The following is a 121,896-nucleotide window of genomic DNA, read 5'->3' as shown; positions in this document are numbered from 1 at the left end:
GAAGGGCATTTATTTATTTATTTATTTTAATGAAGGGCATTTATGTCATTTACTAACTGTGTGCTCATTGGTAAATGACTTTACCTCTCGAAGCCTCAGTTTCCTTAGCTATGGAAGATATGGTACCTACCTCCCAGGATAATATGAGAATGAAATGAGATCATGTATGTAAAGTGCCTATCAGAGTGTCTGGCACTTGTAGGCTCTCAACAGTGTTAATTGTAGTTATCATCAAGAAAGGAATTATAAAGCAGGCTACAATAGTGGGTCTGTTCAATATTTTGATAGATACAAGCTATCTGTGTTAAGTTGATGTAATATCACATGAATCACATGTAATATCACACAGAATATATGCTCAGTACATATATTCTGAACAATGAGCTTTCAAATTATTACTACCAATAACAGTAGTTGACATTTACTAAGTCTTTATTTGACATAATAACTAGGTTAAGTGTTTTCTCTGCATTATTGATCTCCACAGCAGTCCCATAATTTGGGTACCATTATTCCCACTTTATAGAGAAAGAAAATGAAGCTTAAGGAGAAATAAACTGCTTAAAGTTACATGGCTATTGAGTGCCATTGACGGCCTAGAACCAAGATCTGGTCTGAGTCTGAAGTGCAGGTTCTTGACACCAGGTAACATCACCTCTGAATTTGTGAAGTGGTCTAAAATCAAAGAAAGAGAAACTCTTGTTAGATAGAGTGACCATACTCTGACTTTAGGTGAGATAAAACATGATGCTTCTTAAAGGGTCAGTTAATGAATAGGGAATCAAAGATTCAACTTGAAGCTATAATATGACCTACTTGGTAAATTTTCCTGAAATGACAAACAGTGACTGGGTATCATCAAGGCAAAGTTTCCACCACATGTAACCCATGTCTTCCCTGCTTGCCTCTAGTCAGCCCCCTGTTCTTTCTTCACATTATGTCTCCTAAATGTATTGCTCATGGATTATGAACAGCACATTCAGAACCATATCTTGGTATTAAAATTCCATGAAGTTCATTTTGGGGATCAAATTACTACACCTATTTTTAGCTCTCAACACAAACCACTCTTTCCATTACACTTTTAAATATGCTGTGGTAAAATGATGTTGAAAATAGCTCATACAGCCAAATAAAAGCCCTACATTTAGCTTAATCAGACCAGACCCACTGACTGGCATGAACGTCATTATATTACTGTGGCAGCTACCTGCCAGGGCCTTCCTCTTCCTTTCCGTTCAGGACTGCACTCCCCATTTGCTGCTATATTTATCTACTGTCTTAGCCATAAAAGGCTGGCTGTGTGGGTCTGACATTCTACTGCCTGACCACATGCATTATTTTTGAACTGGCCCCCAGGGTCCTGTCTTTTTAGCCCTGACTCTTAACTTTTTCTTGGATTCGACCTACGTGGGTTTTTCACTGTCTCATCCAGCCCCCACGGTCACATCGGAACATTTCCACCACCATCAATCCTTTGCAAACTGGTAAGTGTGACCTTGAGGCAGAAGAATGCACTTGATATTTTACGTGCTCAACAGCACTGCGGTGTGTGTGGTTTCTGTCTTCTGAGCTCAGCAGTTTTCTCCAAGAGATGTCAGAATAGCAGAGAAATGGGAAAGTGGAGCTCCAAGGAAGGAATGTGAGCAGCAGGGTGCCAGTTTGTGCTGGCACAGCTCTTCTCTCAGATCAGTAGATTCTTTTAAAATTAAGCTACTGTTCCTGGAGCTATAAAAAGACAGTAGCTGTCTGAGATAGAACTGTAAGCATGAGTCAAGTACTCTTTCCAAGTTACAGTTCAGTGGTTTGGTTGAAATCTGGAATGGGTGAGGAAACAGGAAATCATGTGTTTTCCATCCTTCATAAGCCTACAGTACTGCCTGTTTACAAATTTGATCAAAAGGAGTAGGTTAACTCTGAAGTCTCAAGTTTCTAATTCAGTGATTTTTGCCCTGACAATGCCATGTGGATACATGTAAGGGTGCATTGGGGGGATTTCTAATTGGAAAATGGCTAAGCAGTATTTCAGAGGCAACACAGATCCCTGTATCATGACCCTAAAGTTCACACTTCCTGTGAAGAATTTTTATAGCTTTCAGCCTCTAACACCTGTCGAAAAGTATTGTGTCACAATTACAACTACGGAGTTAACTGTTTCTTCCTAAATTCCCATATTATTTTCGGGGGAAAAAAACCCCACAGGTTTTAAAGGAATGGAAGACAACCAAACCATCTTCCCTCCCAACGCACTCTAGCTATCATGTGTTGGGGGATAATCCTCACTTACTTAATGAAGAGAAGGTAGTTGTACCTTCGTTCCAGAGGTCAGAGCTGTGACAACCAGCTCCGCTGACATAATGTCAAAGCCTGTTTACTTGCAATATATCATCTGTGGGCTTGGAATATTCAGTACTTTTAAAAGTAAATATATTGGGGGAAAATAGAAATAAAGAGAATGGAAAATAGAATTGAGGCACGACATTTTAAAGATTTATTTTGTGAAAATTAGCAGCATTTCAAGTTATTTGGGTTCTGAATTTAGCTTATAACATAATACACAAGAAGGTCATTCATTGTTTATTTGGACATCATTCAAATAACATTTGCTGTGTTGCAGTATACTATGTATCATTACACAAATTTACCAAATATCTTTATAAATGCCTAAAGATATACTTCTATATTAATATAGTCTACACTTTTTTCTATAAAAATTTGTCTAGTAATTATTCATTATACCTGATCATTATTCATATATTTTAAAATAGAAAATAGCAGTCTATTTAAGGGTTGAAGCAAAAGTTGTTTGCTAGTAGCTATTTTTTTCCTCCTAGGAAATGCCATGTAGACTGATATCTTCCATGAGCCTTAACATAAATATTTCTGGAGTGAAGTTTGCTGGATTTTCTTCTTTAGGGAATACATGCCTACTCTTCACTTCAAATAAAATGATTTTAAGCTTGACCAAAAAAATATAGCAAGTGTAGAAAGATTCAGTTCTCATTTAAAATTTTTCTAAAAGATTTGAAAAATTGATTACAACTAATTTTATATGTAAACAATTTAGGATATGCACAGAAGCATTAAAGATGAAAAGGAGTGGCTTTCATAAAACTATGACTTCATCCAGGGTTATCAGTATGACTGACAGGCTCCTGTCAGTGGACAGATTTCTAAAGAAAGATAATGCAATCTGAAGTCTCCCCTCTCTATGCTAAGCAAACCTATCTTTGATTTTCAATAGAACTGTTAGCTCAAATTCACAATGCAAACTGCTACACTTCTGACTGACTTTCTTGCTTCTTTAATATAGGAAGACTAGGAGGCTTTATATTCCTAATGGAATTTTTCTGGCTTGACACCATACTTTGTGATGCATTTGTGAGGTTTGAGAGGGCTTGTTATATGGCAATATGAGCATCCTTCAGGATTAGTCCTAGGACTTTCATTCTCTCTTTTTTTTCTCTTTTGGCATTGTATACCATCTGTATGCTGGTGTGTCCCAAATGTAGGTTTCCATCCTGGACCTTTACCCTGTATTCCTGAGTCACATGTCCAACATCCCACCTTCTCTCTCCACTTGGGTGTCTAGCAGGTATCTCAAATGTATAATGTCTCAAACCAGGTTCCTCTTCTTCCATCCCGAGCTGCTGTTTTCTTACAATCCTGCTCATCTCAGTTCATAGTAGCTTTACTCTTCCAGTTACTCAGGCAAAATCCTTGGAGCTGTCACTCACTCCTCTCTTTCTTCCATACCCTATTCCAGAACTTTCAGCAAATGCTATTGATTCTACCTACAAAACATGCAGAGTTGGATCGCTTCTCACACTTCACGGCTACCACTATAATCTTTAGCGTGAACTATCACAGTGACCTTTATATAAATTTGCTAGGATTGCCGTAACAAAGCACCAGAGACCAGGTGGTTTAAACAACAGAAACTTATCTTCTCACAATTCCAGAGGTTAGAAATCTGACATCAAAGAATCATCTGGGTTGGTCTTTTCTGAGGCCTCTCTCCCTGGTTTGTAGATAGTCCATCTTCTTGTGTCTTCCCTCTGCATATGTACATATCTGTGTCCTGATTTCCTCTTCTTATAGCAATGGCAATCATGTCCTTTTGGATTATAACCTATCCTAATAACCTCAATTTAACTTCATTTCTTCTGTAAAGATCCTATCTCCAAATCCAGTCACGAGGTTAGGACTTCAAATACGGGTTTGGGGAGATACAACTCAGTCCATGGCAGCTTTCTCATTGGCCTCCTGACTTTCACTCTTGTCCCTCAACAATCTATTCTCAGGCTCAGCAAGAGCGTTTCTCAGCTCAGAACCTTCCAGTGATTCCTTACTCCTTTCAGAATAAAAGCCTAAGTCCTTACACTACCTGTAGGACACTACCCTCCTCCCTCCCCCGTCCCTGACAGCATCTTCTGTACCTCTCCTTGCACCCTTTCACTCCTCGCAGCCTCACTGGCCTACTTGCCTTTCCTGGAGTACAATACAACAGGCAGGCTCACAACCCTCCAGGGCCTGTGCAATGGTCTTCCATCCAGAATGCTTCTCCCATCCCAGATATTCTCATGCTCAGGTGTTACCTTCATCCTCAGTCATCACCATTATCCCTGATGATGCTGCTTAGATGGCATCCCATTCCACATTCCTGTTTTATTTTTCTCTGTAGCATTAAGCAGGTTCTAATATACTCTACACTTTATTTTCTCTATTTGTCTATCACTTGCAATAGAATATAAGGTTCTATATAGGGTTATCAGAGCAGGAATTTTGTTGTTTTGTTCATCTATCTCCTAGGCTCAGTATAGGTGCTCAGTAATTATTTGCTGAATAAAAACCACATTGGCTGGACACAGGTTCTCCACTATTACCCAATCTCTCAGGTAAAAGTCCCCATCAGAAGGAAATGCCAGAAAATTAGAAATATATATGATGAATGTGGGCTTCCAGGTGGCACAGTGATAAAGAATCTGCCTGCCAGTGCAGAAGAAGCAGGAGACTCAGGTTCGATCCCTGGGTCGGGAAGATCCTCTGGACAAGAAAATGACAACTCACTCCAGTATTCTTGCCTGGACAGAGGAGCCTGGTGGGCTAAGTTCAAGGGGTCGCAGAGAGTCAGACACGACAGAACATTTACATGTTTCCACTGAAATAGCACAGCAGGGAAAGTTTGTAAAGATCTCCTAGGTATTTAAAAAGAAGAAGGCAGGACAATGATAGAAGGGGGTGCATCAGGGCTCTGAAGGAGAGAGTTAACTGAGTAAACAGCTAAACTAACCTTCACATCATTTTCCACTTACTCTTTGGAAGAAATAAAAGAGTAGTAATTTTCACCTACTGATTTAGATGACTTGTTCTGGAGAGTCAGTTCCTTAAGAGCTCACCCCAAACCTGTTGCTTTCTCACAGCTTGCCTGGATCCCTGGGGGCACACAATGTCTCTGCCATTTTATCAGAAACTTCACCAGCACTATGACCGCAGCTATCGCAACAGGGACCTCAGCACCACCATGAGCCAGTACCAGCAGGAGAAGAAAAGCTCAGCCATCTACACCCATGGCTCCACCGCCTACAGCAGCCGCTCCTCCGCTGCCCACCGCCAGGAGTCAGCGGCCTTCAGCCAGGCGTCCGCTGCATCCTACCAGCATCAGGCCTCCCGGGCCTCCGAGTTTGCCCTCTCCTCTGCAACCAGTCACAAGGCGGCGTCAGCCTACGACTATGGCTACTCCCATGGGTAGGTGCAAAGCAGCCTTACAAACTTGGGACGAAGCCATGCTCTCTGACCCCACCCCCGCCTAACACCCCAGGTTACTTTTTCCTTTCTTCTTGAGTCTGGCAGCCCTACCTTTAAAGCTGGTGTGGAGCAAGGCCAAAACATGTGTTTGGGAGGCCTGGGACTTATGTCTTGGATTCCCCTTTCCCTTGCTTGCTTGAGTTTCACAAAGAGTTTCGCAGTCACCCTGGGGTGTCTTGGTTGAACTGTCAACTGCGATATTGCTAGAAGCAGAGAAGTTTTGCCACAGGTTGTGTTCAACATTCAGCAGCAGAAGAGATGGGAGATCTCATTTCCGACACTCACCCCAGGTTTCCTGGCCCTCACAACTTTCAACTCAGATGAGAATAGGATTTAAAATTCACAGACCACAGGAACCCAAACTGCAGCAGAGATGTGTTCTATTCTTTCTGTATCTGAAAGCCAGCATCGAAGTTCCAAACTGTTATTCAAGCAGCAAATATTTTCTTTAGCCAGAGCATTTTATAAAAACATGGCCCTATCTCAGTCAGCCTAACAATACCAGGAACAAACCTATATTCTGAGAGGATTAGATTTATCAACCCATTGCCATGAGAGAGACCCCACACCAGAGGAAAAGAGAGACTTTCACAGACTCACAGGCTTCGAGAATAAGCTTATGGTTGCCCAAGGGGAGGATACAGGGAAGGATAAGGGGAGAATAAGGAGTTTGGGATGGACATGTACACATTGCTATATTTAAAGCATTAAAACAGATAGCCAACAAGGTCCTACTATATAGCACATGGAACTCTACTCAATGTTATATGGCAGCCTGGGTGGGAGGGAGATTAGGGGGAGAATGGATACGTGTATATGTATGGCTGAGTCCCTTTGCTGTTCACACAAAACTATCACAACCGTGTTAATTGGCTATACCCCAAAACAAATTTAAAAGTTTAAAAAAAGAAAAGAAAAAGAGGGTTTCAGTAGGATTATAGGAAGAGTGGGATTTAGATGCAGGTCTGGTCTAAAAAGTGAATCAAAAAAAGAGAAAAAAGTGAGTCAGTGTCCTGTTGCTTTGGAAACAGTCGAGTTGTGATAAATGAGGACTGTTGTATCGAGAAATCTCTTAGATGGAGCCCAGCACATGGGCTGAGAACTCAATCTGCTTCTGAGGTCCTCCATGCAAAGAGGCAATATCTCATGCTTCCTAATAAAATTTCAAACAATAAACTTGCTTATAATTGTTGATATTGAGAAGAAAGTTACTCGGCGAGTCTTTGGTCATGCAGAAGAGGTTGTCAGAACCCTCTACTGCAGCAGTGTCACTGGGAGAAGTGTTTCCTGTGAACCCTGAACCCTGAGGTTGGCTTCTCTGTGTCTTGTTCCAGCCTGATGAATGCTGGCTGGATATGTACTTTCTCAGTCCAAGCCAGTTTTTATTTTCTCAGTATCCCAAGTGAAATGTGTCATGGGGATTAAAAAACAGTTGCAAGATTCATGTGATTTTATTAAATGTCTATCTATAGTCCACAGAAAGAATTGTTGAACTTCCAAACGTAAGAATTCCTGGGCTGTGTGGTCAGTTACCAGCTACTGCCTCAGATCTCCTCTGTCTGGCATATATTGCATTATTTGTTATTAACAGATATTATTTTAAGTCTTATACAATTTAAATCCACAAGATATCTGTCAGGGTAGCTGGGAGAGGTGTTTACTTCTAGGAATTAGAAAAGTGATTGAGGACATAATACAGTGGTTTGTATGAACAGAAGTAAGGACTGGTTCTGAAGGCAGAAACTTCGGTATCCCTGTGGGTTAAGCAGCACCTGAGGTCCAACTGTGCTTTTGGGGGTGCGGTGCCGACCTCCTGGGAGCTCTGCACATCCAGTACCAAAGTCTCTGGAATTACCTGCAGGGTATGAAGGCAACATTCTGAAATTTCACTTAAAATGGAATAGGATCGTTTTCCAATCCCACTTTCACGGGTTATGTGTGCCATGGGATATTCATAAGGACCTCGAATTGGCTGCAGATATGGAAACATTGTCAGGGAGGAGGTGAATTCATTTCTTTTGGCCCTTGTTTCAAATGACCTGCTTTCCAAACGAAACAGGAATGGGCACCGTGCTATGTGATAGTACCACATGTTCTCCTGAAGAATGTTACATACATATGTTTAAGAATCTCATTTAGGAAAGCAGCTGTCTTGTAATAGAGAGGATTATGTTTTAAATATCCATTTTCCTAGTCCATCTGTGCTGAATCTACAGAAAATGTAGAAAATGGGTATTTTCATTACTGTACAATTTTTAAGTTAACTCATGTATACTTATTTCATTCCCCCAATGCTGTAGAGTCTATAGAGTTTTATGAATTTGGTATTTAAAGAGAGTTTTTTTTTCAAATTCTATTCCTAAATTCTTCTTTTAACCATATACACACCATTCATATTTATTTATAGTCTGATAAATCATATCAAACATTAGTAATTGAAACTTTGAGCATCTTTGTATTTTATCCAGAAAACATTTGCTCTATTTTGTCTTTGGCAGACTTAGCCATATTAGTTATAAACAACCTCAGGTAATAAACTTTCTGTAGGAAGTAGAACTGTAATTATTTCTATGGTCAGCCTCACATCTTGTTCCTTCTTGCTATTTAAGTGTTTATGTAGATAGATAGGTGTTTATTAATGGCTTGGTATGTTTGAACAACTCCACTTCTTAGTAGAAATGTGGACCTAAAAAGAAGAAAGGGAAAATGCCAAATATTTTTTCCTTTGGGTATTGCAATGTAAAAGAAAAGAAAGCTAACCTAATCCTGGGGGTATTTTAGTTTTTCTTTTTTTAGACCTAGAGCTAACAGGTGCAGATAATATTCTTTGAACATTTCAAAATCTTTATAATTCTTTCAGGTTGTATTTTTGATTTTTCAAAATGGAGCAACTTTTCCCTGCTAAATGAAATCTTTCTCCTGGGGTTGTGAAGAGTGTTGTTAATTAAAACTGGTGTGGAGTTGGAAATGCAGCTCTGTGGAATGTATGTGAACACTGGGCCTGATCCATTTTTAGCCTCTGCTTTGTAGTTAGATGTCCTGGTAGTAAAGTGGAAACTATGGAGATTTATATGTACCCACAGCTTGGCTGACCTCAGTTGAATCTTAAGAACAATGGCTTGTTCAGTGTCACTGTGGTTTTAGCTCAGATCGGTTACCAACTGCATTCTGAGCCAAGAGTTGTAAATTAAATTCTGGAAGGCTTATTCTAAATGCCTTTGTTCTTAGTCACAGTGAGGAAAAAACTAAAGAAAGTGATTCAGGAAAACAAAAATGATATAAGACTATTGTTTTATGTTAATAATTCACAAATACTATTAGAGATTAAAGGAGAAATGGTACTCATGACCACTTTGCAACTGTTATGCAAGGGTTCTTAGCCTTTGTCTGTGAATAGGTTTCAACAGAGTTTTGTATGATTTGAAATTTATGTAAGATGAGATTTTTTTCTTTTTTTTTTTGCTGAGAGAGACCCTAGCTTTCATCATATTGTCAGAGAACTCTGTGACTCAACAAAGGTCACCACCACTGCACTAGAAAATCTACATAAAAATATCAGACAGCCCACTGTGTGAACTGATGATTCCTTCCTAGGGCCAATATTACAGGGAATTAGGATGAAATAAGGCAGATGTTTACAGGGAATGTGGTATATGGAAACCAGTGTTTTCAAAATCCTCTCTACTGAATAATATGGGAAGAGAAAAGAACTATTTTGTTGTGCTTGATAAGTAGGAATGAATAACTTCTGGAGGACAACACAGCATATCTCTTGGATGATGGGTCTCTCAACCCTCTGAGTTATGGTAGACAGGTGACTGTCTGATTCTAAGCAGATTAAACTCCACCCCTCACAGTGCTTCCCTGGTGGCTCAGTCAGAAAAGAATCTCCCTGCAATGCAGGAGACCAGGGTTCAATCCCTGGGTTGGGAAGCTCCCCTGAAGAAGGAAATCGTAACCCACTTCAGTATTCTTGTCTGGGAAATTTCATGGACCGAGAAACCTGGTAGACTACAGTTCAGGGGATCTCAAAGAGTCTGATACAACTTAGCAACTAAATCAAGAGGGACTAATCAAGAGGGACTAAATCAAGAGCAACTAAATCAAGATATAGCCTCTTCTCTAAAGAAAGATTTAGAAAATGTAGCATTCTGGGATTTGTCTTCCAGAACCTAAGTACCAAGAAAATGATGAGCCGTATTACTTCCTATATGGTAGGAGAAAGTCTGGGGAAAAATCCAAGGACAACAGAAAGCCAGTTACTATTTTATCCCCCTAGAAATGGGCCAGTTTGTTGTCAGTTTTACTTCTTTAGAAGGTAACTGGTCTGTGTTCTGAATCCCCCAAACAAACCCTGAGTCCAAAGAGGGTAACATTCACTGTGCATCAATTTTCAACTCTCACTGCCGTAAATCTGCGGCTTGTTTGTGAAGAGAGAACTAGAAGTAGCACCCGTGGTAATACCAGTTTTTCATACAATTGGCAGTTTGTCATAGCTCCATAGAACTGTGGAATGCTAAAGAAGGAAGAGACTAAAAGCTCATCTAATTCAAGCCCTTCCTTCCACAGATAATGAGGCCCAGAAAGACAGGCTTCAACTCTCTGCTTCCTTTGTTATGTTCTACATTGTGAATATCCATCAGTCTCTTTTGCAGGCTAAATGCAAGTTTAGAGGATATAAGATGCCCCAAAATGGCATTAATCTTATGTAGGGAGGTGAATCAGGCTGTGAGAAGGAAGACATGTCCCCTTAAGGAGTAGGAATAGAGTGAGTAGCCAAAGGTGGAGGAAGGGCCATGCAGTCACCTCCCGGTGCCCAGAGGTGAAACGGTAGCTTCGTTCACTGCTGGCTGAGCACTGGGTGTAACGGAGCCTCCCCGCGGAGATCCCAAGCTCTGAGAGCCCAAGGGAACTGGTGCTGCAGACTTGACCTTTTCCACACCAGCCTTTCTGGGTGAAACTGGAGAAAGCAGGAGCACCTGAAATGAGGATCCATCTAATAGTTGATAAGTGCTCAGTGCTCAGTCCCTCAGTCATGTCCAAGTCTTTACCACCCCATCCACTAGCCTCCTCTGTCCATGGGATTTTCCAGGCAAGAATACTGGAGTGGGTTGCCTTGCCCTCCTCCAGGGGATCTTCCCAACCCAAGGATCTAACCCAGATCTCCCTCATTGCATGTGAGTTCTTTACTGTCTGAGCCACCAGGGAAGCCCATATACAGCAGTGCCAACTTGTAAATATATAGAGAGAGGCAGTTTTACAGGAAAAAATGGTAGAATAATAAAAATGAGTTCAGCTCTATTGTGGCCACTCAGTAAAGTCTAATGGCAACGTATACATAAGTCAGCATTGAAAATGGAACTTCCATTTTCAAGCTTTTGCAAATACCTCTGTGTCATGCTAGGATGACCTACCCATCTTTCAATGTCCAGCTCTTCCACAAAGCCTTCCCTGGTAGTCCCAGATAGAAATTGTCTCCAAGCCTGTAAATTCAACTTTCTTTTGCTCTGCTCTTTCTGCTTATCTGCCTGCCTGCCTTCTGTCTTTCCATCCTTTCTCCTTTGATTGACATAATACAACACATCAGGCTGGTAGCATTTGCAACCCTACTAGACAGTAAAGGTCTCAGAAAACAAGTCTTTAATTTAATATGTAATCTTCGTATCCCCCTCCCACACCCGCATCAAGCATAGAATTGTGCACACAGAGGATAAAAAATAAGTTTTCTGTTGAATAAATGAAATTATTATGGAAAGTTAAGGCTTTCTGTTTGAAATCTACCTTCTCTTGCTCCTTTTAAAATATCAGCTTGTCTGTGTAGTAAGTTTATATTTAACATTACAAGAAACAACTTAACTCTTTTCCAAAGCAATTATATCATTTTACATTCCCATACCAAGGTACAGGAATTCCAGCTTATCCACATTAGTTATTTTCTATCATTTTTTACAGCCTGTCTTTTAGGTATGTGGTGGAGTCTCACTGTGGTTTTAGCTTGCACTTACTTAATAACTAATGATGTTGACCATCTTTTTAATGTGTTTGGTAGCCATTTGTGTACTTCATTGGTGAAATGCTTGTTCAAATCTTTTGCCATGTTTAAATTGGATTTTTTTTTTCTGCTTATTATTGAGTTGTCAGAGTTATTTAAATATTTTGTATATAATTCTTTCTTAGATATGTGTTCGGAAATACTTTCTCTCATTCGTGCCTTGCCTTTTCATTCTTTTAACAGTGTCCTTCAGATACCAGAACGTTTACATTTTGATGAAGTTCTATTTGTCGTTTTTTTCCTTTTTAGTCATGCTATTGGTGTTATGTCTAAGCATAATATGGCTTATTCAACATCATTGTCGTTGTTGTTGAGTCACCAAGTCGTATCTGACTCTTCGCGACCCCTGGATTATAGCACGCCAGGCTTCCCTGTCCTTTACGATCTCCTGGAGTTTGCTCAGACTCATGTACTTTGAGTTGATGATGCCATCCAACCGTCTCATCCTCTGTCACCCCCTTTACCTCCTGCCCTCAATCTTTCCCAGCATCAAGGTCTTTTCCAATCAGTCAGCTCTTCGCATCAGGTAGCCAGAGTATCGGAGCTTCATAGAGTTTCTCCTATCTTTTTTTTCTAAGAGTTTTATAATTTTAGCTTTACATTTATAAATATCCATTTTGAATTTTTTTTTTTTGGTATGTGATGTTAAGCTCTAAATTCATCCCTTCATATATAGATAGACTGTTGTCACCATTTGTTGAAAAGACTATCCTTTCCCCCTTAAATCATTTAGCTTCTTTATCAAAAATAAATTGACCATGTATGGCTGAGTCCCCTCACTGTTCACCTGAAACTATCACATTGTTAATCGACTATATCCCAATAAAAATAAAACGTTTTAAAATAATAATAAAGAAAAAGAGCTTTGAAAAAAAAAGAAAAAGAGCTTTGGAAAGAAAATTATCAATTGACTGTAAATAAAAAGGTTTATTTACAGATTCTCGATTCTGTTGCATTGATCTGTATGCCTGTCCTTAGGTCAGTACCACACTTTCTTTTTTCTTTTTTTAATTTTATTTTTTTTTATTAGTTGGAGGCTAATTACTTCACAACATTTCAGTGGGTTTCGTCATACATTGATATGAATCAGCCATAGAATTACACGTATTCCCCATCCCGATCCCCCCTCCCACCTCCCTCTCCACCCGATTCCTCTGGGTCTTCCCAGTGCACCAGGCCCGAGCACTTGTCTCATGCACACTTTCTTAACTATTGTTGCTTTATAAAAAGTTTTGAAATTGGTGGATTAAGTTCTCAAACTGAGTTCCTCTTTTACAAAAGAATTTTTGCCTATGTAGTTCCTTCATATTCCCATATAAATTTTAAGATAGCCTTGTCAATTTCTACAAAGAGAAAAGTCTTCTGGTAATTTGATAAAAATTATGTTGAAAACATAAATCAGTTTTGGAAAATATGCCATTTTAACAGTGTGGACTCTTTCAATCCATGAACATGGATATTTATTTATTTAGATTTTTGTTTCACTTATCATATAATGTTTTGTAATCTGCAGTATAAAGTCTTGTACTTCTATGTTAAAATTGTTCCTATTAAATATTTTATTCTTTTTGATAGAATTGTGAGTGGAGTTGTCTTAATTTTATGTTTTCATTGTTCACTGCTAGTAAACAGAAGTGTAATTGATTTTTGTGCTTTGATTCTATATCCTGTGACCTTGCTGAACTCATTTATTAGCATTAGCATTTGTGTGTGTGTATATTTCTTAGCATTTTCTATATACACAATTATATCATCTGTAACTAAAGTTAGACTTGCTTTCCAGTTTTTCAGTTTAACTAATTGCCTCGACTATTCTTCACTGTGCTGTAAACTTCAGTACAATATTGAGTAGAAGTGGCAACAGCAAGCATCATACCCTTGTTCCCATCTTAGAAAGAAAGGATTTAGATTTTTACTATTAGATATGACACTAGTTATAGATTTTTCATAAATGGCCTTTATCAGATTGAGGAAGTTCCCTTCTATTCCTATTTAGTTGAGAGTTTTTAACATGCAAGAAGGTTGAATTTTGTCAAAATTTTTTTGTACATATTGAGATGATAATGTGGTTTTTGTTCTTTATTCTATTAATATGGTGTATTACACTAATTGATTTTAAGATAGTAAATCAACCTTGCATCCCTGGGCTAAATTCTGCTTGGTTTTATATGTTGCTGGATTCAGTTTACTGATATTTTGTGAAGGATTTTTGTGCCTATGTGGATGAGGGATATTGGTTTGTAGTTTTTCAAAAAATTATAATGTCTTTGGCTTTGATATTAGGTAGTACTGGCCTTACAGAAAAAGTTGGGAAGTGTTTCCTTCTCTTCTGTTTTTGAAAAAATATGGAAATGATTGATTTGTTTAAATAGTTCATGTAATTTATCAATGAAACCATTTAGGCCTGGGCTATCCATTGTGCATGGATTTAAAATATATATATATTTATTTATTTGGCTGCATTGGGTCTTAGTTGGGACACATGGGCTCTCTAGTATGTGGGATTAGTTGCTCCACAGCATTTAGGATCTTAGTTCCCTGACCAGGGATGGAATCTGGGCCCCCTATATTGCAAGGAGGATTCTTAACCCTTAGACCAGCAGGGAAGTCCTTGTGCATAGATAAATTACCAATTCAATTTCCTTATTTGTTATTGAGCTGTTATGATTTTTAATTTCTTCTTGAGTTAGTTTTGGTCATTTAAATCTTTATTGGAAATTTTCCATTTCATTTAAGTCATCTAATTTTTTGGCATAAATGCATTTATCACATTTCCTTATGATATATGAGAGATTTGCTTTAGCATTTCTTGTAAGACAGGTCTGCTAGCAATGAATTCTCTATCTTTGTCAATGTCTTTACTTTGTTTTCAGTTTTGAGTAGTGGTTTTGCTGGATATAAAATTCTTGATTTAGTTTTTCCCCCAGCACTTAAATATGTCATAGGAATGTCTTCTGGGATGTATAGTTTTTGATGTGAAATCAGTCATTAATACCTTGTTCCCTTATATGTGATGAATCATTTTACTCTTGCTACTTTCTAGTTTTCTCTCTGGCTTTGGCTTTCAACAGTTTGACTATGATATCTACATGTGTATTTCTTTGGGAGTATCATACTTGGGTTTGTTGAGCATCTTGGATTCACAGAGTACTATTTTTACTCAAATTTGGGGAATTTTAAGTCATTATTTCTTCAAATATCTTTTCCTGCCCTTTCTCTCTTTCTCCTCTTTCTGGTACTACCATTACTCATATAGTGGTATATTTGATGTTGTCTGACAACATATTTTTCTTCATCCTTTTTCTGTTTGTTCTTTTAGATTAGCTTCTATCTTCAGCTTACCTGATTATTTTATTCTTTTATATAAAATCTTTTGGGTCCTTTTAATAACTGTTTCATTTAAGTTATTGTACTTTTAAACTCCAGAATATCCATTTGACCTTATTTTACAATCCCTATCGTTTTGTTGACATTCTTTCTTTTTGAGTCATTATTATAATACTTTCCTTTAATTATTTAAACATGGTTTCCTTAATTAGCCTTTGAATATAGTTCCTTTATTTTGAATATATTTCTAATTACTGTTTTGAAGTCTTTGTCTGCTAAATCCAATATCAGGGTGCACTTGGAGACAGTTTTTATTTACTGCTTTTTTTTCTTCTAGTGTGCATCACACTTTCCTATTTCTTGTCACGTCTCATAATTTTTTTGTTGTTGAGAATAGGGCATGATAGATAACATTTTGTAATAATTCTGGATTCTGAATTTTCCCCAAATGTGTTGCTGCTGTGTTTAGTTTAATTACTTGCCTAAACACATTTATAGACTCTGTTTACCCAACACTGTTACTGCTGATGTCTTTGTTTAGTGTTTTAAAAAATTATTGTTCTTATTTTTAAGCCTGAATTCATAGGGATCACTTGATATTTGCATAAATTAATGACCAATCAATGAATGGTCAGACGTCTGTGCTCAAACATCTCAAGACAGTAAAGCTTCCATCCTCTGGCAATAGATCTGTGTGTCTGGGTGTGTGTGTTGGGGGGCATATTTGAAGTCCAGGTCAGTTTAAAATGTGTATGCCCTGGACTTGTTTGTCTCTAGACTCCCTTGTCTCTTCTCTGCACACACAGGCTCACACACAGTCACGCAATCATATGTGGATGACCTGAGTCCTTTCCAGTTTTTTCCATTCAAACACATGGAGAGAGCTTATGAAGGCCCCCTTAGTGGTCTTATTTTTCAAATCTTCCTGTTATATCTTTGACTGATGTGCCCGTCTGCTGCTTGTTCCAACCATGACTGTATCTGAAGACTGACTGAGCGGCTGACTTCCCTTGTTTGTTTGCAACTTAGGTGTTTAGTGTTACTTACAGTGTTGCTGGTTGTGGAGGTTTATCATGCTCTGCTCCAAATCAGCCCCTCTGACAGTGAATATTAAAAGTTTCTCACCTTTTCCCACCTTAGTAGAAGTGCTTTATAGATTGAGCTGGGTGTGGGGGTGGGAAAGAACTAGGTAAGCATGTCACACAGACTCCTACTATTCTGACTTGAAGTTCAGTATCTTTTCATGAACAGCCAGCCACCTGTCGGTGTAGTGTGTGCCTGTGCTTGATTTTCAGAGGCCTGAATGGGTTGGTTTTGACAATTGTATCTAGGTTTATCACGGTTTTTTTAGAGAGAGGACCTGCTGAACTACTCACTCCACCATACTGGAAGTCCGACCTCTGCATTGGTCTTTCTTACTAGCTCCTCAGCTGATTCTGATGTGAAGTCAGGGTTGAGAATCACAGAGATAGGGTATGGCTACAGGAGGTTGAATCTTGATTTCACGTCATTCAATAAACCCTTATTGAACACTATCAGGCACTGGACACAGTGCTGAGGATATAAATGTAACTTTTAGGCCATCTCTCTCCTTGAATAGTCACAGGAGTGGGACAGATAGAGAAGGAAATCAGTAATGTAATATAATCATGAGCACATGTGGGTGGGTGGTGCTGGGTTTGGGAACAGTGTCAGCAAAAGACAAAGCCTACAGCCCATCATTTTTTTTCTAGAACATGCTGATAAGTTGTCATAATTTTTTCAGAAAGTAATATAGCCATTAAGTAGATCCATACTTAACATAAGCAGGCATAGTTACTCATCCTGAGGAACTAGGACAATTTTTCACAATTACATGATGATTATAAACATGATTTTGAAGAACTAGCTTTTGACTTCATGTAAAGTTTAATGAGCTTCTTAATGCTTTATTTCTAATTGGACTGTGATGATTTCATAACCTATATGTTCTGTGCTATGCTTACTCACTCAGTTGCATTTGACTTTTTGTGAGATGTGAATAAATTTAGGAATAGCTAATCAAAATCAGAGTCATTATGGGCAGTGTGACATATTGTGGTTTCTGAAGTGGGGAGTTCATGAAGGCAAACCAAGGAAATGTAGGAAGATATATTAGCACTTCTGTAGTTAAAAAAATTAAATTTGGCCCTGAACATTTTTTTATTGGTTGAAATTTCACAAAGTGAGAATATTTATTCAGCAGTATATGTAAAAAATTTATAAATAGACAGACATATATAGGTGACATGATCAAACATGTTTGGATCGAGAAGACTCAGACACGAAGTTGAAGGCCACTGGTATAGAGGAAAGAACACTAACCTACGTGGGTGCTGGTCCTAGTTTACCTACCAACTTGCCGGGTAAACCTGGGCAAGTTACAAAGATGCTAGGTCTTCTTCATCTATAAAGCAAGGAGGGTGGTGTAAATGTCCCTGAGATCTCTTCCAGTTCAGTGATTCTATAGTAGTTTTGTTCTTGTTTTTCCTGTCAAGAATAATTATGAAGTAGTACGAGTAGAAGGCTATGCTGTTGTTCAGTATTTGAACTAGATGAAGTGCAAGTTTATTTCTGAGTCCCTGGAACATTTCTAGAGAGAGATTTCTCCTGGGTTATATCCCTTCTCTGGGGTGCTGCTGGTCATAGATGTGATGATGTCAAACAAACCGTGATATATCCTTAAATTCTACTAACTTTAGGCATATTAACAGAGGACATACCACAATTAGTAGTGGAGTACAGGTAGATGTACCTAGACACAGTTACAGATGCGTGGGTACACGTGCACACACAAATCAATCCTTACCTATAGTTTCAAAGCTTACCTTAGTTTCAGGGACTTCCCAAGTGGCTCAGTGGTAAAGAATGTACCTGCCAATGCACGAGACATGGGTTTGATCTCTGGGTCATGAAGATCCCCTGCATAAGGAAATGACAACCTACTCCAGTATTCTTGCCTGGGAAGTCCCGTGGACAGAGGAGCCTGGAGGGCTACAGTTCATAGGGTCTTAGAGTCAGACATGACTCAGCAACTAAACACAGTAGCTTATTTTCACTGCCTTCATAATTTGAAATTCAGAAAGAATCAAGATTTAAGACGTAAAGAACATTAAATATAGTTTTAATAGTTAAAAGACCACATTGATTCATACATATCAAACTTAAAGTGTCTACTCAGAAACTGGCTTTTGAGACAGGATTATTTTCAAAATTTAGATGCAACTAAAAGTCCAAGAAGTTAGCAAGCCTTTATTTAGCTCTTTGATGTAACTTCAGAGAAATTCAAATTTTAAAAAGAAATTTAAATTTTACATTTTCTATTGAACTCCTTTAAAAACATCATTTGACTTTAAAATTTGATAGAGTAAGATGTTAGGTTTCCATGTTCTTGGATCATAACAAAAGAAACAATTGATGGCTTTTCTTCGCATAATTAGTTACACAATTATTGCATAGTCAGTTTCTTAAAACTTCATCTGGTTGAGTTTTGCTTGTTAGTTTTGATAAATGACTTAACATTACCAAATAGTCTGTTAGCACAGTATTTTAACATTTAATCCTAAATACACTCTTTTTGTTAGCTTGAAGAAACTTTAGAGATCATAGCAAATGTTTGATATCTTCTAAGTACTTTGGATTTTCTAAATAATACTATATAATATATAAAATCACAGTGCTTTTATGAAGTCTTTTGTTCCAAATGAAATATGACATAAAAACTAATGATAGTCCCATAAATCTTTACTATAAAGTTCAACTATTAAAAATTGTCTGCTGTGATTTACCTGTGAGAATAGAATAATCACATTCTGGCACATTGTATGCAACAAATGCTTCATTTGAAAGATTTATCTTAAAGGAAAAAAATGACTTAAAAAAAAGGAACAATACAAGAAAAAGAATGACAAATCATGACTTTTATCTTTTAATTGAAGGTTAATTGATTTACAGAATTTTGTTTTTTTTCAAACATCAGCATGAATCAACTGTAGTTATACATATATCCCCTTTTAATATAAGCAAACATTGAAAATATGCTCATGAGGATATGAGTGTAGACAGTAGAATGAAAATAAATAGTAAAAAGAGCAAAAACAGAGAAATGAGAAAAATTAGAAAATGCAAATGTTCTATAAATAGAAAAAAGCTCAAACTCCATAATTAATTTTATTTTGTACAGTAATGGAATTAAAGGAGTGATGGAAAATACCATTTTAAACTTAGACCTGAATTAGCACAGCCTGTACTTTGTAACTCACTAAGGGTTTAGAATGCAATCATTTTGCTGTTGCTTGGAACAGCCACCCAGGAACAAATTTCACTAAGCCTTCCAACTGGTAACCAATCCACAAGCTTGAATTCAAGGTTCTAACCTTTAGTATTAATGCTGATCATAGAATAAGAGCTGCATATTCACCCTGGGGGAGGGGCGGTTGGTGGGGGAGGAAGAGGTTTGTCATTTCCATGCTACCCCTCCACTCCAGGAATTAAAGCCTGTAGCCCACCCTATACTCCCAGGCCCAGAACCACTGTACTCCCAGGGCTTCCTGGAAGCCCAGGAGTTCTGTGTTGCTTGCTTAGCAGAGGATAAGTTTATTTGCATTATTGCGTATCCATTTTGTACTATGTCTATGCACTGTCTTCTTTTGATCTAAGTAATCCCTGCTTTTCCTAATATTTTTTAAAGATTGAGAAACAATCAAGGTTTGGACTCTTTGGAAGGTTTTTTTCTGTTTTAACCAGGCAGCTTGGTTTTTCCATGCCACATCATCCACGTGCTTCATTTTCTTTTCAAATTTTCTTGACAGTAGGGACCTTTTTTGAAAAAAAAAATTTATTTTATTTTTAATTGGAGGGTAATTGCTTCACAATATTGTGATGGTTTCTGCCATACATCAACATGAGTCAGCCAGCAGTATATATCCCCTCTCTCTTGAAACTCCCTCCTACCTCCTTCCCCACCCCAACCCTCCAGGTTGTCACAGAGCACTAGCCTTGGGTTCCCTGCATCATACAGCAAACTCCCCTGGCTATCTATTTTACATATGGTAACGTATATATTTCAATGCTATTCTCTCAAATCATACCACCTTCTCCTTTCCCCACTGTCCAAAATTCTGTCCTTTATGTCTGCATGTCCTTTGCTATCCTACACATAGGATCATCCCTACCATCTTTCTAGATTCCATGTATTAGAGATCTTTTTAATATTAATTTTCAGTTTCAAAATCAATTCAAGTCTATATAAAAATTACAAGGGTCATACAGAGTTTCTGTACAATTTCTTATTGTGACTTTCTATCATTACAATGGAGACCTTTAACCTGAGTCCATGGATCGACTTCAGAGAGTCCATGAACTCCTGAAATTTATGCCAAATTCTGCATTTGAATGAAAATGCATTTCATTTCATCCAAGAGCTATATAAAGATTGTACTTTTAATGTCATCAATCCTTTTCTCTAGGTGAAATCTCAGCTGTCTTGTTTTCGACTTTAACACATTTTTTGCTTTGTTAGAACAATAGCTGCCTCCAAGCACCACGTGCACCAGTGTGCATGGGTGGATTTTTGTGTGTACTACAGCATTATCAAAATGTTCTTTATCAAATCTGTAATTTTCCGAGTCACTTGATGCTGTGTGTTCATCTAAAATATATTAATTCTGTTGTTTAATGAGCTCAGTGTTCTTTCAAACGGAGTCTGCTACATTATACAAAAACCTCAAGTTCCAAGCTTAAAAAAAAAAAAAACAAAAAAAACCTCAAGTTCAACCTCAAGGCCCTGAATTGCCTGGGCTCTCGATACAGAAAACTTGCTTTATTTTTGTTTATCAGTCCTCTGAAAGCATTTGCATGCACAATGTATCCAAACCATTCATGTAGGCTGCCTACATTTCCAACATAAATTTAACAGCAAAGGGTATTTGGAAACATTACCAAAGCACAGCTGCTTTCCCCTGAAACTTTAATGAGAAAAAGCCATGAAATTACTACAGACCTATTTTTCTTCTGTCTGGATAGACTGCATTACGTGAAGTCATTTTCACTCTATTTTAGTTCTAAAGATAGAAGATAATTACGACATTAGCCATCTAGGAGTCTATGCAACACTCCTAAATTTAAAACTTCTAAACATTTTTTAAATTATTGACTAACATTAGGGTGTTTTTTTGTCAGACTTACAGATTCCAGTCTGATGCTAGATTATTCATCCAAGTTGAGCCCCCAAACAAAGAGAGCCAAGAGGAGCCTTCTCTCTGGAGAGGAGAAAGAAAATCTGCCAAGTGACTACATGGTACCTATTTTCTCAGGACGGTGCGTATGGATTCTCTCCCTGGATCTGATTTTTAGAAAATGGAGAGGGACTTCCCTGGTGGAACTATTTAAAATTAAGACTTCACGCTCCCAATGCAGAGGGCAGGGGTTTGATCCCTGGTCAAGGGACTAAATCTCACATGCCACAACTACGAGTTTGCATGCCACATGAAGATCGGGGATCCTGCATACTGTGACTAAGACCCAGTGCAGACAAGTTAATGAATTAATTAATTATTTTAAAAAAGAAGTGGGGAATAAATGTTTTCAGGTAGTAATAGTAATATCAGCTGTGATTTATTGAGCATTTACTTTGTACTGGTTGAGAAAGTTCTGAGGAACCTTCAAACTGTGCACAGTGGGAGATGTGATCATTGTAAAAATGTGTGCCATCACATAGGATGGCTATATGACCACAGAGATTGATTAGAGACTTATTTCTAATTATGTAACTAATTGAAACTAGAAGCAAAGTATTGGATGCTAGTGATTGGACACTATATACAGGTGCTATATTTAGGGCACAAAGAAAGGTTAAAACTATAAAGTATTGGGTAAACTAAAAGAAAAAAATCAAATGATATATTTAGGTAGATTGGTTGCCAGTGTGGTTTTAATTATTATTCATTAGGAAGAAAAAAATCCTTAGAAATGTAGACTAACTAAAAGCATTGCACCATAGCTTGAATACCTGGCTTATATTTGTTAAATGTAAAATAGATTACTATTTATGTTGAGATAAAATTCAAACAAAATAATCACTAAATCACAAGTCTGTGTAATGCCAAATTTCTGTTTATAATATAAACATTTTTGAATGATAATATATACAAAGAAATCTTGAAAGGAGACTTGTCTAAGACACCAAATTAAAGTTTAACAGAAACTTTCTGAGCCTTCCCTGTTTTTTTCCTTTGAATGGAGATTATTCACAAAGCTAATGTGATGTTCAAAACGAGGTCGCCCTCTCCGGGCAAAAGCTATCCGGAAAATCAGTAGGAAATAACTTGGCTGTGATTTTTGGTGACCTACTTCTGTTTCCCTGCATTTTCTCTTCCCATTGCTTTTTGATGGCTCCTTTCCCAATTGCTTCAGAGGCTGATGTCATAATCGCTGCAAACCTACTTAGGAAAGGGATAAACAATATTCTATTTTTAGCTTTTTATTTTATATCTTTGATTTTTTATATCTGATTTTTTAAACTGAACTTTACAGACAAACAGGCTTATATTATGAAATATGCTTGCCCAGACTCAGCTTCTTCACAGTTGGTTTAATAGCACTCATATTCCTTTCAGGAGATGACAAGGTTGGAGGAGAAAAATACTTAATTTTGTGCTTTAAAAAAAAATCATTTAAAAGTCATGTCAGCTTAGCATTAACCTATATGGCACGACTCTCCACCTGTGTGGGCACAAAATGAAGTTTCTCACTCTCTCCAGCTTCTTCCTGCCCTTTCCCCACCAAACCATTTTGTCCCCTCCAGATCAGTCTCAAAAATTTATTTACAGAATAAGCTATGATAAATGAAATTTTTAATAAAAAATTTATATTCTAGGTTTTATTTCCAGTTCTTCTTCATTTTTTATATGGAGCCATCTCCTATATCCTATTACTATGAAGATAACACTTCTTAATGATGTTCACAGTGTTAACATCTAAGAGGACAGGAAAATAATGAACATTTGTTGAGTACCTGTTGTTTGCTGGAAATCATTGTAAGTGCATTATATATAAACCATCCTTCTAAGTCCTCCGTTCAGCCCTGGAGAGGTATTAGTGTGTCAATTTTTTGCACAAGGAGATCAAGACACTTGTAATGGTTGAGCTAAGAGTCCCCCTAGGGCTGGCAAATGCAAATATAGTACATTTTTGGAGAATATGATTTCTTCTGGATGGCACTTGAAAATTCCACTTCTTACAGTCTAGGTAGGGCTTCCCAGGTGACCCTAGTGGTAAAGATGCCGGCTATCAATGCAGGAGACATAAAAGACATGGATTTGATCCCTGGTTGGGAAGATCCCCTGAAGGAGGGCACAGCAACCCACTCCAATATTCTTGCCTGGACAGAGGAGCCTGGTTGGCTATAGCCCATAGGGTCGCAGAGAGTCAAAGACGACTGAAGCGACTTAGCACACTTGCACAGTCTAAGTAGAGCTAACTTTATGTCAGCAACAGGTTTTAAATTGAGACAGAGGATTGGAAAGGTTTTAAATTTATTTAAAACTTTCAGGAGTGTGTTTTTGATGTTAGCATCATATTCTTGCTAGATTATAGCAGGGTTATCACTGACATACACATATGCACTTACTTAAAAGCAAATGTCCCTGCTGTTCTGGGTCAAAAATATATTTTAAGTGTACTTGAGTTTTCCTAATTGCAGTTGCCACCCCTTCCCCCACCCCCAACCCCTGTGTCCTGTGGCACGTGGGATCTTCCCAGACCAGGGGTCAAACCCATGTCCCCTGCATCGGCAGGCTGATTCTTATCCCCTGTACCACCAGGGAAGTCCCTCATAGCCTTTATTATTTTGGAAAGGAAACCTGCTAGGCATAAGGATCGCACATACATTTATAGCTTATTTATGTGTGCAGCAGCTCTGGGCAATGCATTGCATCATCTGAGTTACAGAATCCAGATCAAGCACACTAATCATAAATCAGGAACCCAGTCACAACTGTCTGTCACTTTACAATGCTGTCTTTTCTAGACGGAAGTTATAAATTAATATTTTATTACAGACTAAACTGTGTTTAAACACACTAAGGAAACCAAAGAAATGATGTTGGGCAAGTTATCTTACTTCTCTGTGCCTTGTTACTATATGTCTAAAGTAGAAAGGATACAGTTTACTTCAAAGGGTTGTTGTGGGGGGAAATGAGATAATTTATGCAAAAAGCACTTGGCAGACCACCCTGGCCATATTAGGTATTACTATTGTCATTATCATTTGTTAAGGTGATGATCACATCCATGTGTGAGGAGTTAGCTCCTATGGGCCAGTGTGTTGTATGTCAGGTTTTCCTTGGGCACAGTGTACAACATCTGAGGTCTGGTGCTTTGAACTTGGCAAAATTGGGCAATCTTATCACTGACATTCACAATAGCCATATTTTGCTGTTATTTTATTTTAGCCAAGTGCATGTCAGTGGAATTACAGATACGGAAGAGCAAAGAATTAAAGAAGCTGCTGCTTACATAGCCCAGAGGAATCTCCTTGCTAGTGAGGAAGGCGTAACAGCCAGCAAGCGGTCCTCAGTATCTAAGCAGTCCATGTCCACGCTTCACCAGGAAGAGGCCTTTGAGAAGAAGTCAAGGAAAGTTGCCATTCGAGAGAAGGCGGAACACCTGTCACTGAAAAAAACGGTAAGAAAAGACAATTTAACATAACTTAGAAAAGTGTAAGTGCCACCACGACATATAAAATGGGTTTCCCTGGTGGATCAAATGGTCAAGAATCTGCCTGCAATGCAGGAGACCTGGGTTCAATCCCTGGGTTGGGAAGATCCCCTGAGGAGGGCATGGCAACCCACACCATTTTTCTTGCCTGGAGAGTCCTGGGGACAGAGAAGCTAATAAGGACCCACCCTAGAGCACAGGGAACCCTACGTAATGCTCTGTAATGATCTACGTGGGAATAGAATCCAAGAGTGTTTACATGTATCTGTATAACTGATTCACTTTGCTGTGCACAGCAACTAATACACATTGTAAATCAACTCTACTGCCATAAAAATTCATCTTAAAAAAGTAGAAATGCATGTAACATGTGCATGTGTGTAATATAGATTAATTAGTTTCAAATGAAGAAATGTGTGGTCTTGTGGAGAAACAACAAAGAAAGAAGGGGAAAAGACATCGAAATGTACAATTCAAAGAAAGACAGACTTTATAGTTTTAAATTCTGTGAAATTTTAGGTTCTACAGAAATTAAAGTTCTTGAGAACCTTAAGAAATCCACCTTTGGAAAGTACAATATGTTGCTCAGGCTTAGAATGTTAAAAATTAAGTGATATGTCTAATTTTTTAAAGGGATGAGGGGAATTTGTTTGCTGCAAATACCAGAGTAAGACTCCAAATGAAAAAATGATCATTTTGATTTCTACATCTCATTTTTGTAGCACATGTTACTTTGATTTCATGTCTTGATAATTTTTTTCAGTTAGAAGAAACCGAGGCATTTCATAAAAAGTTGAATGAAGATAATCTTCTCCATGCTCCTGAATTTGTCATTAAACCTCGTTCCCATACTGTTTGGGAAAAAGAAAATGTAAAATTACACTGCTCTATAGCTGGCTGGCCAGAACCTCGTGTCACATGGTACGCTATCTTTTTGAAAGCTTCTCATAGAATTGATTACCCAAAGTTAATTTTAAATCCTGTGAACACATCTGGATTTATGAACATGCAAGAGTCAGTGAAAGCATCTGTAAGTTCGAGTAAATTTTTTTAAATAGTGAAGAAAGAATACATGCATGGAAGGAAGAATGATTTTGCATCCATTATAATTTATTATGATACTTTATAATATTCTTGTACAAATGGGTCTTTATCTTACATAAAGTGTTAAAATTTAGTCAGCATATTTATTTGGTAACATTTTGTGATGAAAAGCAATGCCACCTTTTAGAGAAATAAAGCCCAGGGGGCTTCATCTCTAGTCTTCATGTGAGCTGAGGTCCTAGTTTCTAAAGCCAAACAAAGAAGGGGATGGGACGGGGAGCTGTTTCTAATATGAGGTCTGAAGAAACTCTCATTCCATAAAGAAGAAGCTCCCCTTTTTTCTGTCCATGATATATCCTATTGCAATTGTCAGTGACTTGGTAACCCCTAAAATCAGAACTCATATGGCATGAATGTCTGCCATGGAGAGTGGGAATCTGACGAGGATTGTAAGCCAGTTTTAAAAGGTGTTTTCTGCCTTATTCTACAATGTGGACATTTTGCATGCTGCTTTCTTACCCTCGGGAGTGTGGTAAATGCCCTGTGTCGCAGTATAAACACTGCAGAGAATGGTACTGCTGCCCACAGGGCGCCGCCAGCTCCTTCTCCCTTTTCTGTCGTTTCTAATGTTGTTTGGACACCTGGCTTACATAACGGAGACTGACAAGATAAACCCTTACCTAAGGTTGTTCTTAAGGAGCAAGTGGTGAGTTTTTTTTTTTTTTAATTCACCTATAATATCAACCTGCCTGTGATCAAATTGGATTTACATACAGTTTTTCTTGTACATAAACTTTTCCAAACTTTTCCCAGGGTTCTTGAGTTTGAAAGTGAGACAATGAAAAACAAAGCCAGTTCTGTATTACCAAGACAAATAATTTATAGTAAACAAAGATGAGAAGTGTGAGAACATATTCAAATGAAAATGAAGTTTAAAAAAAATCAATTTCCAAGCTTTAAAAGTATGAGTATTCTATAGTAAGCTGGGCTTCCCTGGTGGCTCAGTTGGTAAAGAATGCACCTGCAATGCGGGAGACCTGGGTTCGATCCCTGTGTTGGGAAGATCGCTTGGAGAAGGAAATGGCAACCCACTCCAGTATACTGGACTAAGTCCATGGGGTTGGAAAGAGCTGGACACGACTGACAAACATAGTAAGCTAGGAATCCACTCATCTGTACCCCCTGCCTTTTTCTCTGCCTATTGAGTTGCGTAGATTGGCCTATAAAAGGGACATTTCCTCTTAAAAACTGATTACTTTCTACCTCAGAAAAAATTCAAACTTCCCTGTAGAAATTCATAAAGAGGGACTTCCCCAGCGGTCCAGTGATTAAGACTCTGCCTTCCAATACAGGGAATGTTGGTTCGATCCCTGGTTGAGGAGCTAAGATCCCAGAAGTTGTGTGGTGTGTCAAAAAAAAAAAAAAAAAAAAAAAAGAAATACATAAAGAATAACAAATTTTTAGCTCTGAGAAATATTACTTGATGAGTAAAAAATTCCTCATGTTTCATGAATTAAAATATACTACCGGTGAATGAATAATTGGAGTCTTTAAGTAGATAAATTTATTACACAGTGTCCTATCTCTGTTTTCCTGATTTTTAAACATCAGAGTTAAAGGTGATTTTCAAAAGAATACAAAGTGATCTCTAGGAGATAAATATTAATTTCTTAAGCATTTACTTATTCTGTGAAATACACCGTAACTAGAATACAAACATGCCATGTACCACTGATGGTGTCACTAAGCCAGAGTCATGAGGTTCCACAAAGTCAGAGCTCAAATTCCTTTGGAGGTTAAACTCCTCACATGGTGTTCTTGGGCTGAAAAAGGAGTGATTAAAAAACAAACAAAAAGACATAAACTCCACTGAAAAAATATGAGATGACTAAACTTGTCAACTTTGAAAATTCCAGTCAAATTTAAAAATAGAAATACTGTCAGTTTTTAGTTATCCTCACTGGGAGTATGATTGACCCCTCAAATCTTTCATGTTTAGCTTTGAAATATTTATTTCCTTAACATGTGAATTTTATGGCATCAGGGCTCATTTTAATAAAAAAACAAAGGCACAGAGACAAAATTTGTCTCAGGAAGGACTGGAAGGCTGTTCGTTGACTGGGACAAATCTTCTCTAGTTCCTGCACCCCCTTCAGTCCTTGGAGAACACAAATCCATTCTGTTCAGAAACTCTTCCAGGAGGGACGAATCAGAGCACTTCACACAAAACCCTGTTGCCTTGCAAGTCAAGTGGGAAGTAAATATGAAAACAAAAGAACCAGTGGACCTCTGAGAAAATAGTTTACCTTCCTTTAGCGTGCAAGGTTTGCCCCTAGATAAAGCTGAAATTTGGACAATCAACTAGCAGATAGCTAAGAACTGGTTCTGGATTAAGGTTTTGTGGAGCAGGAGGGTTATACAATTTGAAGAGCATCCTTTGTAAAAAAAAAGATTATAAAGTTAGTCACATGCATTAAGCACAGAGCCTTATGGGGACCTGTGATGATGAGAGACCCTGCAACTTCAGCTTTACTAGTTTCAAGGTAAATCCACTTCTGGGAGTAAATTTCATGTGGGATTAATATATTAATACCTTCCTGGGTGTGCTGCTTTTAAAAAAATAATCATTCAATGAAGCTCTAATTTACTTTGCAAGGTGCTGGTCCAGATTATACAATCTTCAGTGAGCATCCTCCCCCTCAAGGAGCAGGGAACCCACAACTCAAGCGAGAACCAAGATGTCGGTAATTTATTTGCTGGCCTTGATATCTCTTTTGTACCGAGCTGCAGTCTCCTGGGCCTGACTCTGAGTACAAGGATGAGAGAAACCATTGAGAATGACCTTCCTGAATAGAACAAGGTCAAGTACAGAAAAAAGTTTCCAGTGCTGCTGCGGGCAGTTGTGCTGTCTCCACTTGAGCCTTTAGGTCCTAAGCCACATGTTTCACAGTCATATGTGCACAGGGTCTGACTCCCTAAGACTCCTTTCCAAGGAACGTTCAGTTCCAGGTTTCCACTGGCACCCTCAGGCCATGGAAATCCCTGAGGTTGAACAAATGATATCAACATGCTGCAGCTGCTCTTCAGCCAGCCCCTGCATACTGACTAAATCTGGATGGAGTCTAGAGGGTACCTGGAGAGCGCTTACTGACAGGCGGGCCCATCACTCATCACCATCACTCATCACGGTCAGGTGCAGAGATGCTGAGCAGCACTGCCCTATTCCAGTTCACCTTCAGAGCAGAAGGAAGCCTGTGGGCCTTGGGTTCAGGAGGAAAGTTAGTTGCAGAAGACACAGTAGTGAAGCTGGCCATCCAAGAGGAGGGCTAGCCAACAGAGAAGGAGAAATATATATGTGGTGAAAAAACAGTTGTTTAATTTAATAGGTTATATTTATATAATAACTTGTTTAATAGGCAGTATATTGTTGTAAAGAGGGGAGGAAAAGCATTTATATTTGTATCTTTATTACCTGCATAAAGAAGCTGGAAGGACATATAAGAACCTAAGGAGACCAGTTAGCTGTGGGGAGGAGCTGGACAGAAGGGCGATAGGTGTGAGAAAAGAGAATGTTCCCTGGGCACCCCTATATTTTCTGATTCTTGGATCATATGCTCGCATTGCCTGGTCATATTGTAAGAAGCTATATGAAATAGGGGAGAAAAGTTCTCTTTAAAAGAAAGAGAATTAAATTAGTTGTACCCCCTCTTTTTTTAGAGAGCCAGATTTAATTGCATTTTGAACCCAAAGTCTAGATTGATTTTTGTCAGTGAAAATTGGGATTATATAATCTGCAGGGAGGCTCACGCCAACTCCTGGAACAACATGTTGTTATTATCACGTAAAACTCATGTGTTCACACACTCAGTGTCCTTGTTTTCAGATTTATATGTGGATCCTGGGCTACAGTCCATGGGGTTGCAGAGTCGAACTGGAGCAACTTAGCACCTGGGTTAGATCCTCACGCAAGACACTTAAAATACATATTTGAAATTCTTTGCATTATCCCTGAAGTCATTGCCACTTCAGGGATAGTGTGAAGATAAATAGACACTTAAACTTGTCAGTGAACATGATCATAGTTCAAAACCTAGGGATAAGATAGTATGAGAAATGTATTTTAGGAAGAGTCTGGAGATTTGGAAAAGTCTTATTTTATTTTTACAAATTATGAGAATTCATAAATTCCATGGTAGAATTAATGCGTTGAATTTTTTACAAGATTAGAGTTATTCACAGTGTATTTAAATTTAGCAATTACTGACATATTATTGTAGGAAAACAACCTGCATTTAAAATATTAAAAATTCTTTATAATTACTTTTGAAGTATAAGGATTTGGGATTTTATTTTAGATTTTTCTTATTTACATCCAAGTTCTATGCTAAAGAAGACTTAGCTCTCAGCTAATTGGTTTTTAAAGTGAGTAATGGCTGTTTGTTCAAAACAATAGGGTTGCATTCTAACCACACTTTTGGGGGAAGGGGATTCAACATGACAGAGATAATTTTGGCAGCATTATTTGCTGACAAAGAAAAGTTAGAGTGAAGTCCTTTTGTTTGACCACACTTTACACTGCCAAAGAGCTTTCACTGTAATCCCTTGTTATCAAATTTAGCCTAGTATCCAGACAGACATTTGTTTGGGGAAAATAAGTGTGTATTTTACATACATAAATGAAGAGTATTAGTCTAGAAATAATGTGTAACAGAAGTTCATTAACTAGTCGTTCATACAACTTTACATGAAAATGATGAGGAAAAGGGTGTACATATAAATACTCACAAGAATTTCAGAAACCTGATAAATAGTCCCAGGGTGTAGATTACTCTCTAAAATTAGCCGATGAGTGGCTAGTTTGGAATTTCACTCTCCAGAAATAACAAGCTGTGAAGTGTACACAGAGCAGGCCTCAAATTCTCCTTTTCTGCTCTGATTTGATACTGAAGACAGTCAATCACAAGTGGTTCTGAACCCGAGTGCCTCTCAAGGAGAATTCCTTGGAGAACAGATTTGAATAGCTTCCTCATTTAATCCTTGTCTGCTGCTTTAAAACAGGTGCTTCTTACACTGACATATAGAGTCCCAGTGGAGAGAAAATGTGTGTGTGTGTGTGTGTGTGTGTGTGTGTGTGTGTGTGTGTGAGAGAGAGAGAGAGAGAGAGAAATCTATTTCAAGCAGTCACATTAGAAAACTGGGGGAAAGGCATTGAGATACTAAGTCACACAGGACTGGAGTAGCGGTCCCCAGACTCTGGGATCTAGTGCCTGACAATCCAAGGTGGTGCTGATGTAAAAATAATAGAAATAAAGTGCACAATAAATGTAATGTGCTTGAATCATCCTGAAACCATCCCCCACTCCCTGGTCTGTGGAAAAATTTCCTTCCATGAAACTGGTCCCAGGTGCTGAAAAGGCTGGGGACTGCTGGACCGAAGGACAAGGAAGGTGAAGCAAGCCTAAGAGCTGCAAATGCTATTTTAATTCAAACTTTATGGAAACATGAATATCATTTTTGGTCAGAAGCCAAATCAAGCGTCACTCAGTTGTTTGGTCAAGTAGCACTGGTCACACACATTTGGTGTCTTTTATATCTTCTTATGTTGGGAAGAAATACTGAAAATACCCCAGCACAAAGTAAACTGAGCAAAAAGAAGCTTCTGAGTTGGGTGTGAAATGACCGAAACCGATTCAGTCAGGAGAACATGCTCATGAGTAACGTGATCGACCCTGTCATTCATCCAAACTAAGAATGTTCCAAATTAAGAGCAACCAGCAGATTGCTTTTTACAGCCCATCTCTGATCAAACAGTCCTGTCCGCCTGGAGCCCTGTGGGGGGACAGCTGTCTGAGGCCATTTCTGGACTGTCAGAAACAGCTAAGAATGATTCCCTAGGGTGGGGCAGAAGGCTGTGCCCCTACACCTGCTACACAGCTGCGATTCCTAAACCAGTCCACCCTCCCGTTTCACATCCAAGGAAACCAAGACACAAACAGCCTCAGCATACCTTCTTCATCTGCGCTGATTTTAAATTATCCATATCATGAAAGATGGATTTGTCAGAACTCTGCTCCTTCACCAAAATTCAAGAAGCACAATTGAATTTATGATGTTACCCAATGACTCTGTTCAGTCCAATTTAATACACACTGCCTAATATTTTCCTGGGATGGCTGCTTCCTTGAGAGTGGGAATAGAAATCAGTACGGATCTGACAGAATCCCCATCTTCAAGGCACTCACTGTTTAGCAGAAGTGACACTTACCCAACCATAATTTGATTAATGTTATACCTTCCCATTTGAACCAAGTAACACTGATGCGAAGAGGTGGGAAGGATGTTGTGTGGAATTTCAGGGAGGAGATTATTGAAGAAGTGGTATTTGATCAGAGCCTTGAAGGATGAGTTGGAATTTTGCTACATGGAGAATGGTGTATTTTCTAAAGTGTAGAAAAGTGTGCATTTTAGGGACATAGGGCATGAGTGTGAGTGTGTATGTGTGTTTATGTGTATGTGTACACAAGCTGGGGAGAGGACAGGACTGGCTGGGGATTATTTCCTTTCTCTTTCCCTTTCTATAACTTTCCTTGCTCCCAAATCTGCTTATAACCATGTCCAAAAATCTGAAGAAATAAAATGCAGCTAAATAGAGAACGGGGCTTCCCCGTTGGCTCAGTGGTAAAGAATCCACCTGCTAAGCGGGAGACATGAGTTTGATCCTTGGGTCGGGACAATCCCCTGGAGAAGTTAATGACAACACACTCCAGTATTCTTACCTGGAAAATCCCACGGACAGGGGAACCTGGTAGGCTACAGTCCCTGTGGTGGCAAAAAGTTGGACATGACTTAGCGACTAAACAGTAACAAGAAATAGAGAACAGTTGGAAAATGGGAGCATCCCATGTTGTCAGGAGCCAGATCGCAGCTCTGCTATTTTAGCTGTTAAAGCTGGGGCAGGCTACTTAACCGTTCTGTGCCCGGGTTTCTTCATCTAGAGAATGATGTTAAAAGTAGTAGCACTGGGAATTCCCTGGTGGTCCAATGGCTGGGACTCTGAGCTCCCAACGCACGGGGCCCAGGTTCGATCCCTGGTTGGGGAGCTAGACCTAGACCTCGTGTGCCATAGCTAAAGATACTGTATGCTGCAACTAAGAGCCAGCGCAGCCAAATGAAAATATATTTATATTCTTTAAAAAGTAGTGCAACTTTATGTGGTTGTTGTGAGGATTGAATTTATTAATCTAGACATAAAGTACTTAGAGCCTTTCCCGACTCTCAGTAAATACTCTGTTTTTATTATGGTTATTAGCATTATTTGTGATAACTATGCACATGAAGTGGAATGTCTGAAAAGGAAACAAATGAAATTTAGCTCCCCTTTTGGGCAGAAAATGGCTTAAGCATAAAAGCTAGGTCCAGCACCATAGCTACTGGCTACTGAGGACATGAGGCTTTCCTGGTGGCTCAGATAGTAAAGACCCCTCCTGCCAATGCAGGAGCTGCAGGAAACGTGGGTCTGATCCCTGGGTGGGGAAGCTCCCCTGGAGTAGGAAATGGCAACCCACTCCAGATTCTTGCCTGGAGAATCCCATGGAGAGGGGAACCTGGCTGGCTACAGTCAGTGGGGTTGCAAACAGTCAAACACATCTGAACGACTGAGCACACATGAGAACGTGAGGACGTGGTGATGAATCACGGTGCAGACTCAGGGGCCGGTGTCTCAGGAGGGGCCCCTCCAGGGAGCCCCTGCCTCTCAAGATTGACAGGCTTCGCCAGGGATCGGCAGTCAGAAAAAGGGACTCTTTCAGCTTCTATTTATCAGTAGTTTTCTTTCATGACTGATATTCTAAGTTCTTCCAAGCTGAGAGCTATGCTTGCTCATGACAAAATAAAACAAATATAATGAGCTTTCAATGCAATGACAAGGTTTTGAATAACGTGCAGGAATGTCAGTGGGAAGGATGTTTTGCTTTCATCCTACATAGACAGCCAACAAAAAACCCACTCAAAGCCTTCCTCTCTATTGTGTCAACAATGGTCGTCGTTCTTTTCACTTTTAAGATCGTCTATTGAGGTATAATATGTACACAAAATAGTGTGGTATGGCATATAAATGTAGAACTTTGATTAATTTTTGTAGACCACCTACACCCAGGTAACAAGCACCAAAATCAGGAAACCAAACATTATCAGCACCCAAGGGACCGCCTTCATCCCTGCCCCTTGTCCTGACTTCTAGCAGCATTAATTGATCTTTTCTTGTTTTGTACTTTACATAAAAACAATCATTATACTCTTTTGTATCTGGTTCTTTCCACTCAAAATTATGTACGCAAGATTCAAATACATGGTTGTGAATGGCCAACTTCTTGAATGTAATTTTTTTAATTGAGGAGGGAAGCACATTCATCAAGAAAGTTTATGATACTTGTAATGAATTTTATTTGCATTTATTGAGCAGACACTGCTACTGACCTCTGTGCTATGTCTGCAGATGTTTTTTCAAGAAGAACAATTGTGTGCGTGTTAATCGTGAAGCTATTTACACCTCAACTTACTTCACCTCATTTCCATTGTCTCACAGGTATAAAAACCAGGTGCCAATAAATGTCCAGGCACATCCTGAAAAGTATATCATCGAAAGTCGATATGGAATGCACACTCTGGAGATAATTGGGTAAGAAACATCACGGTCTATGTATGTTGCCCGACAATTGCTTGGTGGGGGGTTCTCCCCTCTTCCTCCCTACACGGTGGTATCAGGATGGGGGACAGTCCCAAGTATTGCTTCTCTTGGTGCACGCCTATGAGTGATAATCATGACATTCTTACCAAGCCCATGTTACTGCCCAAAGTGATCTTTTGAATTTAGTCAAAGATGATGAGGAAAAATTCATTTGTATCTATTTAACCTTTTGTATGGGTTTCCCATGGGCTGTGTTAAAGAATCCACCTGCCAATGAAGATGACTCAAGTATGATCCCTACGTTGGGAGGAAATGGCCATCCTCTCCAGAATTCATGCTGAGAAAATCCCATAGACAGAAAAGCCTGACAGGCTACAGTCTATGGGGTTGCAAAGAATCAGACATGACTGAGCAACTAAATAACAATCCTTTTATGTACTTGGGAGTTCTTCTCAGGTATTAGCAAGAAAAATAAGTTACAAAAGAGGCGTTTATATTCAGCAGTCTTCTCAGAGTCCCAAATCTGCACCAGCATTATACGCATTTGCCTTTAATCAGTATAGGCCAATGAAGTTTGAGGTGGGTGACACTGAATGTTAAGCTGGACCTAGAGAAATTGTTTTTTCCTTCAGCTCACCGGTAACTGTGTAGAAACTTTGTGCCCATTCTGCCAGCCTGTAGATGGATGCAGGACCTGACATTGGGAGGTTTTTTAAAGCAGATCAACAGCAAAAATTTTAAAGCAGAATCCTCATCAAAATTTTTGGGTCTTCAAAGGGGTATCATGTCTCCTAACATGGTTTTGAAATCCAAGCCTACTAATGTGGATGAAGAAGTTACACAAACTTCCAGCATTTCCGGTTCAAATAAAACCATGATATGCTGCAAAGCCAAAGTAGAAGTTAAGTCATTCCAATCTCAGGAGATATATAGCTTTCTCAGATCAGAGAGGTCGGCACAGGTCATACTCGGCTTCAAGCAGAACCCTAGGGCCCTGGGATGATCCGCCAAATAGGGACCCTTCCTAAAGACCCATCCGTTCTGTCAGATGGTGATTCAAACAAGTTGGCAGCTAGCTGTGTGGTTGCTTTATAAATTAAATAAGCAACGATATTGACCCACCTGGGATTCTATTTATGTCTATAAAATTTCAACAAGAATTAAAATTTCACCAATGAAACTAAAGAAGAACAGTGAAGAACACGAACCCTGGCAATGATAAAACAGCTTGCTTTGAAATCTTAGCCTGTTCATCTCTGCACGAGAGCCTTCTCTCTCTAAAGTGAAAGTGAAAGTCGCTCAGTCGAGTCAACTCTTTGCTACCCCATGGACTGTAGCCCTTCAGGCCTCTCTGTCCATGGAATTCTTCAGGTCAGAATACTGGAGTGGGTAGCTGTTCCCTTCTCCAGGGGATCTTCCCAACCCAGGGATTGAACCCAGGTCTCCCAAGACATCCCTATGTCTGCATCGTAACTTAGAGTAACTTCCGAACTTCTTGTATTATGTTGTGGGCCTGAACATTAGTAGAATTGAGGGGTAGATAATTTGTTTGTACTTTGAGGCTAAAACACAGAACCACACATTAGACAAACCTGAATCTGTTTGGGCATCTATAAGGAGAGGCTGTTTCTTTGTCTCTCCGTCACGCTATAACAGCTAGACTGAAACCCATCCTGAGGGAGGCCCCTCCGGGTCTTACCTGCTACAAAGGTACGTGACCAGACATTTTCTGCTCCAGATACAACTTTAAACCAACTTTTCACCACACTGTTCATGCTCTATATACTCAACACATTGTTGACTTTTATTTTCCGACATTTTAAATTAACTCAAGCTAGGGTCACAGTGGACTATAGCTGTTGATAGGTAGATCTACTGGCCTATGTAAAATCCCACAGGGAGCTTGATCAGAAAGTGTAGCTTTGTCAAGAGTCCCGAAGAGTGGTGTGTTAACTGATGACGTGCTGTGTGTTGTGTTAGCAAAGAGATCCTTGACAAAACAGTCAGGAGTTACATTGGCCCGCCTTATCTGTAGAGACAGAACCCATGGGTATCGAGGCCTCAGCATACTACTCCATTTTACTTAAAACAGGGGTCCCCAACCCCCCAGCTGAGGACCAGTACCTGTCCCGTTCCATGGTTGTTAGGATCAGGGTGGCACAGCAGGAGGTGAGCAGTGGGCAAGTGAACTAAGCTTCATCTGCTGCTCCCCATCGCTTCTATTGCTGCCTGAACCAATAGCCCCCTGCCTCTACTAGTGCCCCACCCCTGGAAAAATTGTCTTCCATGAAACTGGTCCTTGGTGCCAAAAAAGTTGGGGACCACTGACTTAAGGGACTTGAGCCTCCTTGGATTTTGTTAACCATGGGGATCCTGGAACCAGTCCTCTGCAGACACTGAGGGACAACTGTACCAGGAGTGTCACTGGGCCGAGCACTCATCCCATCTGTTCTTTCAGGTGTGATTTTGAAGACACAGCTCAGTACCGGGCCTCGGCAATGAATGCCAAAGGAGAACTTTCAGCATATGCTTCGGTTGTGGTAAAGAGTAGGTTTGCTGGACTTGTTTCATTCACAGTGTACTTTTAAAAAATTTATTCTCACTGCTAACATATAAACATGTCAAGAAGCAGTTGTCAAGAATTGCTGCTTTCTTTTCTAGGATACAAGGGAGAATTTGATGACACTCGCTTCCATTCGGGGGCTTCCACCTTGCCCCCCAGCTGTAAGTCTGAAAATATTTTTGCTGTGTCATCTCTGTATAATACTGTATAATAAGCTATTCCATAACACTGAAATAAATGCAGGTATACTAAGTCATTTCAGTTCTGTCCAACTCTTTGTGACCCATGGACTGTAGCCAGCCAGGTTCCTCTGTCCATGGGATTCTCTGGGCAAGAATACTGGAGTGGGTTGCCATGCCTTCCTCCAGAGAATTTTCCCAACCCGGAGATGGAACTCATGTCTCTTCCGTCTCCTGCACTGGCAGATGGATTCTTTATCACTAGCGCCACCTGGGAAGCCCAAAATAAATGCATAGGCTATATTATAATATGTGCTAGTATGTATGTAATGGGTTTCCCAAGTGGCACTAGTGGTAAAGAACCTGCCTATCAGTGCAGGAGACATAAGAGACATGGGTTCAATCCCTGGGTGGGGAAGATCCCCTGGTGGAGGGCATGGCAACCCACTCCAGTATTTGTGCCCAGAGAATCCCATAGACAGAGGAGGCTGGCAGGCTATAGTCCATAGGGTCGCAAAGAGTCAGACACGACTGAAGTGATTTAGCACATATACGTAATACTACCTGTAGTTAGTTTTATTTTTTTAGATTCTTTGGCTACTGTATTCTCCTTCTGCTTATAATTGCTTTATTCTGGTTTTATAAAAGCCTGGATGTGATGGGCTAAAAATAACAAATGCTTTTAAGTCTTCCTTTCCTTAAGCTGAGAAAAATCATTACACAAACCTGCAGTGTGATTTAGCCACACACACACATACATAGAGTCTGGACTGTAGCAGGGCAGTCTTACTCATCCTTATATATCCAGTGTAGCATCATCTCCTTAAGAAGTCTCTGTCGGCCCCCCACTTTACCCCAGCCCCCACCTACTTAGGTTATGTGTCCGGGTGAGGCTATGACACCTCTGTAAGGACATCTACTCACTGGACACTAATTGTTAACTGTTTGCTCCCACTGACCCATGAGCCACTTGAAGGCTAGGCTGGACCTTTTATCTTTGGACCCCAGCACCTGATACAGGGTAGTATTTGATGATGAATGAATAAATACATGCACTAACTTACAAAATGCAATGTAAAATGAGGTCTAAGTGTGGTTTAATAACAAATTATTAGTATTCTGATCCATAGTAATTTATAAATTTGTAAACTTTGATCATGTCATCTGCATCAGAACTTCTTTTCATGGGAAGCAATAAAAGTAAAACCCTTATGGTTCTTCAGTAATTAGATGATAACTCTGTTCAGACTGGAAATGGAAGTCAAGCCCCAAATTCTTATTTTCCAAACATTAAAAAATAAGTGGTCATTTTGAAAATGGTTATGGAAATACTTACTCTTACTCATGGGTCAGTTTTTCACCTAACTGATCAGCTTGATGTTTCTCCATGCTTCATGGTATATATAGTTAAGTCGCTCAGTCGTGTCCGACTCTTTGCGACCCCATGGACTGTAGCCTACCAGGCTCCTCCATCCATGGGATTTTCCAGGCAAGAGTACTGGAGTGGATTGCCATTTCCTTCTCCAGAAGATCTTCCTGACCCAGGGATTGAACCTGGGTCTCCCGCATTGTAAGCAGACGCTTTACCATCTCAGCCACCAGGGACATTACCTATACTTCATGGAATGGCTTCTAATTTTAATATTCTTAGTTGCAATCACGGGTATCAATCCCATGCATGAGAAGAAGTGCTGGGTGGGAGTGAGGAGGAACACATCCCAAATCTAGTCCTTCTCTTGTCATTTCATTTATATTGAGATACAATAATAGCTGGAAAATTTGAAACTATGATTTATAAATCATTTGATAGGTTTGTTGTGATTGCTTTTGGCCTGTGCTTGTTAAAATGCTTATGTCTCTTTGATGAGAAAAAATAAATTACTGATGTTTGTTTCTGTTGTGCCCAGTTGCTGTGACCCCTTACGGTTATGCGTCTAGGTTTGAGATCCACTTTGATGACAAGTTTGAAGTGTCTTTCGGGAGAGAAGGCGAGACAATGAGTCTGGGCTGCCGTGTAGTTATCACCCCTGAAATTAAACATTTCCAGCCGGAGATCCAGTGGTACCGAAATGGTAAGCCTTAATGATGAATTCTCACTGAGACTCATATTCGCAGAAGGTCGCAGACCGGACTTGGTCCCAAAGCATCAGTGTCTATAGATTGCAGTTCTGTTTACCAGAACTGGCAGAAACTGGATAGTAGAGGACATAACCTACCAGGTGTTGCGAAAGTTTTTATACATATTTTAGAGTAGCAGAACTTTTATGACATATTTGTGGAGATCATAATTTCTTATCACCATGTACTACAGGGAAAGGATTACAAAAAATGTATTTTCATTTTGCAAGTTGGATATATGTTCATTTTGTGAGTTAATTTTATTTGGTAAGATAAAGTGAAATCCAGTGAAATCCTATTGCTTCCCAGGCACTGCGGGTGGTAGTCAGCATGCTCACCATGCAGCTGGCCTAAACTCCAGTGTCCGTGTGGGCACTGGGCAGGCTGGGCCATCGTGAAGTGATGACGAGGATCGGGATCTGCGCCCGGAGTGAAGCCAGTAGTAGCTGCAGTGGTGGCGGCAGCAGTGCTGCTGGACGTGGCTCTACAGGAGAGGAGAGGCCCCACCAGATGCAGCCTGGGAGCCTCCAGTGGGAACCCAGATCCCCGGTCCATCTCTAGGACCCGTCTCTGTGGGATCTGCACAGACATGAACTTCCTGGCCTGAGCACCGTGACAGGAACTGCCAACAATCACACCTTTGTCTGTAAAACATTACAAAATAAAAGCACGTATACAGACACTGCAGTAAGGCACATAAGGCAGTTAGAATTCTTCTGAGTTTGGACTCTGTTTATGAAAACTGCCACAACATTGCAAAGCAAATATTCACGGGCTTGGAAATAAAAATTAAATTTAAAAATTGCCACATTCAGTGAAAATGAACACTATTTCCATACAAAACTTTGGATGAAGCAGTTATTAACAAGAAAGATGTTTTTAAAGTAATTTTGCTCATAGTCGAAGTTACAGTGAGAATATGTATAAATAGGCATTTAAATTATATACAAATCATGAAGCCATTTTCTTTTTATGTATGATCACAAGTTACAGGACATGTAAGAGAAAACATTAAGATGCAATTATTTAAATATACATTTAAAATTAAATTTAGATTTACATGAAACTATTTGTATAAGGAGTTAAATCTTTTTAGAAAAAATTGTTCCTCAAGCATTGTCAGCTCTAGAGTGCAAAAATTTATATTTTAAAATAGCTTATCAGAGAATTAACCTACTGTTAATTTTATAACCATAACTATATAATTGTATATAGTATAAAACTGTATAATACTATAACTATATAGCACTCTTAGCAGCAGCATTAATAGTTGTATCAGTGGAAAGATCTTTCTCAAAATAAAAGGAATCAAAATTTATTTGTGACTTTGCATTTGCAAAGACTGAATGATGTTACTTTCAATTTCATTAATTTAAAATGAAGTTGGTAAAAGTATGAATTAGATCACCTAATAACTGAGGTTGCAAAAAATAAGTAAAAAATTCTGTATTATCCATCAACATTATCACAAAACAAAGTATTGTTTGTATGTAAGAATTATGGCATGAAAATAATTATTTTTTTGCAATTTGTATTACCCTATTATGTTTTATAAATAATAAACTATTTTTAGAGGAAAAAGTTTTATATTTTAGTACCTTAACTGTATTTTTTTCTTCTGCTTTTTGAGCCAGGAGCCTTGCAATTTCATCTTGCACTGGGCCTTCCAGATGATATATCTGGCTGTGGTTCCCTCACTTCTGGTCTAGCATTTTAACTGATATAAACATGGCACAATGACTCAAAGTGTTACAGACTTCCTCTAATAGTCAGATAGCTTTCAATATAGAAGAAGAGGAATAAAGAGAGAGAGAGATGGGGAGAGGAGCGAGTTGGGGGGAGGGAGGAAGAAGATAGTAATGGAGAAAGAAGTCAGCAAATTTGTTTACGTTTTTCCACCCAGGAGCACCTGTTTCTCCATCAAAATGGGTGCAAACACATTGGAGTGGAGATCGGGCAACACTAACATTTTCTCATCTCAACAAGGAAGACGAAGGTCTCTACACAATTCGTGCTCGAATGGGAGAATATTATGACCAGTACAGTGCTTACGTCTTTGTTCGAGGTAAGACCTGGCAGAAAGCAGAGCATCTGAGGATATTTAAAACACTGAGTCCGAATCAATCTATCCACACATATTTTGGGTAACGATGAAAGAGCTGTTTGAAAATTCCCCCTGGGACTTCCCAGGGTCCAGAGTTCAGGACTCAGTGCTTCCACTGCTGGGGTGCCAAGGTTCAATCCTTGGTCTGAAAGCTATGATCCCGCAAGCCACACGGTGTGGCCAAAAAAAATGGAAAAATTCTCCCAGATGATGTAGCACAGGGATGTTAGCATCTAGTAAAATTAGAATGGATGTGAAAAGGTTAACCCTAAAAGCACCAACCTGAAGGTGACCAGTTTCCAGACTGTGCTGCCGTCACTAGTGTCAGTACTTTCCTCTTCTTCAATGAGCCACCAGCGCAGTCCTCTGTGGGTGTTTGAGAGGCTGCGTCCTAGTGGTGTGAACGAGGAGTCATCTCGGTTTAAAGAAGGAACAATAAAATAGCAATGGGGATTCACTCTTTATCTGTTTTGGAGAGCAAATTTGTTGTTTCATTCCAGGCCTTCTCTTAGTTTTATGAACTAGGAAGCAAGATGCTACCACTGAATCTCTAAGATAAACTATAATTGTTGATTTTAGGAGTCTTCCTTTTCTCAGTGGTGTCTTGAACGGGTAGGGTATGTACAAGTGGAAATGTTCTCGATACATGAGATCTGAGTGCACTTGGAAGACCATGCACATGTCCTGGCCTCAGGTGCTCTGTGTTCTTTTCTGTGACTATCAATCAGGTGTGGCCACATGAGTAGACAGAGGAGGTGCTCAGGAAAATAGAGTATATCACACTCCTAGGTCCCGGAGAACCACACCAAGCCACACGGGGAGGCAGCCGCACTGCTTTGTCAGGAGGCAGGAGGGTCAGAGGGGAGTGCTCGGACCAAAGTCTTTACTGGATTTCCTGTGGAAAAGGTAAGGAGGGATGGGATACACAATTCAGGATCGGCTAGTGTGAGCAGTTTCAGTGGCTCCTAAGCTATAGGGGTTGTGCCTAGTTGTCTGGTGCCTGGTGCCGAGATGGTTAAGTCAGAGGAATATTTCCTCCTGGGGTACATGGCTGGTTGAAGGAGGTCAGCTCTGGACAAGTTAGAGCTGGCTAGCCCCAGAAGATGGGTGATCTCTCCCCAACCAGAAAAGTTTGTTTTGAAAACATCACAATTCACAGAGAATAAATATATAAACAATATGGTTTATATTGGTTTATAGCAACAAAATTGCTAATTTTTATCTAAATGGATAAAAAATAAATTCCATTTTACACTAAATGGAATCATGAACATCTAGGCATTTTGATCACGGTGACTTTAGAGGCCATCCAGGTGTCCTTAACTGGGATCCCATGGACTCCAGAGGTGTCTATGATTAAAACTGTACTTCAGTATAACTGGTTTCTTTGATAAGCTCATGTATTTATTTTATGCATTTAAAAGCATTATTCTGAGGAAGGGATCTTTATTCTTTCTTTACCAGTTTTCCAAAGGAGTCTCAGTTCAGTTCAGTCGCTCAGTCATGTCTGATTCTTTGCAACCCCATGGACTGCAGTACGCTAGGCTTCCCTATCCATCACCAACCCCCGGAGTTTACTCAAACTCATGTCCATTGAGTCGGTGATGCCATCCAACCATCTCATCCTCTGTCGTTCCCTTCTCTTCTCACCTTCAATCTTTCCCAGCATCAGGGTCTTTTCCAGTGAGTCAGCTCTTCACATCAGGTGGCCAAAGTATGAGAGTTTCAGCTTCAACATCAGTCCTTCCAATGAACATTTAGGACTGATTTCCTTTAGGATGGTTGGATCTCCTTGCAGTCCAAGGGACTGTCAAGAGTCTTCTCCAACACCACAATTCAAAAGCATCAATTCTTCAGCACTCAGCTTTCTTTATAGTCCAACCCTCACATCCATACATGACTATTCAAAAAACCATAGCTTTGACTGGATAGACCTTTGTTGGCAAAGTAATGTCTCTGCTTTTTAATATGCTGTTTAGGTTGGTCATAAGTAAGTGTCTTTTAATTTCTTGGCTGCAGTCACCATCTGCAGTGACTTTGGAGCCCAAGAAAATAAATTCTGCCACTCTTTCTCCATCTATTTGTCATGAAGTTATGGGACTGGATGCCATGATCTTTGTTTTCTGAATGTTGAGCTTTAAGCCAACTTTTTTACTCTCCTCTTTCACTTTCATCATGAGGCTATTTAGTTCTTCTTCACTTTCTGCCATAAGGGTAGTGTCATCTGCATATCTGAGGTTATTTCTCCCAGCAATCTTGATTCCAGCTTATGCTTCATCCAGCCCAGCATTTCTCATGATGTACTCTGCATATAAGTTAAATAAGCAGGGTGACAATATACAGCCTTGACATACTCCTTTTCCTATTTGGAACCAGTCTGTTGTTCCATGTCCAGTTCTAACTGTTGCTTCCTGACCTGCATACAGGTTTCTCAAGAGGCAGGTCAGGTGGTCTGGTATTCCCATCTCTTTCAGAGTTTTCCACAGTTTATTGTGATCCACACAGTCAAAGGCTTTGGCATAATCAATAAAGCAGAAATAGATGCTTTTCTGGAACTCTCTTGCTTTTTCAATGATCCAGCGGATGTTAGCAATTTGATGTTTGGTTCCTCTGCCTTTTCTAAGTCCAGATTGAACATCTGGAAGTTCACGGTTCATGTATTGTTGAAGACTGTCTTGGAGAATTTTGAGCATTACTTTGCTAGTGAGTGAGATGACCTTTTCCAGTCCTGTGGCCAGTTTCCAAAGGAGTCTAAGGCTCACAAAATGTTAGGATTCCCCTTAGTTTTAAGATGCAGAAACTAAAGCTCAGTAAAGTAAATTGATTTCTCAAAAGCCTCACAGGCTTCCCAAGTGGCACTAATGGTAAAGAACCTGCCTGTCAATGCAGGCGAAGTAAGAGACGCAGATTTGATCCCTGGGTCGGGAAGATCCCCTGAAGAAGGGAATGGCAACCCACTCCAGTACTCTTGCCTGGAGAATCCCATGGACAGAGGAGCCTGGTGGGCTACAGTCCACGGGGTTGCAAAGAGTCAGACACAACTGAATCAACTTAGCATGCATGCAGAAACCCCGCAGTTGTTTAGAAACAGAAGTGGTACTAAGATGCAGGTCTTCTGGTGGCTAACCCAGGATTTTAGTTAGGGAATAGGCTAAGCTGCTGAAATGGAACTTAAAAACAAAACGTTTATTTCTGTCCTGTGTCCATCAATGTAGAAGAATGGTCTAGATGGTCCTGTTCAAAGCACTTGTTCAGAGTCCCGGGTCCCATCTATGTTGCTGCTCGGCTGGCCCTGTGTGCTGCCCCGTGCTCCCAGGCCAGCCTGCGGGAGGGGAGATGCAGAGATGCACACGGCACTTCTTCTTGGTGAACACACCTCCATGTGTGTTGGGGAGCTGTGGTGATGAAGTTCTAGCTGGACAGCATGTTACCCGTGGAAGCTCAAGGGTTCCGGTACTAAGAGGCAACAGGAGGAGTGGACACTAGGGACGGTCAGCAGTCTACATCACAGCAGTACTGAGAAGTAATAAATGATCATTGGATTCTGCCTCAGATCAACAACTGATAAAGATACATGAATATCTCTACCAACTGAAAACCGGGCATTTTGGGAAAAATCAGATCTTGCAAGAGGAAAAAGGGTTGCAGTGAAAATGGAGACATTGGAAGTTATGAGCAAGTATATTTATTTAACCACCTTGATAGTCCTGGCCAGATGAGAACTGAATAAGCAAACAGAGTCTTTGCCTCTGCTCTCAAGTGTCTTACCTGAACTAGAGTCTTCTCTGGTGACTCAGAAAGCACTGAGTTATGCCTTGAGGATTCCCTCTGTGCTCTTTTCCTGGGAGCTCAGACACAGTCCAGGGTCTCCTCAGCAACATTTCTCAGTGGCCATGCCAGGGTCATGGTCCTTTGCAGGTTGAGACCAAATTTCACATTTCTAACCGCGGACAGGTGGAAGGATTGAAGTTTATCATTAAGCTGGTCTTCATTCCACAAAATAAGGGAGGATTCTAAAATGTATCAGATGTTGAGAGAATTGAGAAGATTCATGGAAAGATGAAATTGCAAAGACGAGTCTCAGAAATCTAATTGTAAATTCAACTTTTAGAAGACCATTTCCCTTGTAAGTTTATTTTAAGTGCTATATTTTAGATTCTTTTATAAAAATCTTTGTTGAGATGTGATTACACACCATAAGAGTCAACCATGCTGAGTGGACAGTGCTTTTTGGAATATTTATAGAGCTGTGCACCACCAGCCCCCCATCTACAATCCAGCTTTAGAACATTCCCATCACACCCTGCCCCACCCGAGACATTTCTTGTGTCCCTTTCCCACTCTCATTCCCAGTCTAGCCCCCAAGCAGCCACTAATCTACTCCCTGTCACTATAGACTTTCTTTTCTAAACATTTCTGAATATGGGATCTTTCACTTTTGTCTTTTTTTTCATTGAGCATATGTTTTGAGGTTCTTTATAATGGTAGTTTACTTCTTTTTATTGCTGACTAGACATGCTTCATTTTGTGTGTCTATTCACCAGTTGATAGACAATTGGATTGTTTCTGCTCTCTGACTACTCTGAATAATGCCGCTATGAAGATTTCTATTCATAGTCATTGACCTGGGCTTTCACTACTCTTGGTCAGATAGCTACCACTGGAATTGCTGGGTCGTATGTTAAATTTGTGTTTGATTTTTTGAGAAACTGCCAGAGTGTTTTAAGCGACATTTTACGTTTTTGTTTTTTCTAAACTTTGAGCTACATGAAGCCATTTCCATGTATTTTTTTTTAGAGCTCTGGTATTTTGTTGCTTAGGAAATAGCTTCGGAACCAGAATGATCAGTGCAGAAAGCACCATATGTCAGCAGAAACACATTCCAGATTGTACACTTTTGGCCAGGGTTTTATTTCATAGATACTATATGTTCTTTCTGAAAAAATAGATAATGTAAATAAGCAAAAAAGGACAAAAGAAAAGCCATCATAACTCTACCATCCAGAGATATCCAAAATTATCATTTTAATACATATTCTTCTAGACTTTTATATATTGTCCCCACCCCTCCACACATACATGGTGGGGGCAGCAGAGAAAGATGATAAAGTGATGAAGGATGGTATATAAATATAATGAAAAAAGAATTACAATTGACAGATAAATGGATGAAAAAGTTTTTGCTGTAATCAAAGCAATAAAATTGATCTATCACATTCAAAAGATTTACAAGGTTTTTAGAATCCATTAGGATGAAGGAATGGATGGGTGAACACTCCTACATGTTGTTGGTGAGTGTAAGTTGGTTCAGCTTTTCTCAGGGTGTTTTGTCACTATATATCAACAGTGTGCACTTTCAACATTTCTAGTTCTAAGAATTTTAGTGAACAAAACTGAGAAAGGAATGTTTGTTTTGGGGAAAGTCTGAAAGGAATCTAGGTATCCACCAATTGGAATTGAAAATAATGTGCAATAAATAGTCCATAAAAAGAATGGAAACACTGTACAAAATGAAAGCTAATGGTGTATGTGTGCGTACTAAGTGACTTCAGTCATGTCTGACCCTTTGCAACCCTATGGACTGGAGCCCTCTAGGCTCTTCTATTCATGGGATTCTCCAGGAGAGAAGACTGGAGTGGGTTGCCATACCCTTCTCCAGGGATCTTTCCAACTCAGGGATCAAACCCGTGGCTCTTATGTCTCCTGCATTGGCAGATGAGTTCTTTACCACTAGTGTCACCTGGGAAGCCCCTAATGGTATATACTTATATTAATTAATATGAAAATATATTTTAAAAAACAGTTTACATGAAACTGTATAGTCAAATCCCACTTTTATTTAAAAAACAATCACTTAAAAAATTGAAATGTAGTTGATTTAGATTATCAAAAACAAGCACTTTTGAGTTTATAAATATAGAAAAAAATCCAGAAAAGTTTAGGCCAATGTATTCATAGTAGTAATCTCTGAGTTATGGAATTAAGAGGGATTTTAACACGTATTTTTATTATCATATATTTTATAAGCATGCACTATTTTTATAATAAAGATAAACAATAGAATTACTTACATTTTGAAAAAGGTTATTAAATAGCCTGTGTCAGAGATCAAAATTTAAAAAAGGAACAGGCTAATCTTTGGTCTAATCAATCAAAGCTACAAAAAGTTTGACTAGTTGGAGCACTGGGAGAAGGAAGGGCAGAGGCTAAGAAGAGAACTGACGTTGACCAGATGGGTGCCGTGGGCCAGGCGACCTGCAGCAGCTGACGAAAGCGAGAGCACAAGTGTGAAGCAACATAACACAGTTTCAGGTCTGACTTCCAGCAGCTGCTATATGGAATATGTGTTTGAAAGATTTTCAAGTCCACACAACAAATGGCATATTCCAAGCAATTTTGTAGAAATGCTGAGAAATGGCTCCCTAAATGCTTACTGTCTGCCAGGCTCTGTTACACACAATGAATTTACCTATCAGCACCAAGTTTACCAGTTGTTACACTATGGGCCTTTTGCTTTTAAAAAAAAAAAGTGGGGGGCATGCCTAGAGGTTGCCAGCTGCCTTCATTGTAGCTGAGCAAATCTTAGGCCTGTTAGGGTCAGCATTTCTACCTCCTGTTAGTTCTACTCCAGAACTTCCCAGGTGGCTTAGTGGTAGAGAATCCACCTGCCAAGGCCAGGAGACTCAAGGGATGCAGTTTCAATTCCTGGGTCGGGAAGATCCCTTGGAGGAGGAAATGACAACCCACTCCAGTATTCTTGTCTGAAAAATGCCATGAACAGAGGAGCCTGGAGGGCTCCATACAGTCCATAAGGTTGCAAAGAGTCAGACATGACTGAGCGACTGAGCATGCACACAGCTCAGCTCCACCTTTACCATCAGCTGACCTTCTCCCCACCATCCGGGGCTCTGAAAGCCTGGAAGGAAAGACGTTTCTCCCCTGCCCTCCCCAAATGCCCGTTTGCCATCATGTGGCACGCAGGGATTCTGCATTGTGTTTCTGGCACGATGATTTAGTTAGATTCTCCTATAGCACTTACACAGGACATATTACCCTGCAGGTTCATGAGTTCACACAAGTTCATGGGGCAAGAAAGAGAATGTTCAAAACCAAAATGATTTGAGCCCTTCACAGATAACACATACCTATTCGATTCAGAAGCATACAAACAAACATCTCAGCCTTCTTAGCAAATATTTCGGTGACTTAGAAGAGTTACATAAGGGTAGCTCATTGGAAAAGAAAGTGTTTCTTATTTGGTCAACAAGAGTGCTTTCCCTGGGTGAGTGGCTCCTGCAAGTCTCAGCTTCCTCTCCTACTAATTCCAGTTATTAAAGTACTGACCGGATGTCAGTAGGAATTCGAAACTGTGGATCTCCTCCCCCAGGGATTCTGCCTCTTATCTTAATCCTTCTCACTTAAAAGGCTATTAAATGGTTATTTCCATTCCCCTTCCTTTTCACCTAAAAACACCCCCAAGTCACTAATTTATCTGTACACACACTGCTGAGGGGACCCACAGTCAGCAGATCCTGTTTCATGGGCAGTCACTGAACTGTTTCTTGTATAGTCCTGGACTTTGCTAAACTCAGATAAACTAAGCTCAGATGTGGGTATTATTACATCAGAGTTCCTTTCGCAAGTATCTTCAGTTTGGGAACAAACATTTAATTAAAATGAATGTTTTTGTTTCTCTTCCAAAATGGTAGTCCCAGCATAGGGATGGGCAAAACTTCTTGGTTCTTCTCTTCTGGATCCAGAATGTGACAGAAGGGGCCGTTTGCTCCCCCTTGGAGCCATTTATAGTTTCTGAGTAATGCTGCACAATAATTATCTTAAGAACAGACATCCTGGCATAATTTACATTAGACTTTTCTGAGAGCAGTCTCTTATGTCTCCATAGTTATTTTCTTTTAGAATATTTTGGGCAGGCAAGGGCCACGAGGCCAAGGTCATGGGTCCTTTTCAGAGCCCTTTCTGACATAATGTTCCTTGTACTGATGGTGAAAAGCACACATTGTTATTTTGGTAAGCAAACTACAAAATTGATGATTGCTCTACTGGGGCCAAGTGGAGTTCCCTGTTGGCTCAGTGGTAGAGAATCTGCCTGCGAAGCAGGAGACATGGGTTCCATCCCTGGGTCAGGAAGGGGGAAATGGCAACCTACTCCAGTATTCTTGCCTGGGGAATCCCATGGACAGAAAATCCTGGTGGGCTATAGTCTGTGGGGTGTGGGGTCGCAAAAGATTTGGACAGAACTTAGCAACTGAACAGCAACAACAATAATAAACTACTTGGCCAACAATGTAGCCACTGCAGCGATGTGGTAAGAAAGGTCTGCACTATGACCTTGGCTTTGGGGGCTGACAGAATGCATCTGAGAGGGTTCACGGGTCCTTCTGTATCCCCCCAGATGCTGATGCAGAGATTGAAGGAGCCCCCGCCTCTCCCCTGGACGTGGTGTGCTTGGATGCCAACAAGGATTACATTATCATCACCTGGAAGCAGCCGGCTGTGGATGGAGGGAGTCCGATTCTGGGATATTTTATTGATAAGTTAGTACCTAGTATGACTTCAGTTAGAGTGATTGGCTATAGAGATACCTGCTTGGTTTTTCCCACCATTTCTTTTGTTCTTTTTTTCTTTTTTAATATGCTGATTTTAATTTTTATTTTATTTATTTATTTTTTGATTGCACCCGGTGTTCGTTGCTCTGTGGGTTTTCTCTAGTTGTGGCAAGCAGGGGCTACTCTCTAGTTGAGGTGCGTAGGCTTCTCATTGCTGTGACTTTTCTTGTGGAGCACAGGCTCTAGGGCATGCAGGCTTCAGTGGTTCCAGTTCCCGAGCTCTAGAGCACAGGCTTAATAGTTGTGGGGCACGGGCTTATTTGCTCTGTAGCATGTGGAACCCTCCCAGATCAGGAATCGAACCCATGTCCCCTGCAATAGCAGGCGGATTCTTTAACACTGCACAACCTGGGCAACCCTCTCCCGCCGTTTCTTGGTGAAGTGTTTTCTTTACCCGTCTTGTCTCCCTCTTTTTCTCTCTGTCTCTGTCTACAAACAGATTGGTATGAATATATACTTAACTATCTGCTTACTTCAATTTCAAAGATAATTCTTCAATTCTGCTACCAGCCCAAGTCGCTAATTTGGCAAGAATATTATGAATTTGTACACCTGATAGAGGCCACTTCAGAAATGAAATAGCTGGTGTTCAACACGCATAATGTCCATGTTCCTAATATGTCTGTAATTTAAGAATATTAAATAATAATACTCTAGGAACACTAACAAAATTTCATTTACATCACAAGAATCAAGCTTGACAGAGAAATAAATATCAGTAGTACTAAACTATGATTTATCTACAAATTGTTGCTGTTTACATTCTCCAAAATTTAGAGGTTTTTGTACTTACAGTAAATGGGCCTTACACATGAATTTGGAGAAGGAAATGGCACCCCACTCCAGTATTCTTGCCTGGAGAATCCCATAGACAGAGGACCCTGGCAGGCTACAGTCCATGGGGTCACAAAGAGTTGGACATGAGTTAGCGACTAAACCACCACACGTGAATTAACCAGTGAGCTTGGCCAATGTAGACAACAAATTTAGATTATTGACCTAAAACCATTATTGTCTGATTTAGTTTCTTTTCAAATAGTTGCTCTAATTCTCTTCCATTTTTGAGTAATAAAGTCTGACTGTGAAAACCACTAGGGACAGATAATCTGTGCCATTGTCGTATAACAGGTTTATGCCAAGCTGGATTAGACTTAATATTTACATAAATAAGTGAGTATATGCCTACTGGGCTCAGAACCAACCAGAGAAATGTTTATAATAAGCTATACACTGATTAACCTATACTAGATGCTTCTACATTATTTCATCATTGAGTAATGATGACTTGTGAAATTTTAGGTAGGTTCTTTTTCATCCTTACAGTTTCTGCATTATTGTCTTTGGTAGATTTGCAAAGAATTTTCAGACTTTGATCATTGAAAGACCAGGGACAATCAGTACATCTTGTTTTCTTCTTGCTTTAGTCATAATGAAAATAACTGTAACACAGTGAATATTTATGAAGCATTTGCTCTGCGCATGGCACTGTTCTAAACACTTCACGTGCATGTCCCATTAACCCACAGCCACTCTTTGAGAGGTAGGTGCCCTTATTACAGATAGGAAGCAAGTAGCTGACCCATGGCTGCATCCTAATGACAAAATGCTAAGTTTGTGTTCTTGCTGTCGAAGTCTCCAGAGCAGCTGCTCCCCACCTTCCTTTCTGCTCACGTGAGAGTTTGGAAGCAAGTTCCAGGACCACTGGTCACCGAGACAGTATCTGCTTAGGGGAAGAGGGAGTTTACTGGCAGAATTCCTGGAGGCAGGGGAGGTCTGCTGCTTGTCCTAGCCTTCTAGCTCTCTCCCCTGGCTGGTTCACAGCAGCTCCAGAATTCCTACAAAGGAAAATTAAGGAGGAGGGCGTGGAAGGCATAGACTGAAGCCTTATTTGATACCATTTCACAAAAGATCGAAGAAAATGTCCATTTATCTCAAAGAATGGAAGGGTGATGGTAAAGAAGTGAAAATAACACCCCCCCCCCAACTCCAACTGCCTTTGCACTGCCATTGGCACCCCCCTCCCCCATGAGAATCCTTTGGGAAATTATACCCTTTAGACAGAGACCCGAGTTGGGGAAGTGATAAAAGCTCAAAGTGCAGTGCTCTGCTCATAAAAAATAGTGGGTTACTTACTGCTGCATTCTAAGGTCACACATTGGGCCCCTCAGACTCTATTGATCAGGCCGAAAGCATGATATGGACTGTCATCTTTTTCTCCTGGGCATCGGCTCTCCACCCCTCTCTCCCCAGGCATTGGCTGCCGTAAAGGCACCCAGTAAGAAATCAGAAGTTCCAGGGACTTACCCTTCCCTTGCCAGGCCCAAGGATTTCCCTGCATCTCATCAGTCTCATCTGATAAGAAAAAAAATACAGTGCCCATCTCGCTGTTCCACCCACACCACGTGTAGTGACCACTGGTGAGCTCTTTCCAGACTATAGTACAGAGAGATGTCTTGTAAGGTATTAACTTTCTCAACCATAGTTCCATTTTAAAAGAAAATGCCTAGGAATGATAAAGAAGTCACTAGTGGTAGAACTGAAGACATTATCTGGGGGGATGTTTTGGGGGTCCTCCCCCTTCTGCTTTGTAAAAACTGTGCATACCTGCCTGCTTCTTTTTTCCCCCCAAAAGCTCCTCTGCTTAGCACAGGAGACCCCTCAGCTGCCTGCTTTTAGTGAGGTGGAAGGATGTACATGTCTTCAGGAAAGCTCTGCGGTTTCTTTCCTAACTGTTAAGAGTAGATCCATTGCAATTGAGTGGAGCTGAGTGCCTGCAGTTATGTATCTGCTGCAGTCTGCTCCAGCTGGGTGTTTTACAGAGAGAAGCCGTGAAGCACTGGGGTGGGTTTGCAGCCCTGAAGCCATCCACTCAGCCATCCTTCCTCTCGTATTCCTGTCTATCACTCTCTCTCTCCCTTAGATGCGAGGTGGGCACAGACACCTGGACTCAGTGCAATGACATTCCTGTGAAATTTGCTCGTTTCCCAGTCACTGGGTTGATTGAAGGCCGTTCTTATATATTCCGAGTGCGAGCTGTGAACAAAGTTGGGATAGGCCTGCCCTCTCGAGTCTCCGAGCCCGTGGCAGCTCTGGATCCGGCTGAGAAAGCCAGACTGAAGAGTAAGTATTTCTCATTTTTCAGAATGACCTTTTAAAAATGATTGCAGTAGATCCCATTGCAAGGTTATTCTTCCCCTGTCCACCAGAGGGAGAAGAGAATAAGAAATCCTTTACTGATCAGAAAAATGCTAGGGGGAAGAAAACAAAAACAAAACCTTTTTCTGTTTTTTAATTTATCTATTCACTAAGGGGTTTATTTTATTTAGAATCTTTGCCTTATTTAGCTGAGTTCCAGGCATTGTGTTTGAAATGAAAATATGAAAACCAGGAGCCTGAAGAGCATTTTAATTCATTTTATTAGAACACTTCAAATATACTTTTCTTTCTGGTTTAGTTTCTTAAAATTTTAAGGTAATTTTCTTAAACTTGAATTTATCCCTTAGAGCATTAATATCTCAACACTGTGAGCTTTTGATATCAAAGGAAAATCACATTTACAACATTATATCTGATCTGTACTTGAGTTTCCATATTAGGCAGTCAAAAATAATCTTTCCATATAGTTAGCCTCCAAGTCTTGATGTCAAAATAGTGGTACGTAAGTTATGATCTGCTTTTGTTTCATGGGAACCAATATAGCATCCTTAACAATAGGGACCATAAAATGACAGTGAAGAATTTTTGGATGTTCATACTTCAGTCTATGCCAGATTTCTCAACCTTGGCTCTACTAACATTTTAGGCCAGGTAGCTCTTTGTTGTGGGGGCTATTCTGTGCATTGTGAGATGTTTAGCAGCATTGTTGGCCTCTACCCACTAGACACCTGTGGAATCTGCACCCTCACCACCTCACCCCCATCATGACAATCAAAATTATCTTGAGTTGTTGCCAAATGTCCCTGGGGGCACAAAATCACCCTAGTTGAGGACTACTGGTCTGTGCCATTTACCACATTTATAGCTTTTCTTGACCTTAAGTACATGCAGTGGCATCATAAAAAATCTAGTAAAATGATGCCACCTTCTCTCTGGAGACTTTCTCTGATCAGGCTCCTCAGTTGCTCTCCAGCCACTTTTCACTTGCTTTTTCACTTTTCACTTTTCATCTAGCTTCCCTCCATCTTTCTTAATTCCATCTCATATTTTCATTTACTCCTCCTTTATAAATTTCAATGAAAATAAGATCTGCCAGAATTGAAAAAAAGTTATCTTGCATTTCATCTTCCTGTTTTTGTACACACTCTGGTGGAAAGTACCTCTTTTAAAGCAAGAGTTGAACCATTCTCTCTGATGTCTTTCTACAATCACAGAAATGAATTTCCTTTGTGACTCTATACTGCCTGAGTCACTCATTTTCTTTACTCGGGATCGAAAATGCTTCCCTTTGTAAGTAACAGTTTTAAAAGTAATGGAAAGAGATCCCTTTGGTTGAGCTTCAACTGCATGATCAACAACGCTGCCATCACTTTCATCTTCATTATGACAGATACAAAACAGCCAGATTTGCATTATTCTAGAGAGGTTTCTCCCAGGTATATGCTATCTCTTTAGAAGGGTGAGCGAGCCTACGTGCTTCAGGAGATACACGTTGAAGAGTATATGGACACAGGCTGTTTCCCTTGCTTATGTGAGAAGTTCCAGAAACACGTACTCTGTCCTGGCAAGTTCTGGGCTTTTGCAGATTGTGAGTTGTTTGATGACCGGGGCTGTGCCCCCTTCCCCCAAATACCATGCACACGCTTGGTAAGACTCATTAGGAAGGTACATAAGTAAGCTAGTAACGAACCCATTTGTGATAAATCTGGACCGTTTCTCAGTTTCTCAGTGCAGTTGAACTGTGTTTGTGAATGTTTCTGATTTTTCACACTTATCTCTGTTAGGCCGCCCCTCAGCACCCTGGACTGGACAGATCATTGTCACTGAGGAAGAACCAACAGGTAAAAGCTACATTTTCCCCTGATAGTATTGCCAGTGTTCTGCTATGCAGTTTAGCTATTGTGGAGGGTATGGTGTATATTATTTAAGATGTTTTGGAAAGAACATACTGAAATATTTGGAGATCATGAGGTAACTTATATTGTTAGAGAATCACTTTTTTTAAAAGAGATTTATTAAGGTATAATGACATGGACCAAACTGCATGTCTGTAAAATGTACAATGTGATAAATTAATACCTGTGAAACCACCACTGTGATCAAAATATGAACATCTCCACAACCCCTTAAATTTTCTCATGTCCCTTCCTCATCTCTAGGCTCACTGATCTGCTTTCTGTCACTATTGTTTGTGTTGTTCACAATTTTACATAAATGGAATCCTACTCATTTTTGTCTGATTGCCTTCACTCAGCATAATTATTTTGAGATTTATCCATGTTGACATATATATCAGTTCATTCCTATTTATTTATACCTTCACCCTTGAAAGCCTCTATGAATCTCTCTGTTAAGTGTTTTTGTGGATATACACTTTCATTTCTCTTGGATAAATACCTAGAGTCTGAATGCACAGGTCATCTGATAAATGCCTGTTTAATTTTTAAAGAAATTGCCAACTCTTTCCCAAAATGATGGTAACTTTTACATTCCCATCAGCAGTAGCTGAGAGTTCCAGCTGCTCCTCACTGTCCCATACGTGGTATGGTCAGTCTTCTTAGTTATAACCATTCTAGTCAGTGTATAGTGGTGTTTCATACCATAGTGATATTTCATAGTAGGTGCATAGTGGTCTTAATTTGCACTTCCCAAGTAATGTTGAGCATCTCTTCATGTGTGAATTTGCCATTTTTGCACCCTATTTGACATCTTTGCCAAATCCAATTTCACTCAGATATTCTTTCTTTTTTTCTAGAAATGTCACAGCATCAGCTCTTATGCTATTATATTTTATGATACATTTCAAATTAATTATTTCTATACTGTGTGGATTAGGAGTCTAAGTTATTATTATTTTGCATATGGTGATCCAATTATTTTAGCAATATCTGTTGAAAAGATTATCCTTTTCTCATTGAATTGCCTTGGCCCTATTGTCCAAGTCAACTGATTGCATATTTATGAATCTATTTCTGAATCTTTATTTGTTAATTTTATTTTCTTTATACCAGTACCACACTGTCTTGAACACTATACCTTTTATAAGCTTCTTGTTTTTCTTTCTTTTGTTTTAGCTTCATAGTTTTGAAATAGAGGTAGTATAAGACCTCTAATCATTTTTTTCCCAAAGTTGTTTTGACTATTCTAAGTCTTTGCATTTCCATGTAGAATTTAAAATTAGACTATCAATTTCTATTAAAAAATCTGCTGTGATTTCTATTGAGTCTTTTATTTTTCATTTGTTTCTATCTACTCTCTCTCTCCAACTAAATGATGGATTTATATACTTCTTGTAGTTTTATCAGGTTTTGTTTCATGTATATTGAGACTCTGCTATTAGGTGCATAAACATTTTTATTATTATATCCTCTTATGCACTGACTTATAACTTTATTATCAGAAAATGACTCCTTTTATCCATGGTAATGCATTTTTGCTTGGAAATCTGGTTTGTCTGATATGAACATGACCATTCCAGCTTTCTTTTGATTAGTGTTAGCATGACGTATGATTTCTGTCCTTTTCCTTTGTGTCTTCGTATTTAAATCACATTTCTTGTAGGCATCATATCATTGGGTCTGGTTCTTTAATGTAAACTAATAATCTTCACCTTTTAATTGGGATATTTGAACAATTTACATATCATCGTGATTATTGATATGATTGGATTTAAATCGAACATCTTGCTATTTGTTTTCTATCCATTCCTTTATCCTCTTTTTCTCTTTCCTTTTGGATTTGAATATTATTTCATTTTATCTATATTATCTTATTAGCTATAATTATTTATTTTGATTTAATAATATCTTAGAATTTTTTCAGTGTAATACACATCTGATCACACCCTACTTTCAAGTACGATTACCCTACTTCACATGCAGCGTGTTTTACAGTACAATTCCGTTTCCCGAGTGCGTGTCCCCACGCTTCCCTGCTGTCTTTCAGAGGGTGTTGTTCCCGGGCCGCCCACCGACCTCTGCGTCATTGAGGCCACTCAGAGCTATGTGGTCCTGAGCTGGAAGCCCCCCCGCCAGCGTGGCCATGAAGGCATCCTGTACTTTGTAGAAAAGGTGAGACTCTAGGAGCAGCATCGTTACCTCTGGCACGTCTTCAATATTTCTTTAAAGAAGTAAAGATTAAGTTTCTGTTGTGTCCTGAACTTTTGAAACTCTTATAAACTGTTACCTGTTTCCACAAAAAAATGTGTTTCCCAGAATTTTGCCTGAAAGTTCAGGGGGTTTATGGATCCCTGAGGGTCACCCATGGACTCCTAAGAGGTCCACAGACCCCAACTCTTAGCTCCTCTAAGAAGAGAAACATTCCTGGAACTGTATATAGCCTCTGCAACACTGTGTTGCGGGGCTTTCTCACCACTTTTTCCATCTCCCTTGCTCTGTTGTTGTGGTTTAGTTGCTCACTCATGTCTGACTCTTTTAGACCCCATGGATTATATATAGCCTGCCAGACTCCTCTGTCCATGAGATTTCTCAGGCAAAAATATTGGAGTGGGTTGCCATTTTCTTCTCCAGGGGATCTTCTTGACCCAGGAATCGAACTCACATATGCTGCATTAGCAGGCAGAGTCTTTTTACCACTGAGCCATGGGAAAGTCCATCAAAAGACTATAGGTATAGGCAAATACCTGCAAGTTAGGTAACAACATAAAATCTATATTCAACTCTCTTTCTGGCCCTTTAATTATTTCTAACCAGCAGCTCTTGAGAAAATTATACTGGAGCCAAAAACACAGGGTCTGTGGTTTCCCTTTATTAATAACTTTTATTCATGAGGACATTTGGCTTATGGCTTTGGGGAGCATGCCTCACTTCCTTCCTATCCCTAGAGGTGAATAAAAATAAGTGGGTAATTTCTTCAACACGCAAATATGGACATCTTCAAAGAAAGTCTGATTTTACCAAAATAATGCTTAAATTTTACGTTTTGTCAATTTTTACATTTTCTAGACATTAGCCTCAAATGAAATATAACTTGAGTATCATTCTTGATTAAAATTTTTTTTTCTTTCTCTCTCTCTCTTTTTTAATAGAGGACAAGACAAGAGTGATAAACATTCACTTTCTGGTATATTTAATACACACTCCTCCAGTGAATCGTTTTGAAAGGCTCCACACAAAGATAGTTCTGAATAAGCTCTGTGGCAGTAATTACCATCTTTCTTATAATAATGACACAGTAACAGCCTATTACTGGGGCCTTTCTTTGAGATGAGTCAACTTTGGCTTCTGTTGAGCATCTCCTCTGGTCTCATAAACTCAAATTTCTCCATGAAAGTCTGTAGCTTCTCCAGACCTAAATACATGAATCTGATTAAAAATTTGAGTGTTCTTCCACCAGTGGGCCAGAAGGGACATTTATGAGCGCAGCATGGATAAAGAGGTCTGCACAGGCCCTGCCAACATACAAGGTCCAGGATGTGCCAGAGGAGCAGCACACCTGCAGAGACCTGGGGCACGTTTACAGAAAAACCATCCAAATGAATGCCAGACTATGGTCCGGAGCCGAGTCTCAAATTCTCATTTAAAAAAAAAAAAAAAATTTTATTTATTTGGGTCTTTTTTGCTGGGCCCAGGCTTTTGCTAGTTACAGAGAGTAGGGACTACTCTATAGTTGTGGTGTATGGGCTTCTCATTGCAGTGGCTTCTCTTGTTGTGGACCACGGACTCCAGGGCACACAGGCTTCAGTAGTTGTGGCCACCAGCTTAGTTGCCCGTGGCATGTGGGGTCTTCCGGGACCAGCGATCAACCCGTGTCTCCTGCATTGGCAGGTGGGTTTTTAACCGCTGGACCACCCATGCTTAGTTCTCCATTGTGTCTGACTTTCTGTGACCCTTTCGACTGTAGCCCACTGGGCTCCGCTGTTCATGGGGTTTTTCAGGCAAGAATAAGGACCACCAGGGAAGTCCTCAAATTATTTCTGATGAATCACTTCTATCCCGTTGACTTTTCACAAGGGAAGTGTTCCCATTCTCTCTTCCCATGACAAATTTCCATCCCCAGGATGTTCAAGCCTGCAGCAGTGCTGCCTCTCTGGTTATCCCCGTGCTTGCTTTTCTTCAAGGAACTTTTTACCTGAGATTTGCACGCACATCAAGCATGAACTTGCCTGTCATGGTGACGGGCTTACAAGCAGTTATGCCATGTCTGTGAGCCCTGAAATGGTTAATGTTGAGGGGAATTAGATAAATCAAGTTTCATTGCTCTCAGCCCCTCCATCCTACTGTGTTCTTTCCAGCCCCCAAATTTTTCCTCAGACTTATTTCCTCAGTCTTATATTTTCAGCGCTTTCTCTCATTTCCCCCATCAGAAGTCTGGTCAAGTCAGAGACAAGAGTTGTATGACTTGGTAGCTCTGTTTCTACCAAAGGAATGAAAACAACTGACGTTTACCAAGGACCAGGCACTGTTTTTCAAATGACTCAGTGGTAAAAGAATATGCCTGCCATTGCAGGAGACTCAGGGGACTGGTTCAATCCTTGGGTCGGGAAGATCCCCTGGAGGAGGAAATGGCAAGCCATTCTGGTATTCTTGCCTGGGAAATGCCATGGGCAGAGGAGCCCTGGTGGGCTATAGGCCATGGGGTCACAAAGAGTCAGACACGACTGAGCAGCTGAGCACACACATGCAGGCACTGTTTTAAGCTCCACATATAACTCACTTCATTCTTACAGGAACCTGCTGAAGGAAATACTTTTATTTTTATTACATCTGCTTTGTAGATGAGGAAACAGGCCTAGATAGGATATACAATTTACCCTGATCACACAACTAGTAAGGGACAGAGCTAGGATTTGAACCTAAGCAATCTGGCTCAGGTCCATATATCCAACTTTTATACACTGCTGCCTTTCAACCTTCCCACGCCTAAGTCTTCTCTCAAAAGCTTGGATAATAGGGACTTCCCTGGTGGTCCTGTGGTTGAGATTTCACCTCCCAGTGTAGGGTGTATGGGTTCGATCCCTGGTTGGAGCACTAAGATCTCACATGCCTTGCAGCCAGAAAATCAAAACATAAAACAGAAGCAGTGTTGTAACAAATTCAATAAAGGCTTTAAAAATGGTCCACATCAGAAAAAATCTTAAACTTCGATAATCATATAATATATGCTAAAAATGAATCAAAGTAATAAACTAAACAATAAGTCTGGGAGGATTCTATTCTTCAGTGGGTAACCAAGTAACTTAAAGGGGAATTTATTCTCTCTGCCCTCCCACATACAACAGACACATTATCATAAAAGGCACTGCAAGGGATGTCAATGGTTACCTCATCAAATTTGCCTATTTTATAGACATTGACACTCATGTGACTTTCCCAGAACCACATAGCTCACTGTTACCAAAGCAAGGACCTGGATCAATGCCTCTGGGTCCTTTTCATCATACCATATTGCCTCTCATTTCAAGTAAATGAAGGTTATGCTGAGTGATATACTAAAAAACTTATTGTCCCCTAAAGTTATCATCCTTGACAGCTGGTCAGTCTATCATAGGTTTAGATTTCTGGAAAAATCTCTTGAAACCATTCAGACATTCTGTAGCAAAGTCACTTCTGCTTTGTCCATATTCTAAAAAAGAAAAAAAATGTTTCTCTATCTTTCACTAACTTCATACATTCAGAATTCAGAAAAATTAGTTCATTCAGAAAAAAAAAATCATTGAGTATCTACTATGTGCCAGATGACAGTTCCAGGCTCTGGGGTATAGCAGTGAACAAGATATCTTCCTGAACTCATTTCGTTGGAATTTACATTCCAACAATGGAGACAACAAATAAATAGTATAATTTCAAGTGTTGGTAAGTTTCTCAGTGAAAAATAAAGCAGGGGAAGTAAGGGACAGAGAGAGATGGGGAAGGAGCAGATAACCTTTGCAGGTCAGTGATGGGGTGGTGATGATCAGGAAGGTGATATGTGAGCACAGACCTGCATGTTGTTATGAGTCACTAAGTAAAACACAATTAAAATAACTCAGGTCATAATAATATAATGGAAATGTATCTAACATAGCATATTAAACTTAATTACATACCCTAAAAAAGCATCTGACCCCAATTTGTGTGTCCTGCTGTGCCCAATTGTGTCTGACTCTTTGTGACCCTGTGGACTGTAGCTCGCCAGGCTCCTCTGTCCATAGAATTTTTCAGCAGCAATACTGGAGTGGGTTGCCATTTCCTATTTCAGGGCATCTTCCCAACCCAGGGATCAAACCCTCATCTACTGCATTGGCAGGCAGATTCTTTACCACTGCACCAAGTGGAACGCCCATCTGACTCCAAACTATCATCTAAATAAATTAAGGACTTTTGTAAGTAGACCAATGGCCTTATTTAGTTAAGAAAGGAAGTGAAATATCAAGGCATCATATTTATCCAACAATACAGCTGTATTTGATTGAGGTAATCTTATGGACTTGAAATGTTTCATTCCCCACTTCCTCCAAATCTCTTTTCCAGATCAACTTGCATAACAGGTAGTAGTTTGTTGGCAGATAAATCAACTTCAAGGTGCCTGGCTTAGAGTTCTTCAGTTTATTCTTTCTGTGCCTTCAATGGTCTCACTGTTCTGGCTGCAGTGTGATGCAGGGACAGAAAACTGGCAGCGGGTGAACACAGAGCTCCCGGTGAAATCTCCCCGCTTTGCTCTGTTCGACTTGGCTGAGGGGAAATCCTACCGTTTCCGAGTTCGCTGTTCTAATTCGGCAGGAGTTGGTGAGCCGTCAGAGGCAACGGAAGTGACTGTGGTTGGCGACAAGCTTGGTAAGTGTAGAGTTTGCTTGAGCTGCTATAAACTTATTTAACTTCAATTCAAGAGAAAATTTAAAAGCAAGAATCGTACTGAAATACATATATATTCAAAAGTAAAAATGGTGACAGGTTTTTTCATATTGTAAATTTAATTGATGACTGTGCTTGACTGATATGTTACATACTTCCTGTGTGTGTATTAGTTGCTCAGTCATGTCTGACTCTTTGTGACCCTGTGGACCTCCTCTGTCCATGGAATTCTCCAGGCAAGAATACTGGAGTGGGCTGCCATTTTCTTCTCCAGGGGATCTTCCTGACCGAGGGATCAAACCCAGGTCTCCTGCATTGAGGCAGATTCTTTACCATCTGAGCTACCAGGGAAGCACCCCTCCCCCCCCCAAAAAAAAACTTTATGAATGATTATGAAAGTACTTTCTCTAGGAGTTTCAACAGTATTGCTAGTGTACTTTTTTCCTGGAGAGGATTGGTATGTTCATGGGTGTTTAGTTTCTCATTGTGCTTCCAAACTAGAATATTTAAAACATTTTCTGCTCTAACGAATATAAAGAACTGTGTGTTTGATGTGGTTACTAGTATATTTATGTTCATGTTTCTGCATATGTGATAAGAATGAAGTTTTAAAACCACCTTGAACTTGACCATCATTTTCTTCTTTTCTCAGACATCCCCAAGCCTCCAAGCAATATCATCCCAAGCAGAAACACAGACACATCAGTGGTCGTTACGTGGGAGGAACCCAAAGATGCTAAAGAGCTGGTCGGGTACTACATAGAGTCAAGCATTGTCGGCTCTGGCAAGTGGGAGCCTTGCAACAACAACCCTGTGAAGGGGACAAGGTAACCGCCCTCTGTTGGGAGGTGGGACTGGGGTTCTGACGCAGGAGTCACAGGGGCTGCAGAGAAGGAATGCAGCCATGGACCCAATAGCAGCACAAGCATCCAGTGCAGGGAGGTTATTGAAAACATTAGGCTCTGAGTATCCAAATGAATTCAAAATTGAACGTGTCTATGGTCATACATTTGAAGAAAGGATTACTTAGTGACATTAAACACTTAGAAACCCACAATGGCAGTTATGATAAGAGGTCATTTCATAGCTCTTTTCTGATTCTTTCACTTTATACTGTATGTCCTTTGAAACCTTCTGTTCACTTTTATTATCTGCTGTGATACTAGATTCCAAGGATCTAATAGGCTCTAGTGAATATAAATTACCCAGACATTTTGTTTTATTTTATTATTTTTTAAAATTAAATTATAAGTAATCTACAACACTATGTTAGTTCCACGTGCACAACATAGTGGTTCAGTATTTCTATACATTACCAAATGATCTCCACAATAAGTCTAAGCACCCACTGCCACCATTGCAAAGCTATTACAGTATTATTGACTGTATTCCCCAGGCTATACATAGCATTACCATGACTCATTTTTTAACTGAAAGTTTGTACCTCTTAACCCTCTTCACCTATTTCATCAACCTCCAACCCTGTTCCCCTCTGGCAACCACCTGTTTGTTCTCTGTTTCTGTTTTGTTCTGTTTGTTTACTTGTTTTGTTTTTTAGATTCTACATAGAAATGAAATGAAGTCATGCAGTATTTGTCTTTCTCTATTTGACTTATTTCACTTAGCATAGTACCCTTTAGGTTCATCAGTGTTGTAAATGACAAGCCTCCATTCCTTTTTATGGTTGAGTAATATTCCATTGTATGTATATGCCACATGTTCTTTATCTATTCATTAGCAGTGGAAACTTAGGTTGCTTTTATATCTTGGCTATTGTCAATAATGCTGCAGTGAACATAGGGACACATGTATCTTTTCAAATTAGTGTTTCTGTTTTCTTCAGAAAAATACCCAGAAGTGGAACTGCTAGATGGTATGATAGTTCTGTTTTTAACATTTTGAGGAACCTCCATACTCTTTTCCATGTACCAATTTACATCCCACCAACAATGAGCATTCCTTCTCCTCCACACCCTTGCCAAGACTTTTTGTTTCTTGTCTTTTTGAGAATATTCATCCTGATAGGTGTGAAGTGATAGCTCATTCTGGTTTTGATTTGCATTTCCCTTATAGTTACTGATGTTGAGCATCTTTTCATGTGCCTATTGACCATCTGTATGTCTTCTTTGGGAAAATGTCTATTCAGATTCTCTGCCCATTTTTAAATTGGGTTGTTTGGGGAGGGTTTGATATTAAGTTTTATGAGTTCTTTGTATATTTTGGATATTAAACCCTTATCAGATGTATCATTTGCTCATATCTCCTTCCATTCAGTAAGTCACCTTTTCGTTTTGTTGATAGTTTCCTTTGCTGTGCAAAAACTTTCTCATTTGCTGTAGTCCCATTTGTTTACTTTTCCTTTTGCTTTCCTTGCCTGAGGAGACAGATCCAAAAAAACTTTGTAAGACCAGGGTCAAAAGGTATATGGCCTATGCTCTCTTCTAGGACTTTCATGGTCTCAGGTCTTGCATTTAAGTCTAATCCATTTTGAGATTATTTTTGTGTATGATGTGAGAAAATGGTCCAGTTTGATTTTTGTTCATGTAGCTGTCCAGTGTCATAAATTATGCCTGCATTTTAAATGAGGAGAAAAAAATGTTGGTATTGTATGAATTTTAAACATCAGTATGGTAAATCCAGTGCTGAGGAGATATACACAGACCAAAATAAAGACATTTAGAATACTTAGTGATTTTGTATCTAGTTCTAATGTAAGGAGGGTTATTTATTTTTTTTCTTCTTGCTTTTGAATATTTTGCCAACCAGCTTTGTAAACTGATGACGAATTCTGGCCTACACCCAAATTCCGAGTCTCCTTTACTTTAGGATCAATCTCAGGGGAGAATCCCCCCACCCCATTGTCAAGCAGGTCTGTTAGGCAGCTTCTGGGGTGGCCACTTCTATTCCAAGAACCCCCATAGATCGAGTCATTCCTTTGCAGAACATGAGAGAATGAAGACAAACCAGTTAATGGGAAAAGGCAGTATGTTTTGCAAGAGATTAATTTAACCTGTTTGTGCATTTCACGTTTACTCTGAGTTTCCTGCATTTTCCAGGGACTATTTAGAAACTTTCATGGCAAGTAGGCATTGACTGCCTTTCCACAAATGGAGGGGAGCTGCTCAGGGGCTGACACCGTTTGTTACCCATCTTTGTATCCTCAGAACCTAGCTCAGTGTCTGGAACACTGAAGTGCTTGGTAAATGTTTACTGAACCGAGCTGGCCTACACTATGGCTGCCTGTATTAAATATTTCAACTTGCTGATAGTGGCAGAGTCATCAGCAGGCCATAATTTCCTCTACTTACCGTCCTTCAGGATGGATTAGAATGTTACTGTGATTAATGAAACAGGTTTTGTTACATCCCTGATAACTATTTGAAAAGTGAGGTTGTTTTATGTGTGAAACTGCCCGTGGATTCACACCTCATTACTGAGTCCTTAAAATGTACATGACAATTCTGGAGTCAATTTTTCACCTAATTTTCAGATTCTAGTGTAATTTTTCAAGTAATTTTACCTTTCATGGCATGCAGGGAGGCAGCAAGTAGGCCTCTGTGACAAGGGGCAGCCAATGCTTTAGAGCTATAAATATAACCCTGAAATAATCATTAATAATGTTATTAATACCACCTATTATTTAGTCAGTGCCTCTTATATCCAAGGCCTGTAATGGGTACTATTATACTTTTTAAAATTAATTTTTAATTTTTTATTGAAGTATAGTTGATTTATAATATTTCAGGTATATAGCAAAGTCATTCAGTTTATATATAGATATAGATATTCTTTTCAAATTCTTTTCTGTTATAGGTTATTACAAGATATTCAATATAGTTATTTTTGCTATTCAGTAGGACCATGATATTGATCTATTTTATATATAGTAGTGTGTCTATTAATCCCAAATTCCTAATTTATTCCTCCCCCTGTACTATATATAATTTATGGTCAATCTTCACACAAGAGTTACTATGTAGGCATTATTTTTCCATTTTACTGATAAGTACACACAGGTTCAAAAAAAGTAGGGTGTTTATTCAGGGGAAAACCAGGACTCCTCATTGTTTGACAGAGTGAATTTAGGAAATTGCCTGAGATGCCTTTTGTTTAATATACGTTTGTTACCTGGATCTCTCTACATCCTTTTCTTCTTTTAACAAAAGAATGGTTTTCATAAAGCCAGATCATTCTGTTAAGATAACAATCATCTTCCCTAATTTTCCTCCTGGGAAACTTTTAAAAAATTTTCTTCCCTTTAAGATTTACTTGTCACGGATTGAAGACCGGTCAAAGTTATATTTTCCGGGTCAGAGCAGTTAACGCAGCTGGACTTAGTGAATATTCACAGGATTCAGAACCAATCGAAGTAAAAGCTGCAATTGGTAAGTTCTTCGTGCACAGCTTTGCATGGGGGGAAATGAATTTTTCTAAGTTACAACGAAAGATACCATCCTCTCCAGAGACTGTGTCAAGTTTCTAATATGGCTCAACGATCCCATCCTCAGATGGTCATTGTCTCTGATTCCAGGTGACCTCTAACCTTCCACAGCTGTTCTTTTACAGATCTCCATCATTTATCCAGATTCTGTGCTTCTGTAGCCTTTCCATCTTCATCAGCCCAAGTTTCCTCAGATATTCCCATTGTGTGAAACTCCATTTTAACGTGGTGCTCATCCTGGGAATACAGAGGGCCATCCAATCCCATGAGGTGGTGTATCACCCATAACCAGATCATCTCATACTTAAAAACCATTCCATCTGCAGCAGAGCCTGGCTTGTTTTCAGTAACAGTACATTAACCTGCCTTCTATAAACTCTGCTAAAATTCGTGCAAGACATGCATGGTTGCTTAATAATGTGTTTCATCTCTGCTGGCAAAGTAACCAACAGAATAAAACCAGTAATAAAGTAATTATATGTATGTATAATGATGTGCCTCCCAATCTTAAGGTGGGGAAGGGACCCAGGTAGTTCAAACAATAAAAATGAAATCTGTGATATAATAGCACATATGTGAAGAGAAAGATTATTTAATACCGATTGTCTTCAGTTAGCATCTTGTATTACTTTTTTTTTGTCACAAGGCATGTGGGATCTTAGTTCCCCAACCAGGGTTGGAACCAGTGCCCCCTGCAGTGGAAGCACAGAGTCTTAACCATTGGATCTCCAGGGAATTCCCCTGTATTACTTTTTAACATTCCTTATAATATGTTCGTATTATAAGGACATAGTGAACATGTTTCTTTGAGATTGGGAGGTACAGACCATTACTATACCAATAAGGTACATAACTCTAATTGTTATATAATCAAGATCTTTGTTCGTCTCTTGTGCACTCCCCTCACCCCCCATTCTGTTGAATAATGGAACTTATATTTCTCAAGAAATGTCTGAGAAGTGCTTGTTCTTATATTTACTTGGGTCCTGCAAATCCAAATGGTTCTTGTTCTGTCTCTGGTTTTTTGTTCTCATTTCTTCTTTTTCCCAAATATGGAGAAGTTGAAATGTTTCCTTGGTGTTAGTTATGTGAAATGTACGCTTTTCATATTTCTTGCAAATTCAGGTGATTTCCGTTAAACCAAGATTGTTTTTGTTCTGTGTGTGGTGCTAATCTTTTTCTCTTTTGTTCTAAGAGCAATCTGTACTGCATCCTGGCTCAAAGTGTTTCTGTTGTTATCTGGCAATTGTAGGGGGCGGAGTGTCTCCAGCTGTGTGGCCTGAAATGAATGAGACACCTGGTGGACTAACAGACTCCAGGGGAGGCATGCATGACACCTCCCGGCCAACCTTTAAGAAAGATGCTTTGCTTGGTAGCAAACTTAACAAACCTTCACTACCCAGTAGCGCTCACAACCTGGGCCAAACAGAAGTGAGTAAAGTAAGTGAAACAGCTCAGGAAGCGCTTTCCCTGCCATCAAAGAAAGCAGCCTTTGAGGGGAAAAGTAAGTCTGAGCCTCTGAGAAAGAAGAAGGACCTAGGTGAGCGCTGAAACAGTAAGAGCGTCTCATCTGTTCACATCAGTGTCCTCACGGCTCATTGTCCATATCACCTTCTTCCATCTGTGTTCACTTTCATCAGTGTTCATTCTTAATTTTATGTGTTTTCAGTTACCCATTTGTAATACCTTTGTTTAATGAGTCATAGAAGTAGTTTTCTGTGAACTTGGCTTTGACACATAATTCATTGTGCTTAATGACAATAGAAATATTTAAAGTAATTTGGTTATTGAGTCCCTTCTAGCTTGTCAAACAGACACGCCTTTGGCCTCATTTTGCTGAGAGTTAGAGATGAGAGCAGGAAGAATTCGATAATTGTAGCCTGTAAGAGGTCCTTCAAAATATCATTTTGGTAAATGGATAGGAAAAATATTTCACAAAGAACTGACATTTTATTAGGGTCATAGTTATTAACTTCTATTATTTATCCTTAGGTTTTCAAATTACCTTCACATTTAATCCAAATAAACATAAGTAACAATATGTCTTTGAGTTGTCATGAAAAGTTTAACATGATGTTATAATCACATATCGCTATATTCGATTATATATTATTCACATTCCCAGAACTAAGACTATTTATCAGTAAGGCTAATTATCTAACCAGAATTAAAATAGACTAATTATCAGTAATCAATTTTTTTTCATTTATTTTTATTAGTTGGAGGCTAATTACTTTACAATATTGTAGTGGTTTTTGCCATACATTGACATGAATCAGCCATGGATTTACATGTGTTCCCCATCCTGAACCCCCCTCCCACCTCCCTCCCCAAGTAATCTTTTATCAGGATATTTGGTGCTTGTGGTTTATATATTCTAGGAGACACTGTTTCTCTTCCCACCCCCCCCCCCCCGGAGACCATCATGTTTCTCTTATTGAATAAAAAATAATTAATAAGTATATACTGACAAATTGTAACTTGCCTCTCACCCATCCCCTATACCTACCTCACCTCTAACTTCTGTAGCCTCTGCTTTTTTGACACTTTATTTACCCCTTTAACTCAAAATGAGATGGGATGAACTCATTTGAGAATTCATATTCAACACTGCTCTGAAACAGAGAGAGAGAAAGAGTTTTTAAAGGTAAAGAATGCAGGAGGTTGGTGATGGGAGGAAGAGAGGAAAAATGTGTGTGTGTGTTTTTTTTTTTAATCTTTATTGTTCTGAGAATCTTTTTGAATAAGAACAAGATGGTTCCTATCTCTGGTAACCCACATAAATATTCAGAAAATTCTTTCTAATGTTACTGCATATCGAGTGGATTTCTTTTTACCAACCACCCTCTCTTTTTTTTTAATCAGAAAAACCATATTTTCAATAGTTGAGAGAAAGTTTGATCAGCAAAGCCGCATAAATAAAGGGAAACTTTTAAAGTAGTATCCAAATATTTTCCTGACTAAGCGCTAATAAACATAGTGACAGCTATGTAGTATTTCATGCCATATGAATAATAATCCAGTATCAGGTTTAAAATAATGGAGTAAAAGGTGTTATACTAAGAGAAGAATCACATGGAAGAATGTTCCTGGTTTAAGAAAAAAAATTAATGCTGCATTTAGCTGAGCTCCAGAATATGATTTTTCCTTTGTATAGACAGAACTTATATAGTTGTAGGGTTTCACATGGGTGTATGTGTCTGAGTGGTGAAATGCTAGCTGTTTGGAAATATATGGAAATTCTTAATAAGTGAATTAAGGCAAAATTTATATACGTATGCCATTTTTCTCAGGGAGCAAATAAAAACAAAGCCACATAAAAAAACTAAAATATCTTACATTTTCATGCTATTGTTTTAGGAATGAAGAGATAGTATGTACCTCCGTCCTAAAATTTAGAGTTGAGATACATAAAGCAAGATGAAAACTAAGCAGTAAAAATATGTATTGTTAAAAAAAAACAAAAAAATATATTTTGGGGAAATACTTCTTCATATGGGGAATGAATCATTGTTCAGAATATTGTTAGTTTTTTCAGGATTTTGTTAGAAACACTAACATTTTGCTGTTAATATTTCAAAGCTTCTTTCTTCTTGGGAATGAAGGGGGACAGGTTCTTTTTATCTTTGGAATAATAACTGTGGTGCAGTTTTCACTGTGTGTCAGTTTTCTTCCTTGAACATCAAATGGACGCCAAGTTGCTTACTGGTATTACCTTTTAGTTTTACACTCAAGACCTAGTGCCCTCCCGCATGGCATCAGTGAAACAGTTTGATGGACGTAGAATCACAGAAGCAGTTCTGTCCACTCACGAGCTCTTCATGTTACAACAGCACCACCGTCTCCACCCTGTGACATCACCTGTCTCGAAAGTTTTCGTGACTCAATGGTTCTTGGATGGAAGCAGCCAGATAAGACTGGAGGGGCTGAAATTACGGGCTATTATGTGAACTATCGTGAAGTAATCGACGGGGTGCCAGGAAGATGGAGAGAAGCCAACATCAAAGCCGTCAGTGATGAGGCATATAAGGTAAGTGTGTGGCTTTCTGTGGGCTTCCCAAGTGGTACTAGTGGTAAAGAACTGACAGTGCAGGATACGTATGAGACGCAGATTTTATGGAGGCTTCACTACATAGACTTGATTGATTAAATCATTGGCCACTGGTGTATGAACTTAATCTCCAGCCCATCTTCCCTCTCCAGAGGTCCAGAGGTCTGGGATGAGGCTGAAAGTTCCCGCCCTCTAAGCACATGATTAGTTGCCTTGGCAGTCAGGCCCCATCTTTAGATGCTTTCTGAAAGTCACCTCATTAACACAGTAAAAGATGTTTGTCACTCTCATCACTTGGGAAATTCCAAAAGCTGTGCCAGGAATGAAGACAAAAGACAAAGCATGTATTTCTTATTGTAAATTGCAGTATCACAGTCAGGATAATCTATCTCCCTTTGGATTAACTCAAAAACCAACTGATTAGTAATCTTAATTACATATGAAATGTATCTCCTCCTTTGCCATTTGATGCAACACAATCACAGCACTGATATTCCAATACCTCTGCCCTGTTCTGTTGCCCAGAAGCAAGTCTCAGGTTTCACCTGCATTCAAGAGGAGATTACAAGAAGGGTGTGACTCACTGGGGATCATCCTAGAGTATGTCCAACACATACTCTAAATAAATGCAATGCTGAAACAAACTTGAAACCTTCACTCTCTGTGATGCTGTCCATGTTGCAGATTAGCAACCTGAAGGAGAACATGGTGTATCAGTTCCAAGTGGCGGCCATGAACATTGCGGGGTTGGGAGCGCCCTCAGCAATAAGCGCCAGCTTCAAATGTGAAGAATGGACCATTGCTGTTCCAGGTAACTCGGGGAGACTGTGTCTCTGCACTGAGGCTCAGAGCTTCTTCCAATGGATCCTACAACCTGGAACTAAATTTAAGTGCTACATAGCTTCTAAGGGAGACAAATTCTCTCAGTCCCTCATGTTTACATAAAGTATTTTTACAAATCTATTAATAGGAACCAATATAAAACTGAGTATAAATTTCTTACATTCCAAATAAATCCTAGAGTCCCCATAGCTCAGCCTCTGTATGGAGTAAGATGGACAGAAGCACCTGGGTTGAATGCTACTTGATTATTAAACAGAAATACCCATCTTTGCTTGTGCTTCTTAAAGACCATTGAAAGTGAAGGTGAAAGTTAAGTCACTCAGTCGTGTCTGACTCTTTGTCCTTGTGGACTGTAGCCCACCAGGCTCCTCCATCCATGGGATTCTCCAGGCAAGAATACTGGAGTGGGTTGCCATTTCTTTTTCTAGGGGATCTTCCCCACCCAGGGATTGAACCCAGGTCTCCCGCATTGCAGGCGGATGCTTTAACCTCTGAGCCATTAGGACATTCAATTTACACATCCCAGCTAAATTTCTCTAAAGTGTCTTTCTGCACTCCTGAGTTGTCGCACATTCTCTTAATGCTCTGGAGCCTCTCATTTATCACTCTCCCCTGATCCCCTTCCCCAGACCCAGCCTCCATGGCCTTCTTCCTGTTGTCTCCTCCTCCCTGGCTCCCAGCTCTTCACTATACACATGAAGGACCCACTGTGCCTACCTAGGACTTAAGTCCTGCCCTGATCCTCTTAAATCTTTTACTTACCTCCCCAGCCCTGTCTCTCTATGTCAACTTTTCCCCATCTCTGCATCACAACAAAGATCCTGGAACCAAACTGGAAATACTCTACTTTGGAGATTGTCATAGAGGGTGGTTGGCTGAAAAAAAATAGGGAGAAGCCAGAAACATTCACCTATGCCTTTAACTCTTACACAGCTACAACAGTGAACAAACCTTAAGACTGGATACTAACTAATTTGCCAAGTCATTAAGAGTCAGACTGTGCTTAGTCGCTCAGTCATGCCTGACTCTTTGCAACCCCATGGACTGCAGCCCATCAGGATCCTCTGTCCATGGGGGTTCTCCAGGCAAGAATACTGGAGTGGGTTACCATGCCTTCCTCCAGGGGATCTTCCCAGCCCAGGGATCCAAACCAGATCTCCCACATTGCAGGCGGATTCTTTACCCAACTGAGCCACCAGTGAAGCCTAGCGTCAGACTAGCAACATTAATGTATTTGGTGGATGGTTTTATTCTGCTTCCAATGTCACTAACTTCAAAGACCCGAATACTTTAGTGCCACAGAATGACTAAGCTCTCCCACTTGGGTTTGATATTCAGCTTCTTTAATACCTGCTGTGACACCAACATCAACCACATTGGAACCCCGGGCCACCCTAGGCACACTGAATGGACCCAGTCTGCTCCCAGGGCCACCCTCTTCCTCTGGTGAAACCTTAGCATCCTTGGAGAACCATATTTTTGCCTTAGCTTAGCCAGTATCCATCTGCATCACATCTCTATCAAGTGTGAGTACAAGGATTACAAAAGAAACTCAACAGAAGTTCAAGTGTTCACTCAGGTTCAGTAAATACAAGGGGTAAACACACTGCCTTTCCTAGCACTTTCTTGAGGCTGGTGCTATTTCTTAAGTTCTTTCCGCCTCCTACACAAAAGTGGGTCTGTTTTTAAATTCTTGCAATTCCTGAATAAAGTTAAAATGTGAGTGACTAGAGACCAACAAATTCTGAGCAAGTCTATGGAAAATGATCTGATAGAAAGTGATGTAGTTAGCAAAAGAGGTTGCAGGGTGAGTGCTCCCAAATCAGAGGAGAAATGAATGGGGCAGTTCTCCATCCCCAAGACCTGTCTATTCCCAGATCCACCCTTGACTTACTGAGAAGTGTTGGGCAAATCATGAATCAAGAAAGCCTGATGACAGGATTTAGGATGAGAGTATTTAGGATGAGAGCATTTAGGATGTTTTTGTCATCCCTTTGTTTTACAGATGAAGAAACAGACTCAGGTTAAATGATAATCAGGGGGTCACAAAGGCACTAAGTGGCAGTTAGGTTTGGAAGCTAGTCTGCTCATTCTTAGATGTGGGGGTTAGGAAGCAGCAGCACAGTGATCCTCGCCTGGAAAACAGGGCTTGGGCTACTGTTAGGATGGCTCCCTGGCTCCTGAGGATGACAAAGAACAACGGTCATGGAAGCTATCTGCATAACACAACATGCCATGCCAGGGTACGGTACTAGTGCTATTGTTTAAACCTGTTTCCACACCAGGCACCATCAAGAGATGATGACTCATTGTGACTGTTAAGCCGAGGTCAAGGGCCCAGTCAACATTGAGTGATCCATAGCAAAACCCCAAGGCGTAACACGATGGAGTTCGCACTTGTCGTTGGCTCTCAGGCCACCACGAGTCAGTTCAGGTGATTTTGATTGGCTGGTTAGAAATCACTTGTTATTTAAAAAAAAAAAAAAAAAGGGAAAACAAATAGCTGTATCACCTGCATAGCAGCTGATAGTCATGCAAAGATTGTCATGCAGGTAATCACTGAGTAGCTAGAAGTCTCCCAAGAGTGCAAAGAACACACACACGGAATGTTTGGTTTCCTTCCAGAACAGGTTGATCAAGTTCCTTGGCTTCCCCGAGCTTTCTGTTAGTTGTCTTAGGAATGGATGAGATAAAAGAGTGTTAAGTGCCTGGTAAGGTTTAGCACAGATTCAGGGCCCATGGGATTGAATGTATTTGTTTTGGTGAAAGTTCTTTGTAACCACAAATGTAGTTTGTTTTTACCCCATATGAAATATATGCTTTATGGGTATCCTTCCAGTGAGGAGCTATTTTGCAATAAATTTGTTTTTCTTTTTGAAAAATCTGTATTTATTTATTATTTTTGGCTGTGTTGGGCTCAGATGGTAAAGCATCTGGCTACAGTGCGGGAGACCCGGGTTCAATCCCTGGGTAGGGAAGATCTTCTGGAGAAGGAAATGACAACCCACTCCAGTACTCTTGCCTGGTAAATCCCATGGACAAAGGAGCCCGTAGGCTACAGTCCATGGGGTAGCAAAGAGTCGGACATAACTGAGCGACTTCACTTTCACTTTGGTCTTCGGTGCTGTGCGTAAGGGCTGTCTCTAGGTGTGGTGTGTGGGCTTCTCATTGTGGTGGCTTGTCTTGTGGAGTACAGGCTGTATGGTATGCAGGCTTCAGTACTTGCGGCTCCCAGGCTCTAGAGCACAGACTCAGTAGTTGTGGTACACGGGCTTAGCTCTCCTGAGGCACGTGGGATCTTCTGGGACCAGAAATCAAACCTGTGTCTCCTGCATTAGCAGGTTTATTCTTAACCACTGGACCACAAGGGATGTCCCATGTACTTCTTTTTCTATATTCACAAGCCATCAAATAGAGTTGCTTGCTTCATCATAAGTGAGATTGGGGGACATTTTCAGATTGTCAGCCAAAAATAATCAGAAACTGAATCTGCAACCAAATTAAACTGTCCTGGTAAAAGGTGAGGAACAGAGGCCTGAGGACAGCCTGAGGGCAACGCTTCATCCGGCCGCTGGAGGGCATCTCGAACTGGCCTTAACCACTTGCTGCCCATAAAGGGTCCTAATAGGCTGATGTAGAGCCACTAAGAAAACTTGGAATGAAATGACTACAAAATACCTGTTTCTATGGGAATAGTAGATTTTACAAGAGAAGAAGACCAGTATAAGTTTCAGTTTAAGACTGTGAATATGACTGTAGGGTTATACACAATGGAGTTTTCTTATCTCCATTATGATTTTTACACATGGGTCTCTCTGTCTTTCGCTCTTCAGGACCACCGCACAGTCTCAAGTACAGTGAAGTCAGGAAAACCTCCCTGGTTCTGCAGTGGAAGCCTCCCATCCACTCAGGACGGACTCCAGTCACTGGCTACTTTGTGGACATAAAGGAGGCCAGTGCCAGAGAGGACCGGTGGCGAGGACTCCATGAGGCGGCTCTGAAACACACATACCTGAAGGTCAGGGGATGTTCACACTTTGAGAAAGCCCCCCCCCCCTTTTTCTTTTCTTTTTTTTTAAAGAAAAAGGGTTCTTCTAACAGGGTAATTTAAAAATCAATGAAATAAAACAGAGCATCTCAGTGTTGGTTGGTGTCATGTGTTGGGCTCCTGGTAGGCTTCCATTTGGCAGTGGATGGGGTTTGGGGAAGTTTCTGATGCTTAAAACAATTTGGCTTTAATTTGACCCAAATCTCTTTGCCTGGCTTTAGAAATTACTTCTCCTCTCTCTTGTTTTCCTCTTCACCTCCACTTACCCACCTCATATCTTCACTACTTCCAGTCTTAAGATGTTATTACTTACCATCCCCCAAAGGTGACATTCTCATTCCTACCTGACATATTTTTGAGGGTGTTTTTGATTTGAGGGTGTTATTTGCATAGAGTTCACACCTGTGAGCCTTAAACTCCGATCCCTTGAGTCATGCGTGGCCTCACCTCACCTGCCCTCTCTCACCTGTGCTCACGTGAGCTCTTAGGGACCAGAAGAATGACTCAACTCTTGACCTTGACCTCACTGCCTTCCAGTTTTCTCTAGGGTGTTTTAACCAAACCAGTTTCTAACTCCCATCTACCAGAGATGGTTCTGCTATAGCCACTGACCCTCTCACAGGTACTAAATGGAAACCTCAAAAGCATGTTTTCCCCTATTGTCAGTCATGGCATATGGACATCCCAAGTCCAGAGCAGAGCCTCGGAAACTGTAGGGAATGTGACTCCGATTCCCATCACTCAGAATGGAGTGTGACTGTTCGATCACAGTCAGACAGAACCCTGCCCGGGCATTCAGTATGCAGCCTTATCTGTTGGCAGAACAGGCCCCTGCCCAGAGGGTAGGCCTTGGGGGATTCTCAGAGTATACCTACTTTAAGACTTCTCTTGTCAACCTGCCGCTAGAGTCAACACCATCTGTCAGAGAGTGCCCTGGGGTTAAGACATTTTTAGTCCCCATAAAAACATAGATATATTCTCCAGGAGACGTGACTCTTAAACTGTTACACCCAACATGCCATTAACTCAGTTTAGCACATGCAGTAAACAGCCCCTAACAAAACCGTGAGGAGATAAGGAAGGTCACATTTCCTGGGGCGGAGAAAAGGTCAAGGAAGTTCTGGAGCTAGGATGCGGTTTGTCTGTCCAGAGAACCTGGAAGCCTCTGGATGCAAACAAACCCCAAAGTCAGTGTAAAACAGAGGTTGGACACATCCTAGATGGTGGTGGTGTGTGCTTACAGCTCGCGTGACCTCCAGATCCTCCATCAGTCATAGCACAGGGGTCCCAACAGTCCCACATACAGGAGCCAAATAAGGGTGAGAAGTCAAGCAAAGGGGGCCAGGAGCCTAGAAAAAAATGGACAGGAAGAAGAAATAAGAGAGTTTAAGCAGATCAAAAAATGGTTAATGTCACTCATTAAAAAAAAAAAAAAGACAAGAAACAGAAGAAAGGCAAATTTAGGGGGAAGAAAGAGACTGAGGTTGAGTGCCCCGCACAAAGCAGAAGATGAACTCTGTAAGGAAATGACCCTAGAATTTGGCCACAATTTTTAAAGTGAAAAAAGAATATTGACTTTTCTGGTTATAGAATGGATGGATGTTAGATGATAAATTCAAATGGTAAAGACACAAGGAAAAAAAGTTGAGGTTCCCATAATCTCCCTACCTGTGGTGATGTGGAGTCACTCTTTCACATGGCTCATATTCAGAGAAGTTTCAAGCCTGAAATGGAGAAAAAAATGTACATGTTAAAAAACTTTATCAAGTTTAGGTGAAGAAAGGAGATATGTTAATAACTCCAGGAACAGGAGATTTTAGCACCATTGCACAGAACCTAGTGGGCTAGCTGTTTTCTGCCAGAAGCACCCCTGTTCGTGTGAGCATGGAGTGTCTGGGGGTTCCTAGATGGAATTAAAGGTGCATTGCTTTACATCAAAAAATTAACCTGCTGAGCTCACACTTCCTTTTTTATAGGTAATTACAATCTGCTGAGACAGTGTGGTGAGAAGGGAGTGAATAGTTGGAAGGGGTAGGGGACAAGGATGAAGAATGCAAGGAAATGCAGTTCTTCCAGAAATTTTAAGGAGGAAAACAAACCCAAGAAAGGGAAAATAGATGTGACGTGTGCACATGTGGCACATCTCCGGTGCTTTAAGCCCAGTGGTCATTGCCCTGCAGTCATGGAAGGGTGCAGGGGTGTGCCTGCCACCCCAGCAACTGGACACGGGATGTGTGGATCTCCTTCCTGTGCCGTGTTGCAGAAATCTAACTCATGGTCACAGATTACCTGAGCGGCAGGTGCAGATGTGGCAGGCACCTGGCAACTGGTCTATTTTTATCACAACAAGGAAGTGTTTCTGTTCCTTTTTGTAGATCCACAGTTGCCTGGCATTATCTCTAAACATGGACTTTAAATACATCAAACTCTGCATTTAGTGTGTGCCTAAATTCAAGTTCATTTACAGATTAAAATCATTTAAAAAATTCATTAGCTCCAGAAAAGCTATCATGACAGTAACATTCTGTTATCATAACTGTAGCATAATGTTATCATAAACACAGCACAATTAAATCATTAGGTTAAAAACCCAACAATTTAATACATAGCACACCTAAATCCATGGTCACAAACACTTTGCTTGGCTGAGTAAATATGTTCTAGCTTTGTGTGATTTAAATTCCATTTTGGTGCTCGCTTCGGCAGCACATATACTAAAATTGGAACGATACAGAGAAGATTAGCATGGCCCCTGCGCAAGGATGACACGCAAATTCGTGAAGCGTTCCATATATTAAAAAATAAATAAATAAATAAATAAATTCCATTTTGGATGTTAATCTCCATCACAACACTATGGGAAAAACTGTGTCCTCTATGTATAATAAATTCCTTCTTAAAGTACAATATAGGTTTTAAAAGTCAAATGTTTTAAAAAAGATAATTATTGTAGAATATGGATAATATATGTACTGTTTCTTTATGAGACTATGCTGAACTCAAAGAAAGTCACAAAAAATTATGAAGTGGGACTGTCATATAAAGGCATATTATAAATATTCTTTTTTACTTTCCTCACGCTCTTGTAACTCTAGCTCAGTGGTACACTTATAATATAGGTCCTCAGCAAACATCTTCTTGATGCATGACAATGTGAGGACCTGAAATTTGAATACATTTGACTATTCACAGATTACCGAAATTTGCAGCCATGTTAGTTGCTTGTCTATTTAGTGAGAAATAGCTATATTAAATTTACAAGGACAGTTTCTATTTGTTTTTGTTCTAATGCTTTAACATGCTTTTAAACAAATGGAAAGTGATGCATGATCTAAGATCCATGCTTGTAATTCCCCTCTCCTGCCAGAACTTCTATCTGAAATTACTCTGGAATATTCCAAAAGGACCAGGAAAAGAGGACAGCCCATATGCTCTTGTGAGCACTTTGTCATTTGACCAAAGAATAAGGTGGTTAACGCCTATAAAACATACGGGTATCAATCTCCTATTTCTGATGCTCGTGGCTGTTAAATTATCTAAAAAAGAAAGAACATCTGAGTTTCAAAGGATCTTGGAAATGTCTACTTACACATAGTCGGGAGAGAAGAAAGTCTTAGCTGAAGACACACAGTCTCTGACAGGATGACGTTTAGATCCCAAATCTTGTGCTGTATAATTGAATTACCTCCACAGGGGAAGAGCACTTCTGTTCAAATGACACAGAGTGACCGTCACCTCTATACCTGCTTCTTCCAGGTGCAAGGCCTCAAAGAGGGTGAGAGCTACGTGTTCCGAGTTCGAGCCATAAACCAGGCGGGTGTCGGGAAGCCGTCTGACCTTGCTGGGCCTGTTGTGGCCGAAACTCGCCCAGGTGGGCTTTTACTTTTTTGTTAAAGTTTACTCGTCTGTGTAAGATACCAAAGTAACATTCAATCTTACTTCTGTGTCTTTCCTCATTTTCAAAATCATCACTGTACACTATCCAAATGACTGATAAGTATGACAGTGAAAAGTGAAAGTCACTCAGTCGTGTCCGACTCTGCGACCTCATGGACTATACAGTTCATGGAATTCTCTATGCCAGAATACTGGAGTAGGTAGCCTTTTCCTTCTTCAGGGGATATTCCCAACCCAGGGATCGAACCCAGGTCTCCCACATTGCAGTGGATTCTTTACCAGCTGAGCCACAAGGGAAGCCTAAGTGTGACTGTCAGATGTGACAGTCGTTTACCCCATCACAGGACCTCAGGGCAGGCGTGAGCCAGGTTTGAAATGGTTGTGATGTGGGAGACTCGGGTTTGACCCCTGGGTCTGGAAGATTCCCTGGAGAAGGGAATGGCTTACCCGCTCCGGTATTCTTGCCTGGAGAATTCCATGGGCAGAGAACCCTGGCGAGCTACAGTTCATGGGGTCGCAAAGAGTTGGACACGACGGAGCGACTAACACTTCCACTTCACTTTTAGGGCTACTTTGGTCCGTACTTAAAAACATGGACATTCTTGTCAAATTATGCTTCCTGGACCAACTGTTTAAAGTATACATTCCTGGGACATTATTTCTGTTATACAGTGGCCATTAACTCCCACAAGAATATTTTTCTACCACATTAGAAGCTGGAACAGCTCAGAGAGCAAACATGATCCTTAAACAAAAGTAGGGTTTATATCATTGTAGCTACTAAGTTAAACTAGGAATCAGCAGATTTTCTCTGCGAAGGGCCAGATAGTAAATATTTTCAACGCTATGGATATATGGTGCCTGTCATTATCCTTAACTCTGCTGTGGCACAAAAGTAGCCGTACACAATACATAAATGAGTGAGTATGGCTGTGTATCAGTAAAGCTTTATTGTGCATGATAGATGCATTATATAATATGATAAATTATATGCATTATGAAATTTGAATTGTAACTAATTTTCACATCTTGAACTATTAATTTTCTTTGGATTTTTAAAAGCGATTTAAAAATGTAAAAACCATTCTTAGCTTTCAGGCCATACAGAAAGAGGCAATGGTCCAGATATAGCCCACGAGTCATAGTTTGCTGACCCCTGGGTTAAGCTAACAGCAGTCCTGACTGAATGATCTATAGAGCTGAGGCAGCCCTCACGGCCCAGTTCCCAGAAGCCATGACTGGACTAGGAAAGACAGTCTTTCCCTTTGTTACGAGAACAAAGTTTACAGTGTTCACTGGGCAAATAGCTCCAGATCATTATATAATACTTATTTTGTCTTTTAGTCTCTATCACTTTTCAAAGTTATATATGTCAGTTCATTAAAGTTGCATGAAAGAAAGCAGTGCAAATGAGAGAGGATTAAAAAAGTATTAACCATCTATTTTAAGTTTATATTCATTCTAGTCAAGCACCCTCACTTCAACTCTTCCCTATTTCTAGATTGAAATAAAGAGCAGATATATAATGTGATATTTGTTTTTATGATAAGAAAAGAATGTAAATATAGAAGATCCAGCTCTCACTTCATGATGCTTAAAGAGAATATCAAATGCACCCTTTGAGAAAGTACCTGCCCCTTTCAACCTATTACTTCATAAACTACTTTCAGCTACTCTTGTAACTACCCTCTAGAGCTGGGTGCAACAGAAGTGACCTTCTTGTACCAAAGTATAGTAGGTGTGTCGGGAGAGAGTGCCATACTTCATATAAGTACTCTTTGCAAAATGTCATGAGAAAGCAGAAAAATGCTGGGAATGCATGTGCCAGACAAAAGGTAACACGCAAAGACATGAGGACACAGATCTCTATAGAAATCACACCCTGCAGGTACCAGCTGTGTAGAAATATAAGGTGCTGAGTGGATGTGTCGAAGGGCCTAACTGCGAGGCTACTCGTGTAAGAACATTTAGATTACTGTACAAATAAACTCTTAATCTAGTCATTGATGAGTTAAAAGCACCTGTTAAGCAGTGAATTGACTGAAGAAAGCTTAAATTGATTTCTTGTTTTCTCATCAATAACCCTTGGGATGGCAGATGGCCAGGCAGGACATTAGCAAAGCCACCAAGATGGAAAGTTTACCTTCAAAAAGGGGTCTGCTGGTGGGGTCCTAGGGGGGAGTGTTGTTTCACTGGTGCAGAATAAGGCCCCCAAAGTCGATTTGTGGCCGTTTCATTCCCAGAATATAATTACAAACAACAGTTGCAGACTAAACAGCATCAGATTAACCTGCTCAGGAACCACTGGCTCCAACCTAGGAAAGATTCCTGGGACATACCAAGTCAAGATGCTGACTTGAAACACCGCCACAGTGGTGGTTTAGTTGCTAAGTCATGTCCGACTCTTGCAACCCCATGGTCCGTAGCCTACCAGGCTGCTCTGTCCATGGGATTTCCCAAGCAAGAATACTGGAGTGGATTGCCATTTCCTTCTCCAGGGGATCTTCCCAACCCAGGGATCGAACCTGGGTCTCCTGCATTGTAGGTAGGTTCTTTAGCAACTGAGCCACCAGGGGAGCCTGAAGCATCACCATGAAGGAGCCCAAAACCCAGGAGACACTGGTCCTTGTTCCACAGGCAGCAGGAGCATTCATTCCTGCATGAATGTTCACAGGCACATTCATGTGCCTTTTGCACACCTGCTTCATGCCAGGTGCTGTGTGGGCACCACGTGAATAGAATAAAATGACATTGTCACTGCCTACCGAGCTTGCAATCTAGGGAAAAACAGTGTATAGCACAGCATGATGGAAGCCTGGACAGAGGGTCGCAAAATATTGCCTATAGTTAAACAGGCTACAGACAAGATCCTTAGGTTTCATAAATCCCCATAAAAACTTAAATGCATTTTTTATTAGAGTGTAATTTCTTTACAGTGATGTGTTAGTTTCTGCTATACAAAGAAGTAAATCAGCTACAGGTATATATATATCCCCCCTCGATCTTGGACTGCCTCCCATCCCACCCCATCCCACCCATTTAGGTTATCACAGAGCACCGAGAGCTCCCTCTCCTATATAGTAGCTTCCCACTAACATAACATTGTAAAACAATTATACTCCAACAAAACCCCAAATAAATAGAAACACACAAGATTGACCAAAAAAAAAAAAAAACTATTATGTAGCCTATGGTTGTCTACATTTACTAACTTTATTAAATGCCAGATTTTACTTTTAACCAGGTATTTGTTTGATGCTAAAATATTTGGGGCCCGGGATGGGAGATGAGGATCGGTTATCAGTTTCAGGGTTTGGAATGTGAGACTTGGATTGCTATTTCAGAAAAACAACTCTTTTTGGAACACGTTATTAATATTTCAGACAGAAAATAAAGCTTATCATGTAACAGCAAACCTCAAATGCATCTCACAAGATACCTCGAGTGTAATTTGAATTCCAGGTAAAAGTTAACCTAATCCACTGGGGTTGGTAGGGTCACTGGTCTCCTTTTGAAGTTGACGAAAGTACCAGCAGATGTAACTCAGCCACCGCCACACAGTCTGGTCATGCTGGTAACAAGGATCAAAAATGTGCTGTGCTTCCCCAAGAAATCTGGTAGCTGAACGAGCCTGTATGAAGAATGAGCTGGAAAATATTTAGAGTAGATTTGTTGGTACATACGACACACTTCTAGTCTTGATATTTGATCTTTTTTCAAACAGTATCTGTGTGGATTGTGTCAGGTCTGGGCTGCAGGTGGAGGCAAGATGAGCTAGATCAGAAGGAAGACAAGAAAGAGACCTGCCAAGGTGTGGCAGGTGATCAGAAGGGTGGAACTGGCTGCCTGTGTTCTTATCAGAAATCTTGCAGCAGGCAGGGGAACTGAGGTGAGAGGCAGGAGAACCCAGAGACAGGCAGAGTCCCCAGCAGGATCTGAGTTACTGGAAGTCAGAACTTCTCACCAGGAGCAAGGCAGGCTAGAAGACTGGAGCTCCAGAAAGAATAATGAGCAAGGTTTGGGTTGACAACCTACTGACCAATCTCAGTTTCTGAAAATTGACTGCTTATGGAACCTGGTAGGGCTGAGGATTCTCAGTGGTCTTGAGGTGGAGTTTTGAAGATTCTAAAGCAGGAAGTCAGGCTGACTATTCAAGATTAACTCAACTGGCTAATTTAGAGAACTTCACTTATATTTGCTCACCGTCCTCTTTCATCCATTAGGAAGATAATTTTCAAACTTGACAGTACATTTCATTAGAATCAGGCCAGGAACTTTTTGAAAATACTGACTCTATTTTAGACTATTGTCCAGACCAGTTAAATCAGAGTCTGCAGGACTGAGCCTGGGCATAGGTTTGTTTTTGTTTGTTTGTTTAGCTCCTTGGGTAATTCAGGTATGAAACCAGGCTTGTGAATTGTGCATTAGACTGTTCAGTTCAGTTCAGTCACTCAGTCATGTCCAGCTCTTTGCGAACCCATGGACTGCAGCACGCCAGGCTTCCCTGTCCGTCACCAACTCCCGGAGCTTGCTCAAATTCATGTCCATGGAGTCAGTGATGCCATCCTACCATCTCTTTCTTTGTCATCCCCTTCTCCTCCTGCTTCCTCAGTCTTTCCCAACATTAGGGTCTTTTCCAATGAGTCAGTTCTTCGCATCAGGTGGCCAAAGTATTGGAGCATCAGCATCAGTCCTTCCAAAGAACATTCAGGACTAATTTACTTTAAGATGGACTGGTTGAATCTCCTTGCCGTCCAAGGAACTCTCAAGAGTCTTCTCCAACACCACAGTTCAAAAGCATCAATTCTTCAGCACTCAGCTTTCTTTATAGTCCAACCCTCATATCCATACATGACTATTCGAAAAACCGAAGCTTTGACTGGATAGACCTTTGTTGGCAGAGTAATATCCCTGGTTTTTAAAATGCTGTCTAGGTTGGTCATAGCCTTTCTTCCAAGGAGCAAGTGTCTTTTAATTTCATGGCTGCAGTCCCCATCTGCAGTGATTTTGGAGCCCCCCAAAATAAAGTCTGTCATTGTTTCTATTATTTCCCCATCTATTTGCCATGAAGTGATGGGACTGGATGCCATGATCTTCATTTTTTGAATATTGAGTTTTAAGCCAACTTTTTCCCTCTCCTATTTCACTTTCATCAAGAGGCTCTTTAGTTCTTCTTTGCTTTCTGCCATAAGGGTGGTGTCATCTGTGTATCTGAGGTGATTGATATTTCTCCCAGCAATCTTGATTCCAACTTGTGCTTCATCCAGCCCAGCGTTTCTCATGATGTACTCTGCATATAAGTTAAATAGACTTATAAGCATTAGGCTGTGGGCTCTTTCAAAATAGGAACTGTGTTTTCTCTGTGTATGTCGAGAGCCTAGTAATTGGCATATAGATGAAAAAAATAATGGATGGCTACCATGCTTTGGCAAATGAGCGTGACTCTGTTTTGTAGCCACAGCTTGTAAACCTAACCCTAGTTTCTCATAATGAATGTCCAGTTATGAAGAGTGAGCTAGGAGAGGCTCAGTGGAGGCTCTGATGTGGCACTAAGGTGGTGGATCAGCGAGCGGTCCTGCCTTTCACATAGGAGAGCTCAGTATTATTAATACATGTAGCTGATTGAGTTTGTTCACTTTAAACGCTTCCGTTCTGTCCCACTCTCCAGTTTTTTAAACACCACCCATGCACACACACAGGCACACACACACACACACACTCATGCATACCAAGGGAGAAGGACAAAGAATAAAAGCTTATAAAAGTGACCCATAATGCAGATGTAAAAGACTAAATTACATGAGAAAATTCTCATATCAGATTATGAAATGTTCGGGAAGATGAATTCCCACTTTTAAATTTTATCTTTTTTTTTTTTTTTTTTTTTTTTTTTTACTATTTGGAGAGGAGAGAAAAGTGGGACAGAGTTCATTTCCAAAAAGTTCACTTTAGCCCTGGACCGCCCTTAATCTGTTCACTTTCTGGGGGAAATGGCAAGCCTGGAGCGACCATTAAAATGCCACTCCAGTGACTTCTCTGGTCCTGTGGTTAAGGCTCTGCACTTCTACTGCATGGAGCTAGAGTTTGATCCCTGATCAGGGAAGTTCTGCATATTGCAAGGTGCAGCCAAAAAATAAAATGCCATCCCATGCAATCCAGTATCCCCTTGTGTCCATGTTAAGAATGTGTTTAGGGTTGGGGCAGCTGACTAGAGACAACTGTTCTTAAATCCTTTTCAGACCAGAATCGTCTCTTTCATTTTCTAAAGCCAAATCTTCTCTGGTCTTAACTGAATTCTTCATGTTCTTTAGTAGATTTGAAGGTTGTTTTTGAGAAAAATCTAAGTCCTGGCAAATTCTGGTCCACTTTTCCGGCTCAGCTCTCTGGGCAAGTGAGATGGCCTTTCATTCAGATGAGGATACCCATAGAAATCCCTTTACTTTGACAGCAGAACATCTAACTTGCTGCCTGCCCGTTAAATATCAGGACCATTTTGATCATGTTTTAGTCAACTTTAGTGAATATGGCCCTTTAGTCATGTATGAGTTCAACCATGGATTGACAGCAGCTCAGGGCTTGCAAAAACTCAGGCCGTGGGACATTCGAAAAAGAAAATTTGAGGATGTTGTACCTGAATCTCCTTCATTCTGACACTAAGCCAGGTTCAGCTCCTTAGGTATAGTTGTGGACCAGCCCGGGCCTCTCAGAAACACTGTCATTACACTGCTTTTGGTTTTCCTAGAGTATTTGTAGAAAGAATCATCCATTTCAATATCATGTATCTTTTGTAAAATCTCATTAGAATTTTTTGTCCAGGATGTATCCAGGATCCCTTCATTTAAAGAAAGCCACTGTTAATTTGGGATAACTGGGTTTGACCCCTGGGTTGGGAAGATCCCCTGAATAAGGCAATGGCAAACCACTCCAGTACTCTTGCCTGGAAAATCCCATGGACGGCAGAGCCTGGTAGGCTACAGTCCATGGGGTCGCAAAGAGTTGGACATGACTGAGTCACTTCACTTTCACTGTTAATTCCTCAAAGATTTTAATGTGTTGGAAAAAATGGTCTTTCCAGATTAGTTTCTTTACCACACAAAGAAAATCTACAGTCTGATATGTCATGCCTGTTCAGATACAAGAAACTCTGAGCTCATTTTTGTTTTGTCTTCTTTTAAATTTTCCAAGGGATGTCTTTTTGTTTTAAACTCTTCACCTTTATTCTTTGTTGTCACAAGTAATTTCTTTCTTTTCTAAAATCCTTTTATTTTTCTCTTTTTTTTTAAACCCAGAATGTAGGAAGAGGCCACTTTTTTCCCAAATGCCAGCTTCACTTTCATTTTCCATTATAGGTATTATTGTAAAACACTTGGTCTACTAAGTTAGTTTTTCTTTTTTTTTTTCCATTTATTTTTATTAGTTGGAGGCTAATTACTTTACAATATTGTAGTGGTTTTTGTCATACATTGACATGAATCAGCCATCTAAGCTAGTATTTAAAAACACTTTTATTCAAAGAACTATGTTAACAAATTAATTAAGGCTGAACAGTAAAAGAAGCCTTTGAATTTGAAAAGCTATATTGAAAGAGTATTAGAGCATTAGCATTGTAATTCATGTGACAAATAGGGAAAGAACTATAATTTGTTGCTTTAATCCTTTTAAGATACAGTTGTTTTATATTTACACAGGGATACTATTGAAACTGTGTTCTTTCTTTGTAAGTTATTTCAGTTAAACATTTTCTATTGAGAACTGTTGTGGGGCAAAGAAGTATGCCTAGAAAACTAGTACTTGAATTATTTTCAGTTAATCTGACTTTTCAAAAGTTTGAGATGATGATCACATTCAGAACAATACTTTCAGCCAGTTGAGAGCATCATTGTTTGTCAGGGAAGAGATCAAGCTTTGAATTCTAAGCATAAGTAAGAAAACCACTGTGACTAGAATATTTTCTTTGTTGGTGTTTTTATTTCGCCTTGTCTGTTTATCAAATATTGGTGTTATGCTTAAGCTTTACTAAGACTAGTTCCAATAAAATAAACACTGCAATTCTAAACTGACATTTCTCTTTTAAATCCCTTAAGAGTCCAGCCCCTGGCACATGTAAAGATGTACAGGAAATATGGAAGACAAAACCCCTGCCCTTGTAGCATTTAACCCTGCTCAACTTTTTGAAAGGTGAAAATTAACCAAACACTCATCTTAATGAGCGTTTGATTTTTAAAATAGAAGTATGGAAGAGATTTTTATTTATTATTTTCCCCTTTATTTTAATAAATCAACCAATGGCACCCATTATAGCCGCAGTTACGTGAACATAAAGTGAGAAAATGTTCATGCCTCTCTTTTACCCCCTACAGATACTGTCTGCCATGTCCTGATGTTTTTGGCCATGTCGAGTCTTAGCTGTGGCTCAGGAGATCTTTGCTGTGGTGCAGATCCTCTAGTTGTGGTGCTCAGATTCAGTAGTTGCAGTATGCAGACTTAGTTGCCCTGCACCTAAGGATCTTAGTTCCCTGACCAGAGATCAAACCCTCATTCCCTGAATTACAAGGCAGATTCTTATCTACTGGACCACCAGGAAGTCCCTACCATGTCCTGATTTGATATGATTAATCAAGAAAAGCTTCACAAATGAGCAAAACTCTCTTAGATACTCATCAATATTACATCTAATCCCTACTTTTTACTTTGCCCCTCCAGGCAATTACTTAATTTCAAATCATAAATTGTGGTCTAAGACTTAAAAAAAAAGAAAACACATTGTCTTCTAAAAGCATAAATTACTAAATTTCTCTCATTAAAACCCAACTACAACATAATGATATAAAACTTGTAAGTGGAAACACACATACTGCCTGGGACTTAAAAATAACATCTTTGTTTTATCTCATATTGTCACAAAAGATGTCCAAGTACTTTACAAAAATTAATTTTCCAGAATAGTTCAATGAGACATCTCTATACTCAATAACTGAGGTAATTGAGACAGCAACTAAGAGAGTTTTTCTATTCTTCATGTTGCATGGATTTGGAACCAAATCTGGCCATTCAGAAATCTGAAAAAAGTATAGTTTTATTTTTATTTTTTATTATTTTTTTTGAAAAAAGTATTGTTTTAAATAACCAGTTGTTTCATTTACCTAAGAATTTATTGCTAGACCATCAAATATGTAAAATTTTGTATTAAGACTCTTAGTTTAAAATTCTCATAAAATAGATGACACATTTCAGTACATACGTTTCATATACTTCTTGGATACAATATACTTATTTACCTTTTTCTGTGTAACTTGAAGCCACAAGGATCAACCTTATTTATTGCCTAGTGTTACAATGCAGTTATGTCTTACAGGGTGAGGAGCTGTTTGTCCTTCTACTAAGTAATGTCTTTGTGCCAGCTTTTTAGTTTTCTGCTTCCTCTCCTGCTGTCGTTTTCCTGCTGATGTTAGTTTTTTACTTCCTTCTCTTGTTTGGATTTAATCTATTGAGAGAAACCAACCAGCTAGGCTTGTTAGAATCATCTCAAGCGAAGTACAGTTTCCAAGTGACGGTCTGTGGAATTCTCCAGCGAGTATTCAGGAAGGCCAGTGCATGAACTTTGTCACAGTAGCACTGGTTCTAAGAAGCTTGTCTGCATTACTTCTTGGTCCTGGGTAAAATTCTGGATTGAGTCAAGAGTTATAGTGCAAAGGTTATCCATGGACTTGAGGGGAAGGTCAAACCAATTTTATTGTTCATATTCCTTCCGTTTTATGACTGCTTTACCGAAAAGTCACATCTTTCTCTTTAATAAAAAATCAAGATTCTTAACCTAAGCAATATCTTTTTTCTGCTGTAAACATAAGTCATATCTCCAACATAATAAACAGCAGGCATATGGATGATTCACTTCCTTTTAAAAGGGATTACAAGTAAAACAATGAATGATTAATATGAATAATCTGTCATGTCTCCAAAATAGATATCATGTAAATCACAAGAAAGGTCCAATCAGCCTCTGTTATGTCTCCTTTTCTCTTTAAAACAATACAGATATTCAGAAAATTTTCCACTTACTTTCTCTGTGATTCAGTCATGCTAACTGTGTACTATATTTTAAATCTCAGAATTCTTAGGTGTTAGTCCTTTCTTAAGTTTTGATAAGAGTACTTTTTCATTACTTGTTATGCAACAATGAATTGTAAGAATTGGTCCTGTGTTACCAGGAATAGAAATAAAACATGGTCTGCGACTTCCAATGGAGTAGACACAGTCCTTAACATTAATACATGTGGGACATTTCACTTAAAGAGCAATCACATCTTTAACTGATCCTTATTTCTGTTTATCTATGTAGCTAAATGTGAAAATAACCCTTTGTTTTTTAAGAAGTAATTTTTAAAAATCTCCTAGAATTAGTCTTCTGTTTATCTATGTAGCTAAATGTGAAAATAACCCTTTGTTTTTTAAGAAGTAATTTTAAAAAATCTCCTAGAATTAGTCATCTCTAAACTTTCCATGGGTTTTTGTTTTTTTTTTAGTTCTACTAGTTTATTGCTACCAGCCCATCTCCCTCCACCCTCGTGCACACATGCTCAGTCATGTAACCCCATGGACTGCAGCCCACCAGGCTCCTCTGTCCATGGACTTTTCCAGGCAAGAATACTGGAGTGGGTTGCCATTTCCTTCTCCATAAACTTTCCTTGTTTAAAGTCACTTTTTGGAGGCTTGTAATTGAAGCACACACTGCTATCAATATGGACACAATTTAAATTAACTGCCAGGCTTAGGAACCAACACCTTCATGTCACCAGTTACTCTTTGGGCACTGGTTTTGCCCTTAATGTGGAAGGAGTTTTGGAATTGTTTTTCTCCTGACAAGTTTTACTGAACAATGCAATAGAGAAGAGAAAACTTTTCATCATTTGGAAAATATTTATTCGAAGTCTTTTTTATGCTTTTCAAAAATTAAAGCTATACCTTTCTGAAATTAAATATAAAATATTTTTCTTAATGTATGGAAACAAACCAAGTTTAAACTGGTAGTAGAATGAGTGGCAATTTAGGAAGAGCATTTTACCTTTCAAAGTGGAGTTAGGCATAGGTATGAAAGTTTTATATGTTATACAAGCTCTTTGAATCGCTACACATATACATATACATATTGGCCGCTTTGGGCCTTCGTTGTTGCCCAGAGACTATTTTTTTTGGTGTGCTCAGGCTTTCTTTAGTTGTAGTACACAGGCTTAGTTGCCTCACAATTTGTGGTTTCTTAGTTCCTTGATCAGGTATTGAACCTCTATCCCCTACATTGGAAGGTGGATTCTTAAAACCATTGGACCACCCAAGAAGTCCCTGAATTGCTATATTGCATGCAGATGTAATTTATTATAACCCTCAGAAATAAAAGAACTCAAAATATTAGCTTGTTTTCTTTTAAAATCCAAAAACTAGTCTTGAAACATCTGAATTTCTCGAAATTCATTTCCATTTAAATTTCTATATTGTTCAATAACAATCATTTCTAGGTATCTATTGTTCTAACCTAGAATAGCATCTTTAGATTAATTTATGGTTATCTAATCAGCAGAACTTGTTTTCATGGATTTTTTTTTTTTCATTCTTAAATGATTTACAAACTTTGAACATGTGAGTATAGGCAATTCTCCTTATCTCTACCTTTTCCCTTTCGGTTTCCCTTTGGTTTCTTTATCTCTTATCTATCCTTTCTTGATGATTAGTTAGATATGGGTATTATTGAAGCAAAAGTCATTAATTAGGCATTTCCCAGGGCTGCCTTGCCCTTCTTATTATGGTCAACATGCTCCCCTAACTGTTCCTTTGATCATATCAACCAGTTTTTGTTCAGCTCTGACCAAACAGTACTGCCAATGGTGTTAACACTACCTAAGAAACATGGTACATTCGTTTAATTCCATGTTGCAACACAAAATTGAATTGTAGCAGGATTGTCAGCCACAGTGAGCAGTTGGGACTTTTCACTTGCACAGACTCAAGGCCCTGCTTTAAGGCTAAAGTAAAGGATCTCAAGGTGAGGAATTCTTATTTGGTTAACTTCTACCAGGAAATGTCAGCACCTTGTTTTTCATCTTCTAGGAACCAAAGAAGTTGTTGTAAGTGTGGATGACAATGGAATCATTTCCTTGAACTTTGAATGTGATCAGATGGCTCCAAGTTCTGAGTTCACCTGGTCCAAAGATTATGTGCCCACGGAGGACTCTCCAAGATTAGAGGTTGAAAGCAAAGGCAACAAGTACGTACCATTTCAGTTGTAACTATGGGTTTCCTTTTCATGAAAGGAGAGTGAAGCAAGCTGTTCTCCATGTCAATTAAGAGAATGAAATCACACATATTTCTATCTGGTAGTGTAAAAAGTGATAACCAGTATAAACCTTAAAAAATAACAATCCTTATAAAGTATTTTTCACATTATTCAATTTAAAATGCTTTCTCATATGTTATCTTATTGTTGACTGAAAAAAAGATGAGAATTACATTTTATTTGGGGCAAAAATGAGGACTATAGCCCATGAGACAGCCTTTCAGATAGCTCTGAGTAACTGCTCCAACAAAGTAGGTGGAGAGGTCAGAATAGATGTGATTTTGGTGAAGGGGGAAGTGAGCAGTCAAGTACATGTTTTGGCAGAAGCTTGCTGCTAGTCATGAGGAGCAGACGTTAATGACTTTAGGGCTTCTCTAGATATGAGAAGGTGCAAGAAATTGTTGTTCAGTCGCTAAGTCATGTCTGACTCTTTGCGACCCCACAAACTGCAGCACACCAGGCTCTCTGTCCTCCAGAATCTCTTGGAGCTTGCCCAAACTCGTGTCCACAGAGTCAGGGATGCCATGCAACCATCTCATCTTTTCTTTCACTTGGCAAGAAGTTGAGCTCATAAAATCTTCTAAAAAACACCCAACTCTCTAAAGTCCTGTTCTGCCAGTTTTTCCCAGAGCACAGACAGACTGCCTCATTCCTGATCTCTGCCCTAAACTCCTTTTGGGGTGTGTTGAAGGTCAGCAGCTGCAGTGGCCAGTGGCTTCATCCTTGTAGAGGCAGATGGCAAGCAACAATTTTTAGTTGGCATCATTTATGGTGCAAGAAAAGCTTTGATTGGTGTTAAAGTGAACTTGAAAGATGATTCTCATTATTCTACGAGATTTTGAAATCTTAAAGTAATGGTGAGGATCCTTATGGGGAGATGGGTAAGGAAGAACTTGCTGATTCAAGTTCTGGTAAATTAAATGGATTAGGAATAATCTGTTCTGGTTTTTCACCACCACTTGTGAGAGACACAGTACTGCCCTAGAACAAACTTTATAGGAGAGAGAAGCATGGGAGAGGTGATCTCAAGGCACAGCTTTACCAGGAGCCTCTGTGTGACCTGGGGCAGCTTTTAATTCCATGGACCTCCAATTTCCTTCTCTGTAAAACAGAAGACAGTAAAGGGGATTAATTTTATGATCTGCTACTTCCTTCAACCTCAAGATTCTGAGTTTTTTAATTTCATCTTACTTATCAAGCTTTGTATCTTTATAGTGCCAACCACATTAGATTACATTTGGTAAAGCACAATATTCCTAAGTATTATTTCTATTACGAGAAAATCCAATATATCCCAAATTAAAAGAAAGAAGTAGTAATTTTGTTGGAGAGAAGAGCAAAGAAATACTCTATATAATTAAAACACATTCTGCTGTCACTGTGCCATAAGATCCTTGAAGTAAAACATAATTTTGGTCAAAGGAAAGACAATCAAACTGTAACTATTTCTTCCCTGACTAACTTGACAAATATATAAATGTTTGGATGACCTTAGACACTGACTAGCTATGTGACTCACAAAAGTTAAAAACAAAGTGAACTAGACCATTGACCCATACATTCATTCCACAAGTATTTATTAAGCACATAGTATGTGCCAGATAAGGTATGGATGCTGAAAGTCACAATAGTGAACAAAACAGATCTCGTCCCTAAAGACACAAAGTGGAGGCATGTAGTCAATGAAGTATGCAATACCGATGCCATGTAATAACCTCCAAAATGGGAAGTGCAAGGAGTGACATAACAGGGGCATTGGGTGGTTCTTCCCTGTGAAGAAAAGGAATTTCAGGCTGCCCAGCAAGGGTTGACCAGCTGAAAATCTCTTTACTTGGGATATGCATTGATATGCATCATAGCCTGGGGATGAGAGATTGGTACCATCTCCTCGTCCCATCACCATCACCCCATGGGAGGAGGTCAGGAAAGCCTTCCCAGAAGCAGCAAGAGTGGGTGAGCGTTAGATCAGCAAGGCAGATGGAACACATGCTCCATGTGATGGGAGCAACGTGTGCAGATGGCTGGAGACAGGGCAGGGCACAGCCCCCAGGCCCTACACAGCATCACTTCTTATAAAACATTCTCTTCTGAAGGACGAAAATGACCTTCAAAGACCTCGGGACGGACGACTTGGGCATTTACTCCTGCGATGTCACAGACACTGATGGAATAGCATCGAGCTACTTGATAGATGAGGAAGGTAGGTCAAAATCAGTTCATTCATGGGTCGACTCCTGCTTTGACTTCTCATTGGTTCTCCAGGATTAAGTGATTTCTGTTTTAGCAGTTCAAGCTGTAATTGTTCTCATTTTCTCCCTACAGAATTGAAACGTTTGCTTGCTCTCAGCCAAGAACACAAGTTCCCAAGTAAGTGTCCACAATACACTCACAGAGTTCAGCCATGGCACTAGACAATTCTGACAGGATCAAGAGAGGACGCTGTTGAGAACGTATAATGGAACATACATTGGTAGCTGCAGACGTGCTTTCCAAAGGGGCTGCTTTTAGTTTTCCCTTTGTTCTCCAGAAATACAAAGAACAGTGACAGGAGACATGTCCCATGCTCTGCTACGTAGAGCACCGTCAGGTTACGTAGGTGTAGCAGCTGAGTAGTTACATTCTTCATCTTTTGCTACATATTTTGGAATATTATATATGTATAACCACACACACACACACACACACACACACACACACACACACATATATATATATCTTCTAGACACAGTAATTTGTATATCTTTTAAGCAAACAGCTCTTTCTAAGTAATTTAATGTTAGCGTTTAATAGAAGGACCATACCTCTAAATAAAGACAATCTAAACACAGTACCCTGTGGGGTGTCCCTGATGGCTCAGTAGTAAAGAACCCACCTGCCAATGCAGGAGACCTGGGTATGATCCCTGGGTTGCAAAGATCCCCGGGAGAAGGAAATAGCAACACCCTCCAGTATTCTTGCCTGGGAAATCCTTTGGACAGAGGAGCCTGGTGGGCTATAGTCCATGGGGTTGCAAGAGAGTCGGACATGACTTAGCGACTAAACAACAACAGCAAAGACAGTACCTTACACTTTAAATTCCTGGAAAATAAGGTAAAGATGCCTTGATCAAAGTAAGAATCTCTCTGAACTATTATCAAACCCTTCAATGAAGCACCCTCTACATAAAAGATTTATTTCCACAGTTGACACCTAAGAGAAGAGAAAGAAGTCTGAAACGATCCTTGGAAATTTCCAGTGACCTGATTGGGTCTGTTAACATTGGTACCCACTGGCCAAAGTAGTGAAGTGTCCGAAAAGCCACACTCTGAAAAAACAGAGTGATAGCATCACTCATTCTTTTAATTCAGAAATTTTGTTTTCATCCTTAATCCCTAAAATATAACTTCTTCACTAATACAAGAGTTTCAGGAACCCAGGAAACCATACCCTGACCCCAAACTATAGGCAAAACTTTGTATGTTGTATGTATGCATATTTCTAGGGAGAGGGCCTCCAGCTTTCCTGAGATTCTCAGCAGAGCTGTGATTAAAAAACAAAGCTCTAAAACCAGTTGCCTGACCTCTTCGCCTTCCAAAAGAATACATGTCATGCTTCATGGTGCGGCTGGGTGCTGGTGACTACTGGCCTCAGCTGGAATGTTCGAAAAACCAGCTTTATTCAGCAGAGCACAGTGGGATGCCTGTGGGGTGTGGGTGCTGGATGCAGGCTTTCTGAATTCCAGAGGAGAACCACTTCTCTTCTGTTAGCTTATTCACCATAAAACTGGAAAAGTAATACCGTGAATGATGTCTTAAAAGCTATTTCTTTTTAAATTTTAAGAGCAGAGGTTGGCCTGGGCTCTCTTTGTTCTGTGCTCTGTGAACCTGAACAACTCACCCCACTCCTCCAAGGTCTTAGTTTCTTTTCCAGGAATAGCTGTTATAATCATTAACAGCCCCCATCATATAGAGGCGCTGTGAGAGCCAGTCAACAGGGCATCGATCCTTGAACTCTTCAGGGAAAATATAAATACTTATTAAAACAGAGCAGTGATCTAGACAAACCCACTTGCAGAAGGGTTGTCTGCCGACCGTACAGATGTCCTCCCTTTCTGTTCCCTGCGCTGTGATGCGGGGGAATGGAAGAGAGCGTCAGAGTGCCCAGCACAGCCGGAGCCTGTGAACGCTCCCACTGTCTATCATGCAGAGCAGAAAGAGCAGCACCCACTAATCTAGTTAGTCAGACAGTAAACATTGACCAAGTGTCTAGGCAACAACTGCTCCCAACGATGTTTACATTTAGCTTAAAGGATGGAGAGGAGGAGAGAAGTTAGGGTGTTACCATAGAACTGGAGGCACCCAGACTCCCCACAGTCCAGTGATCATATGGCCTTGCAGGTAGTAACTGCCTGCTGTCCCTGTCATTTATGCTGAGATATTTTATTCTGCATGAACATCAACACTGGTTGCTGGCTGTAGGAGAGAGAGGAGCAGCAAATTCAGGAACCCTTCTATTAGAGACCAAGTGTGGTGTTTTGGGTCAGCTCAGAGAAAACCGAAGGAGGCATTAAAAACTCTGACGTGAAAGCATAACTCTCCCAACCAGAGAGTGCTTCTGTGAGCCCCTTGAAGCAGCGTTTAAATATCATAGCTTCAGTTCCTTTCATTGCTGTTGGATCAGGCAGGTCACTACGTGAATGTCTTCAGAGATCTGATGACAGGGTCAAAGCAGCATATCCAATTTCTCAATTTATAGGCACTTCTTCTTAGTATATGTTGATGAATAATTAAGTCATCTTCTTGAGATTTTGTAAGGTCTTAAATGGTCTCATTCCTTACAGATTGTAATAAAGAATGTGGTGTTCCTTTATTCCAAGGCACAGTAAATTCTCCTATTTTAAGCTGTTTTCAAAAATATTTTGAAAACCACTAAACATATGCCTTAAGCCTACAAATAACAGATATTTTGCTGGAGCAAATTAACTGCCAGAGAAAAGAGCCTAAGGAAATTTAGGGCTGAGCAGAAGGAAAAAAATATATATATAAAGCTAAAAATAGAAAACAACCTAGCCTGTCTTGCCAGTTGTGATACTAAATTGCAGTGTAGAAAGTAGGTTTATTGAATATATATCTGTATATGTATATATATATCAAAACTATACACATATATATATTCATGATATGTAGGGGAGGGAAGACATATTTCAGTATCCGCAATGTCCTGCAGGCCTCTTGCCTTTTGAGATGAACTGCATTCTGTCTGTGGAATATGTGTCTTTCTAAATAAATCCACTTTCACGTAAAAAAACAAAACCATTCCACATCATGTATTTTTTATTTGTAGGCACTGGTTATTGTCCCATTTGTATATGCACATTTATACATATACTACATGTGTGCAGATATGCACAAGCACATATACACAAATTATATCTATTTGGTATGTCTTCTTAGGTGAAAATATATTTTATAATTGGTGGTTATAGGGTGTTGTTTAAACAACTGGAGGAAGAGTCACCAAAATATTAATGGCCACCCTTATAGAGTACCTATTATATGCTGTTTATAGGGTGCGTAAATAGAATGTGTTATTTAAACCCCCCAGTGACCTTCAAAGGGTCAGTAAGTACTGTGGTGATCTAATTTTAGAGATGAAGAAAGTGAGGCTCAGAGAGGTTAAGTAACTAGGCCAAAAGGACACAGCAGGTAGCCGGGGTGAAGAAACCTGGGTGGTCTGACACTAAGCAGGACATGGACTGTTTCTGTGTGTGCACCTGCCTGGTGAACCTTGGCGGCCTGTGCTCCCCAGAGGATGTCCGTATTACTCAGGGCAGTGAGCATGAAGGGCTCTGGAGGCTTCCGGGAGAGTGTGTCCCTGCCACCGACCCCCACGCACTGGGCTTCGTCATAGCTGCATCACTCGTGTATGAGATTCCCTGGAGTGAGATCACACTTCTCTGGAAGAGACTCTCCGCTCTCCTCCCCTTGAGACTTGTAGCAAGCAGGAGCATCCTGTAGGGAGAAGGCTTAGCCCCTGCCCTCACCACCCTGGGGTCTGTTCTTGATCTGTTCTTACTGGAAAACCACTAGTGTTCTTCAGAGTGGATGGCCGGGACCAAGAGATCACTAAGTAGAGGGAATGACCCTGATCTCAGCTCTGCCATGTCCTGGGTTTTGTCATCAGTAAAATCAGGGAATAAAGAGAAGCCGCCTTTCTTGAGCACCAGTGGTTATTTACGGTGGCTCACTGCGTTCTGCTACCATAGTCACTCTTGGTGACCTATGAGGCAGGTAATATCCGTGTCAGCAGGTGACGACCACAGGGTTTCAGGAGCGGATGACTGTGCTCAATCGAGGTGTGACATCAGAGCCCATCTCTGGCCACAGGGGCAACCCACAGTAGATGATGTCTGAGCCTCCTTTCACCTCTGCACGGAATGACTCTATAACTGACGTTGACATGAATATGGAATAGTGCAAAGGAAAGGCATCCTTGAAGCTTAAAAAGGGTAGTTTTAGAGAAATGATGCAATAAACTTGTTTACAAAATAGAAACAGACTCACAGACTTAGAGAACAAACATGGTTGGGGGAAAGGGTGGAGGGATAGTTAACTTGGGATTGATGTTTACACACTGCTATATTTAAAATGAATAACCAACAGGTCCTACTGCATAGCACAGGGAACTCGTCTCAATGTTATGTAGCAACCTAAATGAGAGAAGTATTTGAAAAAGAATAGATTCATGTATATGTATAACTGAATCACTTTGCTATACACATGAAATTATCACAGCATTGTTAATCAACTAAAACATAAAATAGAAAAAGAAAAGGATACTTTTGCTATAAATATAAAGAAATATTAATGTACATCTGGTACAAGTTTATACCAAACTTATAATTGCTTGTAATTTAAAATGTAGCATATGCTAAAGTTTTAAGATATGTTTAAGAATTTAAGCTTATCTTTAAATTTTGAGATATGTTTAAGAATAGTTGAGAGAAAGCAAAGGGTGGTTTTCCCTAATAAAAGTGAAGGACTACAAAACTTTGACAAACAACCATCCTTTTCCACAAAGCATGTCCAGGAATCACCTCTGATGTAGATCTTTTGGCTGGAGAAGTCTTTGTAGAGAACATTTTCAAGTTACAGGAAATTCAGAAGCTGATTTTGGGAGATGTCAGCCAACTTTTTAAAAATTTCACTCATGTTCAAATGGCTTAAGATATACAGGTGTAAATCAGAAATATTTTATAGTTCTTTACTTTCTTTCTTTTTTTTTTTTTTTAGTTCTTTACTTTCTATGTGAAGTAAAGTATACTGTATTTTAATATAGCTTCTTGATCATGACTTGCTTATTTGCATCTGAAAAATTTTGCTTAATCTAAGAACTTCAATGAACTGGTATACCACTGGGATGGATAGACTTTAAATGACAAGCTAGTTCATCTTTTTTTTTTTTTTTTTTAGTTCATCTTACATATGCAGCAAAATAAATTCTTAAGATTCATTTCTTAAACAGCTTAAAGAACCTCCAAATTGAGTTATTTTGTTGAAAAAATAAAATTTAACTCTTTTCCAAATAGAGGAAAGTATATATAATTATAATTATATACTGTAATTAAATCATTGCATGTTGTAGCAGGAAATATCTTGACCAATAAGGACATTTGGTTCAATTCCATCCATTTACAGAGGAGTCAGGTGAGGCCCAGAGATGGGAAATGAACTATCTCCCATTACAATTCATTAGCAGCAGACCTTACCCTACAGGGAACAGCTCTGGACTCTTCATCACACTGTTATTATCCCTAAATTATCCTAACCATACCAGATAATCACAATGGTATGATCAGTCACCTAAAGCCAGACATCCTGGAATTCAAAGTTAAGTGGGCCTTAGGAAGCATCACTAGGAACAAAGCTAGTGGGGGTGATGGAATTCCAGTTGAGCTATTTCAAATCCTGAAAGATGACGCTGTGAAAGTGCTGCACTCAATATGCCAGCAAATTTGGAAAACTCAGCAGTGGCCACAGGACTGGAAAAGGTCAGTGTTCATTCCAGTCCCTAAGAAAGGCAATGCCAAAGAATGCTCAAACTACCACACAATTGCATTCATCTCACACACTAGTAAAGTAGTACTTAAAATTCTCCAAGCCAGGCTTCAGCAATACATGAACTGTGAACTTCCAGATGCTCAAGCTGGATTTAGAAAAGGCAGAGGAACCAGAGATCAAATTGCCAAATTCTGTTGGATCATTGAAAAAGCAAGAGAGTTCCAGAAAAACGTCTATTTCTGCTTTATTGACTATGCCAAAGCCTTTGGCTGTGAGAATCACAACAAACTGGGGAAAATTCTGAAAGAGATGGGAATACCAGACCTCCTGACCTGCCTCTTGAGAAATCTGTATGCAGGTCAGGAAGCAACAATTAGAACTGGACATGGAACAACAGGCTGGTTCCAAATCGGGAAAGGAGTACATCAAGGCTATATATTATCATCCTGCTTATTTAACTTATATGCAGAGAATATAATGAGAAACGCTGGGCTGGATGAAGCACAAGCTGGAATCAAGATTGCTGGGAGAAATATCAATAACCTCAGATATGCAGATGACACCACCCTTATGGCAGAAATCAAAGAACTAAAGAGCTTCTTGATGAAAGTGAAAGAGGAGAATGAAAAAGTTGGCTTAAAACTCAACATTCAGAAAACTAAAATCATGACATCTGGTCCCATCACTTCATGGCAAATAGATGGGGAAACAGTGGAAACAGTGACAGATTTTATTTTCTGGGTCTCCAAAATCACTGCAGATGGTGACTACAGCCATGAAATTAAAAGACAGTTGCTCCTTGAAAGAAAAGTTATGACCAACCTAGACAGCATATTAAAAAGCAGAGATATTACTTTGCCAACAAAGATCTGTCTAGTCAAAGCTATGGTTTTACCAGTAGTCATGTATGGATGTGTGAGTTGGACTATAAAGAAAGCTGAGTGCCAAAGAATTGATGCTTTTGAACTGTGGTGTTGGAGAAGACTCTTGAGAGTCCCTTGAACAGCAAGGGGATCAAACCACCCAATCCTAAAGGAAATCAGTCCTGAATGTTCATTAGAAGGACTGATGCTGAAGCTGAAACTTCAATACTTTGGCCACCTGATGTGAAGAATTGACTCATTGGAAAAGACCCTGATGTTGGGAAAGATTGAAGGCAGGAGGAGAAGGGGACAACAAAGGATGAGATGGTTGGATGACATCACCGACTCAATAGACAAGAGTTTGAGTAAACTCTGGGAGTTGGTGATGGACAGGGAGACCTGGTGTGCTGCAGTCCATGGGGTTGCAAAGAGTTGGACCTGACTGAGCAACTGAACTGAATTGAACTGAATCGTAATGAAAGCTAACCGTAGAAAGTCACAAAGGTTAGCTGAACGACCCTGGGAGGTAAGGTCATCTCCCTCATTTTTAGTTACAACATCTATGATAGTCAGGATGAGAACCCAGTTCTACTGTCCCTCCATAGCAAGTTTTCCTACAGTGCTCTCACTCGTCTGCTTCTATTGTTTTCCACTTGTTGAAAAAATCTATACAATACAATTGGTCATCAGTATAATTACTACTCTTATTTTATTTTTCACAGCGGTCCCAGTTAAATCAGAATTGGCAGTGGAAATTTTGGAGAAAGGCCAGGTCCGGTTCTGGATGCAGGCTGAGAAGCTGTCTGCCAATGCCAAAGTCAACTACATATTTAATGACAAGGAGATTTTTGAAGGGCCGGTGGGTTTTATACTTTTTAGATTTTTAAACATATTGTTATAAGATGTCTAATAGGGCTGGAAAAGCCCTATTAGAATGCAGATAAGTTGTAATAAAAACCACTGAACGTGGAGTGGGGGGTTTAAATCATTTCACAAGTGGGAAATGTGAAAGGAAATATAGATTGATTATATCATATTACCCAAGTAAAATGGGAATCTAAAAACAATTTTTTGATAATATTTTGTGATTTGGGATAATGAAACTTTATTATTTAAAAAAGTAAATGTCAAAAAAAAAAAAAAAGTAAATGTCAGACTTTTAATAATTCTGGTCAAGGTCAGCGATTCCACATATTTTTATTTTTCTGGATACAGTTTTTTGAAACTTTGCTCATTAAAAAAGTGTTAACAAGGAATTTTATTAGATTATGATAATTTGGAGTTTGTGTGTTTATTTTACATGGCTTTTTATCATCCTATCTCACATATTTCCTCTCTTTTCCTTTTCACACTGAAGAAATATAAGATGCATATTGACCGAAACACTGGTATAATTGAAATGTTTATGGAAAAACTACAGGATGAGGATGAAGGCACATATACCTTCCAGGTTCAAGATGGAAGAGCAACTGGCCATTCTACCCTTGTTCTCATTGGAGATGGTGAGAGTTCTATGAAATATTATCTGAAAACCTTTGCTACTTCCTTCAATGTAAATACCCCACCACAGGAAAGTAGTCATGTGGGAGAAGCAGGAATTATTTCTTGATTGGATTCCAGTGTTCAAAGTGCAATTTACAGCTAATACTTTCCATAGTACTTTATTTCCTAGAAATGAAAGTTCATTTAAAAGGACACCAAAGTTATCACTGGCCCACAGGCAAGACTGCATTTAAATTATCTCATATATAAACAAGTAGTTATTACTAAAATTCTCCAGTGAGGGATACTACAATACAACCCAGACTGTATTATGTCTCAGAAACTATGAAACTCTCTTGTAATGTGTACCTGCTTTAAATTACTTAAATGAAGAAGAAAAATATTCATGAGCAGAGCATGTCAAATCAGTTAATCATCCATTACAACTCGGTTGTATGGCAGCTCTTATTAGCCAGTGTGGAAATCACCAAGATTTAAAATGTAGTATTTAATAAAGCAATGGAAACGCTGGTCAGGTCTCTACATTTGCAATAGCCAAAGCTATTTCACTGTTTCCTGACTTCATGACCTTGAACAAGTTTCTTAGCCTTCCTAAGCCTTTTTCTTCATCTATGAATAATGAAAACAAATAGGGTGGTCTGATGTGAGTGTTATAATAATGAAAGTAAATAACTTAGCACAGTGACTGGCATGTACATTTGTACTGCCCAACTCTATTTCATATTTGTTTTTCGATTTTCAGTTTATAAAAAGCTCCAGAAAGAAGCTGAATTCCAGCGTCAAGAATGGATCAGGAAACAAGGTAAAAGTAGGCAGTGAATAAAGAGAAAAGCTTCAATTTCTTGAACAAAATATTCTAAGGTTATTTCCATAGCAAACTAAAATGAATATTATTGCTTTGTTAATAATGCCCTGATAAATAAAAATAATTGAAAATATTTATCATTACAAATGATTAAAATATTACACATTTTATTACACATTTAAAAATATTTAAAAACTAAATTTTTAATTTCAAAAATTTCACTTTAAACATAAATCAACTTAGAATTTAAGAATGAGTTTGGATTTTTGCATTCATGATTAACATTGCTGCTTACTGATGTCATTAAAATTTTATAGGTCCACATTTCGCTGAGTATTTGAGCTGGGAAGTGACTGGTGAATGTAATGTACTATTAAAATGCAAGGTAAGAAGTAGATAAATTTTTAATAATTTGGTACAAAGAGAATAAAGATAAAATAGAATGTAAGAAGAAAAGGAAGATCAATTTCTTATCTCCTCCATTCTTATTTCCTCTTATCTCTTATCATTTGCACCAAAATGATAAGTGACATGCCCTTACTGTTGAATGCTACTGTAATCGTTGGTTGGTAAGAAATATTTAAAATAAAACAATATAAAAATATGGAAAGTCAAGATGATTGTTTTAGTTCATCACACATGCCCTAGTTAATAAAAACAGACTTTTTTTACTAAGACTTGTTTTTTTTTTTAAAAGCAGTTTTAGGTTCAGGGCAAAATTGAGGGGAAAGATACACAGATTTCCCACTTACCCCTGTCCCTATATGTGCATAGCCTTCTTCATTACCAACATGCTCACCAAAATGGTACAAGTGTTACAACTGATGGACCCACATGGACACATCATCACCCAGAGTCTATAGTTTACATTCTGGTTCACTCTGTGAGTGTGCACAAACATATAAAAACCTGTATCCATCATTAGTGTATCATACGGAGGAGTATTTTCACTGCCCCCAAAAAGCCTTGTGCACTGTCTGCTCATCCCTCACTAATCCTCCCCCAACACCTGCTGCCCCGCACTTTGTAGCATGTGGGATCTTAGTTCCTGAACCAGGGATCAAACCTGCATCCTCTGCATTGGAACACAGATTCTTAATCATTGGACCACCAGGGAAGTCCCTAAAATTGTTTTCTTGATTTGTATGAAGTCTTTACCTTTTCATACAATCTTAATTATACAAGAAATACATGAATCTACTCTCCGTCATAAAAGGTTCTAACATTATAGATAAAGCTTAAGATCCCTTTAAGCATATGAAGTCGTTTAGCCCATCTGAACTTTGTGAGATAATGTATGGATATAGGATTTAAATGAATTTCCTAAAAATTGCTGAGCAACTAATTTATTAAGCCATACGTGATGGATGCTAACTAAACTTACTGCAGTAATCATTTTGCAAAAATGCATCTATCAAATCATTGTTGTATACACTAGACATATGCCATATTATATGAGTTATATCTCAATAAAATTGGAAAATATCTAATTTAAAAGATTTCTTAACCATATTTCCTCTTCGCATTTATTTGCAAAGCTTCATTTATCTTACAAAAGTGGTTAGCTATAGATTGGGGCTTCCATATTCTGATACTTTGATGAAGTCATTTGTTTTTGTGACACAGACTATTATTTTAATCTAATGGGATTTGTCTTCCTTTGGATTTCAAATTTTTCTATTTTACTTAAGTCTGTATGTTAGTTTGTATGTTTCTATGCTTTCTTGTCCACGAGATGATTTTAAAGTCTATTTTTTTTTCCTGCTGGAAATAAAGATACTATTGATTTAGGTTTATTCTTTTGTATCCATTTTGTTCTAAACTCTAACAGTTAAAACAACACTCATCAGTTGATTTCTCTTGAAATTTCTACTTTTTCTTATATCCAATGCTACATTAAGAATTATTTAATTTCATAAGAATAGCATTCCTTTATCTTGAGAAGCATAACTACTATTTTTCTCCTAGGTGGCGAATATTAAGAAAGAGACTAGTATTATATGGTACAAAGATGATAGGGAGATTTCAGTGGATGAAAAGCATGACTTTAAGGACGGCATATGTACCCTCCTTATAACAGAGGTAGGTGACTATAAATATAAAATGCAGCATATTACTTCTGTACCCCACGTTCTTCCAAAATACAGAGACTAGATTATGTGTTCCTTTGCCCCGGGCCTAGATCCTTGCCCTGACGTCACCCAAAAAGTAAGCGGTAAAGACACAAAGCTCCTCTCACTTTGTGATAAGTGAGGGTTTGTCAGACATCCAAACAGTGTTGGTGGGACGCCACAACTCTTGCCTCTCTGAACTAATTTTTCTCATAGATGGGTGAGTGGCAGGGCAGTTAAGCGGTCTGTTCTTTGTTTGCTCTTCAGCCTCAACTGGTTCCCTAAAGATACAGAGACAATCAGACATAGTATTTATTTCAGCATAGATTTTTATCTACTTTTTGTCTAAAAGAAGCTACCTTTCAAATACATGTGCTCATTAGTTTTTAAAATGAAGGCAGAGCAAAGGATGAGGACTTTAAGCCTCAAGTCAATTGTCACCTTAGAGGGTGAAAACTCCGGGATGCTGGCTAGCCCAGTTTTGATGGATAGTCCCTCTGGGAACTGGTCATTGCTCACACGGCTGGATGCTTGTTCAGTGTGTTTCGATGGCAGTTCTATAAATCATGGCTCCTGAAAAATGCAAATGCCATATCCTGAGGCTACCATAAGCTGCAGTGTGGTGTATCTCTTCTCCCCTTAGTTTTCCAAGAAAGACGCTGGGATTTATGAAGTTGTCCTGAAAGACGACAGAGGAAAAGATAAGAGCAGATTGAAGCTTCTGGATGAAGGTCAGTCCACCGGGGTTCATTCTGTGTGTTCCATACACAAATGGCCAGAATTCTAAGTGAGACTGAACTGGGTGATTCAAGCCATGCTCGTCTTTTGTCCATAGGTTGTGTTTTAATGGCCATTACAGCAGAGCAAATTTTATTAAAAAACAAAAACTTCACTTTTAGTCTTCCTTGAAGGTCAGAAATGTAGTTTTGATCCTCAGAGAATGTATAGTCAACAATCCACTAGAGATCTGTTTTCAATATCTGTTTCAAATATGTCTGTTTCAAATATTTTATCATTTTTGTTTCAAACCTATGAAGAATGTGCCAGGATCAAATACTACCATGAATAGCATGTCTCAAAATAGTCCACTGTTTAAAAGGTGGCAAGAAAGGTTATACATGGAACGCAAAGCCTCAGTTAGTAGCAGAGCAAGATAACAATCTTCATTTTCCCAAGACCTCTGATGACAATGATATCATGATAAAGAAAACCTATATGGGATGCCCACATTTCCAATTTTGTTCCCGAGCAAGATCTTTAACAACATTGCTGACGAACAGCAGAGGTCTGACTTCAATTTTACCTTCCTACTCTTGGTAGAGGCAGGACTCAATGTGCTTTTTGTTTATTGGCAAAAAGCATTAATTAGGCTGAGAAATATCAGGGAATTTAGATAGTTAATTCACCATGGGTTGATGCCACAGATAAGAAGACTTCCTCTAATGTAAATGAAGCCTTCCTGGTACTTAGGAAGAAGGGAATTCTAAAGCAAAAAACATTCCTGGAAATCTCACTGTGGCTTTTTCTCTAGAATGTAAATATGGTGACAGTTTACAAAGAATTCGAGGGAATAAAAACATCAAAATCACAGCAGAGATCTTTTAAAACTTGATAAACAATTGAGTTCTTTGACCAAAGAGCATGTTACCAATTGGTCAATAAGTCCATCTTGTGACAGGATGCTTTTGAAAGTGTATGTGGCTAATTGTGTGAGATTGAACTTGGCATTGAGCATTTTTATGCTAAAACTGTATGAATGTCTTTCCACAGCCTTTAAAGAGCTAATGACTGAAGTATGTAAAACAATAGGTAAGTTCTCACAAGGCAATACTTTCTTATTCTCTGGGGGTGGGCTTGGTTTTGTTCAGTCGTGTATGATTCTTTGTGACACCATGGACTGTAGCACCTCAGGCTCCTCTGTCCATGGACTTCTTCAGACAAGAATACTGGAGTGGGTTGCTATTTCCTTCTCCAGGGGATCTCCTTGACCCAGGGATCAAACCTGTGTCTCCTGCATTGGCAGGAGAATTCTTTACCACTGAGCCACCTGGGAAGTCTGGGATGGAGTTACAGGTGTGTGAAATACGTGTTTTCTTCTTGCAGCTTTGTCTGCGACAGATCTGAAGATCCAGAGCACAGCTGAGGGCATCCGGCTATACTCTTTTGTTACTTACTATGTGGATGATCTGAAAGTTAACTGGTCCCACAAGTAAGTGAATAAAAACCCAAGTGCTGTGTGGAAGTCCTTACTCCACTCGGAGGAAGGACTAGGGAAAACAACAGGCCTCTATTGCACTCAGGTAAGGAGCCTTCTTAGTTCTCAGGTCCGATGTTGAGAAGTGTAGGACAGAAACATCCAGGCCATCCCTTCAGTGTGAAGTTAGCACCGTCCCTTAGCACGGATGTGGTGAGGCCAGTCATGGCTTGGAAAATCTGTCTCCATGATCTGTTGTTGTTCAGTCGCTCAATTGTGTCTGGCTCTTTGCAACCCCATGGAGTGCAGCACGCCAGGTTCCTCTGTCTTCCACTATCTCCCAGAGTTTGCTCAAACTCAGGCAGGTCATTGAGTCGGTGATGCCATCCAACCATCTCATCCTCTGTCACCCCCTTCTCAAATCACAATTTGTATACGCCTCTATAACATTACCTCCACCTCCACACAATCATGCTTTGCCAGATTCTTATCTGATCTTTCCAAACACACCTAACCCATGCTGTGCTCTGGGCAAAACTGCAGCAGCCTGCACCAAATTTCCTGTTGTGTGACTTACAGCTCATTGACCCAGAAACCTGATCCAAAGCAGTGCCCAATTTTATCATCATTGTCATTGTAGCAGTTGGCACAGTGGGGCATTAGCGTGTTTCCTCAGAAGGCTTTGGAGGTCTCAAGATGACTTTGGGAATGTGTATTTGAACTAGATTGAGCCTGAAGATCCATTCTAATCCCAGGCTTCCTTTGTACAATTTGGAGGGATTTCATTCAAGTTCTCCTTGGGGATTCCAAAGCCTGAAGTAGGTTTCTTAGTCAAACCAGGCCTCCCATTACACCACTCTGCGCTTCATTGAAATTTCCTGAGCTGAGAGAGGCCAGCAGGCTGCCACAGAAACCAGTGAGGCACATCCACCTTCATCCACTCTTGGGGTGCAGTGGACACTCATTCCCAAAGACCTTGTACACCGCGCCGAGCAGAAGGTCACTGTGGGTCCCTGGGAGGAGTCAAACAACAGTGTTTACTTATATCTTCGCTTCAGTGATGTTGACTTAAAAAATAGTCACAACCTAAAAGTTGAGAGTTATGTTTTCTTTGGTGCAGGTTTTTAGGACTTAAACCCGGGAGGCGGCTTCTCAAGTAGCCCTGAGAGAACTGTTCTGAAGAGGTGGGGGGAGGAGTCAGGTTACATAGATGTCTGCAACGAAGGGAAAGTAGTCTGAACATCAAAAGTGTTTTTGTAAATTTAAGAAAACCAGATATCTCAAGTTAAAGAATTTAGTGCTTTTCTTAATATGGGAAGATGCAAGAGTCTGGGCTCACTGAAATCGTTCCTTTCATATGTATCTCAGCTATCTGGGGGCAGTATATTGCATTTTTCACATCCTGAGTCCCTCAGTGCTTACCTGTAGGGAGTGGTTGCAGCCTCTGGTATTGATCCCAGTTATTGTTCTTCTTCCTGGGTGCCCTCCCGGCTTAGAAATTCACATTTGAAGGGCTGTGATCACTCATAGCGTGACTTCCTTGTTTACTAATTTGGCAAGAATAGTCCATTTCTCAGTGGACATTTATAGTATGCTGGGCACTGCTCCAAGTCCTTTAGAGGTACGAAATCATTTAATATTCAAACTCTGTGAGATGGGTACTTCTCACTTTAGTGACTAGGAAGCTCAGGTTCTGGGAGGTGACTGGCCTGAGGTCATCAACTCTGTGATAGGTGAAGGGCTGAACCCAGGAAGCCTGGCCCCAGAGCTCCTCCATCACGGCACTACTCTGGATTCAAGTTTCATTAAAGGTTTAGATTGAACATTTCACCAGAACCGGGTCCCATGAAGCATTCATTTATGTTTTCTTGAACATGACTTTACTGTTATGTAGAACAGCATTTTGTTAGGTTTATTGTTATTACTATTGATTTCCTGAATTCTTTTTAAAAAATGAAAACAAGTGAAATTCCACTCTGAATGCCTGGAGTTTCATTCCTTTGTTCTATTTCTTACAGAATACATTTTAGGAAAGTGATTATAAGGTAAAATAGATCAGATTCTAGGAAATTCCTCTGTGACATCTAGGGCATTCTAATATATTCGTCTGAAGAATAAGAGAAGATAGATTAACTGAATCATCAATCAAAAGGCTTTACATCATCTCTAATAGAGTTACATGTTCCCCAAAATTAGAACATTGGGTTTTAAGGGAAACTGCTGTCAGACTAGTAAGGCATAAGCTTCGTCCATTGTTTGGTATGTCAGCTACGTGAGTGTTTTGTGTGCACCCAGACGTGTGACTGTAAAAGGTTCAGGAACCAAAGACCGATTGTTTTCCCTGCGTTTATGTAAGTATGCAGTGTGATGCAAAAAAACCTTAAAATGGGTTTGGATCTTGACTTTGCTCCTCTCTTCCCTTGGATCTTAGGCAAGTCATCTAATTTTCTGAAACTCAGGTTTCCCTCGTATAAAATAGGAGCAGTAATATCTGTTCTAACTCATAACACTGATGGACTCAATGAGAGAATCAATCGCACTTTGAAAACCATGACATGCTTTACAGATGTAAGGTACTATTATGCGATCCTGTGGACTGTATTCCACCAGGTTCCTCTGTCCATGGAACTTTCCAGGCAAGAATACTGGAGCGGGTTGCCATTCTGTTCTCCAGGGGATCTTACAGGCCCAGGGATCAAGCCCATATCTCTTGCATCTCCTGCATTGACAGGCGGATTCTTTATCATTGTGCCATGGAGAAGCCCATTATGCATGTTAGCCAGAGATTAAAGAACTCAAGACTTACAACAGCAAAGCAGAGAACTGTCTGCCTTTCTAACTCTCTAGGACATATACATATATATTGCTCAGGCTAAAGTCTATGGGTACAGATGGGTTCCTTTACCCTATATTTTATGGCATTTTAATTTTAATGTCTTTTAAAGAATGTGGTATATAAGAAAAATGCTGAATATTTATTTGAAATCTGAAATTTCTGGTGGAGATTTTTGGTTTTTTATTTTTTTAAGTTCATTTTATTTATTACAACTCCAAGCATAACATATGTTTGTTTTAGAAAATATATTTACTATCATACTAAAATTAGAAAGAGTTTATAAAATGAGACCACCCATGGCTTTCCTAGCCACAGTATGTACATTTGGGGGAAGCTTCCAGTCTTTTCTCCATGCATAACTGTTGCTGTAAAAAAGTAGTAATGTATACTACCTTATTTTTCCTTGGTCTTCTCTGGTGGTTCAGATGGTAAAGAATCTGCCTGCAATGCAGGAGGGAGATCCAAGTTTGATCCCTGGGTCAGGAAGATCTATGGCTAGTACTTATTTTTTTCTATTTCCTCACATGAACTTTTCATAGAGTTTAACATCACTGAGAGTACATTGTGTGTGTGTGTGTTAATTGCTCAGTTGTGTCCGACTCTTTACAACTCCAAGGACTGTAGCCCACCAGGCTCCTCTGTCCATGGAATTCTCTAGGCAAGAATACTGGAGTGGGCTGCCATTCCCTTCCCCAGGGGATCTTCCTGACTCAGGTATTGAACCTGGATCTCTTGCATTGCAGGCGATTCTTTACTGTCTGAGCCACCAGGGAAGCCCCTGAGAGTACACTACTTCCGCCTTTCTTCTCTTATTTCATCTTTAACAATAGGGTTTCTAGACTGTCAGATCTGAGGGCTCTATTTGCTTTTATTGTCTTGTAAAGAAGGTGATGTGCAGGTCTGCATATGACCAGCTACAGAATAGGAGGAGACACACATCCAGGGTCAGAGTAGGTGCCTCATTCATTTTGACAGCAACTCTGCTTCTCATTTATTCTTGGCCTGACTACTGAGCACATATTTGCATTTGTCTTAAATAGCTTTGTAACCACGTGTGTCAATAGATATCAGCCACAGATGAACCTCCTTAGATCTGTTTTTAACTAGTCTGTAAAAACCCCATTTATAGCCATAGACCATCTGCGTGAGACATGCAGTAATAATATGTGGAGTTTGGCCTTTTCTGTTTAAAGATTCCCTTAGTCCTACAAATAAACCCAAGCAGAAACAAAGATAATCAATACCCCTGAGAAGTACTGGTGCTGCAATCTGAGTCCCAGACCACTATTGGGAGGTCAGTGTGCAGATGGCCAGACCCCCACCACCCCAGGCCTTGGAAACCTTGTTCTGTGATTCAGAGCCCATAATTTCTCTGAAGCAGGAGAGCATGTGATGATCTCGTGTTATTTTGAAAGCCTGTAAAACTTGATGATAAGACCTTCAATACAAGACAAAGTAAAGGTAAGTTCTGGATGAAAGCCACGAATAACAAGATTTTCTTTTGATCAAAACAGTGGTACTCCTATTAGGTACTCAGACAGAGTTAAGAGTGGGGTCACCGGAGAACAGATTTGGCTGCAAATCAACGAGCCCACCCCCAATGACAAGGGCAAGTACGTGATGGAGCTCTTTGACGGTAAAACCGGACACCAGAAGATGGTGGACCTTTCTGGACAAGGTAAACGGATGCTCTGCAGGTTAGAACCCACAGTGGAGATTGCTGTTGCTGATTTTCAGTTGCTAAGTCATGTCCAACTCTTTGCGACCCCATGGACTGCAGTATGCCTGGCTTCCCTGTCCTTCACCACCTCCCAGAGTCTGCTCAAACTCATGTCCATTGAGTCGATGATGCCATCCAATCATGTCATTCTCTGTCTTCTCCTTCTCCTACTGCCCTCAACCTTTCCCAGCATCAGCGTCTTTTCCAATGAGTCAACTCTTTGCATCAAGTGGCCAAAGCATTGGAGCTTCAGCTTCAGCGTCAGTAGTTCCAGTGAATATTCAGGGTTGCTTTCTTTTAAGATTGACTGGTTAGATGTCCTTGCTGTCCAAGGGTCTCTCAAGAGTCTTCTCCAGCATCACAATTCAAAAGCATCAGCTGTGGAAGATGTGGGCTTTTTTTTAAAAAGGTTGGAGGCTTCCTGTACTTTATAGCAGGTTCCCACTAGCTATTTTACACTAGGTAGTGAGTGTATGTCAATGCTACTCTCCCAGTTCATCCCACTCAAAACTTATTTAAATTTGCTTTTATTCTCTGCCTGCTGAAGCTCGTTTAACTACCCAACCCTCAAATCCCCCTCAAACAAGAGGCCTTAGGTTGTTTGACCAGAATGATCCCCTGCAGGAAACTCACTAGCTCAGCCTTGCTGTCTTCTTCTGGTGTGACGTGACCAAGAGGAGCAGCCCTAAGTAGCCTGTTTAGCCCAGCTGTCCAGCTCCAGAGCCTGTAAGCCTGGCTTTGTGCTGATTTTTCCCATCTATAAAAGGGGGCAGACTGGTTTTATGTACACATTTTCTAGATGTAAAATGTTACGATTCCCAGACCACAGGGGAGCTTAAAGACCAGGTGAGAGAGATTAAAAAATGAAGCTATATTTTCGCCTGACATCTTCAAAGTGCCTTACTCTGTAGGCTCAGAAAAAAAAACTATTTTAGAAGTCTCATTTCTTTGTCTCTGTCTTTTATTTCGTCTCCTGCATAGCATAGAAAGAGTGCTTCAGGCTAGCACTGGCACATGCTGTGATTTACCGCAAACGGATGGGCCGGACCACAGAACAGAGTGTTTAACTGTCTGTGACGTGCAGAATAATTTAATGAGAGGAAATCTTTTCTGTTGCTCAGGATTTTTAACAGACAACCAATCCATATTTGAAACAAACCTTTCTTCCCATTCTATCTTTAAAAAAAAAAAAGAACTTTTTATTTTGTATTGGCGACTTTCCTGGTGGCTCAGATGGTAAAGAATTTGCCTGCAATGCAAGAGATCCAGGTTCAATCCCTGGGTCAGGAAGATCCCCAGGAGAAGGGAATGGCAACCCACTCCAGTATTCCTGCCTGGAGAATTCCGTGAACAGAGGAGGCTGGTGGGCTACAGTCCACGGGGTCACAAAGAGTTGGACACAACTGAGTGACTAGCACATAGCCCGTCAACGAACAATGTTGTGATAGTTTCAGGTGAATAGCGAAGGGACTCAGGCATACAGATGCATGTATCCATTCCCACCCCCCCAAGCCCCCTCCCATCCAGGCTGCCACACAACATCGAGCAGAGTTTGATCCCATTCCGTCTTTGGCTGAGCGAATCCTTCCTTTTCTATTTGGAGGGTTGAAGTCTTCTCACTGAATTGAAAGCTTCTAAAATCCACTATTTCTTGCTTTCTGTCTAGAAAGTATTTGCTTCTCTTGTTAAGCCTTTGAGTCATAGGGATTGCTCGGATGCAGCTCCTTCAAAGCCCACCACGTCAGGTCTGGACTGATTACACTGTGCTCATGTTGGGAGCTCTCATAGGCCCCTGTGTGTGGCCAGTTCCGGGTGAGAAAATTCTAACTTCTCCTTTTTTCTCTTCAAGCGTACGATGAGGCCTTTGCGGAATTCCAGAGATTGAAGTAAGTCCCCCCCTTTCCCAGCGACGCCCCCACGGGCACCCTTGCGCTCCTCCCCATCTGTGTCAGCGGGGCAGAGGGTCCTGTACTGGGGCAAATGCAGGCGGAGCAGCGCTTCCCGCTGCTTTGCTGAGCAGTAGAAACAGAAATGCAGTCGGGGTTGGCTACTTGGCAGTAACGCTAAAACAAAACCCTTCTTTGTTTGTGTGTTTGTTCGTTTCTCTCAACCACAGACAAGCTGCCATCGCCGAGAAGAGTAAGTAAACCCCTTCGAGTTTATTCCTAGTGTGGCTTCCAAATACAACTTTTATTTTTCTATTATTACTGCAGATGGAAGAGAGTGAAAGCGTTTTTTTTTTTTTTTTTCTTTTTTTTTTTTTTCATTTCTATGTATATATTTAAAACCTTAGGTGTTCTGCCTGTGTTGTTCTTTAGTCTCTTGAGTAAGACGGTCTGGAAAAGAAGGTCTCAGGTTACACTGTAAGAATGGCTCCCAGCCTAAACCTGAAAAATCTATTATAAAAATCTCCTGTAAGGATGGCTCCCAGCCTCCACATGAAAAATCTCTGGGCTGCAAATCACACCGTAGGTTGGTCATCGCTTCCGTCTCTCCCCTCTCTTGAACTCTGCTGTGGACGAGAAGCCTGACCCTCCCTCTGCTCCATGAGCTCCTTCCTGAGGTCTCTGGACCACAGTATCTTATTAGAGCTGGAAGAGACCTGAAAGCCTGTCTAGATTCCTGTTCTTAAATGATTGCACAGAACACTTAATTCAAACAAAGTCTTCCACATGGACCCGATAACATAGGTGAGGGCCAAGCTATCTTCAGTGAAGTTGGGATGAATCCCATGGACCCCAGGCAGCAGAGTAGACAAGCTTCATATCCGCAGGTTTAATGCAAGCCCCCCACCCCCATGAGGAGACTGAGGTCCACATATGACATGACTCTCCTAGCACCATCCAGTAAGAGGCACAGGGGGCCAGGCAGTGGGTCGGGCCCGCAGGTGGTGTTAAGTGCAAAGTCAGCAGCAGAAGGCAGTCAACACTCATTCAAAGCTTTAGCCTGACTTAGTGGAGAATGGAACGTACAATAGAAATAAGAATGTAGAGTCACTCATTCACTAAAGCAGGCTGAAAAGGAGAGGGTGGTGCCACTGCATTAGTGTTGAATGAATGACAGAAAGGCGTCCTTCCCTGGGACCGAGGCTGTCACACCTGTAGCACAGAGCTTGGGGTGAGGGTGGGGATGTCAGCCCTGGATTTCAGCACCCCTCCTACCCCTGTCCCCTCAGTCATAGAAAGGGGCCTTGCAGAACATCTGAAGAACTCCCCGGAAATGAGAAGGGGATGCTCTGTAGGGATGGCCCCAAGGAAAGCCCATGTCTTCTCCAGCCTCCAGATCTCCTGGCACACAGCCTCCACTTATGCAGCCTTTTTGAGTCAGAGGGGAGCCCATGGAAGAGGCCATGCTCTGCCCTGCCTGCTCTGGCCAAGCTCGCTGAGCTGCAGGAAGGCTAGGCTGAGAACAGCCGCCAGGCTTACAGAGCGGACCATGACGTGGTCTCAGGTCCAGATTGAGGCACCTGTGTGTGCAGGAGATGAATGTTCAGAAATTGCAAGATCCTTTTCTTATTTTGCATAGTGAAAGCAGGTATACAATGACTATAAGGAGAGGGAAACTAAATAGGACGATGAGTTCTGCTGGGTGGCTCTGTGCATGCATGTGATGGCTGCTGCTTGTGGTTTCAGTGATTAACCAGAAATGCCTGTGCTTACAGATCGCGCCCGGGTGGTGGGTGGCCTCCCCGATGTGGTCACCATCCAAGAGGGCAAGGTAAGTTTGGAGCACTCCTGTCCCCACTTCCTCCACACTGGAAAGGGGTTCCAGTGCCCCAGACTTGGTTCCCACCATCTTCCTCATATGCCATGGCTGCTCATGCCTGACTTCAGTATAGTCACATACAAGGTTCAAAGTGTAGCCAGTTTTCCACTCATCTGAAGATGTTTTGTAGGCCAAGCATCAAGATGTACATTTGTTCAATGTGGGCATGTGTAGACCTCTTAGTCTCTTTCCAGAAGTGAGGTCTCTTTAAAATCAAGAGAAGCGAAATGTTCAATCATAACTATATGACAAACATAATTGACAAAAGAAGCGACCTCTAATGCTAGTGGAAAGTGGGCTGACCTATAGGATTCCTCATCTTTGAAGGGAAATGTACTGCTCCGTGAATCTCTATAGGACCCATCATAGCGGAAAACTGATTTATTTCCATTTGGTTTTAAACAGATATTTGTTTGCTCCATAATAATCTCTCTGAAGAGCAGTGAATGTCATGTGTAACCTGGATTTACTTTCTTCATCCCTGAGAAAAGTGGAAGTGTTAATCACTCGGTTATGTCTGACTCTTTGCAACCCCATGGACTGTAGCCTGCCAGGCTCCTCTGTCCATGGAATTCTCCAGGCAAGAATACTCGAGTGGGTTAATGTTCCCTTCACCAATGGCATAGTTTCTCTTAATGGCAATAGTTTGATTCATATTTTTCTTCCTGAAATGTGTTTGCAGAATAATTCAATAAGAAGTGCTAATTAATCATGGAAAGAAATTTCTTGCTATCTACCCAATTCTAAATGATATGCTTATGGAAGAGGCAACAAGGGATCATAAAAAGCCCTTCCAGATAGAAGGATATTCTTTTCCATGTATATGGTGAACCCTGCTCTTTTTCTTATAACTTCTGGACTTCAGTAAGAAAAAAATACAAGAATGGAATTTAGGACTTCCCTGGTGGTCCAGTGGTTAAGAATCCACCTGCCTTATAGGGGACACAGGTTCAATCTCTGGTCCAGGAAGACTCCACATGCTGCAGGGCAGCTAAATCCATGCACCACAGCTACTGAAGCCTGCACACTCTAGAGCCCATGCTCTGCAAGAGGAGAAGCCACAACAAGGAGAAGTCCATGCACCACAAGTAGAGAGTAGCCCCTGCTTGCTGCAACCAGAGAAAGCCCACTCACAGCAACAAAGACCCAGTGCAGCCAAAATAAATTAATTTAAAAAATTACATATACCTATGGCTGATTCATGTTGAGGTTTGATAGAAAACAGCAAAATTCTGTAAAGCAATTATCCTTCAGTAAAAAAATAAATTAATTTAAAAAATTAATTCCTTCAGGATGGAAAATTCTAAAAAAAACTGGAACTTAAAATGTGAAGTAAATTCATCATCTTTGCTTATCAGGGAAATATAAATTAAAACCACAGTGAAATATGACACACCTATCAGAATTACTAAAATATAAAAATGACAACAACAAATGCTGGTGAAGCTGCAGAGAGGCTGAATCACTCCTACATGGCTGTTGGAAATATAGATCAAAATTATACAGCTACTCAGGAAAGCAGTTTGGCAATCTCTTCAAGTAATGAAATATACATTTACCATACCATCCAGCAATTGTACTCCTGGATATTTATCTTAGAGAGATTAAAACATATGCTCACATAAAAACATGCACACAAATGTTCATAGCAGCTTTATTCATAATAGCCCCAAACTGGAAACAGCTCAGGTGACCCTTGCAGGTATATGCATACCACGGTACCCTTCTGAGCCAAAGGGACAAACTGTTAACACCTGCAATAACTTGGATGAATCTGCAAGGAATTATGCTCAGTGGAAAAGGTACTCTGGAAATGTTACCTCCTGTATGATGCTATTTATATAATGCTTTGGAGGTTATAATAATCGAGAAACAGATATATGTTAGTGGTTGCCAGGAGTTAGGAACCAGCTTGGAAGTGGGGAGGTGCGTGTGGTTATAAATGGACCACAGGAAGGATCGTGGTGGGAATGGAAATGCTCTATATCCTGACTGATGTGGTGGATACACAAACCTGGACAAGTGACAGAACCGACTAGATCTAAAGACACAAAAGCACAAGAAAACAGGGGAAATCTATTATATCAGCATCAGTCTCCTGGCTGTGCTTTTATGCTGTAGTTTTGTAAAATGTTACTACTGGGGAAAATTCAGTAAAGGAAATCTATTATTTGATAGATCTAAACATTGATCTTTTAAAGTAAGAGGTTTTCAGCACAGATGGTAATATAATAAAATATTAGGAAAGAGGAATACATTTTGGCAGCGCACCTTTGCAACTGCAGCAGCTTGAGTGGGTGTGGGGGGAGAGATAAAGTGAGGAAGACGGGACGTGAAATTGAGTCACATTGTTGAAGCAGCTGTGGGGCTTCTGCTGCGGGGCTCGGTGACACAAACGAAACGCAAAAGCGAGCAGGTAGAGATGATGACAGTGAGGAGATGTCTCTACTGAGACAGGGTCCAAAATGCCACCTTAGACCAAAAGGCCTCGGTGTGTTTATGGGAACTGGAAGCAAATGCCTTCTTGGGGCTTTGATCATAAGTGTTTCCAAAGCCAGAAAACCAGGGCCCCAGAGAAACCACCTCAAGTGTGATTTTGAAATGTAACTTGTACAGGTGCACACAGCCCAGCCCGGCAAATTTAGTCTTGTCCTCCATCTGGTCAGGCCGAGCCCCCAGAAGGATGCCTCAAGGTGGATGTTACAGCTGGTACATCTCCCCTCTCCTAACACCTGTTTTGCAGGCGCTTAACCTCACGTGCATTGTGTGGGGCGACCCAGCTCCGGAGGTCTCCTGGCTGAAGAACGAGAAGCTCCTGGCCTCGGACGAGCACTGCAACCTGAAGTTCGAGGCTGGCAAGACGGCCTACTTCACCATCAACGGGGTCAGGACGTCCGACTCGGGCAAGTACGGGCTGGTCGTGAAGAACAAGTATGGCTCGGAGATCAGCGACTTCACTGTCAGCGTATTCATCCCAGAGGAGGAAGCCAGGAGCGTGGCCGAGGAGCCCCAGAAGGGCAACAAGAAGGCCAAGTGACCGGAGGGCGAGGGGGCCGAGGGGCCGAGGAGGGGAGAGCCACGCCCAGCTGCCTCAGGTCACGTGTGTGCAGGTGGTTTGAGCTGAGCACCAGGAAGCCTCCAATTCCTTATTTTTGTGCTGGCTTTGGGGGGTGGTGGCGGGGATTGTCAAATCTTTGTTCATGTAAGAAAGCATCAAATAGTGACATTTTACTCATTTTTCTTTATCCACAAATTGTATTAAGAAAATGACATTGGTAGCATAAATGTTAGGAAACGGTTTTAAGGCAGAGACCAGAGTAAAGTCAGAGGGACGTAGCCCGATGGTCAGAGGAGGTGCTGCAGAGCCGTGTGGACGTGACTGGCCTCGGAGCAGTCCTCTCTCCCAGTTCTCAGTGCTGTGTCAGCATCTCGTCCAGATGAGACCAGCTGTTAGGCCGGCCAGTCCATGTCGTGTGTTGTGACGGTAGCGGTGTGCGTTTGTGGGCGGCTGGTGATCTGGAGCCTCTCGGTCCTAATAAACAGTTCACACCCCTCTCTTCCCCATCAGTGCTTCTCTTGTTTCACCATTTTGGCTGCCTAGCTGAGTGGTCTCCACTGCATCTTCCTTGCTGCTTCTTGTAACATGTCTTCTGATTTAAATTCCTTTGGCTAAAACAGTGAGCTATTGGTATCTAGAGGATCCATAGAAGAGACTATTCAAAGTTTAGCTTTAGGAAGGTAGTATTCAACATATTGAAGTAACAAATTTAAAAATCTAGGCCTTAAACCCTTGAAGTTTGACTTTAAAACCTTGTTTTTCTAATTTAAAATATTAGCCACTGAAATATTAATTTTAAGAGTGTTTTAATAACATAAGTTCTCTTTAACTTGTTAAATTGTGTGTGTGTTCAGTTGCTCAGTCGTGTCCAGCTCTTTGTGAACCCATGGATCATAGCCCACCAGGCTCATCTGCCCATGGGATTTCCCAGGAAAGAATACTTGAGTGTTGCCATTTCCTCCTCCAGGGATCTTCCCAACCTAGGGATTGAACCTGTGTCTCCTGCGTTGCCGCTGGATTCTAATAAATATATTTGCTTTTTATTTTAAGTAACACTATTGTCTGACTTAACCAACAAAAACTTTCCAAGAACTTAAATGACCCATTAAACTAAGCATATAAATAAGAAAATGTTGATTTCTCTCATATGTTCTCAAATTGTACATACTTAGTAAGACTTCAACAGAAAATCACAATCAATTAAACAGTTTAGTTAGAATCATAAGATAAGTTATTACTAAGATAAAGGATCAGAGATATTACCAGTACGTAAAAATCAAATATGAACAGACTTCATAATGCAAAAATACTAATTTTACCTAGATGTAGCCCCGAGGGCCTTGGACTGGAGTTCTAACACCTATGCCAGAACAGAAGGCATGAACTCGGATTGTTTGCTGCGGGGAGCTGGACACCAAGACCTCATCATAGCTCTGGGACGCACAAAAGGTAGCTTAGTCAAAAAAACAGGGATAGTAAAAAAACAAATAAATAGGAACAGTAAAAAATATCACCAACTGACATGGAGAAGAAGCTCTACTGAAACTTACCATCTGCCTGGCAGTAGATCTGGGGAGAAAAACAAAGTTAATGGGTTCCTGAAGCCAGCACTGCATGCTCGTGGGGTCCAGATTTACAGCAACACCACATGGTGTAGGAACCCAAGCCAAGAGGTCCCATAAAAATGGCCAATGTCTGCGCCCCAGAGAAGCAGATGTAAATGACACTATAAGGAACTTCTGTGTCTGCCCACAAAGGATTGCTGTCATGGAAATCATTCTCTCACCGTAAACCACTAGAAAACCTGACAATATATGCGGGACAGAAAACTGGGACATTGGCTAACAGACTTGCAGGGGTGTGATGTCCCAGAGAAAGCAAAACAGTAATGAGAGACAGGTGAGAGTCTACGGCCATACCACCCTGAACGCGCCCGATCTCGTCTGATCTCGGAAGCTAAGCAGGGTCGGGCCTGGTTAGTACTTGGATGGGAGAGACAGGTGAGGGTTCCAGCTTGTTGTGTGGACAGTGGATGGTGTTCAGGCTGCAGTCCAGCCAGGGGGACCCAAAGAGAACGTCAGACTCACCGAGTTGAGGAGATGGAGACTGAAGTTCAAGGAGGCCGAGGTGGCTGGGATTCATGGGAAGGGGCATTGGAGGAAGAGTCTAACAGAGAGGAGCATGGATTGCAGCAGATGGGTCTCTGACTGGGTGCTGCTCTGAGGGTTCTGGGGAAGCTCAGGAGGTGGGGGTACCAGCAGTCCTGGGAGCCCATGCAGACTGTGAAAAGTTTCTCCTTCCCACCAGCCAGAAGGGAAAGACTTTGTAATACACGGGGCATTGGATAGAGGCCTCAGAAGTTTCTCACCTTACTGTGTGTGTGTGTGTGTATGCTCAGTCGCTAAGTCGTCACCGACTGTTTGCAACATGATAGACTGTAGCCCGCCAGGCTCCTCTATCCATGGGATTTCCCAGGCAACAATACTGGAGTGGGTTGCCATTTCCTCCTCCAGGGGATCTTCCTGACCCAGGGATTGAACTGTGTCTCCTGCCTTGGCAGGTAGATTCTTTACTGCTGTGCCACCGGGGAAGCCCTTCTCACCTTAGTAGTGGGGCTAAATTAACTTTATAAACTAAAAGCTGCCCTAGACCCACCCTGACAAAGCTTGAAGGTAAGCTTCAAGAGGATCAAATATCTATGGTGACCTAATGGTGTGTCAGGACAAAGTGCAACACACTCATTTAGAATTTATTTAGAATTCATTTAGAATGCATTACCAACAGTGTGAGATTTATAACAGTAACAGCTGGAGTGCAATCAAAGTGAACAAGTGTGCAAAGAAGCAAGAAAATATGACTAACAGCCAAGAGAAAAGTACATCAAAGATACATAAGTCCTGGAGACGTAAGGTACAGCATGGTGACTATAGTTAATAATTGTTGTTTAGACACTAAAGCCGTGTCCAACTCTGCGACCCAATGGACTGTAGCCTGCCAGGCTCCTCTGCCCATGGAATTTTCCAGGCAAGAATACTGGAGTGGGTTGCCATTTCCTTCCTGACCCAGGGATCAAACCTCATCTCCTGCTAGGCAGGTGCTACTTTACCACTCAGCCACTGGGGAAACTTGTAGTTAATAATACCATATTGCTTGCTTGCAAGTTCCTAAGAGAGTAGGTGGTAAAAGACTTCATCATAAGAAAAGAA

General features: G+C 40.2%; 1 protein-coding gene, 2 non-coding genes and 1 pseudogene across 3 annotated transcripts; 3 read left to right on the top strand and 1 right to left on the bottom strand.

Moving 5' to 3' along the window:
* The first annotated feature begins 1,315 nt into the window (after nucleotides 1-1,315).
* Nucleotides 1,316-119,743, top strand: MYOM1 (myomesin 1). The gene is made up of 37 exons (XM_065932522.1): nucleotides 1,316-1,487; nucleotides 5,424-5,748; nucleotides 21,386-21,523; nucleotides 24,658-24,889; nucleotides 25,686-25,843; nucleotides 34,551-34,643; nucleotides 37,111-37,199; nucleotides 37,314-37,376; nucleotides 39,302-39,466; nucleotides 41,416-41,577; nucleotides 50,030-50,171; nucleotides 53,164-53,363; nucleotides 55,184-55,240; nucleotides 57,345-57,469; nucleotides 61,990-62,173; nucleotides 62,844-63,018; nucleotides 66,455-66,576; nucleotides 70,466-70,662; nucleotides 71,368-71,494; nucleotides 75,360-75,544; nucleotides 79,331-79,445; nucleotides 91,571-91,727; nucleotides 93,890-93,996; nucleotides 94,119-94,163; nucleotides 101,421-101,557; nucleotides 102,056-102,200; nucleotides 102,944-103,003; nucleotides 103,324-103,391; nucleotides 104,975-105,088; nucleotides 105,761-105,848; nucleotides 106,888-106,926; nucleotides 107,221-107,326; nucleotides 111,662-111,825; nucleotides 113,717-113,753; nucleotides 113,984-114,006; nucleotides 115,529-115,584; nucleotides 118,376-119,743. The coding sequence occupies exons 2-37, from the start codon at nucleotides 5,450-5,452 to the stop codon at nucleotides 118,667-118,669; spliced, it is 4,668 nt and encodes a 1,555-aa protein (XP_065788594.1). The 5' UTR covers nucleotides 1,316-1,487; nucleotides 5,424-5,449; the 3' UTR covers nucleotides 118,670-119,743.
* On the bottom strand, nucleotides 38,927-38,999 carry TRNAC-ACA (transfer RNA cysteine (anticodon ACA)). Its single transcript has one exon. It is a non-coding gene; the product is annotated as a tRNA-Cys (tRNA).
* On the top strand, nucleotides 78,265-78,371 carry LOC136167984 (U6 spliceosomal RNA). The gene has a single exon (XR_010663153.1). It is a non-coding gene; the product is annotated as a U6 spliceosomal RNA (small nuclear RNA).
* An 852-nt stretch (nucleotides 119,744-120,595) lies between the features above and the next one.
* On the top strand, nucleotides 120,596-120,716 carry LOC136168051 (5S ribosomal RNA; annotated as a pseudogene).
* The last annotated feature ends 1,180 nt before the right edge of the window (nucleotides 120,717-121,896 follow it).

This window comes from Muntiacus reevesi, chromosome 4 (assembly GCF_963930625.1).
Source record: "Muntiacus reevesi chromosome 4, mMunRee1.1, whole genome shotgun sequence".
Classification (NCBI taxonomy): Eukaryota; Metazoa; Chordata; class Mammalia; order Artiodactyla; family Cervidae; genus Muntiacus; species Muntiacus reevesi.
Note: the sequence above shows the minus strand (reverse complement) of the source record. Positions and strands in the feature narration are given on the sequence as shown.

Excerpts from the sequence above, each read along its gene's own strand:
- MYOM1 (XM_065932522.1), top strand. The coding sequence starts at position 5,450 with ATGTCTCTGCCATTTTATCAGAAACTTCACCAGCACTATGACCGCAGC. Across the intron at positions 39,467-41,415 it reads GATCCAGTGGTACCGAAATG|GAGCACCTGTTTCTCCATCA; the intron begins GTAAGCCTTAAT and ends TTTTCCACCCAG. Across the intron at positions 114,007-115,528 it reads AGCTGCCATCGCCGAGAAGA|ATCGCGCCCGGGTGGTGGGT; the intron begins GTAAGTAAACCC and ends CTGTGCTTACAG.